Source organism: Phyllopteryx taeniolatus, chromosome 1, assembly GCF_024500385.1.
Source record: "Phyllopteryx taeniolatus isolate TA_2022b chromosome 1, UOR_Ptae_1.2, whole genome shotgun sequence".
Lineage (NCBI taxonomy): Eukaryota > Metazoa > Chordata > Actinopteri > Syngnathiformes > Syngnathidae > Phyllopteryx > Phyllopteryx taeniolatus.
Window position 1 is genome coordinate 48639201 of NC_084502.1, and position 121896 is coordinate 48761096.

At 43.7% G+C, this 121896-nt stretch overlaps 4 protein-coding genes and 1 non-coding gene across 11 annotated transcripts; 3 read left to right on the forward strand and 2 right to left on the reverse strand.

Moving 5' to 3' along the window:
* Positions 1-24125: 24125 nt before the first annotated feature.
* LOC133490245 (semaphorin-5B-like) lies at positions 24126-44015 on the forward strand. 2 transcript variants are annotated; one of them, XM_061800076.1, is made up of 22 exons: positions 24126-24245; positions 29979-30167; positions 31140-31239; positions 31316-31361; positions 31459-31521; positions 31588-31686; positions 31792-32005; positions 32083-32368; positions 32694-32829; positions 32923-33130; positions 33199-33406; positions 33485-33602; positions 33711-33895; positions 36794-36937; positions 37085-37232; positions 37311-37536; positions 37627-37848; positions 39928-40098; positions 41320-41463; positions 42841-42873; positions 42945-43156; positions 43243-44015. In XM_061800076.1, exons 2-22 carry the CDS (start codon positions 30023-30025, stop codon positions 43402-43404), a joined length of 3270 nt encoding a protein of 1089 aa, XP_061656060.1. In that variant the 5' UTR covers positions 24126-24245; positions 29979-30022; the 3' UTR covers positions 43405-44015. The 2 variants fall into 2 exon arrangements, with proteins under 2 accessions (XP_061656060.1, XP_061656050.1); XM_061800066.1 differs by having other exon boundaries at positions 31459-31686.
* A 7831-nt stretch (positions 44016-51846) lies between these two features.
* Positions 51847-86836, forward strand: LOC133490252 (voltage-dependent L-type calcium channel subunit beta-4-like). Of its 4 annotated transcripts, none has more exons than XM_061800090.1 (14): positions 51847-51980; positions 56376-56459; positions 74792-74962; positions 75056-75178; positions 75274-75401; positions 77166-77242; positions 77686-77705; positions 78582-78662; positions 79645-79703; positions 79782-79891; positions 80000-80151; positions 80597-80692; positions 80779-80964; positions 81046-86836. In XM_061800090.1, the coding sequence occupies exons 1-14, from the start codon at positions 51918-51920 to the stop codon at positions 81307-81309; spliced, it is 1614 nt and encodes a 537-aa protein (XP_061656074.1). In that variant the 5' UTR covers positions 51847-51917; the 3' UTR covers positions 81310-86836. The 4 variants fall into 4 exon arrangements, with proteins under 4 accessions (XP_061656074.1, XP_061656084.1, XP_061656094.1 ...); XM_061800100.1 differs by having other exon boundaries at positions 81049-86836; XM_061800110.1 differs by lacking the exons at positions 51847-51980; positions 56376-56459 and adding an exon at positions 73228-73652.
* Positions 86837-90060: 3224 nt separating this feature from the next.
* LOC133490265 (ETS translocation variant 5-like) lies at positions 90061-95858 on the reverse strand. Of its 2 annotated transcripts, XM_061800134.1 has the most exons (13): positions 95705-95858; positions 95111-95176; positions 94939-95023; positions 94775-94822; positions 94635-94685; positions 93583-93679; positions 93272-93508; positions 91783-92051; positions 91588-91653; positions 91444-91512; positions 91226-91377; positions 91064-91165; positions 90061-90977 (listed from the first exon to the last, which is right to left on the reverse strand). In XM_061800134.1, the coding sequence occupies exons 2-13, from the start codon at positions 95156-95158 to the stop codon at positions 90744-90746; spliced, it is 1458 nt and encodes a 485-aa protein (XP_061656118.1). In that variant the 5' UTR covers positions 95159-95176; positions 95705-95858; the 3' UTR covers positions 90061-90743. The 2 variants fall into 2 exon arrangements, with proteins under 2 accessions (XP_061656118.1, XP_061656114.1); XM_061800130.1 differs by having other exon boundaries at positions 91444-91653.
* An 11372-nt stretch (positions 95859-107230) lies between these two features.
* Positions 107231-107620, reverse strand: LOC133465645 (small Cajal body-specific RNA 2). The gene has a single exon (XR_009784704.1). It is a non-coding gene; the product is annotated as a small Cajal body-specific RNA 2 (non-coding RNA).
* Positions 107621-107860: 240 nt separating this feature from the next.
* Positions 107861-121684, forward strand: zgc:195245 (uncharacterized protein LOC565483 homolog). 2 transcript variants are annotated; one of them, XM_061800158.1, is made up of 6 exons: positions 107861-108054; positions 109362-109569; positions 119065-119092; positions 119792-119936; positions 120014-120158; positions 121180-121684. In XM_061800158.1, exons 2-6 carry the CDS (start codon positions 109519-109521, stop codon positions 121279-121281), a joined length of 471 nt encoding a protein of 156 aa, XP_061656142.1. In that variant the 5' UTR covers positions 107861-108054; positions 109362-109518; the 3' UTR covers positions 121282-121684. The 2 variants fall into 2 exon arrangements, with proteins under 2 accessions (XP_061656142.1, XP_061656132.1); XM_061800148.1 differs by lacking the exons at positions 107861-108054; positions 109362-109569 and adding an exon at positions 113431-113656.
* The last annotated feature ends 212 nt before the right edge of the window (positions 121685-121896 follow it).

Consider the following 121896-nt stretch of genomic DNA (forward strand, 5'->3'; position numbering starts at 1 on the left):
AATACACATTTATACTAGGGCTGCAAGAGTATGGCCAAATTGGTACTCACAATTATTTAAATTAATATTGAAGTCACGATTATTCATCACAATCATTAATTTTATGGGGAAAGTTTATGATAAAGGAAAACGTGATTTTTTAATGTTAACAGTGTTAAGTGCAAAATGAAACCTTAAAATATAGAGATTATCATTTTCTAACAAATGATACATTTAAAAAAAATACCTAAAAAATATAAAATCTACAAAGGACTAACTGAATAAATATTCTTTTATCTTGTTTGACCATGATGTCTTCGCCATGATGATCCTCATCTCCAGTTTTTCTTCTAACGACACGACTCGCTCTCATCAGTCAACCGAGTGACTTTAGGCCCCTGCTGCAGGGTGCACTCGCTTGTTATTTATAGGCAGCTTAATCAAGCCTTAACCACGTGTTTGCCCGCTGGTGAATGGCTGAGTATTTGTTGAGAAAGTGATTAGACACAGTATGCAGCAGAGGACGAATTTGAAAATGTAAATATCCCCAACGATCAGGTTGATTTAATCGTGGCAGCCAAAATCGTGGTCACGATTAAAATTAGGTAAAATTAGCTCTCGGCTACAACTCAGGCCCAGTCACTCCACATGCAGACTCACATAACACATTTACTACAAAGATTGCAGCTCAAAGTGCTTCACAGTGAAATAAAGAATATCAAAAGGAACATAAGATCATTTAAAACATTACAACAAAAGACATAAGATAACAGTAAAAGAAAATACTTTTAAGCTGCTTTATCTGAGATTTCTGTTAGATACTATAGATATTTTGTAGCCAAATAAACATAATGAAGTGGTCATAAAATGCATAAATAATATGAAATATTTCAACAAAATGCAGCAGCATACTGTCAGTAGTGCAATAAATACTACAATGCATTATTTAAAAATTATTAAAACATGATACAACAACATAAAAATCAACAGTGCAAGATAGACCAATAGTGTGGGAGGTGTAAGACATTGGTAGACTTTATTAAAAGGTAGAATAAACATGCATGTTTTAGCCTACTTCTTTAAATATCTATTGAGTTGGCTTTCCTGATATCTAAAGGTAACGTGTTCCAGAGCTCAGGGGCATATATAACAAAGGCTGCATCCCCAATTTTCCTTCGACTGCTGTCGGGAACCTCCAACAAACAAGCAGCAGATGATGCAAGCGTTCTTTGAGTCTCATATTTAATTAGGGAGTCCATGAAGTGCTTTACCTACAAGGAGCAAGTCCTTGAAGTCAATGTTCTACAACGGTTCCCACTAGAACGACGTCCATCCTCTCAAACAATTTAAATGGCATTTTGACATACAGTATAGTAGAGACTGAAGTAAAACAGACAACAGTGGGGGGAAACAGGTGTTTATTAGCAATGAAATGTAGGTTCGTTTACATCTTTTAAATCTTCTAAATCAAAGTGTAGGAAAGCAGAACGTAAATTGACAAGCTCACAACCCCCCGAATCAGATAGCTCCAGAACACCTTGCAGCAGATAAATGCAATGAATTTGCTTGTTATTTTAGTGAAAAAATTCAATCCATCAGGTTAAATATTAGCACAAATCAGCAAAATGATAAAATGATATTACATCTGAAGTCACCGAGGAAAAACTCTATTACCATGTCAGAATTTGATACAATTGACCCAAAAATTGTAGAAAAAACGGTTCAGCAGCTGAAACAATCAACGAGCTGTCTTGACTCAATATCATCTGACTTTTTTTAAGCTATTGCGAAGTCTGTGCTACCTAATTTGCAGAAAATAATCAATTGCTCACTACAGTTAGGCGAGTTTCCTAAAGGTCTTAAAGTAGCTACCATTAAGCCTCTGCTAAAAAAAAAAAAATAGAGCACTGGATGCTTCCATGTTAGCAAGCTATAGACCCATCTCAAATCTCCCGTTCATGATTGTTGAGAAAGTTATTTTTAATCAACTCAGCAATTTCTTGAACTTAAATGGACTTTTTGACAAATTTCAATCAGGGTTCCGAACTCGTCACAGTACAGAATCTGCTCTTATCAAAGTGCTAAATGATATAAGGTTGAATACGGACTTGGGAAAGGTGTCAAGTCTGGTCTTGTTGGACCTCAGTGCGGCTTTTGATACGGTAGATCATAATATACTGCTGAACAGGTTGGAAACTTGGGTAGGACTAAATGGAACAGTCCTTAAATGGTTCAGGTCCTACTTGGAGGAAAGGAGTTATTTTGTAACCATTGGAAGTGTTCAGTCTCATCGAATGGCAATGACCTATAGGGTCCCTCAAGGGTCAGTTCTTGCACCCCACCTGTCCAGCCTGTATATGCTACCCTTGGGTCAAATTCTTTAACTGACTGTCATAGCTATGCAGATGACTACAGTTCAATTGAGGTGTTGTGTCACTGTCTAAAACAGATAAATAGCTGGATGAGCCAAAATATTCTTCAATTAAACCACAACAAAACTGAGATAATTGTTTTTGGCAATAAAGAATGAAATGAATGTGTATGAAATGCGCTATATAAATACATTTGTTTTGCTTTGCTTTTCTTAAGAGAGGCATTCATTTAAATTTAATACTCTATATTTTCCAAACCACAATAGTCTAGTAACATACATACAACAAGGTGCGTGGTGTGCTGGTGGCAATCACAAATTATTGTATGTTTTCTAGCATAGTGCTCAAAGCATAACAGTATTCAGTAGTATGCTGTAATTGTAAAAAACATGTTTTAACACAGAAGTAATAATCCCAACGAGGAATAAAAAAATAATAATAATAAAGCTCCGTACACCCGCAATCTTATGGGAGGTTTACGACTTTCTCCAGTAGATGGCAATCTAACTGTAAAGATTGCGCTTGAAGCTTTACTCAAGGAAACAATGGATGTTGGGCCTTGATTATGAGGGATAGCATAGGTGGCAAAAGTGCTCACACTGCGTGCTCAGTTAGAAGTACAGTTACTTGTGTAAAAAGCAAAGCAGAAGTACAGATTCAACTCCTGTACTTCAGCAAAATAAAATTTAAAAAACAAAGGAAACCCCCTTAAATGTACTGAAGTGCTAATGTAAAAAGTACAAATGAATTTTTATTGACAAATTCTAGAAAATTTTGATAACTTGGCACAAGAAAAATCTCTCTCCACATAAAATTGTTTCCGTCTTTTGTTTGTATTTATTTACATTGGGCTTGGATAGTGAGAAGAAGGAAAAATGATTACATTACATGTTGCCCATTGGTCTTTTTAAACCGGAACCTAGCTATTTGATTAAACTTTTATGCTTTTAAAACAACATGTTCCCATAGTTATGCTAATGTTGAGAACTGAGTACTGTTCCCCTAAACAAAAAAATAAACCCACAAAAAACAAAGCTAAATGAACAAATGATAAAAACAGGGGAAAAACTTTACTTGTATTTGTTTTGGTTTTTTTGAGAATCAAAATCAGAATCAGAATAATCTTTGTATGCCAAGTATGTCAAACATTTGTCTCCGTTAGTTGGAGCCGTTCTATTACAACAGACAGTCAATTGACCGAGAATACTTTTGAGAAATAAAAAAAACACAGTCACTGAGTAATAAAAGGTTACCAGTAATGTGGTAATGTCGGTACAATTTATTTATTATTTTTTGACAACTTGGCGGCATGGTGAACGACTGGTTAGAGCGTCTGCCTCACAGTTCTGAGGACCTGGGTTTAATCCCCAGCGCCGCCTGTGTGGAGTTTGCATGTTCTCCCCGTGCCTGCGTGGGTTTTCTCCGGGCACTCCGGTTTCCTCCCACATCCCAAAAACATGCATGGTAGGTTAATTGACGACTCTAAATTGCCCGTAGGAGTGAATGTGAGTGTGAATGGTTGTTAGTTTGTGCCCTGCGATTGGCTGGCAACCAGTTCAGGGTGTACCCCGCCTCCTGCCCGATGATTGCTGGGATAGGCTCCAGGATGCCCGCGACACTAGTGAGGAGAAGCGGCTCAGAAAATGGATGGATGGATTTTTTGACAACTATGCAAAAAGATGCTGAGCCCTCCAGAGCAGTTTAAAATGACTAATAGAGCAATAGTCCGGTGCATAGAGCAATAGTCCGGTGCAGTGACCATTGTGCAAAAGGCGCAGAGACTTCAAGAAATGTATGCAGTTTAAATTGACTAGTAGTGCGATAATCTGGGACAATGTCGATTGTGCAAATGTTGCAGATGCTACTCAGGTACATGAGTGGCCAGTATTGGTCAACAACAAATATGCAAATAGTGCAGCGTGACGAGACTACTACAGTGAGTGCACGAGCAATGTATAAATGGCTGACAACAAACTCATGTAGCGTATATTAGTCAAATAAAAATGTAATTAATTTAGGAGAAAAGAATAAGACGGAAGCGACGCTTGCGTTACTTCTGGTTTACTGTAATTTTACGTTTGTTAAAATCAAACTAATTGTACCTATTAAAGGGACACCACGTCACTTTTTATGTGGATAAAATTTAGGGAAAGTGACAAGAAACCTTTTTATCAGTCTCGTAATCTGAAGGTTGCTACACTTTATGTAATTTTGAGTTCTAGATGATAGAGGCGTACTTAAACTCAGAACACACACAAAATAGAATCGAGTGGAATTTTATAATGTATTTAATGACATCTACAAGGGATCTAGAGGGAGACACACAAAGGGGGGTCTAACTAAATAAAGAAAATAACACTAATAATGATAAAAAGAAGGAAAATAGGCATACGAAAAGGGAACTAGAACATTGTGTGTTGGACTAAAGTTGGAAACGTGAGCGTTTACTGCGTACAGTGCGGACGGAGAGAGAGAGAGGACAAAGTTGAGATTTTTTCTGAAGCTAGTAATTTCCCCGAAATTATTAGGCACCAATGTTGCAGTCTGGCAAAAGATTTGCCGCGTCTACTCACGAACGTAGGCTCAAGCTGGTGGGTGGTAGTCTCTCTCTCTGGAAGTAGCTCAGGAAGCAAGGTGACAGATTTGGTTGTAGAAGAAAACGAAAAATAAAGCAAAACAAAAGAGGCGTAAGAAGAAAAATTGTTCTTCACACATCCTTGGGAGAGTATGACTGTCTCTTTTCCTGCCTTTTTTGTGGCTTGCTGGCAATTTCAGCACGATCACACTTGGCTGGGAGCGTACCTGGTACCGTCGTAGTAGCTGCTCTGATCTCCTAGAGGTGGCCCACGGAGAGGCTGGGAAGCTGGGTTTCTCAATACCCAAGGCCCACGGTTACCAAGCCCTGTCTGAACAAAGAAAGGGCAGGGGGGACGGGCGGCCAAAGGCCAGCCCGGCTGGCGAGCTTCCAGCAAGACACGAGGCGAGAAAAAACACAAGAGAGCAAAAACACACAAGTGGCAGGGTTAAGTACCCCAGAGGCGTGTCAAAGAGGGACGGAGAAGACCACACCCATCAGCTTGAATCTTGTCTACAAATTTTATAAAATGGGTTTAAAATCATATATTATTATAAAATAACCTCAACCTGGTCCTCTCTTTACCCAAAAGTCAAGCACATGGAATTGTATACTTTAGTTTTGGCACATCAACTGCTTATGATTCAAATCACATCTCAAAAGTGTTCTCTGTCAATTGACTGTCTTTTGTCATACTAGAGCAGCTCCAATTACCGGAGACAAATTCCTTGTGTGTTTTTGGGACATACTTGGCAAATAAAGATGATTCTGATTCTGATGCTGCTGGGAGTCAAATCAAGACAAATAATTCTCAAAATCTCACCGCTGTGTTTGTAAAGTTGACACAATGACACAGACATCCAGGCATACATTTGGAATAATTCTGCAGAGTTCGTGAATATAAAAACAGACATTTCTCCTTGGTTAAACATCAAATGAGAGTTCTCCTGGTCGACTTTGCAGTTCCTCTCAACGCCCGCGGGTGGCGCCTTGTGCACACATGTGGATATTAAGCAAATAGTTTGTTGCTGTATTTGCATCCCATTGTCAATCAAAGGTTGCAGTTTATCAAAGCCACTGTGTCACCTCCGTTTGCGGGGAGCATGTCCGCTCCACTCAAGACAAAAATTGGCAGCATGTTGCAATGGAATTGTAAGTTAACTGTTTAAGAAGTTAATGACAAGAGGGAAGAAGCTGTTGGAATGTCTGCTAGTTTTAGTTTGCATTGTTCGGTAGCGCCTTCCTGAGGGAAGGAGCTGGAAGAGGTGCTGACCAGGATGTGGCGGGTCCAAGAGGATTTTGCATGCCCTTGTCATAGTTCCGGTAGCGTGCAAGTCCTCAAGGGTGGGTAGGGGGGTACCGACAATCTTTTCACCTTTTTTGTCGCAGCACCAAACCAGACTGTGATGGAAGAACACAGGACTGATTCGATGACTGCTGTGTAGAACTGCCTCAACAGGTCCTGTGGCAGAACCGCAGGAAGTACATCTTCTGCTGGGCCTTTTTGAGGAAGGAGTTGATGTTGATCTCCCACTTCAGAGATTGTAATTCCCAGGAACTTGAAGCCCTTGATGGTTGACACGGGGCAGTTGGACAGCCTGAGGTGCAGCTGTAGTGAAGGACATTTCCTGAAGTCCACGGTCATCTCTACAGTCTTGTGCGTGTTCAGCTCCAGGTTGTGTCGGCCGCACCACAGCTCCAGCTGCTTCACTTCCTGTCGATACGCAGACTCGTCACCGTCTTTGATGAGGCCGTTGACTGTGGTGTTGTCTGCAAACTTCAGTAGTTTGACAGCCAGGTGCGTTGAGGTGCAGTCATTCCTGAAGAGAGAGAAGAGCAGCGGAGAGAGGACACAATCTTGGGGCGCCCTGGTGCTGGTGGTGCATGTAGATGAGGTGGTGTCCCCCAGCTTCACCTGCTGTGTCTTGCCTATCAGGAAGGGCCCTCCCCACTTCGATATGCGTCCTCTTTAGCCTGGTGAAGTTTAAGTTTGGTTTTAAGTTAAGTTTGGTTTTAAGTTAAGTTTGGCAGTGTACCACGGCTTGTTGCTATTGTACGTGCGAAATGACTTTGTTGGTACACACACCTCGTCACAGAAACTGATATTGGATGTGACAGTGTCCGTATATTCATCCAGGCTGCCATCTGAATTTTCAAAGACACTCCAGTCTGTGCAGTCTAAACAGCTTTGAAGTTCTAGCTTTGCTTCGTTGGTCCACTTTTTCACTGTTTTTACCGTAGGCTTCGCTCATTTAAGTTCCTTGCCTGTATGTTGGTATTAAGTGAATTAAGCAGTGATCAGACGAGCCCGGAGCTGCACGAGGTATTGCACGGTATGCGTTATTTAGCGTAGTATAGCAATGGTCTAAAATGTTATTTTCCCTGGTAGGACAGTCGTCAGAGTTTGTGGTTGAGTTTAGTTTTGTTAAAGTCCCCAAGAATAATGAGGGGTGAGTCTGGGTGTTTTTTTCCCCCATTTCGTTTACTTCTTCAGCGAGCGTTAGCAGTGCGGCCTTCGTGTTAGCTTGAGGCGGAATGTATACATAGGCGAGAATGAAAGATGCAAGTAGTATGTATGGCTTACAGTGAAAATACAGGGACTCTAAATCCGAGCTGCAGTGTGTGCTGAGCTCCGTGACTTCAGTACACCATTTTTCGTTGATATATCCCACCACCTTTTGTTTTCCCTGATAACTCCGTGACACAGTCTGCCCGTTGTAGTTGGAAGCCCGGAAGCATTACGGCGCCATCAGGGACACGTTCACAAAGCTATGTCTCCGTAAAGCACAGGGGGGCGGAACGTCCGAAGTCTTTACTAGTCTTTGTCAGAAGATGAAGCTCGTCCATTTTTGGGGGGTTTCCGGATAAGACTAAGAATTTTAGAACAGCAGAAGCTGGTGGTTATAGGCTGACATAACGCATTCACCAGCAATTATTGTTGTAGTCGACAACATCAAACAATTCTCTTAAAACAGACAATGGATGGGGAATATCTTGCTGCTTAGAATCGGTTGCTGTTTTTATTAATGCTCCATGGTTCATGGTCCTCAGTGTTGCAGCTGTTCCTGTTTTTTTTTCTGCCTCGAAAGACCCCAACTCTCAATCATTCCAGATCTCAATGTCTCGGTTGACTTTACCTCTCTCTATTTACTTCTTTTTTCAGGTGGGGTCATCATATGCAGTGGTTGAAAAAGTAACAGCCCTATTTTGACAAAATAAGAAGTTAAAAGTTCAGATATGTTTTCAAATAAAAAAAAAAAAAGTAAAAGTACAAAGTAATCTGAAAAATAATTAATTATGTAAAAAAAAAATATATGGGCTAAATAAAAACGTAATTAATTTACGAGAAAAGAATAAACCGGAAGCGACGCCTGCGTTACTTCCAGTTTAGCGTAATTTTACAGCGTTATAAATCAAGCTGTCTGATCTCGTCAACGGGCAACACGTCACTTTTTCGATGTTACAACTTCAGGACAAAGTGACGACAAACCTTTTTTCCTCAGTCTCGTAATTTGAAGATTACTACATAAATTAGATAAGAGTTCATGATAGCCATAGGTCTTTTCTCGAACCCAAACACACACAACTGGTGCAGGTAGTGAATTTTTATTGAAATTTTAATGGGATCTAACATGGGAATCTACAAGGGAAACAATGCAGAAAAAAATCAAAAACAAAGGACAGACGAACATTGGCAAAGGAGACTGACTTGTGATGTGTGGATAGAATGAGTGTGTACTGACAATCCTTATAGTTGGAGATTCTTGTTCTCGTTAATTTAAACCCAAATATGCACTAATCTGTAATTCTAGTAGACCTCAAACTGGATTTATTTGTGTTGAACACAATTGAGGCAGGCTGATCGAGCTTCCCAATGTTTGGCCGGTCTGGTCCGCACGGGGGAACAGGTGGATTTAGCAGGAAGGAGGAAGGGGAAATAAAGGAGCACAAAAAGTTCCCAGGCAGTTTGGAGCGGACGTGCGCTGCCCGCTTCCGTCCCCACGGAGTTTGCCCAAGCACCCAAAAAGGTAGCTCGGCGCGCTGGCAGGATGCCCTGTGGTGGGGAAGGGTCCGATGTGTCCTCGGAGACAGAAGTCCAATAACAGAACACCGCTCGGGTTCTGATCGGGGAGGCCATTCCTCCCAATCACGCCCTTCCAGGTCTCACTGTCATTGCCCACGTGAGGATTGAAGTCCCCCAGCAGAACGATGGAGTCCCCAGTGGGAGTGCTCTCCAGCACTTCCTCTAAGGACTCTAAAAAGGAACGGGGGAAAAGGTGGATTTGGCAGAAAGGAGGAAGGGGAAAAAAGGAGCACAAAAAGTTCCCAGGCAGGATGGGCGGAGCCCGGGTGTCGCTGCTTGCCAGACGTTCATCCATCCCCACGGAGTTTGCCCAAGGACCCAATTTACCGAAGGGTCCGGTGTGTCCTCGCCACCTCGTGGTGCGAGGTGGGGCGTCCTGGCAGGGCCAGTCTTCAGTAAGTTGGTCTAACCAGAGGGAGCACAGCAGAGCAGAGTGCAGAACAAAGGGGTCTCTGGCCTTCATGGCCAGCCGCCAAGCGAGTGGTTCCCCCCCTTTACCCCCACCACCTCCAGGACCAAAAGGTAAACTGGACCGCCTCTGAATGTTACTTTTCTATTTTAGGATTGTTTTGGGGTTTAAACCCAGTGGACAAAAATATTAATTATTGGATCTAAGATAACGAGACAATTTTTCAGCCTTGCATTGTCGTGTGCCCATCCTCTTTAATCCCTGTGACGAATGTTTCAATTGTATGTGGTTGTTGAGAACACTGTAATATTTGCAATGTGGCATTTGTGTTGTGTGGGGTGAAACATTTCATCCGGTTCAGTTGACAAACAGATTTGACATCAGACATTCAAATTTGTTGACATACAATCACTAGTGGCGCTATTCCAATGGTAACACTGGTGGCGTTCATGTCAAGTTTTTACAAGATTAAATAACATTGAAATCCAGTGAAGATTGTGATTAGTTAATCCGGGGTTGCAGTGGATTTCCACTGCCTGTGGGTGTCGCTAGTGGTCCATCCATTGTCTCTGCCCGGAGGAGCAAGTGTCACTGAATACAGCAGGAAAGAGAAATCTTTTGTTGGTGAGCCTCTTCAGGCTGGCTTGGTGGGGACGTTAATTAAGTTAGTGTCCGGGTGCGAAACCAGTTGTCTGTATCTCAGTTTTGCTACTGGTGTGTAATTAATTTAGTGTCTGTGTGCGAAGTGAAATCTGGCATCCCCGTGATCGTCTGCCTCGGCGGGGGAGCGGAGACAGCGGTGCAGCTCGGTCTGGAGTTTGGGCTCACGGTGCCATCGCGCAAGAGCATGTCCATTACTATATACATATATATATACACATACATACATATATATATATATATATATATATATATATATATATATTTATATATATATATATATATATTAATGGCCACAAAACAAACAGAGCTTGCTTTTTTCTTACTGAAGACTATTTTTAAAAGAAAACTTCGATGCATAGACTATACACTCTTTACCTTCCTTAACATGGGAATTGCGATTAAATAATGAAAGTGGAAGTCTGAATGTGCTGCCCACAAACCATCAAATCAGTCTAAAGTAGACTATAAAAAAAAACAAAAACAAAAAAAACTGTAAGAGTAGAAAGATTGAGTTTAGTCCTGAATGGTCGACGACAGGCGGCAAGGTGTTCAAGTATTCATCCCTCTTGCTTAGTGCCAATTTATTCAGGAATGTCAGAATATTTTTTTCCATTTTTACTTGGAAAACTTCCAGTGTCAATAACAGAATGTTTCACCTTGCAAGTACAGTAGATACAGGGGAGAGTATCGGTACACTGTCAGTATTGTAAATCAGTGTGAGAACTAAAAAAAAAAAAAACATTTCTATCGTAATATACTACAATGCAGTGCTTTACTTTGCTACCAGTATAGGTCAGTGAAGATGTGGCTGCTGCAGTGGCATTAAGGTGCTGAAGTCATTAAGTTGAGTGTTTTATTGTTTTGATATTTTAAGCATTAAAAAGCAGGTATGCCACAGCTAGCAATGGGTAATTTAAATATATAGCTAAGATCTAAAATAATTGAGGCGGCCTGTGGGAATTTTTCTATATGGGATGGTGTCCTTCCACTCACTTGTGCATTTTCAGTTCATGTCCCTCAAATGCCAGTTGAACCAATTGGACCTTTTTTTTTTTTTTTTATGGAGTATTGAAAACGCGTTTCTCAGAGTGAAGAATTATTACATATTGCTGTGGAGGCACTAAATGTTTGGCAAAGCTTGAAAGCATTCAGTTCACATAACACTGGGCATGCCATCGGGTGTTTGTATACGGTACTTCAACATGAAGTGATGTGACTATATGCAAATAGAACACCGTTTTTCATCCCCCCCATGACGCCAACATTGGATGCTGTGCTGCTCGCCCAGCCAAGATAAATTTCACAGTTTTGTACATTTTAATGCAATTTCATTCCCACATTTATGAAAGAAAATAATGTAATTTCAGCATTGCAAGAAAAGCAAAAATACTTTTCAGCAAGTCTGTGACTAAACCATTAAATCTTTTTTTTCAAACCTGTCCTGTTCAGCTGCATGGCCATGGAGAATGGTGGATTGGTGTGCCTTTTGTCCTGAAACAGTTTTGCTGTGCAACAGGGGAGTTTGAAATACTTCTGCTTGTTTTAATTTTTTATTATTCTGATGTTTTTTTTAAATTATTATTTTAATTATTATTATGTTTATTGAAAATGTATCTGGACAAAAAAGGGTTTTAGGGGACAGACACAGGGACAGAACGGACAAGGGGAATAGGGGTGCCAACCACAGCAGAACAATAATTAGACATTTCTAGATATTTGACTACAAGTAACCTTACAAAGGACAAATTGCGTTCTTTTTTGTGGACGGGGGGATACCCAGTGAGGACATGATGTAAATAACCTGAGTATTTTTCATTTCACTGATGAGTGCACTTCCCTTCTGTCATCCTGCCTTCGCTTTTCTCTCAAGGACAAAATAACTGTGTGAATAGGTCTTTCTTTCTTCTTTCCTCATCTCGCTCCCCTTTTTTTCTTTGGTTTAATGAGGCATTGTTTTTCCATATGTGTCTCAGAGACGGCCAGAGACGCGAAGCAACTTGTAACCTCTCTTGACTGTCTCTCTCTTTGCAAAGATATTATTAAAACTACAAAAGACAAGATCGTTTCCTGATTTAATTTACAAAACAAACTTGGTGTCAGAAATGTGATCCTAGGATTAGTTGCCGATCCAGGGGACCTCGGAGTGATTTTTCATCCAGGACTGACGCATGAGTCCTGCCTCCACCCAAAGAATTATGGATGGAGGGGTGGGGGCTGCCGGGGCTCTGCATGTCGGCTATCATCTCAGGATCCAAATGGACCTGTTGTCATCCAAATGACGAATTACGGTAAAGAACATTTAAATTCCTTAAAAATTGAAAAAATTGAAAAATCCATCGGAGCCAACTCACCACCAGGTGGTGATCAGTTGACAGCTCTACCACTTTCTTCACACGAGTGTCCAAGACATGCGACCGCAAGTCCGATGACACGACCACAAAGTCAATCATCGAACTGCGACCTAGGGTGTCCTGGTGCCAAGTGCACGTGTAGACACCCTGATGCTTGAACATGGTGTTCGTTATGGACAATCCGTGATGAGCACAGAAGACCAATTACAGAACACCGCTCGGGTTCTGATCGGGCGGCCATTCCTCCCAATCACACCCTTCCAGGTCTCACTGTCATTGCCCACGTGAGCAGTGAAGTCCCCCAGCAGAATGATGGAGTCCCCAGCGGGAGCGCTCTCCAGCACCCCCTCCAAGGACTCCAAAAAGGGTGGGTACTCTGAACTGCTGTTTGGTGCATAGGCACAAACAACAGTCAGGACCTGTCCCCCCACCCGAAGGCGGATTGAGTTGGGTAAACCCCAACATACAGGCGCCAAGCCGGGGGGCAATAAGTATACCCACACTTGCTCATCGCCTCTCACCGTGGGCAATTCCAGAGTGGAAGAGAGTCCAACCCGTCTCAACAGGACTGGTACCAGAGCCCAAGCTGTGTGTGGAGGCGAGCCCGACTATATCTTGTCGGAACTTCTCGACCTCGCACACCAGGTCCCATGGGTGCAGGCCCGGCCACCCGGCGCTCCCCTTCGAGCCCCACCTCCAGGCCTGGCTCCAGAGGGGGGTCCCAGTGACCCGCGTCCGGGCAAGGGAAAACGTTTTCCTGAATTTTTCATCTTCATAGACGTTTTTTGGAGCTGTGCTTTGTCTAGTCCCTCACCTGGGACCTGTTTGCCATGGGTGACCCTGCCAGGGGCATAAAGCCCCAGACAACTTAACGCCTAGGATCATTGGGAACCACAAACCCCTCCACCACGATAAGGTGACAGCTCAAGGAGGGGGCTTAGGCTAGTTATTTATTTTACAATCACTACCAGACATTCATATACACACTTATGGAGTTAATGTATGCAATTATGGAGTATAATTGATAGATCCCTTTGACTTAGAAGGATGTCCTCCCATCACAAGAACCATGACAAATGCGGATAAGAATATTGAACTACCTGAAATGTAGAATCATTACTTGTAATCATCTGAGGATCTATTCCCCGCGTAGATGTGTGGTTTGGGACCTAAGGTGTAGCAGTTTGGAACTTCTTGAACAAATCTTCAGTGGGGCGGGGATGGTGTAACTTCGCCTAAGGGAAGGTGATCGAAGGAATCACCTGAAATGTACAACGGTTATTTGTAATTTTTAAAAGTTTCGAGAAACTATTCACTTGTGGACATTTGAATTTGAAAAATAATTATAATGCATTAATTGATTATTGAAATTTTTAAATCAAGTTTTTTGGGGGGTATCAGATAAATCAAAATCCTGCTTAAATTCATGGTTAATTCCATTAATATAAATAAATGATGAACACAAAGGTGAAAAGCAAAATATTAACTACTTACTGTGATGGGTGAGAACATCAGTTTTGTGAAAATATGCAATTTGCAACGCTGAGTTCAAAACCACCCTTTGTTTGCACTCAAAGAGTTAACAGCTTTCTTTGAAACAATGTTTCTTTCAACCGCTGTCAAATGATTAAAGCTAATTTATAGAGCACCTTTACACTAAAAACGTAACACCAAGTGCTTTACAGACATTAAAATGACGAGAAAAGCTTTAAAGGTATTTGAAACTGAGGACATATCTAACTATCTGACTGACAAGACGTGTTCAATTTATGGACGAAAACGGAGACAGGCTTAAGCAATGACACGTGGAAGGTCGGATGAATTTTTAGAGACTGCGGGAGTTGGAGTTGAACGGATGTGGGATTGATTATTTTAGTGCTGGGAAACGGACCGATAAAGCGTGGAGTGAGTTTGGGGGATTGGAGGATAGCCAAACGGACTGACTCACCTTGTACTCAGGTGCAGGGGAACTGCGAAGGTACGCGAGCCGTTTATTTCTCTCCGCAGATCAGACCAAGGCCGCCCTGATGTCCTTCCACATGGACTTGATCCTTCACAGGTGATCCCTCACCATGGGAGCTCCTGTTCCTTAAATAATGGAGTTTGGAAACCGCAGCAGGCCATGAACGGAGACATACTGGTGGCAGAGCTGGTGAGGGAGTTGTGGGCGTATTCGATCCATGAAAGGAATGAGCTCCAGGAGGTGGGGTTGCGTGCGGCAACGCAGCGAAGGGCTGACTCCAGGGATTGATTCGCCTGCTCCGTCTGGCCGTTGGTCTGTGGATGGTACCCTGAAGACAAACTGGCTGCTGCGCCCACTGCTTTACAAAATTCTTTCCAGACCAGGGAGGAGAACTGGGGGCCCCGGTCCAAGACGATGTCGATGGGGATACTGTGGAGTTTGAAAAGATGATGAACAAGGAGGTTAGTAGTTTCAAAAGCAGAGGGAAGGGTAATGGACATATTTAGAAAATCAATCAATAACAAAGCAAAGCAAATTTATTTATATAGCGCATTTCAAACACAAGGTAACTCAATGTGCTTTATAAAGATTTAAAACAAAGAGAAAAAAATAAATTTAATAAAAGTACAATTAAAACAGCATACAGTGCAAGAAATATCATTTAAAAGTGGAAATGCTCTAAAAGCATGGGAAAAAAGAAGAGTTTTTAACCTGGACTTAAATACATGCACACTTGGGGCTGACGTCACTTCTGTTGGCAACTTATTCCATTTGTGGGCAGCATAATAGCTAAATGCTGCTTCACCATGTTTGCTTTGGACTCTGTGCTCCACTATTTGACCTGAGTCTCTCAATCTCAGAGCCCTACTGGGTTTATATTCCATTTGCATTTCATTCATGTATTCAGGACTTAAACCTTTTAGTGATTTATAGACCAATAGCAGAACTTTAAAATCTTTTCTATAGCTGACTGGAAACCTGTGTAAAGACTTTAGAATTGGAATAATATGCTCTGACCTCTTTGATCTGGTCAGAACCCAAGCTGCAGCACTTTGAATGAGCTGCAGCTGTTTAATGCTCTTTTTAGGGAGTCCAGTCAGAAGACCATTACAATAGTCAAGTCTACTTGAGATGAAAGCATGGATGAGCTTCTCCTGGTCTGCTTGACACATGCAAGTCTTCACTTTGGATATGTTCTTCAGATGGTAGAAGGCAGTTTTAGTAATTGATTTGATATGACTGTTGAAAGTCAGAACACCAAGGTTTCAGACTTGGTCTTTGGGTTTTAAAGAGAGTGACTCCAGGTATTTACTAACAGCAATTCTCTTTTCTTTATTGCCAAAAACAGTTATCTCAGTTTTGTTGTGGTTTAATTGAAGAATATTTTGGCTCATCCAGATATTGATCTGTTTTAGACAGTGACACAACACCTCAATTGAATTGTAGTCATCTGGAGACACTGCTAGATATAACTGTGTGTCATCTGCATAGCTATGATAGTCAAGTTCTGAAGAATTTGACCCAAGCGTAGCATATACAGGCTGAACAGGAGGGGTCCAAGAACTAACCCTTGAGGGACCTCATAGGTCTTTGCCATTCGATGAGACTGAGCACTTCCAATGGTTACAAAATAACTCCTTTCCTTTAGATAGCACCTGAACCATTTAAGGACTGTTCCATTTAGTCCTACCTACCTTTCCAACCTATTCAGCAGTATATTATGATCTACTGTATCAAAAGCCGTTAATTAAAAATAACTTTTTCAACAATCTTGGCTATGAAAGGGAGGATTGAGATGGGTCTATAGCTTGCTAACATGGAAGCGTCCAGCGCTCTATTTTTTTTTTTTAGCAGAGGCTTAATTGCAGCTACTTTAAGACCTTTAGGAAACTCGCCTGACTGAAGTGAGCAATTGATTATTTGCTGCAAATCAGTTAGCACAGACTTCACAATAGCTTTGAAAAAGTCAGATGGTATTGAGTCAAGACAGCTCGTTGATGGTTTCAGCTGCTGAACCATTCTCTCTACAGTTTTTTGGTCAATTGTATCAAATTCTGACATGGTAACAGAGTTTTACCTGGGCGGCTTCAGATGTAGTATCATTTTATCATTTTGCTGATTTGTGCTAATATTTAACCTGATGGATTGTATTTTGTCACTAAAATAACAAGCAAATTCATTGCATTTATCTGCTGTTAGGAGTTCTGGAGCTATATGATTCGGGGGGTGAGCTTGTCAACCACAGCAGAGGTCATAGTCAATTTGGAGTTTAGTTTTTCTCCACTTACGTTCTGCTTTCCTACACTTTGATTTAGAGGTCTTTACCATCATTGTGCTCCTCCACGGTGTTCCAGGTCGCCTCAAGATTGTCTTAGTTTTAATAGGAGCGACAGCATTCATGACATTTGAGATTTCCCAGGTGAAATTTTCCTGTCTATAACTGTCTCAGCATTCACAGTTTGTGGCACAGCAACGGTCTCCATAAACTTAGTGGCGGTGCTTTCATTTATGTACCTTTTCTTAATATACATAGAGGTTGTCTGAACTTTTGGAAGAATCTGTAATTAAAAGAATACACAAAAATGGTCAGAAATAGCCATATCCTTAATGTCAATTGATAGAATTTCAACATCCTTAGAGATGACCAGGTCTAAAATGTGACCTTGAGTGTGGGTTGAACTCTTAATATGTTGAGCGAGGTCAAATGTGTCTAATATAGTAGAGAGTTCTTTTGATTTTTTTCCCCCCATGTTATTGTCAACATGAATGTTAAAGTCTCCCGTTATGACAAAATAGTTGTAGTCAGTACAAATAACTCACAGCAGTTCTGAGAAGTCCTCCATAAATTTTCTGTTCTATCTTGGAGGCCTATAAATTATTAAAACAATAACCTTTGGGTCACCTTTAACTAATAAACAGAGATATTCAAAAGAGCTAAAATCACCCAGTATAATTTCTTTACACTGAAATAATGACTTAAAAATAAATAACAGCAATACCACCGCCTTGTTTTCCCCTCTTCGACACTTGTTCATACAATTAAAATTTGCTGGTGTTGCTTCATTTAAAATGGTATTACAGCTACTTTCTGTTAACCATGTTTCATTTAGTAACAAAAAGTCCAGATCATAACAATGAAAATGATGGTGTTACCTTCAGAAGGGGGCAGGCCGGTGGTGAAGTCTAAAGGGATGTGGGACCAGGGGCGGCTCGCGATGGGTAAGGGGCGCAGCAGACCAGCTGGGGGCAGGTGTGAAGACTTCCTTCGGGCGCAGACAAAGCAGGCTTGGATGAACTCCCGGGTGTCTTTAACTATACTGGGCCACCAGAGGTGCTGCTGGATGAATTGGATCGTGCGAGTGATGACGGGATGACATGAGCTTGGAGTTGTGGGCCCACTGAAGGACGTCAGAGCATGCGGAATTGGGTACGGTTCGGAGGTCTGGTCTTGGGGTCAGGGTGAGTCTTTTGAGCGTTTTTCATAATACGTTCGATCTTCCATGTAGCTGTACCAACAAAGCAGGAGGAAGGGAGGATTGTTTCGTGTTTTGTCGGGCTGGAGGGAGGGTGAGTATATGCCAGATAGGGCGTCAGGTATGCTGTTGCGGGATCCAGGTCGGAAGGAGAGGCTGAAATTGAATCGGCTTAGGAAGAGGGCCCAGCAAGCTTGTCGGGGGTTAAGGCGTTTGGTAAGAAGGTTCCTGTGATCAGTCCAGATGATAAACGGTACTTCAGTCCCTTCCAGCCAGTGCCTCCTCTCTTCCAATGCCCATATTATGGCTAGCAGCTCTCGGTTGCCAACGTTGTAATTCCTCTCGGCATTGCAGAGGGGTTCCAATGATCGGTTGATTAGGGGTAGTAGTGATTTGTTATTTGTGGTGATGTCATTGAGGCCACAGTAGTCTATGCATGGGCGGAGAGTGGTGTCTTTTTGACAAAGAAGAATCTGGCCGCAACCGGAGACGAGGAAGGGCGAATGAGTCCAGAAGCCAGGGAATCACGGATGTAGTCCTCCATCGCCTTTTGAGAGATTGAAGAGACGGCTGGAGGGAAGAGGGGCTCCCTGCAGGAGATTTATTGCGCAGTCGTAAGGGCATTGGGGGGGTAGATAAATGGTCAGGTCTTTACTGAACAGGAGAGAGATCATGATATTCTTTGGGGACTCGGGAGAGGTCAACTGGTGTGGCAGATGGTGGTGGGTTTCCAGAGGGCGGTATAGCAGAGAGCAGGCAGTGTAAATGGCAGTGAGGGCTCCATCCAGTGATGGATAAGTGCAGCTAGTCAATGGCGAGATAATGTTGTTTGAGCCAGGGAATTCCGAGGACTAATGGGGTGTCAGGGGAAGGGATAACAAAAAGAGAAATGTTCTCGCGGTGATTTCTGGAAATGAGCAAGGTGAACGGCACTGTTTGGTGGCTGACAGGGGATATGACTCGGCCATCCAGGGCTGTGACTTTTTTAGGAGACGGAAGTGGTTGGAGAAGGAGTTGGAGCTGATGTAATATACCTTCGGGAATAAAATTATCGTCTGCACCGGAATCTATAAGAACTATGGGTGTTTGGTAAAATAATTGAATGACTGGAGTACCGGGGACGAGTTGGGCTATAACGCGGTGGACCATTTCGCTGCTTTGCCGCAGAGGAGGTTAGTGACAAATGCAACCTTGGATTGTTCGGTGGGATAACTGCATGGTTGAAGGTTGAAAACTAGGGAGCAATTGAGGAGAAACTGGCTACATGCACCTCGGTCCCCAGAGTAGGGCTCGGGCGGAGGGACATGAGGTTTTTTTGTACAGGAGGCAGGGTGGCTCGGAGGTCTGCGGGCTCGGAACTAGTACTTTCTGGGGGGTGATCGTATTGCATCTTCGAAGAAAGGAGGGATACTTGTTGTGTAAGGGAGTGTAAAGATTTCATGATTTCTTGAAGAGTTTTGTCTTGTCGCCCTATGTGGGCGCCTTGGAGGGTGAGTGCATGTTTTAGCACCTCCGGGGTTGCTGGGTCCATGGCTGAGGAGAGTATTCTGTCACGAACGGATGGAGACAGGACCCAAGAGCAGGCGGAGGCTGAGAGGTTGTGATGAACAGTTTATTGAAAATTGAAATGTAGATGATGGTCTTTGAGATGCGCTGGCGGGTTGTTGAGGCAGAGAATGCGTGACAGGCGGTGAAGAGGACTGGAGGCTCGCTTGACGGCGTGGCGACAGTAATGCACTTGTCGAGGGATACGGAGGAAACACTGAGGACAAGGAAAAACACGGAGGTCAGAACGATGACAAGTTTGCGTAGCTTACTTGGAAACCCGGGGAGCCGTTGTACCACTATACCTTTTAAATTAAATCGCCCGATAGAGAAAGATTCGGAGAAATTAGAATCCTACAGTTCAACTGAGGAGAGTTTCTGCATAACTATGACCAGAAGCGCTGTACGGGTGTACAATGCCAAAGAGCATGAAAGTGTCTGGAGCATTTTCAGTACAATGAGTTCATATGTTTGATTTTGAATTGCCCATTTTATACATACTATATTGCATAAGGTGTGATCTATGGAGTACTTTGAACTGGATTAGCTGTAAATTACTGTTTTTTTTGTCATTGAGAATGTATTTCTGCTGATTTGACCAGTCATCTTAGTATCTGCTAAATCAAAACAAACATCTTGAGACAATGCTTTACCTTGGTGGCTAGTGCTGCTCTTGCTGCATCACTTCATCTCATTCCCTGGTCTGCTCTTTCCCATCTCCCAGAGTCTCCCAGAGCAAAATAGTACAGCATGGAGTTAATTATCCATCCATCCATTTTCTGAGCCGCTTCTATTCACTAGGGTCGCAAGCGTGCTGGAGCCTATCCCAGATATCATCGGGCAGGAAGCGGGGTACACCCTGAACTGGTTGCCAGCCAATCGCATGTAGTTAATTAATAGATAGTAATGGAGATGTCCAGTCTAGAATGAAGTCCACTGATACAGTATATGTTACGTGTCGTTTGCTTTTGGAAAGCATTTAATGTGGGGTTAAATAATACAAATCTAACAAATTGCGATTTCGTTTTTTCCAAACTTTTTAATCTATTTTTTTGTGTTGTATGTACATTTGTATTTTGTGTCGTAAAAACAGTAGTGATAGCAGAGTTTTCATTGTTGGGACTGCTGGTCGGAAAACTATTAAGTGATTATGAATTTGACCCAATTAACAAGTAGACGTGGAATTAAGGTCTCACCTTCATTTCCTTCTTCTTTTGAAGATGTTAGTTTGGCCATTGCGGGAGTTGTTGGCCACAATATGGTGAAATCTGCTGCCAGCATGAATGGCGGTGTAATTATTTTCCTGGGCTCATCTGAGAAAATCAATGAAGATGTTGAGCCTTACTGTATAATGTCAATAGGTGTGAATGTGAGTTTGAATGCCTGTTTGTCTTTATGTGCCCTGTGATTGGCTGGCGACCAGTTCTTAGTGTCACTCGCTTCTCACCTAAAGGCATGTGGGATAGGCTCCATCTCACCTGCGAGCCTAATGGGGACAAACACTATGTGCTCACATCCATCTTCAATACACGTATTCTGTTCATTGTCACAGTGAAAGGGGGCAACCTTTTCTGTCATCTAGACCAGTGTTTCCTAACTTATTGAGCCAAGGCATGCATTTTGAAAAAATCCTTAAAACTTTCATGGCACACCACCAAAGAAAAATACAAACATATAAAGTATGAATACTGAAATAATGATGATCTTATCTCAATTTACTCACAAATGTACTTACTTCGTGTCAGATCTGGGCTTGTTTAACTGAACACAAAGCTGCTATACTGGCAGGAAGCCTTGACTTATTCTGTTGTATGAATGGCAACAGGTTTGTTGCACCTTCTGCCATCTAAAGGAAGAGCATTTAATTGTTCTCGCCTGTCACTATACGTTACTGGTAAAGGTAGATATACAACGATATTGTAATTAATAAATAATAATTTACAGACAAATTAAGCGAAATTGGCACACCTGATGATCTCTCACGGCACACTAGGGTTCCATGGCACACTAATTGGGAATCGCTGGTCTAGTCCACCGTGCTGCCCAAATGTGCCTCTCCTCTCACATTTCTATTCCTACACACGAGTAAATAAACAAGTGATGGCTTCCTCCTCCACCCCCGCTGTCAGATACTTTTCATATCAACCGATTTCCCAGAATTTCACTCTCCAGTCAACATTGATACATAATTTGTCTAAACATCTATTTGTGTGTATGACCTGTTCATGGACAGGTAAACTTCATAGACTGCAGGGGTTTCAAACCCCAACACTGCCAAGCTTGTTAAGGCATCTTGCTTTACGAAGCAAGCTGTGTGTTTGAACCATTTAAAGTCAATATTTCCTGGTGACACGCAGGCTTGTTTCACAGTGGCGTGCTATGTGCTGCACAAGGCCACCATTGATGGCCATGACGTGAGGGGTGAGGTTTATGGAACGGAGTAACCACTGTTGGCCTCCTTTGGTGCTGGTTATGGACTCTCTGGAGAGTAATTCACCAAAATTATGCTTATTAATAAAAGTCTCAAATGTTTAAAGGTGTCTGCCACGATGTCTGACAAATTATAGTTTGATTACACTCTTCACATTCACCAGATGTCATTACCACTAGGTTCCAATCAAACAAAGCAAGTGATTTGGATCACTGGCAGTTAATCTGATCGACATGTTCCACACTCAGTAGCCACAATGTTAGGTACACTGGCACACTCTAATCACATGCAATACAAGAGCTGTGTGACTAGTTTTTCCTTAAAGATACTCAAATTTTGTATAGTAGGAGAAATATTCATTTAGCACTGTTTTGTAAACGTCAAACTACAACAGTCATTGCTAAATTGATAAATCTGATTGTGTCAACATAAACTGACCATCATTATCTTTGTAGACTATAGGAAAAATGTGCCACTCACATCATCATGTTTCCTCAACTCGTAAATACTTTATCCGTTTAGAATGGCATGTAACGGAAGTACTATAAGGCCAAAAATGAATGTCCATGCTAAGAGAAACACAATACACGTACATGCAAATATACCCCACGTTCTTCATTCTCGACCAGTCATGTACTGCAAATTCTCTCCTGAATTAGATGGGGATAGGCTCCAGCTCTCACCCATGACCCAAATCTGGACAAGCGTTATAGAAAATGGATGGAACATAGACTTTGCAGTCTTCTGTTTTGGAAGAAAAAAAGGGACGCACCTTACTTCCCATTCCTTCCATCTTTGTCGCTTTCCAGCATTTTCCTCGGTTGCATGGTTTGATGATGATGAATTCAACACATCATAACCTTACCTTAATGGACTGAGAAACTAATTCCAACAAATCTCTGGAGAGGTTCTTTATAAACGGGAAAAGATCCAATCACGAGAAATCAGGAAACTTTAAGAAAATGTAATGTGGATTTTTTGTCACAGTTTAGACCTTAGTAAGTATAAGTGACCCTAAATCTTTCCGTGTGCAGGTAAAAAATGACCGGTATCATAATCAATTTTATGCCATTCTGGCTTTAAAAAAAAACATTTGTGTTATTTTATGTTACATTTTCACTTCGACCAGCATAACTGGTGTGGAAAAAATTGCTGTGGGCATGGTTATTATATACGTTGTAAATTACTCTCACTGTTAGGTAACAGTGGGCAGAAGTACATAACACCTTGTTCACATACACATTTTCAGAAATAGTAAAAGTGAAAAAAAAGTTAAGTCATTCCAAAATCTCGTATAATGTATATCTTTTATGTTACATGTCAATTTGTTGCCATATCCATCCATCCATTTTCTGAGCCGCTTCTCCTCACTAGGGTCGCGGGCTGCTGGAGCCTATCCCAGCTATCATCAGGCAGGAGGCGGGGTACACCCTGAACTGGTTGCCAGCCAATCGCAGGGCACACATAAACAAACAACAATTTGCACTCACATTCACACCTAGGGGAAATTTAGAGATCTCAATTAACCTACTGGATTGAACCCCAGTCCTCAGAACTGGGAGGCAGACACTCTAACCAGCAACCCCAACGTGCCACCTAATTAAATCATGCTCAGATATTTGGGAGTTGGTTAGATTGCATCTGTGTTTATCTGCGATGGGCCCACCTCTCCTGAGTCATTTGTACACAAATGTTGTCTGACCTAAGCCGTGGCTCATTTTGTATATGAATGATTCGCTCATCTGTGTCTGTTTGTTAACTTGAAAAAAATGTAACCAACTCACATTTTTACAGAATCACTCCAATTCTGATGTCACAAGGCATTTAAAAGCAATATTTAGCACCGTATATTCTGTATTTTGCTAAATGGTGGGGGGAATGGTATTTAATAGTTCCATTAGCTTCTTGTGCTGGATTTTGCAGCAGAACTGTTTGCTTATTTGGTTCCTCTGATCTTTATGTGTTTGCGTGAACAGTGCATTTTGACAACATTTAAAGGCCTACGTCTGGTTAAAGACTATTCTTTCAAATAATTTTTAGCTGGAGGCATGCCCAGAGTTTGGATTAGTTGATCTCAAAATGGAATGAGTATTTGCAGTAGTAGTATAAAAAATGTGAACCTGTAAAGCCATAAGTAGGCTCAAAACCAAATTCTGGATGAAACAAATAACCTCAGCACCCCACCCTTTGCAGTAGTAGTTTAGTGTGCATAAAAAGGACAGCTTCACCACCCGCAGCCCCCCCTATCACACTCCTCTTTACTCCTCCCTCCTCCCTGCACACAGGCCGGTCAGCGTGCCAGTGCGTAACAACTTGTCTCTCTTGTTTCTCATCTCTCCTCACCATGTGAAGCGGGACCCTTCCAGCCATTTGCCTGGTTACTCTGGTGATGGTGAACAAGTAGGTTTATAGCTATATTCTTTGCATATCTGTGAATAGCGTGTGTTCCACGGTGCATGTGTCACATGGGCCAGTCAGAGCATGGCGTTTGCTGTTTGCGCCACTTTGTACTACTCTGTGCAGGCTCATTTTCCACCTCACTTATTGTATATTTGACTTCAATGACAATATGTCACTGAGGCATTTTTAGATGTTCTGATATGTTGTGTATGTGTCCTTTTGCAATGTCCTTTGCAAGTTCTCTTACATACCAATCAGAAATTTTAGTTGGCTCACAGGCACCCTTCTAAGTTGATGGTAGCTATTGGATTTATTGTATTGTATTGATCAAAATAGAAACAACAGGATGAAATGACAATTCCTACTTCTGTACAGCTGACGACGGCAGTAGACGTAGACGGCGCTACAGAAGTGGGGCTGGTGTGATTAGTGAGAGACGTGAAGATGGGAGAAGTGGCATCAGTGCAGCTGTGCCTCTTTAGGATTCCTGCTCCCTACCTCCTCTCACCATTGCCAAACCGCTATCATTAGGTTTGGCAATTTACTGAACACCCATTGTGGTGTGGCCATGGCCCGTTAATGTTTCCTTTTAAGTGCAGCTAAACTAAGTCCATTCACTTGTAAAAGAGTGCGCCCACTGGCAGATAGTTGGCGGGTTGCACAGAGAGGCCATTCACCCCTGTAGGAAGGAACTGAGAACTGCCTTGGAAATGCTCACCCCCCGCTTGAATATTTTAATGGGAAGACTGGATGCCTTCTGAGGTCCCTACATGCTCCTGTCTGCATGACCTGACTCCACTGCTCTCCAACTATGTCATATAGAGGAGACATTATTATTTTTTTTTTTTATTATATGGAAGCTGCCAATGTTGCAATTTGGATTTTTTGGTTTTCTTTTTATTTAAAGACAGAGCACAGATTTCGGAATGCCAGGAGGCAGGTGGGTGGCTGGGTGCAGTGAGGGGGATTCGCTGTGCCTCTTGATTATGTATGGATGGAGTCCAAGTACTCTGAATTAGACAAGACTCCTATATACAAAGTCAGACCCTAGGGATTTCTTTTATTTGGGATGCCATGCGGAACAAAATAAACCCCTTTTGAATGAGGACATAACGACTTGTGATCAATATCCCTGTTATAAATAAGGCCAGTAAAAAGGCCTTGACTGGATTTTAATGAAGCTCTCCTCATGTGTGCATTCAGTGTCTCAGCATGTCCGTTGGTAGGAGACTAGCGCAAGCAGTCGTTTCACATCGAATCACTCATGCTGTTTTTGTGAACTTTTACACACTCTGGCAGAAAAAGAAATAGATGTGTCACGTTGTGAAGATAGAGGCCCTGTTGGACTATTTAAGATGGGTGACCTGTAAACTTTCCTCCATATCCTTCCCTTATCAAATCAATTCATTCAAACATAAGGGGTAAACTGGAGAGTGCAAGGGCCAGTGCAAAGATTCGACTGCTTCAATATGTTTGGAGACTAACCCAGAGCACCACTGCAATATCAAAACACTCAAGTGTTGTTTCTGCTGGAGAAGGTTCTCACACATTTTTAGTGTTGGGCTCTTTGTACTGTGTAGCCCTGACAGCACTACAAACTCAGCAGCCTCAGTGTTCTCTCCAAGCATGGTGAAGGCATCTCTGTGATATTTGCAGTGTAGTACACAGCGACAAGGTATGAGCACACCCAGGGAGGAAAAAAAAGGAAAAATAAAGCTGCAGAAGTTGAGAAGTTACTTAAGCTGTTGCAATGAGCTCCCGGGCTAAAATCTTGGTCAATTCTCTACTTTTAGTCTCCGTTTATGTCTGTCTAGTAGTCACATGCTCAGTCAGTGTTCTGGCTATTTCCTCCCATCCAAACACATACAAGTCACATGAATTGGACACAGTGCTGCTAATCGCTTCACAGGTTGTCAAGGCTTCAAACGCAGGCCAACACACAAATCGGCAAATGATCTGAAACACTCAATTATTGAAAGATGTTTAAGCAGTTTGATTTGTTTATCCAGTGGAGACTCTAATGTTAAACACAATCTGTTCTGGGTAGTTGGTAGATCTCTGATTTGTTTGGATTTCAAAATTATTTTCCCCTAGCAAAGTAATGGAAATAGAAATATTCTGTTCAAAAAGAATGCTTAACACATGGCCTTTACACAAGACCAGTTTAGTACAAATGTGAGATTTGTTTCTTGGCAAAAAAAAATAAATACATAAAATAAAATGGCTGATCACACATCATTTTTACATAACTGTGCTTGTACACACTATCCACCTGTGCCCCTCTCCTCACCAAAAATATATTTGTTATATTCTACTTTGAGTAAAGGGCGTAAGGTGTCTCAGCTGGCTGGTCACACTAAAGGCACTCTTCACTGATGAAGCTAATTATCTTAAGCAATACACATGCAACACCATTCTACCAGTGTTCCGATGTTATCGAAAAATCTGAATTTGAGTGTTCGACATCCAAAGAGAAGAATAATACTTACATTAACAGCATAAGGTAGGTTTTCCTATCATGAATTGTGACCACTGATTTGAGATATTCTTGCGTCCAGACGAAGGTGAGGAGATTTCAGAAAGGCAAGAAATTACAAATATTAACAAATGGGCTACTTCCAGAGCAAAGAATACAGTGGTCACAATTTCACAATTTTGTCGCTGTTAACGTACTGTAAATATTATTCTCCTTTGCTCTCAAACACATACCATGGACGACATCACCTCCTGCGGTCACAAATTCTGACTGGTTGCAAATTTTTCGATAACACCACCATTCATGAATCAATGTGACATGCTATCCTTCAGTGAGACCTGCTTTTAAAAGTTCGAATATATGTTAATATAATAATTGTTAGCACATTGACTCAAAACAACACATTATTTATACATTTTAATTTCATAGCAGTTCAGCATTAAATCTCACTTAATTTTTAGACACTGGCTGAACTTAGGTATTGTGAGGTACACTGAGGCAAAGTATCTCCCAATAACATGCCTGATAGGGGTTCAAACTGAGGTTTTGTGCAACTTTAGAGGTTTTAGTATACCTCATTGGCTTTGGACTTTTTCTTTATTATACAAATTTGACATCATTTCATAGACCAATACCAATTTCCAATTCTCAATCGAATGATCTAAAATTTTAACTAGTTGTCAAAACTAAGTTTAAAGGGAACATATGCATTTTTCACAATTTAAAATAGTTCCCAAGTGTCTTAATGGCATGTTTTTGTCGAAATTCCATAAAGATTAAGAATTGTATTATATTTTACATACCACTTTACTTTTGCTGCTTGGAGTTAGCCTGTTTTGAGAGGGCAGCCCCTTCTCCTGAAAGTAAGCAGCTGTAAGCAGAGAATCATTCAGAGGCTATAGGATGTTACCCAAGATATACTATTGCATGCCTGGCAAGAGTCGTGGCACAGGTCCATATTGAACATCGGCGAAGCTTTGTGAAATCAGTTGTAAAATATATATCCGTTTGATTATGTTTTTGTTATTTTGATAAATAGATAAATTAAACTAAATAGCTGACTAAAACATACTGTACAGAATGAATGGGTTGGTCAATGGTGCAGTGCGCTGTGCTAAGTTGAGTGTGAAAAGGCCTTAATAGTTCAGGGGCCACAAATTGCCGAATGTGGCTCGGGGACCGTCTAATGAGGGCCACTGGTCTAGGACATGCAGTTACTTAGATGATTCATTTATAGTTCTAATATTTTGGGAAAGTCTGTATGATACAAATTAGGAACCTGTGTACCGGCTACCTGCCTATGAAAGAGGCAAACCTCTGTTCCTGCCATTACATTAAACAATTATGTTACCCAGCAGGCCCTTTGATGCTACTCAGACGCAGACAAATATCAGTCAAATTGAAGAATCCTGTGTGCTTATATATTTTTCTTTCTTCATTATCTTAATTTTCATCATCACATCCTTGTGTATGAGTCTTATTTGACACACAAGGAAATCTGACATGAAGAGCCTTCATGTGGTGTATGGTTCAAAGATGACCCCCCCCCCCCCCCCCCCCACCCTAACTGGCACTGAGCCCAGGCTTGTCTCTGAATGGGCCAGTTAAGTCACAAAGGCCACTGTCAGTGGCACCCTACGTTTTATACCCAAGAGCTATAAATCAAGGGTTGGGCTTTTGAGTTGAAGTAGCCTTGACCAAGTCCTGCTGACAATGAAAGAGGGGCTGGACACAAGGAAACTAATATAGTCTGATGTACTGGCAGGTGGTGAAAACTCTAGTTCAATAGATATCAGAGGTGTCAAAAGTATTCACGTTCATTACTCCAGTAGAAGTATAGGTATTAGGGTTTAGGAAGACTTCTGTAGAATTTGAAGTATCAACTTAAGCTCTAGTAAAAGTGCAGAAGTAACGGTTTCATCCATCCATCCATTTTCTACGCCACTTATCCTCATTAGGGCACGGGTGTGCTGGAGCCTATCCCTGCTGACTCTGGGCAAGAGCCAGGGTACACCCTAAACTGGTCACCAGCCAATCACAGGACACATAGAGACAAACGAACATTCACACTCACATTCACACCTATGGGCAATTTAGAGTCTTCAATTAACCTACCATTTTTGGGATATGGGAGGAAACCAGAGTACCCGGAGAAAAGCCACACAGAGAGAATGAAAACTCCACACAGGCGAGGCCGGATTTGAACCCGGGGCCTCAGAATCTGGAGGCGGATGTACTAACCAGACGGCCACTGTGCCGCCGTAATGGTTTCAAAACTACTTCAATTAATGCAAGGCTGAAAAAATACATTAAGGACAAAAGCTTACACCACCCCAGCACCCCCCAAAAACATTTTTCTGAAGGCCATAATGATTATAATGTTACATTGAAGGCTACCTGCTTCAGCTGCATATATGCACATTGAAAATAACATCAAACACATTAAAGAATCATGTGTACTCAATATGGAGCGGAAGATATGATAGTTACCTAAAGTACTGTGATAGTGCAAAAAGTCACACTTCAGTCACATGGTATCAATAACCTTTATTTATAAAAATAAGTTAGTTGATGTACATGATCGGCTTTTGCAGGCCACATAAAATTATGTGGCCTTGAGTTTGACACTTGTGAATAACACAATGTCTATCACCTTTGAATCACAGGTGCTGTCAAAATTAATGATTAATCCAAGTAATTAAGGATAATAAAATTGGGGGGAAAACTCGAGCCTTATATATACCTTTCGGTACTTTGGTTTGAGGTCTTTAGGGCTATGCTATACCTCTGCTCTCGACGTCCTAGTGTGACGATTTGTCTTTGATTTGTTACTTGATTTGTGTCATGTTATGTGCAGGTGCGATGCATCGCGTACAAACCAATAGGGTGTTGGAGTGGTATGTTTATACTTCTCAACCAACCACAATCAAAATCACTCTATCGTGGCGTGATTTATCCAGATAGGTTTTTTTGTATGTGTTTTTGAACAATGTCTAGCCGGAATGAACACAATTCAAAATGAAATAGAAGTAGTAATAGTAGATAGTATAGATATTTGCTTGATAATGTAAGGAGTAGAAGTAAAAAGTAGGCTAAAAAAGAAACTCCAGTAAAGTATAGATATACCAAATTTCCACTTAAGTAAGGTAATGAAATATTTATACTTCATTACTTGACACCTCGGATAGATATTGACGTTCACTATGACTGAATAATGCTGTTGTTAAGATTGATAGGTATCTTTTTGGCTTCTGCAGGTGGTTCCAGAGCACCTCATAGATGATTGGATGAAGTTGTAACTATGGTCACAATCGGGTGGGGGGCATGGGCCCGCTCTCCCTGTCGTTTCGTGCTGGTCATCTGTGTACTTGTGTGTCTGTCCCAGCCACCCCCTATCAAAACTGCAGACTGTGATCGAAAGGAGCATCCGGTCATGTCCAACCAAGGTGAGGACACCGTGAGTAAAATGAGTAAAAGTGGGTTTTTTTAGTTCAGATTTTTATGACAGTTAGCCATAAAGCCTGCTATTGTAAAATTGTTGCGTAAATGTGTCTTTCAACGAAACTCTTTCAGTGACCCAATGGTAATTTCCCTACACCTGAATTTCGAGGGGCGGCATGGTGGATGACTGGTTAGCACATCTGCCTGACAGTTCTGAGGACCCAGGTTCAAATCCGGCCTCGCCTGTCTGGCGTTTGCATGTTCTCCCCGTGCCTGTTTGGGTGTTCTCTGGGCACTCCGGTTTCCTCCCACATCCCAAAAAAACATGCATGGTAGGTTAATTGAAGACTCTAAATTGCGCGTAGGTGTGAATGTGAGCGCAAATGGTTGTTTGTTTGTATGTGGCCTGCGATTGGCTGGCGACCAGTTCAGGGTGTACCCCGCCTTTAGCCTGAAGATAGCTGGGATAGGCTCCATCATGCCTGCGACCCTAGTGAGGATAACCGGTCTGGGAAATGGATGAATTTTGAGGACCACTTGTGCAGGAAGTAAAAAATGATTTACACAACAAAGGTTTACACCAAACACTATATGGACACACCTTGTCATCAATTGATTAATCAATCAAGGTTCAGTTCCAAGCACTCAAAATTGTGGAAACAGTTTTGCTGAGGCACGATCTTTTTTCCACCAATATAGAGAACTACAGAATTTGAGAGCTCTTGCCTAAATGCTATCTAACCTTCAGGATGAACTAGAACAGTTATAGTCAGCCACACTCTCTTGTTCAGTTACCGCTGACCATCTGGCTGAATGGACATACATACTACAGAAAAAATGGTGCTGCAAAGGGGAACAAAGCACATTTTCTTCAATTATCAGTTCCTGTGTGTACAAAGGCCAAGTGTCCTGCTACTTTTAACCATACTGCACAGTATATGTAGATACAGCAATATGGCCTTTCCATGTTATTGCAGGTCTGAAGACATGGATGTCAGAGTTCTCACACCCAGGAGTAAAGGACTTTTCTCAACTGGTCTTGGACCTGAGCAGAAAGCAGCTTATTGTGGGAGCGAGGTGCAAGTAATTACACACAAAGCAGAAAAAAAAGGAGTGAAAAAAAAATGACCGCGTTCAAAACTTCATTTTACAGAAACTTCCTATTCAGCCTTAGTTTGAGCAATGCCTCCCTCATACAGGTAACACTCACAGTTTTTTACTTTCCCAGTGCTACGGTTTGTGTTGGCAAGTTTTAAGTTCCCTAAACCAGTTTTATTTTTAATTGTTTTGCCTCAGGCAACAGAATGGACACCTGATGACTACACATTGCACTCTTGCAAGAGCAAGGGCAAGTCAGAGGTACTTCTTAAAAGGTCTCTTCAAAATGTAGTCAATGACACTGGCTCACGTCATGCTTGTATGCAGGAGGAGTGTCAAAACTACATACGGGTTTTATTGCTGAGCGGGAGGACACTTGTCACATGTGGGACCAATGCTTTCACTCCTGTCTGTATGACCAGGCAGGTTGGTGCTAGCTTGATGTTTCACCAACCAATGCAAGTCATCATGTTTCAGACTTCAAAAGTAACCTTTATACACACAGTGTCCTGCTTTCCTATTTGCTGTCAGATTGATAACATCAGTCAAGTGTTGGAGACAGTGAACGGTGTTGCGCGATGTCCCTATGACCCCCGCCACAACTCCACGGCCATGATATCGGAGAAGGGTGAGCTGTATGCTGCCACGGTAATCGACTTCTCTGGACGCGACCCTGTCATCTACAGGAGCCTGGGCAACATGCATCCACTGCGCACGGCCCAGTACAACTCTAAATGGCTCAATGGTAAACAAAGACACACATAGTCTATCAGCCTTTTCTTCATGTCATCCTTTCTGTTTTTATCACCTCACCCCCTTTAGAGCCTCAATTTGTGTCTGCTTATGACATCGGCCGATTCGCCTACTTCTTCTTGAGGGAAACCGCTGTTGAAAACGACTGTGGAAAGATGGTGTTCTCACGCGTGGCCCGGGTGTGTAAAAACGACATGGGCGGTCGTTTCCTTTTGGAGGACACCTGGACCACCTTTATGAAGGCACGATTAAACTGCTCACGCTCAGGAGAAATACCCTTTCATTACAATGAACTACAGAGCACCTTCTACTTACCAGAGCAGGACTTGATCTATGGCATTTTCACCACTAATGTGTGAGTGATCCTTAATAGTGCTGTGATTATACCCTCCTCTTCATAAAGTATTAACTCTTAGTATGAGGACCCTGTCCACTCAACCTGTAGGTTAGACTTGGCTCCTTTGCACAATGTTGGAAGTCTATTTCACTGTGTAATTACAGCGCTGACATTTAGAAATAACGTGTTCAGTCAAAACAATATCCTGATTACTCGAGTCATCATGCTGTTTTTTTGACAGAGCAATGGGTAATGCTAAGTGAACCCGTTGCTTTGCAAATACATTTGCAGAAATGTTTTTCCATAACCCCCCCATAGTCTAATTGTGAATAACCACTCACAGGAACAGCATGTCTGCCACTGCTGTTTGTGCCTTCAACATGACTGCCATCACGCAAGCTTTCAATGGACCTTTCCGCTACCAGGAGAACCCCCGCACTGCCTGGCTCTCTGCTCCAAATCCCATACCGAATTTTCAGGTTACCCCTGTGTAGATATGGGTTCCTGTATTTAAGCAGACAGGCTTTTCTGATGGGCATCATTAAGGACTATTTTTTTCCCTGTATTGTCAGTGTGGAACGCTGGATGAAGGCGGCACTGGTGGGAACCTGACCGAACGCAACCTTCAGGATGCTCAGCGACTCTTTCTGATGCACGATGTGGTGCAGCCAGTGACAGTCAATCCTCTGCTCACCCAGGATAACGTACGCTTCTCGAAGCTGGTGGTGGACGTCGTGCAGGGCCGCGATGCCCTTTACCACGTCATGTACATCGGCACCGGTAAGAGAGTAAGTGACTAAAATCAGAATCCATATGAATGCCTTGACCGTTTACTCTTGGCCAATCAGAATATGGCACCATCTTGAAGACTCTCGCCACGACAAGTACAATTCTTCATGGCTGTTACTTGGAGGAGCTCAGGATCCTTCCTGATGGGCAAACCGGATCAATCAAGAGCCTGCAGATCCTCCACAGGGACAGATCTTTGTTTGTGGGGCTTGATGACAGACTGGTGAAGATCCCATTAGAACGATGCTCCAGCCATCCAACTGAGCAGTATGGGAGTGTTTATTAAATAATCCTGCATGTGTTAAATAGACTTCTGAACATTGATCAACCACCTTTTCTAACTAGACGCTGTCTGGAAGCTCGGGACCCATATTGTGGCTGGGATCACAAACAGGAGCGTTGCACAACTATTGAGGACAGCGCTGACATGAACCAGTGGACCCAGAACATCACCCAGTGCCCAGTAAACCTCCACCTTCTCTGTCTCTGTCTGTCTGTCTGTCTGTCTGTCTCTCTCTCTCTTTCTCTGTCTCACGCTCACATACTTACAGCACATTTGTTCTTCCTGAAGGTGAGGAATCTGAAGCAGGATGGCGGGTTTGGCCCTTGGGCACCATGGCAACCCTGTGACCACAATGACGGCGAGGGTTCCATCAGCAGCTGCATTTGCCGATCCCGCTTGTGTGATGGGCCTGTGGCCCGATGTGGTGGGGTCGACTGTAAAGGCCCAACCATTCAGGTGGCCAACTGCTCCAGGTAAGCTCAAAGTGCTCTGACAATACTAGCATTAGCCAGTGGGAAAAAATGATTCTCAATAATTTATCACTAGTATTATTACGGCATTGGACAGCATACACTTAGGAGCCACATTTGCACCAAGTGACAGCATTCAGTTTGGTTCACCATGGTACAGTTCAGCTAGATAAACCCTGATCAGTCTTGTGTTGCACAGCAAGGTGTGTCAACCACATAAATAATGAGACATATCGCAACAGCATGAAAATCACCAATGAATAAGACACTAGCACACTACAGCAGTATTTGTGAGTCTGAACCACCTCCACATTGACCTCATCAATGGAGACCTGTTGCATGTTTAGACTTTAAGGTCCCCTCCAGGCTTCTATACTCCGCCCCCTTTAATTCCTTATACACCCCACAATTGCTGTGGAATTCCGAAATTCTGAATGTGTAGTTAAAGTCTGAGGTGTACAGGGTGTATATTACTGGAGCAAGGACAGCCCTATGGTGCTCTAGTGTTACTTTCAGCCATCAACGAGGTGCTATGCATGACAAGCTGAGGTCTCTAGATGAGGTATTCTGCAATTCAAGTGATGAGGTATCATTCCACTCCAATTACTGTCAGCTTGATCCTCAGCAGGATGAGCTCTATGGTGTTAAAAGAGATTGAGAGCTCAAAGTACATGTATCTCGTGGCTCTACTCTCTTCATCTGCTTAGGAGTGGGAGCTGTGCAGCATGTACATGATGGCAGTATCCGCTCCCACCATTTTCTAGCAGGAAAACCGCAGGGGGTCGAGGGCATGGTGGACCTAGATTCCGAGGGGCTCCACAAAAATGTAAATAAGCTCAGTCAATTTTCTTTATATATGGCCCCAACAGAACTTTATCTCAAGCCACTTTCAAGCAAAGATAAGCAAAGCAAATTTATTTATATAGCGCATTTCATTCACAGGGTAATGCAATGTGTTTACATGATTAAAAGCATTTAAAAAAAGAGAGAAAAATGAAAGACAGCTTAAAAGCATTTAAAAACAAAAAGAAAAAAACTGAGTGCAAGACAGAGCATTTAAAAGTGGAAATGCTAAAAAAAAATGATGAGAAAAATGAGAAAAAGGTTTTAAACCTGAAATAAAAAACATTGACATTTGGGGCTGACTTAACTTCTCTTGGCAATTTATTCCATTTGTGTACAGCATAACAGCTAACAGCTGTTCCACCATGTTTGCTTTGGACTCTGTGCTCCACTATCTGATGTGAGTCAATAGATCTCAGAGCCATCCATCCATTTTCCATACCGCTTATCCTCACTAGGGTCACGGACGTGCTGGACCCCTACTGGGTTTATATTCCATTAGCATGTCTTTAATGTATTCAGGACCTAAAGCATTTAGTGATTTATAGACCAGAAGCAGAACTTTAAAGTCAATTCTAAAGCTGACTGGGAGCCAGTGTATAGAGACTTTAAAAATGTTCTGATATCTTTGTTCATGTCAGAACCAGAGGTGCAACATTTTGAATGAGCTGCAGGTGTTTAATGCTGTTTAGGGGGAGTCCAGTCAGAACACCATTACAATAGTTAAGTCTACTTGATATAAAAGCATGGATGAGGTTCTCCTCGGGCCTCATGTACAAAAACTTGCGTGGATTTCCTACTGAAACATGGTGTACGCTCAAATGAATCTGTGCGTACGCTTAAATCCAAGCACATTTTCCCTGGTAGGACAGTCGATGTGCTGCTTGTATTTAGGCCCTAAATCAAATCCCATCATATTTTAGGGAGTTCGTGGTTGTTAATGTCCTTCTATTGTCCCCTGTGTGTTATCATCATTTGTTATGAGGAAAGAGGTGTGACAAGTCCGCCTTTGATATATATATATATATATATATATATATATGTCCATCCATCCATTTTCTGAGCCGCTTCTCCTCACAAGGGTAGCGGGCGTGCTGGAGCCTATCCCAGCTATCATCGGGCAGGAGGCGGGGTACACCCTGAACTGGTTGCCAGCCAATCGCAGGGCACATACAAACAAACAACCATTCGCACTCACAGTCACACCTACGGGCAATTTAGAGTCTCCAATTAATGCATGTTTTTGGGATGTGGGAGGAAACCAGAGTGCCCGGAGAAAACCCACGCAGGCACGGGGAGAACATGCAAACTCCACACAGGCGGGCCGGGGATTGAACCCTGGTCCTCAGAACTGTGAGGTAGATGCTCTAACCAGTCGTCCACCGTGCCATATATATATCCATCCATCCATTTTCTAAGCCGCTTCTCCTCACTAGGGTCGCGGGCGTGCTGGAGCCTATCCCAGCTATCATCTATTCAGCTATTCACTAAGACGGCTTTATTTGAAAGTAATCTGATGTTTAAAGTTGCACATTTAATTTTTAAACACTGCTGCACTGGTGATATTACAGTTTTGTTTTTGTTTTTTTACCGTCATTAAATTTGTACAAAAGTGATTTAGGAAATGTAATTAATTTGGGTGGGTCGGGGGATAGGTACAGTGTCTGGAGTTTGGAATGGGTAACAGCTCATGGACGGCTGTGTAGTCTGCAGAATTTTCATGACAATTTTGTGTACCCGACTCTTTGATGTCAGATGCAAGGTGCATTTGTCTTTATTCTTTTAATTAGGTTCAAATGCGTTCAATTAACTCAATTCAAACGTGCATATAAAGAAACACAATAAGGCTGCATTCAAAGCGATAAATGTTTTACAAACAATAATCAAACCCAAATCTTCAAAGAAAATGGTAAAACACACCAACAATTAAACAGAATACAGCAACTAAATCCTTAAACTGAAGACATCAACACCAATATAATAACATTTTAATAATATATTGCTGGATCACAACTAAGACTCATGTAAAAGTATGATGATTTTCCATCTCCCGCTCAGGAATGGTGGCTGGACTCCCTGGTCTTCATGGGGTCATTGCAGCAGCAGTTGTGGTGTCGGTTTTGAAGTGAGGCAGCGGTCCTGCAATAACCCCTCGCCTCGTCACGGGGGTCGAATCTGTGTTGGTCAAGGTCAGGAGGAGAGGTGAGAAGGAATGAGATGAAAGCGAATCATGACTACAGAGAAATATATTTGGTTAAGTTCAAAAGGAAAAAAAAACATTAATTTGCAAGTTGCACATGGTGAGCATTATACATAAACAAATATTTAGGAAGAGTTGTGTATTTTCAGGCTGTGCAATGAAAAAAAAACATGCCCATTACCGGTGTTGTGGACTGCATGGGGGCCATGGACTCAATGCAATGCTGAATGTGGAGGAGGGGTACAAGCCAGGACCAGAACCTGTGAGAATGGAAACACCTGCCCTGGATGTGCCATGGTACTGTGCTGCTTGTGCATTGAATCACTTGATTATCAGTTTGAATGGCCCGTAACAGTAAAGCTATCTGCTGTTTAGGAGTATAACGCCTGTAAACTGGAGGCCTGCCCTGAGGTGCGCCGCAACACCCCGTGGACTCCCTGGATGCCAGTCAACATCAGTCAAGATGGATCACGCCAAGAGCAGAGATACAGATACATGTGCCGGGCATTATTAAAGGACGTCCAGCAACTTCAATTAGGAAAGAAGAAAATAGAGACCAGGTTTTGTCCAAATGACGGTTCTGGAACATGCCAGACTGACTGTGAGGACATGAAACCACAAGACATTTATTAAGTGGATTGAGGGGTACTAGGCCTGATTTTAGAAACTGTTTTCTGTATCTTACTTCCAGCTCTGGTCAATGACTTGGTAAAGTCAAGTGGTCGGATTGTGTCACAGCCTAAAGATATACACTGGGGATCTTGGGAAACATGGTCCACCTGTTCCCAGCAATGTTCCAGAGGCTTTCGAACCCGGAGACGTGGTTGCGCAACAGCAGAGGGCAGGACCAATCCAAGTGCATGTGTTGGATCTCCGGTGGATTATCAAGATTGCAACATGCAACCATGCCCAGGTAGAATGCTTGTCATACATTGTGCCAGATTTTGTGGTCAAGAGATATCCTAAAATTGAATTTGTGGGGGGAACTAGAATACCTGCAGACAACCAACACAAGCACAAGGGGACACGCAAACTCCACACAGAAAGACATTTTTTGCATTCAGATTGGTTCAAACTGGAAGCAAACTGGGCGCTTTCTAGTTGTATGGCATACCTAACGCTACGTCCTAGGCGAGATTTTATATGGCGCAGCCGCAATTGGTAATTTACATACAGTATGCTTACAAAAGAAATCAAATAGCGTTTTTGTTTTTGTTTTTACTAGTGTCATCAGTTTAGAACATGTCACCAAATTAAAAATATATTAAAAAATAGTTCCTAATTTCTTTCCTGTATCTGTACTGTTCTTTACTGCCAAACAAATCATGTGAGTGACTCGCTGGAGCAACCCTCTGACTGGACAAACAAAAAAAGGTGCAACAATGTTACCTCTCTTTCGCCTGTTTTCCTCCTTTTCTTTTCTTTTTTCCCTGTGTTCTGGAAATTTTAGTTCATTTTGAACAACTTTACAAAGTTCTCTGGGTTCACATCAATATATTCACGCCTCCCCCCAACAGAGATCGAGAAAATATTGATTACAATCACCCGAATGAGGATGGGGCGGGTGAGACAGAACTTGTTTGGCAATTTGATTTGTAATGATATTAATTGGGAATTACTTTATGTGCAAACCTATGTTAGCGTTTCCATTTTTGTTGTCAAGTTATTGTAAATGTGGAATTTCCTCCTGGGAAAAAAATGGATTCATCCACCAAAATTTTCATCTGGATTTCTGTCACTCAATAACAAATCAACTTTTTTCTTTTTCTTCTCCTTTTAATTTAGTATTCATTAGTTTAGTTTGACAGTTCATCAAACAGTTGCATTCCTTCATCAATTCGTCACTGGCCAAAGCGCATTAAATTGAATTTAGGATTAAAATTTTGGGGGAAATATGCTATTGTAAATAACTGTAGAAAGTAACAGAAACATAACACATGTTTGTAATAGGTAGAGCATCAAGCACCAGGCTTAGATTTGCTTAAATTTCACATTTCTTCACAATAAATAGAAATGAAACCGTCGCTGTTGTTTTAACATTAAATTATTCCTGTATATCCATGTTCTTTTTCCTCTTTAATATGCAATATTTTCCAGAAAATGTTATTAATTCAGATTAATTCTTCAATCATGGAATTATTTTAGTCTTATCCTTATCTTATACTATTTTAAGTGCAACTGACATCATACATTTAGAAATCCACTGCAAGCAATCTGGACATTTGGGAGTTAATTCCATGCACATGACACTGTTGCGTGTTCAACTCAGCCAGCACAGCAAACACATCTTAACGAGTCTCATGATCTAAAAACAGAGCCTTTACCTTTACCAGGCTCGTGTGGATGATTCAGGGCTGGACAATGTGTTCTGTCGCAAAAGTACCTTTACGAAGCCTCTTTGTCCCATTCTGTACTTATAAGCGGTATTTGTGTACATCTGGGTTGCTATCATCAGTAGCCCTTTAATGCTCCAGGCAGGAACGCTGATTTCAGATGGCCACCCCACACTGACCCTTCGGTCTGTTTGAGGTTTCTTGCCAAGAGGGAGTTTTCCTTGCCTCTGTTACCCAGTGCTTGCTCATGTCAGGTTCAGTTGGTCTTTTAATGAGTGAGGAGTGTGTTCTTTTACATGCTCCATGTGTAGAGTGAATCTGAGGCAACTTCTGTTGTGATTTGCTGCTGTATAAATGAAATTGAATTGAATTGAATTTAAAACTTTTCAATCCTCTTGGCTCATTTCATTAATAGTTTATATTAATTTCAATGTACACATTTTCCTTTCCTTATATTTGAAAAATTTTGACTTGAAATTAAGAGTTAACAGTAACTAATTTATTTGAATATAATTACAGTATATTGAATGTGAATTTTTACCCAATTTCTTTTGGGCACACCCCTAGAGGCCACGGTGCCCATCACATTTGGTAATCTCGCCCAATGGCCAAATACTGTAACTCTGCCTCCATGCATGTTGACTGTGCTTTTGTTCCAGTGGCCCGAGCCTGGACATGTTGGTCTTCATGGTCCCAGTGTTCTGTGAGGTGTGGGGGTGGCCACTTTCAGCGTACAAGGTCATGTGACAATCCACTTCCGGCCAATGGGGGTGGGATCTGTACTGGTCTACACACTGAAGAGGCACTTTGCAATACACACACTTGTGAAGGTACTGCACATCATTCATCAAACTGATTCCACTGTATGTGATTGTATAGATAATTCATCCATCCATTTTCTGTACCGCTTATCCTCACTAGGGTCGTAGGCGTGCTGGAGCCTATCCCAGCTATCTTTAGGCGAGAGGCAGGGTACACCCTGAACTGGTCTCCAGCCAATCGCAGGGCACATATAAACAAACAACCATTCACACTCACATTCACACCTACGGGCAATATAGAGTGTTCAATCAACCTACCACGCATGTTTTTGGGATGCTGGAGGAAACCAGAGTACCCGGAGAAAACCCAGGAAGGCACGGGGAGAACATGCAAACTTCACACAGGCGAGGCCGGATTTGAACCCGGGTCCTCAGAACTGTGAGCCAGATGTGCTAACCAGTCGCTCACCGTGCCCCCCCTGTATAGATAATTTATAATGCACGTAATGCAAAGTCATCTCAATCCTTTAGTATAAGGTGGTAATCTCAGCTGTTTTAGATCAGTCTTTTCCTAGTTGCCTTACGACAATATCAAACGTGTTTCATATGCTCAGTTTTTCAGTCTTGTAGTGACGTGACACAACCAACAACCAATAGATGAGCTCTAACAAACCTGGAAACAGGAAACTTTGCAAACAAATGGGATGGTCTTAAATCTCAGTCTGAGACAAGGCTGTGACTAAAATCTCTACAACTTGTCTTTAGATGTGAGCAGGTGTGAGATGATAGTTTTCCAAGAGTTTTTCCAAATCTTTTCAGTCTTCTGATGTAAAGGTAGCATTAGACTTCAGCTCCTCCCAACCCTGAACAGATTATAAGTGGTATAGAAGATGGATGGATGCATGGATGGATGGATTGTACATGAATTCAACCAGTTTCCCTCATTAAATACTGACTTATATATACACTGCAGGGAAATTGCCTTCATGTAGAAAGTGGTCAATTTATATTTGCTTAGAGAAGGCAAACAATATCATTGTGAGATCTAATCGAAGCTTTTGGTTGCTGAGGCATTCTAAAAAAAAGTTTTTAAAAAATGGTTCTTGTGTATACCCACAGGGTTGCTTGACTTTCTTATTTGCGGCATGCTGCAATAATTCAGCCCGCATGTAGTCCAAGATGTCAGTTGGGATAGGCTCAAGGCTATATGATAACACTCAACAGGCTGTATGATATAGAAAATGGACAAATGGATGAATTTTTAATTATGTCTTTTTCACTGGTCATCAGGTTGGGGGGTGTGGTCAGACTGGGGGAACTGCGATGAGGAGGGCCTGCAGTATCGCTCCCGCTCCTGCGGCGAAAACCAGGAAGCTACTTTGTGCCAGGGTAACATAAGCCAGACTAGACCATGCCAGACACATGAGGTGGCAGGTAAACACACACAATGATTTGACTGTTACATGGTCTAGATACCTTCAATGGTGAAACATTACTTACCCCTTAATATTATTTTTATTACATTTATTTTATGGAGCGCTTTTAAAAGGTACTCAAAGACACTTTACAAATAATAAGAGATGCACCCACATGTACCGCACTCTTTTTAGCCAGCAGTGGTTTTCCCCATGGAACTCTGGCATGGATGCCATTTTTGCCCAGTCTCTTCGTTATTGTTGAGTCATGACATCATTAACTGAGGCATGGGAGGCCTGCAGTTCTTAAGATGTTGTCTTGGGTTCCTTTGTGACGTAGTGGGTGAGTCATCGCTGTGCTCTTGGCGTCATTTTTGCAGGCCAGCCACTCCTTGGAAGGTTCACGACTGTTTTTTCTTTTTTTCTTTACTTGTGGATAATGGCTCTCAACATGATTCGCTGGAGCCCTAAATTTGTAGAAACTGCTTTGTAACTCTTTCCAGACTGATACATATCAATTAGTTTATTTCTCATCTGTTCATGAATTTGAACGTGGCATTTTGTTGCAGCTTTTTGAGACCTTTTCATCAACTTCATTTTGTCAAACAGATTCAATTTAAAGGGATTTCTTGATTGAACAGGTCTGGAGGTAAACAGGCTTGGGTGTGGTCAGTGAAAATGAACTCAGCGCTCCTAAAAACGTGATTAGCCACAGTTAATTTGTGACCTCACAATATTACTATTAATATTTAACATTATTACTTTTTCACACGTGGCACGGTGGACGACTGGTTAGCACATCTGCCTCACAGTTCTGGGGACCGGAGTTCAAATCCCGACCCCGCCCTTGTGGAGTTTGCATGTTCTCGCCGTGCCTGTCTGGGTTTTCTCCGGGTACTCCAGTTTCCTCCCACATCCTAAAAACATGCATGGTAGGTTAATTGAAGACTCTAAATTGCCCGTAGGTGTGAATGTGAGTGTGAATGGTTGTTTGTTTGTGCCCTGCGATTGACTGGAAACCAGTCCAGGGTGTACCCCGCCTCCTGCCCCGAAGTTAGCTCCAGCACTCCCGCGACCTGCTTGAGGATAAGCGATTCAGAAAATGGATGGGATGGATGGACTTTTTCACACAGGGCCAGGTGGCTTTGAATAGTTTTGTTTCCCTTAATAAATAAAACCACCATTTAAAGCTGCATTTTATGTTTATTTGGGTTGTGTTTGTCTGATATTTGCTTGATTATCTTGAACATTAAAGTGGGGAAACTATGCAAATACTTTTTCACGGCACTGTATTTTAACATTTGGATCTGTCATAAAGGTTTAAAATAAGTTGACCACTACCAATATTAATTATGATTTGTCTAACCCAATTTAATTTCCATTTGTACCATTTCAGTCATTTTGCCTGAACAGGACCACAACTGTGGAAGTAAGTGAAAGAAAGCATTGTCTTTCAATTTCTACAGATTATTAGCTCACTGCCCATTTTCTCTTTGACAGCCTTCACGTTGTTCCAGCTGGTCGCTGTGGGCATGGCCAGTTTTTTTGTAGCTGCCCTCTTGTCGGCACTGGCTGTCACCTATTGTCACCATTTGAGCCGACCCTCCACAGAGTCGGCGGTCATCCACCCCAGCACGCATAATCACCTCACCTACAACAAACATGACAATGCAATGCCAAAGAATGAGAAGTACATTCCCATGGAGGTCGTGGTGGGTAATAGTCAAATCTTTAAATTTTTCAATCTTCCACTCATGGGTTAATCTTTTGCTAACTCGGTCTTAACCCATCCCTGCAGATGCTACACAAGAACAATCTTCACGTAAATGACGACACTAGCCGCCATTTCCCTTCCTCTGTCCCTTCCAGCAACATGTTCACCATCACCTACTACCCTCCCAACCTGAGCAAGTATGACTTTCCACCAGAAGCGCCCTGCAGGGCGTACGTGCACAGCTAACAGCACATCAGCTCAAACTGAAACACCAAAATCCCCGTGGTGCTCATAGATGCTAAAATACCCAAATTTCCTTTTGATGTTATTTTTAGCAAACATTGTCAACATCTTAACAACCAAGCATTGCCATTTTGGGGGTAAAAGACATAAGCAGCATGATACATCACCATATAAATAACTGAGGAATACATTTTAAAAATGAAAACAACAAAATCCCGAAGGATATGCTAAGCAAGCACATATTACTATTATTACCGTTTTATTTCCTAAAACAAAAGACATACTGTAGGTGTGTTACATCACTCACATTATTGTATGATATGATATTCAATATATTTTTGTATAATGCACTGTTCAAAATAAATAAACTTGTCTGGTAGGACGGTTGATGAGTGGTGAGCACATTTGCCTCACTGCCAGTAGCTCCCTAAGTCCAAGAACACATAAATTAGGTTCACTCTGTTGTTGTGTCCAAATGTCAGTGCTGTGATTGACAGGTCATCAGTCCAGGGTGCGCCCCGCCTTTCTCGTAAATCAGCTGGGATGGGCTCCAGTTTCCCTGTGAAACATTTTGTATTCAATGGATGAATGGATTAAATAACTTGGTACCCACATTGGGGAAATGCTCTACTCATTCAGTTCTATTGTACAACCACAAATATAAGTAGACCACAGTACAGTATTCCATATTATGTCCCATAGACATCATATACCATACACAGACCCCACCTTGAGTGGGTTGGCTAATTGCTGCAATGTTAGTATGTCTGCCATATTAGATGTATCTGATCTGCCCTGTGAACTAATGCAGATAAATGGACTAACCCTAAAAGACCTATTGCGTCCAGATGGTCTATATTTCACTAACAAGTTCTGTATTCTTTCTATTTTTTGCTCAAGAAAATTAAACAGGCAGTCATTTCCAATAATATTAATCTATTATGCTGACGGAAATTTGGAACCCTTCAGTACGCTTAGTGACCGCAAATTTTAAATTACATTTCCTTACTTGTTGACCCGATTTCTCAGCAGAGGGGGGTCCCACTACAATACATCCATCCATTTTCTACCGCTTATCCGGGTCAGGTCGCGGGGGCAGTAGCTTCAGCAGGGACGCCCAGACTTCCCTCTCCCCAGCCACTTCATCCAGCTCTTCCGGGGGGATCCTGAGGCGTTCCCAGGCCAGCCGAAGGATGTAGTCTCTCCATCGTGTCCTGCCGCCGCAAGTCCGATGACACGACCACAAAGTCGATCATCGAACTGCGACCTAGGGTGTCCTGGTGCCAAGTGCACGTGTGGACACCCTTATGCTTGAACATGGTGTTCGTTATGGACAATCCGTGACGAGCACAGAAGTCCAATAACAGAAGACCGCTCGGGTTCTGATCGGGGGGGCCGTTCCTCCCAATCACGCCCTTCCAGGTCTCACTGTCATTGCCCACGTGAGCATTGAAGTCCCCCAACAGAACAATGGAGTCCCCAGCGGGAGCACTCTCCAGCACCCCCTCCAAGGACTCCAAAAAGGGTGGGTACTCTGAACTGCTGTTTGGTGCATAGGCACAAACAACAGTCAGGACCTGTCCCCTCACCCGAAGGCGGAGGGAGGCTACCCTCTCGTCCACCGGGGTGAACCCCAACGTACAGGCGCCGAGCCGGGGGGCAATAAGTATACCCACACCTGCTCGGCGCCTCTCACCATGGGCAACTCCAGAGTGGAAGAGAGTCCAACCCCTCTCGAGAGGACTGGTACCAGAGCCCAAGGTGTGTGTGGAGGCGAGTCCGACTATATCGAGTCGGAACTTCTCGACCTCACACACCAGCTCGGGCTCCTTCCCTGCCAGAGAGGTGACATTCCACGTCCCTAGAGCCAGCTTCTGTAGCCGGGGATCGGATCGCCAAGGTCCCCGCCTTCGGCCACCGCCCAGCTCACACTGCACCCGACCCCTATGGCCCCTCCCACAGGTGGTGAGCCCATGGGAAGGGGGACCCACGTTACCCTTTCGGGCTGTGCCCGGCCGGGCCCCATGGGTGCAAGCCTGGCCACCAGGCGCTCGCCTTCGAGCCCCACCACCAGGCCTGGCTCCAGTGGGGGGCCCCGGTGGCCCGCGTCCGGGCAAGGGAAAACGAAGTCCATTGTTTGTCATCATCATTAGGGGTCTTTGAGCCGTGCTTTGTCTGGTCCCTCACCTAGGACCTGTTTGTCATGGGTGACCCTGCCAGGGGCATAAAGCCCCAGACAACTTAGATCCTAGGATCACTGGGACACACAAACCCCTCCACCACGACAAGGTGATGGCTCAAGGAGGGGGTGCCACTACAAAGACAAGATATTTAATGTTCAAACTGATAAACTTTGTTTTTTGCAAATATTCACTGTTTTCGATTTTGATGCCTGCAACATTCCAAAAAAGCGGGAAAAAGCATGTTTACCACTGTGTCACCTTTCCTTTTAACAACTCTCAATAAGAGTCACTGATGGTGTAGTGGTGCATTCACCTGACTCTGGTGTGTGCAACGTGGGTTCAATTCCCACTCAGTGATGGTATGAGTAGTTGTCCGTGTCTATATGTGCCCTGCAACTGGCTGACGACCAGATCTGGGTGTAGTCTGCCTTTTGCCTGAAGTCAGCTGCGATAGACGATAAGGCTATAAGTGGGATTGAGAATGGATGGATGGAACACTCAAAAAGTATTTAGGAACTGAGAACACTTATTGTTGAAACTTTGTAGGTGGAATTCTTTCCCATTGTTGCGTGATGCACAACTTGAGTTGCACAACAGTCCGGGGTCTCCGTTGGGCTTCTTGATGCAGCACACATTTTCAATGGGAGACAGGTCTAGACTGCTGGAAGGCCAGTCAAGTATTAGTACTCTTGTACTACGAAACCACAGTGTTGTAACACATGCAGAATGTGGCTTGGCATTGTCGTGCTGAAATAAGCAGTAACATTGCTTGGATGGCAGCATATGTTGTATTAGCTATGTCTATAAAAAAGACATACATATCCACAGTAAGTGTAAAATATAAACTCAAATTAACACGCTTATTTAATAGTCACCCAGTAGCTTGCCATAAAAAGCTGAAAACACAAACAATGAATCTATATGAGGTTAGCATTACTCAGCACAAACAATTAGCAAACCCTCTTCAACTATTATCAAATGGATCAAATTAGCTTGTAGCCTTCATCTTACGAAAGAAGTGATTTTCAACTTTTTCCTGTTAGGGTGTCGTAGCATGGTTTGTTTGTTTGGTGTTTACCTACTTACAATATACACAAAACATTAATGAGGAAATATTCATAATCATAAGATTAAAAATTGAATATGTTGTTTTTTGTGCCAATCTCTTCCCTAAATCCATTAGTGTGTGACTATGGTGGGACTATGCCAAATACAGTAACGTGAAAAAGTATTGGCCCCCTTCTCAAATTGTTATATTTTTGCATAGCTTCCCCACTTTAAAGTTTACGATCATCAAACAAATGTAAATATCAGACAAACATAACCCAAGTGAATTTAAAATGCTGTTTTTAAATGGTGATTTAATTTTTTAAATTGAAGATAAATCATGAATTTACAGAGCCCCCCTGGTGCCAAATGGCAAGGTGTGAGAATTCAGTAAACTGTACCCTCAGTTTACTCATTTGTACCCTCAGTTTAGTAAACTGTACCCGCAGTTTAGTAAACTGTACCCTCAGTTAGGTAAAGTGTACCCTCTGTTTACTCATCTGTTCCCTCAATTTAGTAAAGTGTACTCTCAGTTTAGTAAATTTTACCCTAAATTTAGTAATCTGTTCCCTCAGTTTAGCAAATCTCTGGGGGTCTATACTGTAGCTCTGTATACAGTGGGGCAAAAAAGTATTTAGCCAGTTTGTCAGTTTCCATATTTTCAAAATGTTTTCAAGGAACATTACCTTGCGACAGTCATAATCATAATCGTTAACAAAATTATGGCTTCAATATTTGTAATTTTAATACATTTTAAAATTACATCAACCTTGTAATGGCGGACGCAGTGGCAGCCTGAATCAAAGTACAAGAGAGTTCAGCAGCCTGAATCAAAGTACAAGAGATTTCGACCTTCCATCATCAAAATATCTAATATAGATGAATTTACCTTTGCCAATTCTGTTTTCAACCCTTATAAAAAAAAAACAAGTCTATTAAAGCAGATTAATCGGATCCCAAATGTCAAAATTAAAACTCAGCACTCTATTTTGCAAACAAACAAATACCCTTGCTGATAGATTGGTTGATAATTGACATAGCAGTATTAGCAGCGACCGGCTACAATTAGCTAGCGTGTTTCCTTTGTTAGTTGAGCACCCCTTTGGTGCCCGATAAATGCCACAAAAGACCACACTAAAGTCAAAACAAGTCGGGGATAAAAGGCTGTCATGATAGGGTTATTATGCAATAATTACTAAACTGAGGGTATAGTTTACTAAACTGAGGGAACAGATTACTAAACTGAGGGTACAGTTTCCTAAAATGAGGGAACAGTTTACTTAACTGTGGGTACAGTTGAGGAAACAAAGGCTCGTCTTACGTTTGCAAAAAACATCTGAATGATTCTCAGGACCTTTGGGAGCATATTTTATGGACTAACGAAAGTTGATCTTTTTGGAAGGTGTGTGTCTCGTTACATCTGGCCTAAATCTAGCACAGCATTTCAGAAAAAGAACATCATACCAACAGTCAAACATGGTGGTGGTAGTGTGATGGTCTTGGGCTGCTTTTCTCATTCAGGACCTGGACAATTTGCTGTGTGATTGATAGAACAATGAATTCCGCTCTATAGCAGAAAATCCTGAAGAGAATATTCGGCCATTAGTTTGAAGCGTTCTTGGGTTTTGCAGCAGGATAACGATCCAAAACACACCAGCAAGTAAATATCTGAATGGCTTAAGAAAACAAAATGAAGGTTTCGGATTGGCCAAGTCAAAGTCCAGACTTCAATCCAATTGAAATGCAGTGGCATGACCTTAATTTTTTTTGCTGCATTCAAACAATTCTGCAAGGAAGAGTGGGCCAAAATATATCCACAGAGATGTGAAAGACTCATTGCGAGGGATAGAAAACGCTTGATTTCAGTTGTTGCTGCTAAGGATGGCCCAACCAGTTAATAAATTTAGGGGGCCATTACCTTTTCACACAGGGCCAGGTAACTGAAACTTTTTCTTCCCTTAATAAATGAAATCACCATTTAAAAACAGCATTTTAAGTTCACCTGGGTTATATTTGTCTGATATTTACTTTTGTTTGATGATCTCAAACATTAAAGTGGGGGAACTATGCAAAAATGCATTAATTTGAGAACGGGGGCAATACTTTTTCACGACACTGTACATAATTCCTGCAACATTTTAAACGCTCTCTCTTTGGAAAGATGTCTGCTGTCAAAACAATTTGAATTATATCGCACCAACTCACAACAATCTCTATCTCAAAGCACTTAATATATGGAGCAAGTTTAGAAGCACGGTCATCCCACATTAAGAAATGAACTGAATGTTGTATGAGCAAACACTGTGGCAACAGACACAAGGTAAACCTCCCCCAAAGGAAGAAACCTCCGACAGGCCTGCGATTCAGTATGGGGCGGCCATTTGCCTTGACCAGTTTGGTATGGGGATATGAGAGAGAGAGAGAGAGAGAGAGAGAGAGAGAGAGATGAAACAAACCAACAGCCACAGCATGATCAGCTAGGCTAACTGAAGTTCCAAAGCAAAAGAAGCAGTTGGACGCTGCAGCCGTAGCACTATCATGTAATGCCAAAAGGTAAGACTGTTGTTGTTTTTTGCTTTCTTCCCTGTACCCTCTCAAACCTTGTTCTGTGCAACTGCATTTCCAATAAATATCCATCACAATACAAATAACCACAGAGGGAGTACATCAAATTCCCTGTTCCACAGCAAAGCTGTTCCTGTATAGAAAGAAAAAAAAAGCCCATAGATCCACTGTACTGCATGATCAAGCAAGAGAATAGGACAAGTTAAAAAAAAAAGGAATAAATTGTGAAGAAAATGCATTATTCTTTAACTTTGAATCAACACAGGCAAAGCAATGAGAAAACATTAAAACAAAACACTAAACGACTCCGTCAAGCGTACAGTAACGAGTCAAAAGAAAGTCGGTTCTCTAATGTTACACTTTAACAGTAGTCTAACGGGAAGCTGTGTTACAGTGGAGGGTAACTTAGCAAGAATGTACAGTCAATGAATCCGCGAAAGAATAAATGGTTACAGCAAGCACGTATAAACAAACATCCATGACAGGAGTACATGAACAGGAGATAAGTGGAGACAAGCTTCAAACTCCGTGTGTTATTGTAGTCCATCATCATAGAAGTAAAACTAGAGAACAAGGCCATGTCGAAATGGACCTACTGTATATCATAATCACAGAAATAAGGCAAAAGAGGGAGAAAATGGCATGACAGTCGATCATCAGATAAGTAAGTAGCTTGAGTGAATCTTCGTCTGTTTTAGTGCTGAATGTTGTTGAATTGCACCTCTTGAAAGCAAAAATGCAGTGCCGACATATATGCTCTGTTGACTCCTTGGAGCGAGGGGGGCACCGATGGTATTTCTGAGGCATGATCTGAGCCCAGCACATTATTTGTCAACTTTTTGGAACTCCTTTGCCTGCGGGCAGGAGAGGATGCATGGACAATCAGTACGGAGCCTTTGCTTTAGTCCCTCTTTGGATTATTTCACATAAAGTGCATCACGCCCACCTTGGTGAGACGGTTTTAGCTCCAGCGAGTACACATTTCTGAGTGTTGGGCTGGATAACAAACATACGAGAATACACACTTATATGTACAGAAATGTTGAAACAGCACCCGCTCCTGCTCGTGCAATTTTATTATTTACTATTTGCAATATTCATTATTCTATTACTGTAATTGCATAGATTTTTCTTTGATGATGTTGTAACAGCTGCCTCGATACAGGCCACTATTCAGATGTCTGGTTGTTATGCCAACACATTATTTTGCTTCCATAAACATGTGAGTTAGGGCAGATGTGGCTTTAATATGCCTCACATAACCTTAATATACTGTAGTACGTGTAACTTTATTATGAACACGTATCTCAGGGGTGTCAAAATCATTTTTGTCTTGGGCCACATCTTAGTTATGGTTTCCCTCAGAGGGTCATTATGACAGTGAAACCATATACAAATCTATACATAAAGACCCGATAATATGACAAATACAAACCAAATGGATGGATAACTGGTTTTGAAATCAGAAACTAATGAAAATTGTTTGTTCAACAACTATTACATTTATTTTAAAAGGGGGATCGGTAGCAAAAAAATGGTTGCAATATCTCTTCTCAACATTAATGATGCACATGATTTGCTTTCAAGAGCCACATAAAATGATGTGGCGGGCCGGATCTGGCCCGCGGGCCTTGAGAAAGACAGCTGTGACATGACTAATTTATGTGATACGTACACACAATGCCTCGACATAGCAGACATAGACAACAGGGGTGTAAAACTGTATAATTTGTCACCTGTGCACTATAAATGGGTCTCACACTGGTGAGGCGTTGCTGTGTGGTACAAGTGTTTTTCTTGTTCATCTTTTTGCTTTGCTCCTAAAATAAAGACAACGAAAGACCATTCCTTCTCTCAAGAAATTATTTCTCCACTTACACTTTTAACAAGATGTGTAAAAAGTTACAACCACTACCTTTATTGTACTTAAGTAATATACGTTTAATGTTTTACTTCTTTTTTTCAGGGTGAAGAATAACATTCACTAGCTATAGAAAGGTACAATATGCATGTGTGGTGGTAGAATATATTCGAACACAGTCAAACAAGAATGTGCAGGGTGCATTTTGAGGACATTCTAAAAAAAAACAAAAAACACAGCAACTGGAAAAGCAGGGCAAGCAAGGCAAAATGGAATACAGTATATGTGTCATGTGAACCTTTGTGAAGCTTTGTGAAAATTGTTTATACATTTTTTATAGCATTTTGTTATATGATTCCCCCCCCCCCCCCCCACCCCCTCTTTTAACATTAAGCCTATTTAATTCTGTATACCCTGGATATGTATTTACTCAGATTTGTTTCAAAACGATGTCAAATCTTTTGGATCACCTTGTACATTATTCCAAATGGACCCGTTTCTCGGGTGGGCCTGGAATAACTCTTGTAATGTCTAAAATAGCCCACAATTATCCCTTGCCGCAGGCTAAATAAAGACCCCCCCTCCCTCATCCATCACTCAGGCCCATCTGCTTATGAGTGGGCGTGCATCACAATCCTCACCATCATCATTATTGTCATCATTCTCATCCTCATCACAAGCCTCCAGGCCCACAACAGCAGCAGCAGGAGCACCTGTGTCCACGCAGCAGAGCAGATTAGACAGCGAGCGCCCATGTCCCGCTGCGTGGTGTGAAGCTGGAGCACACAGCCTGCAAGCCGTCACCCCTCCGCTGGGCCGCACCGGAGCAGCCAGCAGTCTGGACCGATGTCCTGGCTGAAATGTCCCGACACATCTACATACGGAACAAGATTGGTGAGGGCATCCAAGCGCCCATATTCCAGGTATCTCCTTTAAATTGCTTAACATGCACTGAAATTCCATTTCTTCTCATTTTGTTTGTTATGACAGTTTATACATGATATTGTCTGATGAAAACTTGTTGCAGCAAAGAATAACAGCTTTTCCATGGGAACCTTTTTACTATATTGTATAAATGTTTTACTCATTTTTCAGATTATTGCCTTTCAGTTTGCCCGTCACCCTTTTTTCAAACTATAGCAATTGTACAGTTCTTATAAGTGAAAACAATGTCGGATTGCTGCACAAAAGCTCTTAAATAGAACTCCCATCTTATTATAATAGGAGGTTATTTAGAGACCTCTCTCTTTTTGGCTTTTCTTGGCATGCATTTGGCGACAGAGCGAGATGGTGACCCAGATGAATGGCCTTGTTTTAGACATTGAGAGAAGTGGGCCTTGACTTCTCTGACATTGTCGTTCACTCTGGAGACATGGACAGAAATGGGACAAATCACTGGCAGATAATTAATTATGCTCTCTAGAGTGGAAGTCCGTTGTTATCTATGGGATTTATTCGGGTGTGACAAAGAGAGGAAGCAGTGAGGGAGCTGTAAGGAGTAAAACACAAAATTATAAAGCAAAAAAATGTATTGAATTTATCAAATAAAACCTAAGGTCTCATCTTGGCATAGTATTTTGATCCAACTTACAGGTGCATGTGGGTGCTCTCCCTCCATGGCTGCATCTAACAACACTATTGTATAGCACCTTCGGGCAGTGGCGTACGCAGTGTTCTTGAAACATGGTATTTGGATCCTTCGAATTGTCCATGGCTGGACTCAGCCTGATTTTTGCTTCACAAATGCAACAATAAAATTAACAGGCAATCAGCCATATTTTGGGGAAATTGTGATTTCTGTGCAATTTTGTCTCATTCAAAGGTTTGTATAGTTAGGCATCAAGAAGAGGGGGTTCATCTTAAACAAAAACCACAATCTAAAATCTATCCTTGCTGACTTTGGGTAAAAAGCGAGGTTTACAGTCGCCGACGGGGGCAAATGCGCTGCAAACGGCCATAGGCTGCATAGACACAAGACGAAAAATACACAAGCACATGAAACAAAAGCAAAAGAAAAATGCTGCAAGATTTTAAAAAATCTGCAATCACAAAAATGCTCAAATCACAGAAAACAACTGCAGAGGAAAAATGCTCTAAACACAAAAAAAAACACAAAAATCCCAAAACAACTACAAGAGAGAAATGCTGCACATTCACACATTCATTTTTATCTTGCAGCATTCTTCTTTTGTGTTGTTTGATGTGCTTGTGTGTTTTTTGTTTTTTGCCATTCCTGCATTTACAGCATATGGCCATTTGCAGCACATTTGCCTTTCTGTGGCACACCCTAGTCTGGTCGCCAGCCAATCGCATGGCCCATACAGAAAAAGAAGCATTCACACTTAGGAACAATTTAGAGTCTGCAATAAGGTTAACATGCATGTTTTTGGAATGTGGACAGAAGCTGCACTACCTGGAGATATCCTACGCAAGGGAAGAGAGACAACTATGATACTCCACACAAGAAGGCCTGTGCTGAGATTCGAACCTAAAAACTCTCGACTGTATGGCAAATATGCTAGCAGTGGCCTATATACGTACTGAACTTCTCTGACTTTTTGTTCCTTTTCACTCTTAAAGGACCTCTCTAATGCCGTGAACATTGGCACTTCTTTCATAATTCTGGACTTAAAATCCATGTCTGCAGAAAGAAATCCCCCCAAAATAGACTCAGTTGTGATTTTAGGCTTGTTTTCTGATGACATACAGTATTTGATTTTCAGCCATATTTTCCCACACCCACATTTTGGTCGTAAACAACACATCAGCCTGTGTGTGATGTCAGTGGCAGAAGAGGAGGACATTTCCTCATTAAACTAGTACGTGTTCTACAGTGTAATTGGCGCCTGTATTGTACGTTTGGATGTTTTATGTGTGTTTTTTTTTTTTTTTTACAATAATGAGTGAAAATAGTGAGCGTAGATACATTTGAGTGGGCTTTTGTTACTGTAATGCATCGTTGCAGAAGGAAGGCAACACATGAGGTAAGTGCATGCATATTCATTTCCGCCTAAAGTACATACACAGGTTTTGAAGCCAAATGTTGTATTGGTTGCATCGCTCACCATTAAAGTGGCACTAAACGAAATATGTCATATAAATTCGACACACCACAGAGAAGAGTAATGTTAACATGCCTGCCAATTTTGAGTGAATTAAAACAATTGCTAAGTATATAAAATCAGGCTTCAAAACTTAATAATAATAAGGGACCTCTGTCAGCTCTCAGACGCTGTGGGCGTGTCGAATGAATGCGCCAAATGGAGTCAAACATACTGAGGGGGTGATAGCTTATACGATGTAAAATCACGTTGAGGTTCAACTTCAAAACTGAATGGTTATTGCGGACTATAAATAACTTACCCTCAGTGTTGGTGACATAACGTCACAGCACCTGACGACAGCGGGACAGAAGGAGGAAGCCCAGGTAGTTAGACAGTCGGCACTGCCCCATTCACGAGTGTCAAGTTACCCATGTTGTCTCTGGCGACAGTTTACAAAACTGTGTTTTCGCCCCACCCACAAAATCAGGAAAATTCAAACGGTGAAAAAAATGCTTAAGCTATATCTCAACAATTCAGCACTATATTGTTATAAGTTTTTGCATATGTTTTCAGCACTTATCTTCAAACATATTTAATGTATTTAAAAACAAAACACAGATATTTGCTGAGTGCCGCTTTAAAAAAACATTGAGAAGACGATGTGACACAGGTGTTTTCTTTCAAAGGCTTATTGTATAGTGGTGGAGTCATGTGACCGTGGCAGACTTTGATGGGCACAGCTTTCAACATTGTAAACACCAGCCAGCACAGCGCTGTTTGTTTGAATTAATAACTGGGGAGTAAATTTGCAATTTTGTAACATAATAAATTAGTGTGCGGAACGGTGATGGACTGGTTAGAGCGTCAGCCTCACAGTTCTGAGGTCCCGGGTTCAATCCCCGGCCCCGCCTGTGTGGAGTTTGCACGTTCTCCACCCGTGCCTGCGTGGGTTTTCTCAGGTCACTCCGGTTTCCTCCCACATCCCAAAAACATGCATTAATTGGAGACTCTAAATTGCCCGTAGGTGTGACTGTGAGTGCGACTGGTTGTTTGTTTGTATGTGTCCTGCGATTGGCTGGCAACCAGTTCAGGGTGTACCCCGCCTCCTGCCCGATGACAGCTGGGATAGGCTCCAGCACGCCCGCGACCCTAGTGAGGAGAAGCGGCTCAGAAAATGGATGGATGGATGGATGGAATAAATTAGCGATTGAACATAATTTTGGAGTGCTGTTGCGTTGATGTGAGTGTTCAACAGTTTTTGATAGCGATATAAGGTATAATATCAATTTGAACAAAGAGTTTTTGGGAAACTCAAGCAAGATGTCTTTTTGTTTTTTCCTGAAAAGTTGTCATTTTGGAGGTGGGCGGACTCCATCCAACAGGGACAATATATAAAATATGAGTAAATTCTGCCACTTAATATTATACTGCATTCCTTTGTTCACAACGGCGACGCAGCGAATTTGGCCTGCAGCTCCGTCGCTGACATCACACCAAGACGTATCGATTTTGGCGATGAAAAAGGGGCGGTCCCAGGGCAATTATTTATTTACCAATAACTGCTACATTGATTGATATTATTGGAAATGACTGCCAGTTTCATTTTTGTGAGCAAAAAAAAATATATTAAGAGAACTTCTTAGTGAAATATAGTGGACAATATAGCTCCTTTAATCAGGGGGCATGGTGGGGTCAGCCCCTAATTTGCAATTCAAACAGACTAGTTTGCCATTTTTTTCCCCTGAGTTTTGGGTCAACAGCGATTATGCCAAGCAAAAAATGGCCGGGCCTCAGAACTGTGTGGTATATGTGTTAACCTCTAGGCCACCATTTTGTGAAGTACCTCTCTCTCTCTCTCTTTTTTTTTTTATTTATTTTTTTATTAATTGTGTTCCTGCTCAATATGAACTGTCTTTTTATAACTTTTCTTTGGTTGATTTAAGACTCTACGGTAAGTAAATGTGAATTGTTGTTTGTTGATATGTCAGTCCTGTGACTGACTGAGGATCAGTTTAGGGTCTACCCCTCTTCTCACCTTGCTTGGATAGAACTCCCCTGCCCTGAACACATTAATGTATAATGGTATAAAAAATATTATATGTTAATATTAATATTATTGTGAGGATAAGCAGTTCAGCAAATTGATGGATTATATTTATATAGTAATATTAGTATATTAATGGTATAAAAATAGATAAGATGGACAATTTGAGTCATGCGTTTATAATAATGTGGCTTTCTGGTTTTCTTTTTTGCTGCCTATGCTTGGTCCAGGTGAACCGGGGGACTTACTCAAGGAGAAGCCGCCTGAAGAGGTCTGACGGCAGCACCACCTCGACTAGCTTCATCCTCAGACAGGTGCTGAGCACTGAGATGCAAACACACTCATGACATTGTGCTTAGTAACATTTTGTCCCGTGCACGGCGATGAGTAACTCTTGGGTTCTTGTGCACGGCACCTGCATGTTGGTGACTGCAGTACACTAGTGGTTCTCAAACTTTTTACACCAAGTACCACTTTAAAAAAACACTTAGCTCTCCATGGACCAACATAATGACCAACATTAATCTACAGTAGCCTAGTCGGCCTAATTGTTCATCAAAAATGGAAATGGATGAAAAAAAAATTTCCTAAAAAGTATATTTAATATAACTGGAAACTACTGTAACATTGTGCAGTTTAACCATTAGCGTTGCGTTTAAATATCCATGCAGCCATCCATCCATTTTCTGCTTATCCTCACTTTGGTGCTGAGCTATGCCACACTTTGAGAATCACTGCATTACACCAGTTAAGAAGATGATTGCCAGCAGCTTGATTTGTCTTGATTTGAGCACGTTCGTCTGTTTATGTCTTTTAAAACTCACCTAATCCCTAAGACGTAGTTTTATGTCATTTTTTTTTGGCGCCAAAGGCAACAGAGGGGGCTGACGTCACTCCTCACCAAAGGATTAGGCCTGAGAGCAATTTTAATGCCCATCAAAATGGACACTAGATGACAGTAGCGCATTATACAATTTAGATTTTTGGTATAATTTACCTATGTTTTACCGCTAAAGAACGGAAAAAGGTAGAAACAAACATTTTTTGTTGTTATTTGAAAGTTGGAAGTCTATTCTTTCTTTTGGGGGATGCCATGTTTATATAGCCATAAAACACAATATTCTGTGTGCCTTGAAAGATCGTTCAAATTGTCTAAAATGGCTGGGAAAAAGGATTAATGGCTGGGATTAATTAAATAATCCGGCCAAGAAATTATAATAGTCTATTCTGCGAGATGATGCGGTACGTTCCACCGCTGTGGAAATGATTGACAGACTATTCTGTCACATCTCCTGTTACGACACTCTTTGATTGGCTATCCTTGTCCCGGTGTGCCCAGTTGTAAAATAATAATTAGAATTAAATTAGAGGCATTAGATGCCTCCAGAAAGGGGTGATTTTTCAAAAGAGCATTTTAATAATCTTCTACTGTCAGTTCATGCAGACACCTTAAACATAAATGACTAAAAGTATTTTTTTTTATTGCAAATCGTCCTTTTAATAGATAGTGTGAGAGAAATTAATAATAATTAAATATAATGGTTGCTGTGAACTAATGTGAAATTTGTAACATTAGTTCATAACAAATTTAACTACAATACTACTGTCATACATTAAAAACAACTATAACTTTATAGTGTCAAATGTTGCATGAGAGCAAACTGGAAAATTTTATTTTTTTCTACAAACCCCAATTTCAATGAAGTTGGGACGTTGTGTAAAATGTAAATAAAAAGAGAATACTATGATTTGCAAATACTTTTCAAACTATATTCATTGGAATACACTATAAAGACGAGATAGTTAATGTTCAAAATGATCAACTTTATTGTTTTTTGGGCAAAAATTCTCTCATTTTGAATTTCATGCCTGAAACACATATTAAAAAAGCTGGGGGGAAAAAAAGAAAAAAAATCCATTTGGGACATTTCACAGGTTAACAGGGTTATTGGAAACAGGTGAGTGTCATGATAAGGTATATAAGGAGCATACCCGAAAGGCTTAGTAGTTCACAAGGGAGATGGGGTGAGGTTCACCATTTTGTGAATAACTGCATGACCAAATAGTCCAACATTTTAAGAACAACGTTTCTCATCATACATTTGCAAGGAATTTAGGTAGTGATGGCAAGATGAAGCTTCATGAGGAATTGTAACACTTCAGCCAACTGGTTCGTGTAATGGCTCATTTCTTGATGCTTCATGTGCACACGAAGCCACCTGCTGGCCGTATTGCATAATCACAGGCAGCTGTCTCTTAACCACGCGTGATGCATTGCATTTTTGCATCTGTTTTGGCTCTTGTCTTGACAATGTATTAAAAAACAATTTTGACCAAATACTTTCTTGACATGACGTGTATAATAAATTACTTTTAGTGTATTCTGTGTTCATAAAATGTTTCCAAAATGGTAGTATCATATGATATGTCAGGTCATATAACGTTTTTCTATCACTTCCCAAGCAGACAGAAGACTGTGAAAGTGCATGTGGAACCAGAAAGAAGGCATTGCATTTGCTTGTGTAATGTGAAAAAAGGCGTATAGAATGGGAGAATTTCAAAATGTTTTTTAAATCAGAAATAATGGTTTCTCAACAGTTTTTTTGTTTTAAGTAATTCATTTCAGAGCAGGATTATATACAGTAAATTGGGGTCCAGTCATTTTCCCTCTCCCACGATGGTAATGTACCCTACTTCCTTGGAACACAATAAACACCTCATCTTTGAATAAAATAAGAAATGGTAGAAAATACAGTTCTTAATAAAAAAGAATACATAAATAAATAAATAAATACATACATACATAAATAAATAAATACATCTGAAGTAATGATAGTTGCAGTGCCATGAAACAGTATTGGCCCCCTTCTCAAATATTGCCGCCATGTTTAAGATCATCAAAGAAATATAAATATCAGCCAAATATAACCCAAGTGAACTTAGAATGTTGTTTTTAAATGGTATATATATATACATATATACACACACACACACACACATACATATATATACATATACACACACACACATATATATATATATATATATATATATATATATATATATATATATATATATATATATATATCCATGTATCCATTTTCTGAGCCGCTTCTCCTCACTAGGGTCGCGGGCGTGCTGGACCCTATCCCAGCTATCATCGGGCAGGGGGCGGGGTACACCCTGAACTGGTTGCCAGCCAATCGCAGGGCACATACAAACAAACAACCATCCGCACTGTTGTTTCTGGTTTTATGTTATATTTCTTTTGAATGCACAGTCAATTAAAATATAAGAGAAGTGATCAACGACTGGTTAGCACATTTGCCTCATAGTTCTGAGGACCGGGGTTAAACCATCATCGAATGCCTGTGACCTTCGATCCCTCAGCCCTGCATTAAAACCCAGCATGATTGTGGAAAGGATAATGTCACTTGGGCTCAGGAATCTTCAGAAAACCATTGTCACTTAATACAATTCGTCACTATATCTAAAATTGTAGGTTAAAACACTACCATGCAAAGCAAAAGCACAACAAGCAACAACACACCAGCTTCTCTGGGCCGGAGCTCATCTGAGATGGACTGACACAAAGTAGAAAAGTGTGCTGTGGTCTGATGAGTCCACATTTCAAATTGTTTTTGGAAATTATGACCATCATCTCCTCCGGACCGAAGAGGAAAAAGGACCATCCGGATTGTTATCAGCGCAAAGTTCAAAAGCCAGTAACTGTGATGGTATGGGGGTGTGGTAGTGCTTTGCATAGGTACTTTGCACATCTGTGAAGGCATCATCGATGTGGTACATACAGGTTTTGGAACAACATATGTTGCCATCCAAGTAATGTCTTTTTTTTTAGAGACGCCCCTGCTTAGTATTTCACCAAGATGGTGCTGGGCCACATTCTGCAAGTGTTACAACAGATTGGCCTCATTGTAAAACAGTGTGAGTACTAGAGTGGCCTGCCAGCAGTGCAGGGGCCTCACCTATCAAAAGGTGCATCGGATTCTTACTAAAAGTGTACTCACAAAAGCTGAAAATGGCGTATGACCGAAATCCTATCAAATCAGGCTTACGTACACAGGCACATCTGTAAGGAATTTGCCTTGATAAGTTGAAAAAAAAAATGAAAAAAGTCCTATTAGATTTGAATGAATATATTATTATTTTTGAGGAGGTTAAATTAAGTCATTTTACCACATTTTAATCATGTACCACTGATAATAAAATTAAGGACTTTTTTTTCAGTGCCGTGTCATAATTTGCAAAATCGAGACAGCGACATGGCTGAGAGACAAAACCCGAAAAGCACTGTTCAATTTTTTATTGCAAATAAAATACAACACGTGAACAAATAACATCAAAGTTTAATGTGGTTTAATGTGTCCTTTCCAGTTGGGAATAGCGATCAGTGAGCGCTGGTAGGATGCAGCCATCCCCCCCTCGGCTCCCCTGCGCACGCCACAGGCCAAATGCCAAGTTGGAATCAATACGCATATTACGCACACCTGTTGGGAATTATTTCATTACACCTGTCGGGAATATTCCTTGTCACAGTTCCACTTAGGAAAGAGTGCGGACTTTGATACTGCAATAAAATCATACAAACTAAATCAGATGATTATAAATGAGACTGGATAATGTATTGTGAAGGGTGAAATTATGCCAACGGCAGAAACAATTCGGAAAAAATAAATTTCAACATGCTTATCGGTGCGGTGGAGGCGAGGAGGGTGGCTTTGGCGCCACAACAACAAAAGGAAACACAGCGAGTGGCAGGAGGTCACTGCTGCAGTGAACGCAGTGAGTGCAACAGGAAGGACTGTAGAGGAAATTTTAAAAAGGTCAGATTTAAAAGTAGATGCCATTAAAAATAAGTGTGCCCGCCACATCACCGGACGCCAATTTAACTTTTCATCAGATTTATCCCCGAGGGCAATTTAAAGAGGCACTTAAACAGGCCCCAAAAATGCCATGCAAATTTGACACACCACAGAGAAAAGTAATGTTAACAAACCTAACGAATTTGAATGAATAAAAAAAAAAAATCACTAAGTATGCTGTGTAAAATCCGGCTTCAAAACTTGAATAATAAGGGCCTCCTCTCAGCTCTCAGACGCTGTGGGCGTGTCCAATGAATGTGCCAAAAGGAATCAAACATACTGAGGGGCTGATAGCTTATACGATGTAAAATCACGTTAGGAGGCTCAACTTTAAAACTGAATGGTTATTGTGGACTATAATCATAAAAATAAGCACACAAGTCGACTTACCCTCATTGTTGGTGACATAATGTCACAGCCGAACACGGCACCTGACGGCAGCGGGACAGTAGGAGGAAGCCCAGGTCGGCACAGCGCCATTCACGAGTGTCAAGTTACCCACGAAGCCATGTGGTGAATGTTTACAAAATTATCTGTTGTAAAATGCGCACGACAGAGTTGGGTGGTGGTGTTGATGTTCAGCTCACCATCTGCGTGTGTGTGTGTTTAAAAAGTCAATCTATCGCTTTTTTTTTTTTTATCTCCTCATTTTTTGGGAGCTTAAAAGCATCACAAGCTGTTCTGTAAATTGAGGCATCCAGCGAAGAGGCATTTTCGAAGTGTACCCCTCTTTAGCTTGCTGACTGCACGCTGAAGTGGTAAATGGGCCTGGTTATGGAAGCTAAGCACAGCTACAGTAATTCAAACGAAATGACATCACTTTGTACTTTTATAGTGGGGGAGGGTACTCCCGCTAGAAAGTATACAACCAGCCTTGTGATGTTTTAGTCCCACTCACAAAATCAGGAAAATTAAAACGGTGAAAAAGATGATTAAGCTATATCTCAACAATTCAGCACTGTATTATGTCTTTGCATATGTTTTCAACACTTATCTTCAAACATATTTTATGTATTTAGAAACAAAACACAGAGAGCTGCTTAGAGACTCTCTGAAGGCATAAGTATCATTATTAAAAAGGGCCAGACAACAACTTCATACACAAAGGGCAAAGTCTAATCAATATTAACGTTTGATATTGAAACTGGACGTGTGAGAGGCACAGCTTCTATTCGTCACCTCGTGTCTCCAAAATGTGCTTCCCCCTACGGATGGGTTAGAATTTCCGGACATGTACGCACTTTTTCCCATCGTTTATTTTTATTTTTTTGATAGGTCACATAACTTTGCGTACATATATTTCAGGCCCCATTTTGTGCATACGCAGCGTTGATAAGTGAGGCCCCAGACCTGTCTCCCATTGAAACTCTGTGTCATTCCTCCCCAATCCCACAATCCCGATTTTGAGATTAACAAACTACCCCTTTTCTGCAGCACATGGGAACAAAGTGGAATTGACCGCCTTCATCACTTATTCAAAAATAATGCATTCATGTCGTGTGAAAGCTTATTCCAAGAATTTCAAATTAGAGGTGGTAACTTCCTTCAATACTTTGAAGTAAGAACAGCATTCCTAAAAAGATTTGTGAATACTTTAGAACCACCCGCTTTTGTTCAGAAAATAGTGGAACTACTCCCACAAAACATAAAACTCCTTTCAAAAGTATACAAATAATCTCAAGGACCATTTCTATACATTTATTCATCATTCATTGAATTCCCATACCACTTATCCCCACTAGGATCACGGGCGTGTCGGAGCCTATGCCAGCTATCTTTGGGCGAGAGGCGAGGTACACCCTGAACTGGTCGCCAGCCAATCGCAGGGCACATATAAGCAAACAGCCATTTGCACTCACATTCACACCTACGGGCAATTTAGAGTCCTCAATTAACTTACCAGGCATGTTTTTTGGGGGTGTGGGAGGAAACCGGAGTACCTTGATAAAACCCACGCAGGCACAGGGAGAACATGCAAATTCCACACAGGCGAGGCCGGATTTGAACCCGGGTCCTCGGTACTGTGAGGCAGATGTGCTAACCAGTTGCTCACCACACCATCTCAATACATTTACCAATCGCAAAATGGGGAAAAGACCTCTCGGTGTCTATTGACAATGAATGCAGGGCGCAAATCTGCAGAAAAACATTCTCAATGAAAAAAAAAAATAATTTACAGTTAATCCAGTTTAAAGTACTCCATAGATCACACATTAAGCCAGGGGTGTCAAACTCAAATTCACGGTTGGCCAAAATAAAAAATTGGGACATCGTGCATGTTTCCCTTCTCTTCAGAAATGTAGCGTTAAAGTTTATCATAAGACAACAAACTTAAATTTGTCTTAAACACTGAATCTGGAATAGACAAACTTTAATAATATAAACACGAGAAATCAAATTTGCGAGAAAAGACATCAGTGGTATTTGGTTGTTTTGTATTTAAATAGATAACATGAATTCTCTCCATCTTCTATTCATCTATCGCCAACTACCTTTCTTTTTTATGTAAATCTTTTTTTCAAAGGCCAACAACAAAGCATTACACAATACAATATGCATTAAATGGGCTATTCAAAATCAAACATATGCACTCACTGTACTGAAAACACTCCAGACACTTTCATGCTCTTTGGCATTGTACACCCATACAGCGCTTCTGGTCACTCGATATACAGAAACTTTCCTCAGTTTTGAACTGTAAGATTCCAATTTCTCCCAATCTTTGGCTATTGGGTGATTTAAAAGGTATTGACCTTCCAAATAAACATGCTCAACCAATACTTTTAATTTTAGCAATCGCTAAAAAAACAATATTGTTTAAACTGGAACGATTAACAAGCTATCAACATTAACCAATGGCAAAATCTTGTCATAGAGTATAAAAGGTTAGAAAATCTTCTTTTCCTTTCGGCTTGTCCCGTTAGGGGTCGCCACAGCGCGTCATCCTTTTCCATGAGAGCCTATCTCCTGCATCCTCCTCTCGAACACCAACTGCCATTATGTCTTCCCTCACGACATCCATCAACCTTCTCTTTGGTCTTCCTCTAACTCTCTTGCCTGGCTGCTCCATCCTCATCATCCTTCTAACCAATATACTCACTATCTCTCCTCTGGATGTGTCCAAACCATCGAAGTCTGCTCTCTCTAACTTTGTCTCCAAAACATCGAACCTCGGCTGTCCCTCTGATGAGCTCATTTCTAATTTTATCCAACCTGGTCACTCCGAGAGCGAACCTCAACATCTTTATTTCCGCCACCTCCAACTCTGCTTCCTGTTGTCTCTTCAGTGCCACTGTCTCTAATCCATACATCATGGCTGGCCTCACCACTGTTTTATAAACTTTGCCCTTCATCCTAGCAGAGACTCTTCTGTCACATAACACACCTGACACCTTCCTCCACCCGTTCCAACCTGCTTGGACCCGTTTCTTCACTTCCTGACCACACTCACCATTGCTCTGGACGGTTGACCCCAAGTATTTAGAGTCCTCCACCCTTGCTATCTCTTCTCTCTGTAGCCTCATTCTTTCCCCACCACCCCTCTCATTCATGCACATATATTCTGTTTTACTTCGGCTAATCTTCATTCCTCTTCTTTCCAGTGCATGCCTCCATCTTTCTAACTGTTCCTCCAGCTGCTCCCTGCTTTCACTGCAGATCACAATGTCATCTGCAAACATCATGGTCCACGGGGATTCCAGTCTAACCTCATCTGTCAGCCTATCCATCACCACTGCAAAAAGGAAGGGGCTCAGGGCTGATCCCTGATGCAGTCCCACGTCCACCTTAAATTCGTCTGTCACCTACAGCACACCTCACCGCTGTTCTGCTGCCCTCGTACATGTCCTGTATTATTCTAACATACTTCTCTGCCACTCCAGACTTCCGCATGCAGTACCACTGTGTACTCTGTCATAGGCTTTCTCTAGATCTACAAAGACACAATGTAGCTCCTTCTGACCTTCTCTGTACTTTTTCAACAACATCCTCAAGGCAAATAATGCATCTGTGGTACTCTTTCTAGCCATGAAACCATACTGTTGCTCGCAAATACTCACTTCTGTCCTGAGTCTAGCCTCCACTACTCTTTCCCATAACTTCATTGTGTGGCTCATCAACTTTATTCCTCTATAGTTGCCACAGCTCTGCACATCACCTTTGTTCTTAAAAATGGGCACCAGTACACTTTTCCTCCATTCCTCAGGCATCTTCTCACGCACTAGAATTCTATTGAACAAGCTGGTCAAAAACTCCACAGCCACCTCTCCTAGATGCTTCCATACCTCCACAGGAATGTCATCAGGACCAACTGCCTTTCCATTTTTCATCCTCTTTAATGCGTTTCTAACCTCCCCCTTACTAATCATTGCCACTTCCTGGTCAACCACACTTGCCTCTTCTACTCTCCCGTCTCTCTCATTTTCCTCATTCATCAACTCCTCGAAGTATTCTTTCCATCGAGCTAGCACACTGCTGGTACCAGTCAACATATTTCCATCTCTATCCTTAATCACCCTAACCTGCTGCACATCCTTCCCATCTCTATCCCTCTGTCTGGCCAGCCTGTATAGATCGTTTTCTCCTTCTTTAGTGTCCAACCTGGCATACATGTCATCATATGCCTCTTGTTTGGCCTTTTCCACCTCTACTTTTGCCCTATGTCGCATCTCAATGTATTCCTTTCGCCTCTCCTCGGTCCTCTCAGTGTCCCACTTCTTAGCTAACCTTTTTCCTTGTATGATTTCCTGTACTGTGAGGTTCCACCACCAAGTCTCCTTCTCTCCTTTCCTGCCAGAAGGTACACCAATTACTCTCCTGCCTGCCTCTCTGATCACCTTGGCTGCAGTGGTCCAGTCTTCTGGAAGCTCCTCCTGTCCACCGAGAGCCTGTCTCACCTCTTCCCGAAAAGCTGCACAACACTCGTCCTGTCTCAGCTTCCACCACATGGTTCTCTTCTCAGCCTTTGTCTTCCTAATATTCCTCTCCACCACCAGAGTCATCTTACACACCACCATCCTATGCTGTCTATCCACAATCTCCCCTACCACTACCTTACAGTTGGTAACCTCCTTCAGATTACATCGTCTTCACAAGATGTCATCCACCTGCGTGCTTCTACCGCCGCTCTTGTAGGTCACCCTATGTTCATGCCTCTTCTGGAAAAAAGTGTTCACTACAGCCATTTGCATCCTTATTGCAAAGTCTACCACCATCTGTCCCTCCAAGTTCCTTTCCTGGATGCTGTACTTACCCATCACTTCTTCATCACCCCTATTTCCTTCACCAACATGTCCATTACAATCTGCACCAATTACGACTCTCTCTCTGTCTGGGATGCTCAGAACTACTTCGTCTAGCTCCTTCAAGAATTTCTCTTTCACCTCTAGGTCGCATCCTACCTGTGGGGCATAGCCACTAATCACATTACACATAACAACCTCAATTTCAAGTTTCAGCCTCATCACTCGATCTGATACTCTTTTCACCTCCAAGACATTCTTAGCCAACTCTTCTTTTAAAATAACCCCAACTCCATTTCTCTTCCCATCTACACCATGGGAAAATAATTTAAACCCTGCCCCTAAACTTCTAGCCTTACTGCCTTTCCACCTGCTCTCCTGGACACACAATATATCAACCTTTCTCCTAATCATCATGTCAACCAACTCCCGAGATTTTCCTGTCATAGTCCCAACGTTCAAAGTCCCCACATTCAGTTCTAGGCTCTGTGCTTTCCTCTTCTCTTTCTGCCGAAGAACCCGCTTTCCACCTCTTCTTCTTCTTCTTTGACTTCGACCCACAGTAGCTGAATTTCCAACGGCGCCCTGCAAGTTGTAAACCCGGGCCACGACCGATCCGGTATGGAATTCTTTGGATGAACGCTCATATTTGTTTGGCAAAGTTTTAAGCCGGATGCCCTTCCTGACGCAACCCTCTGCATTTATCCGGACTTGGGACCGGCCTACAGTTTGCACTGACTCGGGCTGCATTATCCTTTTCCATGTATATAAGGTTAGAAAATATCTCTGCTAAATGTAATAACCAAATTTTTAAGAAAAACTGTCACCTTTCATTAAAATGGCAAACCTAGAACCTTGATTCTTGTCTGTCTTGGAAAGAATGTCATGCAGAAATGTTATGTAATGTGTAATGTAAATGTAACATATTGTGACCAAATCATATCTTCTCATCTTAGACTCCTGTGCACACCATAGGGTCACTTGCATGTACTTGAACCCCTATCCTTCTGGCTCCGGATCTGTGGTGTGCGCCTCTGGGGATGCTGGGCCTATTTTCCTCTTTTCCTCTTGAGTCGGGGTTTGTCTGTGTTGCCCTCCTCCAGTTTTAATGCATCATACAACCGTCAATGGGGGGAGGGCAGTGTCGGGCTGGGGAGGACACTCGGCCAGGTGTTCCTACAATCCAGCCTGTTCACTGGCCAGCCTTGCCTTTACCCCACTGATTTTTAATGCACCACATACATTTACACATCCTTGGGGAGCTGGTTTGTCTGGATGGGGGTGACGGGATGTGGGTCATAACTGCCCCGTGTCCGTCTTGCCTCATCCCTACCAGTCTACATCTGCCTCACGGTTCTGAGGACTGGGGTTCAAATCCAGGACCCGCCTATGTGGAGTTTGCATGTTCTCCCCGTGCCTGCGTGGGTTTTCTTTGGGTACTCCAGTTTCCTCCCGCATCCCAAAAACATGCATGGTAGGTTGACTGAAGACTCTAAATTGCCCGTAGGTGTGAATGTGAGTGTGAATGGTTGTTTATATGTGCCCTGCGATTGGCTGGCAACCAGTTCAGGGTGGACACCGCCTCTCGCACAAAGATAGCTGGGATAGGCTCCAGCACGCCCGCGATCCTAGTGAGGATACACGGTACAGAAAATGGATGAATGGATGGACACCCCACCACACATGACCACTGTTCAGGGACAATGGTTGCCAGTTGGGGAGCTGGTATCCATAGTAATAGGGTGGGAGGTGGGTATTCACATTCCCTCCCACTCCCACCCTTGGGTATCCGCCTTTTTCTCCCCTCTCCTGGCGCCCTCGCCCATCATTGCTCGCGGCAGGTGCTTAACATGGGCTGGCTTTTGGTGGGCTGTGACCTTTTCGGGTTGTAGCTGGCTCCTGTTTTGGGCCCTGTAGGCGGTTCGGGCCCCCATGCTCTCCCTGGGTGGCAGCGGTGGGGCGTGCTTGGTGGGTGGGTGGTTTGCAGATGGTCCAGTACCCTTGCCCCTCCCTTGGGGACTCGGGGTGCTTCAGTTGAGCTGGGGAACCACCATGGTTCCTGGGGAGTTGGTGGCGTCCCCCTGGCTGGGTCCCCCTTCCTCGATGTGGCGGCACAGAAATGCACAACACCAGTTAACTAACATGCATGTGCTGGGACAATTAACAATAACACAGGTTGTATTAAGATATCAACTCATAGGTTCCTACAGGTGTTTAGACACTATAAAAGCATCCCACCGCACCACTCATCAGTAGCACTGCCTTACTCATTTTCCACATCCTGTCCTGCTCTGGCCTTTTCTGTCCTTTCTCATCTTGTCCTATTAGTTAGCTGTTGCACGTCCTCACCGGGTGTCCCCCTAGTCCACAAATAAGAACACAATTTGACTTTGTAACATTACTTATAGTCAAATATCTAGACTGTCTAACTATTGTTCTGCTGTGGTTCACACCCCTATTTCCCTTGTCTGGACTGTCCCTTGGTCTGTCCCCTAAAACCCTTTTCTGTCTAGCTGCATTTTCAATAAACATCAGAATGATTAAATAAAAAAATTGAAAAGTAAGCAGGAGAAGTATTTCAAACTACCCTGTTAGTGTCCTCAGTTCCCAAACGCTTATTGATGTCATGAACATGGTTAGGGCGACGGCGAGGAACGCAAGGCAAGAACATGGTGGACCCAATTGCAGGGAAGCAGGGAGGCAAGGCCGGAGTGCGGGAATCTCAAAATAATAATATTTAATCACAATGATAAAACAACAGGCGACTATGACAAAAACAACTGGCGACTATGACAAAAACAACTGGCGACTATGACATGGCAAGACGTGACAATGAACCGACGAGAACTGAAAGAAACCAGGGAACTAAATACAAACAAATTGACGAGACAACGAGGAACACCTGGACAAGACGAGTGGCTAGAGAGAGCTGATTGGTCAACACAAAGTAGACGAGAACAGGTGGACACAACAACCTAATGAGCACACGACAAACATGGAACACAGGAAAACATGGAACAAAACTAAACAACCCAAACCAAAACACAGACCATGACAGTACCCCCCCTCTAAAGGAACGGATCCCAGACGTTCCCCAAACAACAACCAAAAAGTCACCAACCCAGGGTGGGCGGAAGGGGGCCTGGAGGAGGGTACAGAGTCCACCCCTCAGGTCAGTCTGGTGGCTATCCAGGCCACCCGAGGTGAGGTGCTTGGCTGAGCGGGTCAGGAGGTCGTCCAGGACGCCAAGCACCAGGGTCTTTACAGGGCCATTCAGGCGGACGGCCACGGTGCCGAACCCAATGGTAATGCAGGGGCCAGGCAATAGGGTTGGGTGGCGGCCGCTGGACGAGTGCCGCCGGAGCGTGGTCGGGTGGCGGCCGCTGGACGAGCGCCGCCAGAGCGTGGTCGGGTGGCGGCCGCTGGACGAGCGCCGTTGGAGCAGGGTCAGGTGGCGGCCGCTGGACGAGCGCCGCCGGAGTAGGGTCAGGTGGCGGCCGCTGGACGAGCGCCGCCGGAGCAAGGACGGGTGGTGGCCGCTGGACGAGCGCCGCCGGAGTAGGGTCAGGTGGCGGCCGCTGGACGAGCGCTGCTGGAGCAGGGTCAGGTGGCGGCCGCTGGACGAGCGCCGCCGGAGCAAGGACGGGTGGCGGCCGCTGGACGAGCGCCGCCAGAGCAGGGTCAGGTGGCGGCCGCTGGACGAGCGGCGCCGGAACATGGTCGGACGGCGGCCGCTGGACGAACGCCGCCGGAGCAAGGACGGGTGGCGGCCGCTGGACGAGCGCCGCCGGAGCAAGGACGGGTGGCGGCCGCTGGACGAGCGCCGCCGGAGCAAGGACGGGTGGCGGCCGCTGGACGAGCGCCGCCGGAGCAAGGACGGGTGGCGGCCGCTGGACGAGCGCCGCCGGAGCAGGGTCAGGTGGCGGCCGCTGGACGAGCGCCGCCGGAGCAGGGTCAGGTGGCGGCCGCTGGACGAGCGCCGTTGGAGCAGGGTCAGGTGGCGGCCGCTGGACGAGCGCCGTTGGAGCAGGGTCAGGTGGCGGCCGCTGGACGAGCGCCGCCGGAGTAGGGTCAGGTGGCGGCCGCTGGACGAGCGCCACCGGAGCAAGGACGGGTGGTGGCCGCTGGACGAGCGCCGCCGGAGTAGGGTCAGGTGGCGGCCGCTGGACGAGCGCCGCTGGAGCAGGGTCAGGTGGCGGCCGCTGGACGAGCGCCGCCGGAGCAAGGACGGGTGGCGGCCGCTGGACGAGCGCCACCATAGCAGGGTCAGGTGGCGGCCGCTGGACGAGCGGCGCCGGAACATGGTCGGATGGCGGCCGCTGGACGAGCGCCGCCGGAGCAAGGACGGGTGGCGGCCGCTGGACGAGCGCCGCCGGAGCAAGGACGGGTGGCGGCCGCTGGACGAGCGCCGTTGGAGCAGGGTCAGGTGGCAGCCGCTGGACGAGCGCCGCCGGAGTAGGGTCAGGTGGCGGCCACTGGACGAGCGCCGCCGGAGTAGGGTCAGGTGGCGGCCGCTGGACGAGCGCCGCCGGAGCAAGGACGGGTGGCGGCCGCTGGACGAGCGCCGCCGGAGCAAGGATGAGTGGCGGCCGCTGGACGAGCGCCGTTGGAGCAGGGTCAGGTGGCGGCCGCTGGACGAGCGCCGCCGGAGTAGGGTCAGGTGGCGGCCGCTGGACGAGCGCCGCCGGAGCAAGGACGGGTGGCGGCCGCTGGACGAGCGCCGCCGGAGTAGGGTCAGGTGGCGGCCGCTGGACGAGCGCCGCTGGAGCAGGGTCAGGTGGCGGCCGCTGGACGAGCGCCGCCGGAGCAAGGACGGGTGGCGGCCGCTGGACGAGCGCCGCCGGAGCAAGGATGGGTGGCGGCCGCTGGACGAGCGCCGCCGGTGCGGGAGCCTGGCGCAGCTGCCGAGGAGCCGGAACGGGAGCCTGGCGCAGCTGCCGATTAGCCGGAACGGGAGCTGCAGTCGCTTCCTCAGCCTGCCGCCATTGAGGTATGGGAGTAGAGGGTACGGGAGTGGAAGAGTGCACAAGGTCTCGGGAAGGTGAACTAGGAAAAATGGCTGGTACTGAACATGGCTTGGGGGCAGGTTTGACTAGACGTGACTTAATTGGGGCCGTGGAACAACGTGTGGGAACAGGTGAAAAATCAAGTGATTTGTGAACAGGCGGGGAAAAACGAGGGGGCAAAATTTGACCTTTACTTGGGCGCCTCCGTTGGCCACCACGCGGCGGTCCCGGGTAGATGGCCAAACGGGTGCCCAAGAAAAGGTCAGAGGGAAAGGATTTGGACTCACTGGGGTTGGAAACGTGGAAACGTGACAAAAACTGACGAGGACGGGATAAACTAGGGAAGGAACCAGAAAAATCTAAATCTGTGTCAGAGTCAGAATCCGACAGGAGGTTAACTAAATCAGGGCCATCTTCACAATCAGAAAAATCTGAATCTAAAGAAACATGTGGATGTACAATAGTAGGGCATGGTGAATAGCTAGGACAAGTGGGGGGACCCGAGGAAAAGGACAGAAAAGACTGAATGATAGGGCTTACTGGAGGAGGGTAGGTATGGATGGCAGGCTGAGGACGGTGGGAGCCAGTTTGGTGGCGTCCAGGGTGACGCCATGTTCTTCCCGCTGGGTCCTGTTCTGGTCGGTTCATTCTGTCATGAACATGGTTAGGGCGACGGCGAGGAACGCAAGTCAAGAACATGGTGGACCCAATTGCAGGGAAGCAGGGAGGCAAGGCAGGAGTGCGGGAATCTCAAAATAATAATATTTAATCACAATGATAAAACAACAGGCAACTATGACAAAAACAACTGGCGACTATGACAAAAACAACTGGCGACTATGACATGGCAAGACATGTGACAACGACAATGAACCGACGAGAACTGAAAGAAACCAGGGAACTAAATACAAACAAATTGACGAGACAACGAGGAACACCTGGACAAGACGAGTGGCTAGAGAGAGCTGATTGGTCAACACAAAGTAGACGAGAACAGGTGGACACAACAACCTAATGAGCACACGACAAACATGGAACACAGGAAAACATGGAACAAAACTAAACAACCCAAACCAAAACACAGACCATGACAATTGACTGTTGTTAAAAGGAAAGGTGATGTAACATTGTGGTATGTCCCTCGTCCATCTTTTTTGGAATGTGTTGCAGGCATCAAATTCAAAATGAGTGAATATTAGCAAAAAAAGAAACAAAACAACAACAACAAAAAAACCAAAGGTCATCAGTTTTAAACATTAAATATCCTGGGTTTATTTGTTTTCAATTAAATATAGGTTGGAAAAGATCAAATCATTGTATTCTGTTTATATTTACGTTTTACACAACATCCCAACTTCATTCGAATTGGGGTTTGTATTATAATCCATCCATTTTCTTTACCGCTTATCCTCACTAGGGCGTGCTGGAGCCTATCCCAGCTATCTTCGGGCGAGACGCGGGGTACACCCTGAACCGGTCCCCAGCCAATCGCAGGGCACACGAAACAAACAACCATTCGCACTCACAAACACACCTACGGGCAATTTAGAGTCTTCATTAAACCTACCACGCATGTTTTTGGGATGTGGGAGGAAACCGGAGTCCCCGGAGAAAACCCACCCAGGCACGGGGAGAACATGCAAACTGCACACAGGCGGGGCCTGGATTTGAACCCCGGACACCAGAACTGTGAGGCGGATGTGCTAACCAGTCAATCACCGTGCCGGCTTGTATTATAATAATTATTATTATTATTAGTGGTAGTAGTAGTAGTTTATTATTAGTTATTATTATTAGTTTGTTTCACTGTAAGAAAATTTCAGCTCTCCTCTGAGAAATGGCTCAAAAAGAGAAATGGAGGAAGCTGCTTCACCCTCCTCCCCCGCTGATCCTTGCTTCCTCTGAGCTGACTGGCCAGCAAGCCAGCCAATCACATTGATGCACATTTGCTCAGTCATCAGGCTTGGCTATTGAGGCTGGATCTGCTGCTGCTGCTGCTGCTGCTCACTGTTTGCCTGTGATGAAATGAAATGCCACAATTGGGCTACCTCCAGGGAGAGCCTCTCCATTCTATAATGTGAGCCAGCCAGCAGCTCTGTGGGACCAGGGAGACGTTGCATCCGTCAAAGCTCCAGAGGACCAGACGCCGTCCAACGGGAGGAGACTGATCTCTTTTTTTAAAATAGCTTTCTGTGGTGTAAAGAGAAGGGATTGTCGTCATCCCATCCATCCTTCTCCCCCTTCTCTGGCGCCCCCTCCTTCCTCCTCTGCCTCTACACTTGCTCTTCCCCCTCATTCTGTGTCAGAGGTGTGCGTTGGAATAACAAACCTCCATGTATGACAATTTGTATCTGCATGGATTTGAAGACTCGGAGGCGGTGAGTGTTTGGATGTGTGCTGCTGTCTTTGTGCTCACACGCAGTATGCTCGGAAGGCCTTTGAGCCAACAACATAGTTTGATGGTGGGCTCTGCTTTGGCTGGAAGGGGGTTGGGTGGATGTTGGGGTGTGTGTGTGCATGTGCGTGTGTATGTGAGCGAGACAGGGTGGGGGTGCACATTTGGCAGATGGCTTCTGATGCGTGTCATCCCTCAATTTTATCTATTTCCCCACCATATGTGTGCGTGATGTGCGGCTGCTGCTGCAGTCTGAAACCATTCAGCGTTCAACGCACTGACGCTCCCAGAAATGCAGCTCATCCTGGCGCCAGGAAGAAAGATGATCATTGTCACATGGATCTGCTCGCAATAGATGAGACCGAGAATTTTCCACTCCACCTGAAGCAGCCCGTTGTGTAGGTTCTGCCCGGGCAGGGACAATCACGCATCGTGATGTCATTAAGTGGATTGTGATGTTGATGAGTCACATGCCGAAGCTACTCCATTGGACAAGGGCTTGGATGCTGCAAAGCATCCACACAGATGAAAAGATGCTTTGCTTTGTGATTCGACATGGAGGGTAAAAATTGTGTGAGGACACACACATTTATTGGCTTACTTGTGATTGAAAGACAGAAAATATGAGCAGACTTGGCCCTCACACTCATTTCCTCCAACTCAACACCAATCAGCTTCAAACGCCACGCTATAGTCTATCTTTCATAAATTTGTAAACGAGCTGAAGTAACCGCTTTGTCTCCTCGAGCCGGATAAGAAAAAGCCATTAAGCAGATGACTTCCTCAGCTAAGCAGAGCATGCCGTGCCCAACTGATCTTGGTGCACTGAATCAGCAGAACGTGCCTTTTATCTGATAATTCCAAAACAGAGCAACTCAAGCAGAGGATACTATTTTGTCAGTGGCATTTGTGTTCTATTTGCTTGTGGATCGCATTCCATCCTCTCAACATCCATGTTGTCCAAACGATGCCCGTTTGTGGCTGACCTCACAGGAGACCAGTTTGTATAGATCGATTACGAGTAAAGAGTGCTTAGCTATCAACCTTGAGACACCGTAATCAGTTGATCCTTAGTTGCTGCTAGCTGAAGGAAGCCTCTGCTTTTGTACGACGTGTTTGCAGGGCTCAGCTGATTCATATACTAGTAGACCATCAGACTCAGATGTCTCTCTGGAGGAGGAGCGTGACGTGCAGGCCCAGGTCCAGAGCCAGAGCCCAAGCCAGAGCCAAGGACCGGGACAGAGCCGACAGGAGCGGGAGCAGCAAGCCACCATCCAGCTAGAGAGAGCCAAGGTAGCCAAATGCATTATACATGTGATTGGTATAAAGAATTCAGGTACTTTTCTAGTCCCAAAACATAGCATGCACATGTGACTGTGCCTCCAGACCAAACCTGTAGCGTTTGCTGTGAGGACCAACGTCAGCTACTGTGGCGCTCTGGATGAGGATGTTCCAGTTCCCGCCACAGCCATCTCCTTCGACGCCAAGGACTTCCTCCACATAAAAGAGGTTCTTTTGGACTTTTTTGACGATGACTCTATTCATCATGAGTGAAAAACAGTGGTGTCAATTTGGTGGTGTTGTGTCCTGCGTTCTGTCGCTAGAAGTTCAACAACGATTGGTGGATTGGACGCTTGGTGAAAGAGGGCTGCGAGATCGGTTTCATCCCCAGCCCCCTGAAGCTGGAGAACATCAGGCTCCAGCAGGAGCAGAAAAGAGGACGAGTCCAAGGGTAAGTAGCAAAAGACCATACTGTACATTGTTGTTTTCCATTTGTGGGAATTTGGCTTCCTGTAGTCAATAGCCTATAGACAAATCTTTGAATTGCTAATCAAGATAATATTACAACTATGTGAAAGTGCCATGTGCAAAAATGTAGAATGGCACTTAAAAAACACCACACTCTGCATACATGTGATATGTGAATAAAGTCTTTTTCTAAAGTACTGTGATTTCACTGGATGGAGTAGCAGTGTCGTAAAAGTATGCTTTGGTAGAGAACACATTGCAGTCCGCCTTAGTTAATTTCATACCCATACTTATACACATGCATACTGTCGTCTATTTTTAACACAAAGCGTTAACAGTATGTTACATGGAAATGATAACGGTTGTTTTTCCAAAACGTACATTTAAGACCATGTTTCACTTGCATTTCCAATGTTTTTATGGATTTTTGGTCTTTATTTAACACCCTGTAAAGTGAAAATAAAAATGTCTTGACACACACTCATCTTTGACCCACCACAGAATAGGGTGTTGTTAACAAACCTGCCAAATTTGAATGATTGAAAAAAATCTCCAAGTATATGAAATGCAGCTCCAAAATCGTAAAAAATAGAAACCTCTTCCCAGCTGTCGACAGTGCGTGTCCACCGAATGTGTTGAAAACACATTCCACTCGACCTTCACCTGTCTCTCAAATACGTTCAGTATGTGCTCATATGTCTGTAGTGTGATATACAAGCTGAATAATGTGTGCTGCTCTGTTTAATAAACAGTTAACGTTCCCTGAAGTGTCTCTGTTTTGTGGGCCCACACACAACACACGGAGCGAGGCAACAACAAATGGACTAGCGAGGAGACCAGTGCCAGGGTTGTCCAACTTGTCACTGCCTCGCACCATGCGCCGTGCGTGGGTCCACACAACAGAGACACTGTAGCTCAAATAACACAAAACACATAACACTTTGGAAAAGAAGCATTTTTCATGCTGTAGGCATAGCTTGGTAGCTAACTGCATGCTGTAGTGGTAGAAATGGGCCAAGTTATTAGTTAATATAAGTAACTCGCAATTGCATAGGATAGCCACTGATGGAATGAAGGGGCTAAGTACTTATATAGTGGTGGAGGGCTGACTCATTCCAGAATGTCCAAGTGTGTACTTAGGCTTGGTTTTGGCCACGCCCCAAAAAAGTCCAGGCAACTGAAATGGTGAAAAAGACTTTAACGCTATACGTCAAAAAGGAAGTCTTAGTCTTTAATCGTTTTCAGTACTTTCGAACATCCATCCATCCATCCATCCATTTTCAACGCCGCTTATCCTGGTTAGGGTCGCGGGGCGCTGGAGCCTATCCCAGCTGACTTCGGGCGAAAGGCGGACTACACCCTGAACTGACTCATGCCTGTATAGACCATCTCCTCTACTCACGCAATCGTTTTCAACGGCCCTAATAAGAGGTCCCATTAACTTTCTGTGTGCTTTCTCGTGTGCGTAATGTGTCTTGAAGGTTATGTCACCCAGCTTTTGTACAGTAACTCATGCACTTTTTCAAGCCTCAAAGTCGGCCTTAACACTAATCTCTGTGGACCTGACCGATCCAGCGCTCCACTTGAGAGCTCGGTGACTGCCATCAAAGCATCTCAGACAACCGGACACATTCAAATTCACTGTAGTCAGAATTCCTGGACTGATCCCTTGACGTTTCCTCACGTTTTCTGCATTAATGCCACGCTGTGTTTCTGTCTCTCTTTATCCCCCTCTTGTGTTTTCCAGTAAGTCTGGAGGGAACTCCTCTTCCAGTGTAGAGGATGAGGTGTCTGCCTCTATCCGACCCCTCATATCCTCGGCAGGTGAGCGCATCAGACAGGGGGAGAGGGCCCTAAGTAGCCAGCCACCTACTTAGAGACGAGCCTCCTGAAGCACATCAGCCTAGAATAAGAGCATAAAACCTTACCGTGTCTCTGCTTAGAGCCTAAGTTCACTGCCTACGGTTGTTGGTACATTTTCCCATGATCCTCCTCTTCCTCCAGTTGAGGACTGCAGGCGTTCTGAGAGTGGGGCTTACCACAGTGTGAATCCAACGACAAGACTATGAACCCCCCTGAACAGCACTCATGTGATTTTGTGAATATAATAGGAGCATAGAAACACATTTTCTCATATATATTTTTTTTTTATTCTAGTTGATAGTTGCTAGGTTTTCTTTGCTCATGGCACGCAAGGTTTCTGGCTGTGACTCCTCCCCAAATCAGCCACTGACGATACTGTCACTGTCTTCTCTCCCCACCCACAGGAAAGCAGAAACAGAAAGTGGTAAGTTGGTGAGACCCACTCATGAAGCATCCACTGAGTTCTTGTGGCCTCCATTGCCGAATGACAGGAGCTTGTGGCGCTACAGCAAGTGGCCACATATCACACGGAGCGCAATACTTCAGACTCACTGAAGTATCAAAGTTGTCTTTTTTCCCATCTTTAAAAATACAAACTGTAATCAACTAGTTAAATGTCTGTTTCCAGACAACATTGGCATGTTGCTCCTCATCCTTTCATTCTCTTGTTACATTCAAGCCTTGTTTTCATCAATCATTACAGTTTGATTGAGGTAATTTACATTGTTGTAAAAGTGACCATAATACAACGTTCTGTGTACCAAAAAGGGAGGCAAAAGAGACAACACGCTCCACACATTGATTACAACACAAAATCATTACTTCCAAAAACAAATGAGAATGGAATGGGAAGAGCACAAAATACCTTTTCTCAAACACATTTGTTTTATTCCTATAAGAAATAACAACATGCTAAAGAAATACCACACATGTTGCTGGATGTTCTCTGTCTCTTTCACATACCTTATATGGGTGCATCCATTGGAAGATCTGGCTAGGATAGGACACTATTTTATATCTAGATTACACAGCTAACACCATACCACCAACATACTTTGCAATGGAAACACAAAGCACTTTATGACACGGTGCACTGTGCTGAATTAAACTGAACTGTACTACTTGATGGAAACATGGCTTCAGTGAGTTTGCATCATGCAACAGCGACCTGTCATTTTAACAACTGATTGCAATCCACATTCATCCGCTGCCCATTGGAGCTGTCTGATTGTGTTATTTTGGCTCCATGATCTCCCTCTTATTAAGCCGCCTGCTGCTGACTAAATGTTTCAATTGACAGACGGAGCACATCCCCCCATATGACGTTGTTCCCTCCATGAGACCAGTGGTGCTGGTGGGACCCTCGCTCAAGGGTTATGAGGTGAGCTTGAGAAGACTTTGTGTGTGCTGTGCTTGCATGGGTTTTCTCAGCGTACTCCAGTTTCCCTCTTTCCTGAGCCTTCACCCTATTGTAGCGTCCCAATGATCCAAGGAGCTAAGTTGTCAGGGGCTTTATTCCCAGGGCAAACAGGCCCTAGATGTGGGACCAGGCAAACTTCGGAAATTCCCTATGATGAATCCAATTATTGGAAGATGTTTACCCTCTCCCGGATGCTCAATGTGCTTAAGTGGTAACATAGGTCAAAGCCCGAAGTGATAACATGGGTCCCCCTTCCCATGGGCTTACTACCTGTGGGAGAGGCTAAGTGAGTCCGATGCATAGTTGACTGGATGACGACGAGGATGGGGACCTGGGATGGCAGCTGCCAGCTGGTTCTAGGGGACGTTGAATGTGACCTCTCTGGCAGGGAAGGAGCTTGAGCTGGTGTGCAAGGTCAAGAACTTCTGACTAGACTCTCAGAATCACCTCAACACACAGCTTGGACTCGGGTAACTATTCTCTTCAGAGGGGTTGAACTCTCTTCCATTCTGGAGAAAACCAGATGAGAGGTGCTGAGCAGCTGTGGGCATACTTATTGTCCCGACTCAGTGCCTGTACTCTGAGGTTCACCGCAGTGGATGAGAGGGTAGCTTTCCTGTCTTCAGGTGAGGGGCCTGATCCTGACTGTTTTTTGTTACCCTTGCACCAAACACCAGCTCAGAGTACCAACCCTTTTTTGAGTCCTTGGAGAGGGTGCTGGAGAGTACTCCCGCTGGGGACTCATTCATTTTGCTGGGAGGACTTCAATGCTCATGTGGGCAATGATAGTTAGACCTGGATGGGCATAAACTCCAGCTAATCCTAATGAGGACAAGTGTATAGAAAAATGGATGGATGGATGGATGCATGGATTTAAAAAATGACAGCAGGAATATGAGCTTTTCAGCAAATTACATTACAAATGTAAAACTCATCTGTGCAGGTGACTGATATGATGCAGAAAGCACTCTTTGACTTTCTCAAGCACAGATTTGATGGAAGGTGAGACAAATGCAATGCTTCCTTTGTTTCTTTTTCTTTTTTTCATCAATCTACGGAATATTTGCCTCACCCTTGCAGGATATCAATCACTAGAGTCACTGCAGATATATCTTTAGCCAAGAGGTCCGTCCTCAACAACCCCAGCAAGCGGGCCATTATAGAGCGGTCCAACACCCGTTCCAGCTTAGGTAAGAAATTACACTTTAAATGCTACCTAACGGAAAGCTCGATGTTGCATTGATAAAGTTCTGTTCTAGTGTCTTCAACCGCTCCTCACTCATGTCTTGTGTCATCAGCTGAAGTGCAAAGCGAGATTGAGCGGATTTTTGAGTTGGCCCGCTCACTGCAGCTGGTAGTGCTGGATGCCGACACCATCAACCACCCTGCCCAGCTCCTAAAGACCTCCTTGGCTCCCATCATTGTCCACGTCAAAGTGTCCTCGCCAAAGGTAAGTTCGAACAAGTCCAAATGGAGGCTAGATGATAGATCACAGAAAATTCATTCAGTGGGGACAAACAAAACCAAAATCTTGATATTTTATGCAAAAATTCCAGAATATTTAGGTAACAGTCTCAAGTTAGGTAGATCATTTCCTTGCTTTCTTCAATCTAAATGAAGTGATTTGTACCACGGCACCTTTACATGGAGATGGGTTATACAGATTTACAACAACAACTACCAAGATTAATATAAATATCCATAAAGAAATCTTAGTCTGGATAGAATTAGTGCACATTTTAAGGGCAGTGATGGACTGGTCATGTGGAGCTCACAAACACTCACACTGACCATAAGCAGTACATACTCAGGACTGGCCAGACCTCTGCCAAGTACCACCAAAAAGCCACACTAATGTGATCATAGTGACACATTTGTCTGTCCTTGTCTTCCAGGTTCTGCAGAGGCTAGTCAAGTCCAGAGGGAAGTCCCAGAGCAAACACCTGAATGTCCAGCTTGTGGCTGCAGACAAACTTGCTCAATGTCCTCCAGTAGGTGACCATCTTCATAGCATACTGGCCTGTTTTCATTAAAATGATAAAAAAATAATAGCTATGGAGCATTTTGCTGCCAACAGGAAATGTTTGACATCATTCTGGATGAAAACCAGCTAGAGGATGCCTGCGAGCATCTTGCAGAATACCTTGAAGCCTATTGGAAAGCAACACATACCTCCATGGCAACGCCCCTAAACCCCTTGATGGGACGCAACCTAGGCTCCAGCACCCTCACGGCATACCCTACCAGCATCTCTGGACTGCAGGTACACCACGGCCACTTCAGTGTCTTATTGGTTTGACAAATAGGACCCATTGTCTCATGTCTTACTTGTCCCTCATAATAGCAGAGCCAAAGAATGCAACAGAACAACCACACGGGCGACCATTCTACAGCAAACGAGCGTCGTAACCTGATGACGTCTGATGAAAACTACCATAATGAACGGGCACACAAGGGACGCAATCGAATGTCGTCAGGCTCGCAGCACAGCCGAGAGACACAGGACCCCTACCAGGACTACCAGGACCCCTATCAGGATGCATACAAGCCACACCGCAACCGCAGTTCCCCAGGCAGCTACAGCCATGACTCCCGGCATCGGCTCTGAACCCAGTTGAATCATCACAGGTGCCCAGATATCCCAAATTCCACCCATAAATGATCGCTACCACAGAGCCAAGATTGTCCCAAGTTTTCCTTATTTTCAGGAAGGTTATTTGTGTATGAAACCTCCAAAACATTCACAAAAATGTATTTGAGTTTCATGATGCCCACCCAACTACTGAACCATCTGGATCACGCTCGGAAGACATGTTGCATTGATTGTGCTTACTGCCATCAGCAGTGGTCACACGGTGCTGATGTGATGTCACACCAGTGGGAAGGTGGTCCAATGGATACCGACCACTTCCCTAACCATGTAAAAAAAAAACTCACCTTTTAGCTTATTGCATGCTAATAGATGATGAACGTCTGCTTCCTTCCTTCATAGATCTTTTGTATCTATCCTGTAGGTCAGATTTTCTTAAAAACTAGATTGTAGACACGTGGTCTGGGGTGGGCTTGAAAGCGGGTGTATTGGCATTTGTCTACCGTGCTGCGAGTTGAAAAATTGGTGCTTCACATTCTTGAACTATTTTGGTCATTGAACGTTACTTCTTGAATCGCATAGCTTTGGTGGTTCATTTAGAGGGAAAGACTGCTGCAAACAGGTCAGAATGAAATGGAGAAAGCAGTGCTCTACTTCTTCTGTAATCAGTTTTGAAGCTAGAATAATACTATTTGGAGAACTTTTAAAGAGCTTCTGCTTGAAAAGTTTAAATTTGATAGCATTGAAATGACGTTTTTTTGTGTGGGTGTGGGGGGGGGCTTTCAGTGTTCTTTTAGTGAATTAATTCCTGTGATTGGTTTCACCTGGGGTTCCTGAGGTCTGTCCCAGACCCGTCCACTTCCATCAGCCAATCAGCTTCCTGCTTGCTCATCTGTGTCTTACTTTATTGTCAGTCCTCTTGCATTTAGTTGCTGGTTTTCTGGGTGCATATTTTTAATATTTTCGGGTAGATTTGTTTTTTCTCCCTTTGTACATTTGTTGACAAGTTGTATTTAGTTTCACCTCCACCCTTACATTCTATAAATCAACCAAAAGATCTGCATTGAGACATTTATAGCAAATGAAACTACAGTACAGTATGTCTGCGTAGCCAGCTATACATTATCCCCCTAAACTTGCCATGCAACCCCGCACAGCGACAACTCTTTTAGAAAGTGTTTGCACCGTGGTTATATAAGAGAACATACACTGAAACAAGAAAGCGGAGATGTAGCTACTAATGGTTTTATGGCAACGTATTTTGTGGTTTTACTGTAATATTTTTGGGAAATAGGATCTCATGAAATTAGTTCCAAATGACAAACACTACAGTCACTGATGGTGTAGGGGTACACTCGCCTGACTTTGGTGCGGGCAGCGTGGGTTCCGTTTCCCACTCAGTGACAGCGTGAATGTGAGTGTGAATGGTTGTCCGTGTCTATATGTGCCCTGCGACTGACTGGCGACCAGTTCAGGGTGTAGTCCGCCTTTCGCCCGTAGTCAGCTGGGATAGGCTCCAGCGCCCCGTGACCCTAACCAGGATAAGCGGTGTTGAAAATGGATGGATGGATGGATGGACAAACACTACCAGTCAATGTTGTTGAGGCAAGCAATTGGCAGTAAATTAGTAAATGGATTGATTGAATCAGTGACTTCTGTAGTTTAGTATCTTGCATTGGGGATGATAAAGCAAGCATGTTGCCTTGTTTATTTCTGACTAACCTTTCAAAATTGGTACTGCAGACCACCCCTGACATGAAAATGATTAAGTTTTTGCTTCATAACTACTGGTAAATACATCCAACTGAGAGTAAACAAAATGAATTTCTTCATGTATGTCAATGTTAACTTCATTAATTCACCCAAGGGAAATATTTATGTTTGATGGGACACAAAATGTTGTGATGTTCAGTGTTTGGCAGTTTGTTTTTCTTGGGATCCATCCATCCATCCATTTTCTACCGCTTATCCGAGGTCGGGTCGCGGGGGCAGTAGCTTTACCAGGGACGCCCAGACTTCCCTCTCCCCAGCCACTTCATCCAGCTCTTCCGGGGGGATCCCGAGGTGTTCCTAGGCCAGCCGAAAGACGTAGTCTCTCCAGCGTGTCCTGGGTCATCTCCGGGGTCTCCTCCCGGTGGGACGTGCCCGGAATACCTCACCAGGGAGGCGTCCGGCAGGCATCCAAATCAGATGCCCCAGCCACCTCATCTGGCTCCTCTCGATGTGGAGGAGTAGTAGCTCTACTCTGAGATCCTTCCGGATGACCGAGCTTCTCACCCTGTCTCTTAGGGAGAGCCCGGACACCCTGCAGAGTAAACTCATTTTGGCCGCTTGTATCCAGGATCTCGTTCTTTCGGTCACGACCCACAGCTCGTGACCATAGGTGAGGGTAGGAACGTAGATCGACCGGTAAATCTAGAGCTTCGACTTTCGGCTGAGCTCCTTCTTTACCACAACAGACCGATACAAAGTCCGCATCACGACAGATGGTGCACCGATCCGCCTGTCGATCTCCCGTTCCATTCTTCCCTCACTCGTGTACAAGACCCCAAGATACTTTAACTCCTCCACTTGGGGCAGGATCTCATCCCCCACCTGGAGAGGGCACGCCACCCTATTCCGACTAAGGACCATGGTCTCAGATTTGGAGGTGTTGATTCTCATTCCAGCCGGTTCATACTCGGCTGCGAACTGCTCCAGTGAGAGTTGGAGATCACGGTTTGATGAAGCCAACAGAACCACATCATCTGCAAAAAGCAGAGATGCAATACTGAGGCCACCAAACCGGACCCCCTCTACGCCTCGGCTGCGCCTAGAAATTCTGTCCATAAAAGTTATAAACAGAATCGGTGACAAAGGGCAGTCTTGGCGGAGTTCAACCCTCTCCGGAAACGAGTCCGACTTACTGCCAGATATGCGGACCAAACTCTGACTCCGGTCGTACAGGGACCGAACAGCGCGTATCAGGGGGTTCGGTACCCCATACTCCCGAAGCACCCCCCACAGGACCACCTGAGGGACATGGTCGAACGCCTTCTCCAAGTCCAGAAAACACATGTAGACTGGTTGGGCGAACTCCCATGCACCCTCGAGGGCCCTGCCGAGGGTGTAGAGCTGGCCCACTGTTCCACGGCCAGGACAAAAACCACACTGCTCCTCCTGGATCTGAGATTCGACTTATCGATGGACCTTCCTCTCCAGCACCCCTGAATAGACCTTACCAGGGAGGCTGAGGAGTGTGAGCCCCCTGTAGTTGGAACACACCCTTCTTAAAAAGGGGGACCACCACCCCAGTCTGCCAATCCAGAGGCACTGTCCCCGATGTCCATGCGATGTTGCAGAGGCGTGTCAACCAGGACAGCCCCACAACATCCAAAGCCTTTAGGAACTCTGGGCGAATCTCATCCACCTCCGGGGCCTTGCCACCGAGAAGCTCTCTAACCACCTCGGTGACCTCAACCCCAGAGATAGGAGAGCCCGCCTCAGAGAACCCAGACTCTGCTTCCTCATGGGAAGGCGTGTCGGTGGTTGTTGAGGAGGTCTTCAAAGTATTCGCCCCACCGGCTCACAACATCCCGAGTCGAGGTCAGCAGCGCCCCATCCCTACTATACACAGTGTTGATGGTGCACTGCTTCCCCCTCCTGAGATGCCGGATGGTGGACAAGAATTTCCTTGAAGCCGTCCAGAAGTCTTTCTCCATGGCCTCACCGAACTCCTCCCATACCCGAGTTTTTGCTTCAGCGACCACCAAAGCTGAATTCCGCTTGGCCAGCCAGTACCCATCAGCTGTCTCAAGAGTCCCATAGGCCAAAAATGCCCAATAGGACTCCTTCTTCAGCTTGACGGCATCCCTCACCATTGGTGTCTACCAACAGGTTCGGGAATACCCACACCTGCTCGGTGCCTCTCACCATCCATCAATCTGTCCATCCATCTGTCCATCCATCCATCCGTCCATCCATCCATCCATCCATCCATCCATCCATCCATTCATTCATCCATTGTCTATACACTAGCTGGAGTTTATGCCCATCCAGGTCTAACTATCATTGCCCACATGAGCATTGAAGTCCCCCCAGCAAAATGAGTGAGTCCCAAGCGGGAGTACTCTCCAGCCCCCTCTCCAAGGACTCAAAAAAGGGTTGGTACTCTGAGCTGGTGTTTGGTGCATAGGGAACAAAAAACAGTCAGGATCAGTCCCCTCACCTGAAGACAGGAAAGCTACCCTCTTACCCACTGGTGTGAACCTCAAAGTACAGGCACTGAGTCGGGACAATAAGTATGCCCACACCTGCTCAGCACCTCTCACCTGGTTTTCTCCAGAGTGGAAGAGAGTCCAACCCCTCTCGCGAGGACTGGTACCAGAGCCCAAGCTGTGTGTGTCATAAACACCATCTTGGGCTCCTTCCCTGCCATGGAGGTGACATTCCACGTCCCTAGAGCCAGGCTCTGTAGCCGGGGATCGGATCGCCAAGATCCCTGCCTTCGGCCACCGCCCGGCTCGCGCTGCACCCGACCCCTATGGCCCCTCCCACAGGTGGTGAGTCCATGGGAAGTTTTTTTTTTCTTGGCATGTAGAGACAAATGTGCACCAGTGTAACTGCTGCAGTGGCAGTTTGTTAGGAGTGCTACGTCAGTCAGTAGGATTGGATTAAAATCCTAGAAGATATTGGAATGCTCACCATTTTACCACCAGGTACCTGTTTTATAATATGACGGTGATAACTAAATTAAGTTTGCAATGAAGAACAATCTTTACCTTTAAAATAAGCTCCTAGATTACTGTTGGTCTTTTAAAATAAGAGATACAATTGGTTAAAATTTTTAAAGCACATAAAAATAAAAAGTATGTGGAGCAACTTTTTTGCCCATTCTGCCCCATAGTATAACCAACCATCTGATTTTTAGTGAGGAACCATTTAAAATGGTTTTTAAAAAAAAGAAAAAAAAGTATGTCGCTTGAGAGGATAAGGAAGGCATTTTAGACCATTCATGTTTCTATTATGATAGGATATACCGGTACATATATATTTCCCTTTTATTACATTCGCTGAAATGTTGAACAGAACTGAGGGAAAGACGAAGAAAAAAAAACATTCATTCCAGTCAAAAAGCAAAAAAATTGCATTTTTGGTGATTATTTTTTGTAGTAAATGTACATACAGTCTTTTGAGAGATGCTCCACACAGAGATATGATTGCAAAAGGTTTCATTCATGTGCAACTCAAAGCAGCATGCTTTGCATTAAATGAGGATCTTCATGTACTATGCAATTGCAAACTTCATGGTGTGGCCTCTCCGCACCTCCCCTTTTCCACACAGCTTTATCTGGACCATTGAAAGAATCTTGTGTTTATTGTAGATTTGTCTGTGGAAGGTGAAAATCCTCAGCGGCTAATGCGGTATTGCATGCATAATATACCATTCTAATTTATAAGGAGGATTAAAGAAAACTATATGTGACTTTGGAGGCAGCTGTGTTTAAGACAGAGCTCCAGGTGACTACAACATTTCTTTTGCAAAATAAAAGCCCTTATGATATTGTCTGCTGTATTTTTTAAGATCTCACAGTCAAAACAACAGTTGGTTGTAAATACAGTTGATAAACAATAACAAATTAACTTAATATCTAAATAAAAACGTTTTTTTATATAAGAAAATGAGATAAAGATAATTTATTTCAAAGCTTTTTTCACCAATAATGTGACCTATAACCTGCACAACTCAATTGAAAAAATATATATATTTTTCGAGAGGGGAAGTAAAAATTAACAACTGAGATAATGTGGTTGGGCGGCACGGTGGCCGACTGGTTAGAGCGTCAGCCTCACAGTTCTGAGGAGCGGGTTTCAATCCCCGGTCCCGCCTGTGTGGAGTTTGCATGTTCTCCCCGTGCCTGCGTGGGTTTTCTCCGGCCACTCCGGTTTCCTCCCACGTCCCAAAAACATGCATTATTTGGGGACTCTAAATTGCCCGTAGGTGTGAATGTGAGTGCGAATGTTGTTTGTTTGTATGTGCCCTGCGATTGGCTGGCAACAAGTTCAGGGTGTGCCCCGCCTCCTGCCCGATGATAGCTGGGATGGGCTCCAGTGCGCCCGCGACCCTAGTGAGGAGAAGCAGCTCAGAAAATGGATGGATGGATGGATGGATGGATAATGTGGTTGCACAGGTGTGCACACCCTCATAGCTGGTGAGGTGGCTGTGTTCAGAAACTCAACTCAACTCAAACTCTTGTTAAATGGGAATCAGCATACACCTACCACCATTTAAAGTGTCTGTGATTAATCCTAAATAATTTTCAGATGCTCTCGTAGGCTTTTGCAGACATTTTTTTTTCTAGCAGAAGCCTGAAGGTTTTGAGCCAAAACTGACGAGTACTTTACGAAGGCCCCAGTTCCAGCTGAAGGAAGAAAAGAAAAGAACAAAAGATACTGCCACCCCTATGCTTCACTGTAGGTATAGTCTTATTAGGGTGATGAGCAGTGTTGTGTTTGAGCCAAACATGCCTTTTGGAATTGTGGCCAAAAAGTTCAACTTTGGTTTCATCAGACAATTAACACATTTTCCCACATGTGTATAGAAGATCTGAAGTGTCACATATCATGTGACATGCAAATCATATTTTCAACCACAGAAAAGGGCTGCAAATCTTTCGCATTTAAACGGTCCCACATCACAGGTTATTTTCTTTCGTTTATCACACAGTGTTCAAAAGCATTCTTAATGGGCAGTTGTTGTTTTGCTGGTGTTACCTTTACAAGTCACTCGACTGTCATGTGTCCAGCAAGCATTATATGAGGATACAAACACAGGAGAAGAGTCATCAATGGTATACTGGTACATTTGCCTAACTCGGGTGCAGACAGTGTGGGTTCAGCTCCCACGCAGTGACGGTATGAAAAATGAGTGTAATTTGTTGTTCGTGTCTACATGTGCCTTGCAACTGATTGGCGACCAGTTCAGTTTGGATACTGTCTTTCCGCTCAAGTCAGCTGGGATAGGCTCCACCACACCGCGACCCTGAACAGGATAAGCGGTGGACGTGGATGTCACACAGGAGAAGCTTGGTCATATTGCTTATGTTTATTTAAAGTACTGGACACGTCTCCCGCAGGGCCAGTCAACAATTTTCACTCCCTCGTCATCGTATACAAAGCTGAAACCGAAATTAATCCGCATCCGAGATTTTAATAGGCAGGTGGTTCTTAACATTTTTGTCTCTCAAATCCTCCATTTGGGTGAGTGGTTTTACATTTTACCACATCCATGAACTGTACTTTGAAGCCAAACACAGTTACACCCCAAAAACCACAGTCCCTGCAGAGTGTACCAAACGGTATTCACTATTATCCCATCCCTATACTGTCCTGTTATTGCTCTCAGAGTGGCGGTTCCGCACTTTTCATTAAAGGTAATGCACTTTCCATTTACGAGAATGGTAAAGTAATATATATATATATAAGTAATATGTATATGGGCCTGCCCGTTCGTAGGTAAAATATGTCATCTCCGCTACGTCATTTTAGAGCGCCACCAAGTGATCCAGGGCGGGAATGTATAAGATAGTCACGCAATATGAAAAAATAAATACTGAAAAAAATATAGCAAGTTGTGTCAGAAGCTGTCATCTACTCTTGTAGTGGCTTGGGCCAAAAACCAGCAGGTAAGGTCAACTTATTAGAAAGTATGGAAGACCTCATTGACCAACACAAGTATGTGGAGGTGGACGAAGCTATGAAGACGACATCCGGGTGTGAGAAAGGCCCGTTCATTTTCCTACTTACAGAGGCCTCACTCTTTCAGCTTGATTTACAATAGCTCTCCCACTACAGGTCAGTATTTCACAAAAGCTAGGAACTGTAAGGTAGCCCTGATAAATATATTGTTCTGCAGGGGTTGGTCCTGGGCCAAATTTTTTCCTGACAATTCAACCGTGGCCCAAAATTACTTTTGCATTAGGCAAACCCTTCCTTTTCCGACAAACAAAACTACTTTTTTCATCTCATTTCTACTACTTTATCATGTACAAAAACAATTTAATCAACTTATTAATTCAAAATAAGTGAATTTGGTACAGACTGCTTTTACTGTGTTACTGCTGCAACACGTGAAACAGGCAATAATGAGGCGACTGCCGTTAATCACTTATACACACACCGTCTTTTAAGACTTAAAGGTTAAATAATTGCCGTTCTAAAAACATACAATACACTTCTCTGAGCCTAATTAATGTATTAGTCATTCAAATGACATTTAGGCCTACCGTAATGATTTGGCTTTCCAAGCTGAAAATTGCTAGCTAGAAAGCCAGCAAAATGTCATTGTCAAGGCAATGAAAAGAAACGTTGCGTAGGAAATGTAGGAAGTACAAAGAAGAGTTGGGGGGGGAGCCTGCGTTCATCCTACCTGGGGTTTATAAATGCCAAGCCAACTTGTCTCATGCAATGAGGTTGCAGCCAGGACGTGGGCTGCGTGGAGGTGTCCACCGCGGCTGCCGGGGGTTTGCCGAGCTTTGGTGTGCTTGGGAGACGCAGGCCGGCGTGAGGGGTACCTCTCGACGGATCGATGGCAAAGGGGCGCTGAGACAGGCGAGGTGCATTCGGAGTGACAATTCACATTAGTTGTCACCAGTTTTATTGGGTGATTGTTCGTTGCCGACCTCTGCTGTACTGTACACAAAACCTTTGGGGGGGGGGGGGCACTAAAATTCATTTTGCTAATTAAAACCAATTACAAAGAAAATATTTGGTTGAAATGGAGAAGGAATATTTGAGTAAAATTGTTTTATTGTATCAGTGAAGATTAACAGAAGGCACATGTACAGCATGTGAAGGCCAATACTCTCCTGCAGTGATCTGCAAAGGGCATTGCTCGACCCTGACACATTAAGTGAAACTGTGCAAGTCATCAGTCTTTTTCAAAAATATATTCATATACAGAATAATTATACTACGTTTCTACACACTGAAGCGACTCTCACTCTACTATACAAAATGCAGCAAACTATGTGGACACATTGAAGCTGATTTGAAAAAAATCCTCATGCTTGGTAGCATCAAAGTGGCAGTGAATCAAAAATAGAGGCTATACTTTTTGTCATAAACAAACTGAGTTCATGTAATGATGAAAAAGATTAGCTTTCAAACACAAAAACAATACACAAATTTATAAGAGTACAGGGACGCCTAAAAAAATACAAGCATGTCCCTTTCAGTCAGGTTGAGGAGCTGCACGGCTTGGAAAGATCGTTTTTGGTGGAATCAGAGCACGTCCTCTTGACAACATTTGCTTTAAAAATGTGCATCCTCCGAGGTAAAACGGTGATTTGACCCTGCACAGTGTGTGTCTTATTTGATTGTTGGCTGCAAAAATTGTAGGGGTTCTGAGGAGGAATGTCGTTTTTAGATTTTAAACGTCACAAATCCCACATCGCTATCATCGAGACTGTGGTCTAGTAAAGGCAGCTTTCAGGGAAGGCCAGCCCCTGAATGCAATGCTCGCCTCCGTCTGCCAAGTAAGGACCCTCCTCCTCATAGAGGGGCAGAGTTAGGCCATCCTCCTCGCCGGCGGGTGGGAGGGCGTCTGGGTCGGATTTCAGACTTGGCCTCTGTTTGTCTGGGAATGCCAAGGAGAAGAGGGCCTCGGGGTTGCACACGAACTTGTAGACGTATCGCTCTCCAGCTACCTGCCAGAGGAACCAATCAGAAGAGAGAAGCTGAGCACCCATCGCTGACGTGTGCGTCAGTGAGAGTTTACATTTGACCTTTATACCTTCTGCATGATGCCCTTCTCATAGTAGTACCTCAGTGAGCGGCTCAGCTTGTCGTAGTTCATGGCAGGTCGGTTCTTCTGGATCCCCCAGAGCCGAGCCACCTGGATTGCGAGAAGAAAATGTAAGATTTGGAACATTCAGTGCCACGTGTGACAGCTAACCTCTTCAGAGTCAATGAGTTTGAATTCCATATTACGCCCTGTCCACATGATCAGATGTGCGTTGGCCGGGTTGTCCAGCAGTGTGAGCAAGAACTGCCACAGCTGCAGGGAGCCACGACGCTGGTACAGCAAACCATCCTGCTTTACTTTACCTGCACGTACAGAACAAAGACATTTTAGTCAGAATCATTGGCCAGGCGACCAGTCGTTGCTCTTACCCTCCAGTCTGTCTGGCACAACACAAGTGTCGTCATAGTAGAAGGGTGCTTCTGTGTCACGAGCAAATCCTACCAGTGGAGAATGAGATGAACAACAAGTCCACACTGAAGCATGACTGAGAAGGAAAACAGACCCGCCCTCACCTGCACCACCGTTCGGGTACAAGACTGACGTTTTGCCAAAGGATGACGACTGGCAAGTTTGAACCTCTACAAGATACAAAGGTGAAATGCGACATTTTAATGGATTGAGTAGCCTTGTCCAGGTGCTACCCTTCACCGAACTGAACTGAACTGATTGGTGAAAATGGGGCTTTAGCTATCCAGTTCATTACACACCTGTGTCAAGGGCAAAGTCCCTTGGCTCTTGTTTGATGGCGACCTGGTTGAAGGTCGCCATGCTAGAACCACGGGCCACTTTCTGTGGATAACGCGGATCCACCATCTCCTGTTTGCAAATGCCTCCACCACCAACTGGAACCAGAGGCTCTGACAGGTGTCGCTGATACAACGGACAGGTCGCGTCGCTCGAGTGAGGGTGGAGCACGTTCGCCGTTTTCTTTCCCGGTAGAAAGGACAAACATGGTTCTGATGTCGACTGCTGAAACCTGAAAGGACATTTGCAGATTTACATACTGGTAAATACAGTGAAACCCCTACTGTAAAGATGAACTCCCCTGAGGTCGTAACATTTTTGAAAAATCCCTCGAAAGTCTGAAGTCAACTAGTGTCCCAGAAGTGATTTTGTTCAACCTGGGTCTCTGGAGTGCCTGCCCTTCCATCAAGTGTGAACTTAAACAATCAAGTAAATCTTTTGTTTGTGGCCTATTTTTGAAAACACGGCTGTGAGAGAGCCATTCTGAATTTTGCCCAATTGTGACATCACAAATTGCAACAATAACCATGCCACACCATGTTGCTCAGTCCTCCTCCCACCTTTCAAGCACCAGCCCGACTACATTACATGGTCTGAAACACGTTATCACGTTAAAGTTGGACGCACAGAATAGCGTTAGCATATAAGCAGCACATACTCGCTTGCTCGGACAAAGGTGTCGACGCAGTGGGGGTGGGAGAAATGCGTGTTTGGCGATGTGTCTGCACATACACTGACTAATGCGTAGTTTGACAAGGGTGGGGGACTCAGTCACATGACTTGCCTCGAGTCAGATTTAAGTTGTCACTTTTAGGACTTGGACTTGCTTGGCTAAAACTTACAAAACACTCGACTTTGACTGTAATCCTGAGACTTGACTTAGACTTGAAACACGTGACTTGACAATTCTTGTTTGTTTCAAGTTGAAACCTGCATTTTCAACATAGTGTGGCATTTGTTTTGTTTTTTTAAGAAAAGTATTTTTTGTGTAGTATGCGCAAAACCGGCAACCCACCAGAATGCTATGACGTGGAGTACAGAGGCCACCTCTGGAAGCAAGTATTATGGTGAGAGCTCCAAAGATGATTACATTTGGATTCAAGAATTATGTTTTTGATGAAATCGGGGAAAAAGACAACGGCAACATGCAAGGTTTGCAGCAACTACGACATCTAACTTCTTCCATCACTACAAAACCCACAAAGACAGGTAAGCTATGTTAACTTGACATTTTAGCTAGCTGATAGCTGGTCAAACATTAACTATGCTTCATAGTCGGTTATGTGTTTATGTAATCGATCGATACAAATAAAAACTATGGGTCAATATCACTACAAAGTGCATTTTGTGTCCTTATCAGAATAATTCAGCCATCATGTATGTTTCCTTCAAAGGTTAATGTATATGCCTTTTGGCAAATGTTAAATGGACTAAAAAAAGATTTGCACTCACCTCTGCTCTGAACTAAAGGCTGCAGCGAGGCAGCCAATGGGAGAGTGGGGCAATTCAAACTGATGGCTTTGATTGCCCTGTGGCATGCGGTGGTGATGGGTGGGGCAGCCGGACATTAATGTTAGTTGCCTCGTGGGACTGTCAGAGAGTCCCCGCTGCTGGGGCGCGGCTCCAGTCAGACGGACGGCGGCGGGCGCAGTGGCACGCTTGAATTCAGCTGCTTTTCTGTCACGGGTACTGTGGAGAAGATGAGGAACTTTGACAAATTCTACCCCCTATAAATGACGTGCTCTTCCAGACAGGTGTCCTACCTGTTGCTGTAAAGGCACACGTCTGCGTGACGCGTCCTGGAGGGGGACAGATCTTTGGTTGGGCTGGACTCTCGCTTCACTTTGCTGATTGGCGGCCCTTGAAACATCACGGCAAACACGAAATAGGAATAAAACACCACAATAAAATGCCACTTTTGCTTCCATCCCGTTTTTCTTTGTGTCACAAAACATTGTGAATCATCTCTCCCTCACCATCTCTCTCAACCCAACCAATCGAGGTAGACGACTGTCACACACTAAGTCTGGGGTTTGCTCAAGGTTTCTTCCTTAGGGGGAGTTTTTCCTTGCCTCCATTCACCAGGCGCGTGTCCATGTGGAGTTTAGTTTTATTTAACTTTAAGGCAATTGAGAACAGATTCTCATTTGCAATGCCGACCCGGCAGCAGACAGCAGAGTAAAACAAAGCAAAATAAAAGCAAATATAAATTCATAGACAACAAACTGTACAGTGTGATTATAGAAAGTGGCTCTTTTAATAAATGAGGCGTGTGATTCTAGAGTTGTGCCCTGAAAAAAACTGAACTGAATTTAATTAAATAGAAGAAAGTTTACCTGGCAAGAAAGTGGACATATTACGGAAAAAAAAAATACACACTAATTTTCCTGTGTACAAATAGATCCTGCCCACCCATCAAGTGTGAAAATAAACAAGCAAGTAATTATTTTGTTTATAACCTATTTCTGAAAATAAGTCAGCTATTCTGCACTTCCGCCGAAATCGTATGTAACAGTAGGACTAATTGACATAATAACCGCCCCAACATGTAGTTTCTCCACAAAGATGTAGACATGTGAAGGTGGCGGAGGTATTTGTGTTTGGCGATGCGGCCATGCACCATATGCACACACCAGTACACTGTACTTTACACACAAAGGACTGCCTCCGCAAGTAAAAGTGTTTTTTCCTTGGGCTATTTTTACAAAAACATCACACAGACATGTTTTTTTTTTGTTTTCTTAAAAAACATGTCTCCTTTCAATAATTACTGTGTTCCTCACAAAGCTCGTTTCAGGCTCTGTGATCAACTCACAGTTATTGGACTGGAAATCTGGGACAAACTGCTCATCATCAGGAGCCTGAGCTGTGGAGGCAGGGAGCACAAAAGGGAACAAAGAGGTCAGATGGTACATACCAATGCATACTAATGTCCCACAATGCATTGTGCTGTACCTTCTGCTATCCAGATTTCCTGAAGCTGGCTCAGATCTTGGAAAAGTTCTGCAAACCAGAAATGCAATTACAGCTATAGGACACGCATAAACACAACAAAGTATTTTATCCAGAATTCTCACACATTCTGCAGATTTTTGGGAGGTAAGAAATTGTGCGCATACCCTCTGTGTCTTGAGCCAAGCCAGCATCCATGAACTTTCTTTTCCTGTCGCTGAGGCACCGCTCTTTTCCCTCTGAGTGACATTTCTGTGCACAAACGGATCGGTTCCAACATCAACTGAAATTCTTTAATTCCTTCAAAAAAACAAACAGCAACTTGCGGTCCAAACTCACACTCTCTGGTACCACAAAGGGGACCTGTTGGTCATAAAAGCAGTCCATGCTGCAGAAGTCTTCACCCTGGAAAATATACATACACATTGGAAGGGTTGTCACCTTTTCAAAATTATGTATTGCTATTTGATTGTCTGTTAGTTTACGGGATTATACAATAACGACTTAATTTGTAATGTAACGTAGATATTGAGTAAAACTGGAGCCATAATATTCCAATAGTAAAAAAACAAAAATAAAAGGGCGAATGAAGTTGAAGTGCGAGGGGCGGAGGGATGTTGTTTTTCACAATGAAGTGAAACTTGATCCCGGCAGGAGAGAACGTTAGTGGCGGGGGGGTTGGGGGGGGGGAGCAGCTCGCCATTAAGTAATTTAACACAAAGGCACGAGGGAAAATTCCCAAAAAAAACACACTCGCAAACGCGGTTGGGTTTGAAACGAAGTGGTTAAAAAATAAAAATTAAAACAATGGACGCGCTGTTGCCTCTCCGTCAGAAAATGGCGAACGACTTTACACGCATCTGCTTTAACGAAGAAGCCATGGCACGACTGCAAAATAAAAGCATATGAATTCAAAAATAACGCAGGTCTCACCTGTTCCTCAACTGTGTGAAAGTGAAACTCGACTTGGGCTTCTAGCCCGACATTCCCCGCAGAGCTTCAACTAAAAACGCGACTGCGGAATGTTCCCAACGGAGACGCCTCCGCACTCGATGTGAGCCGAGCCTAGTGCTGCCTGCCCATTGGCTCACATATGTGTCAGTCAAAGACAACCAATCGCCTTAGCGAGCGCTATTCGGGTCCCCCCCTCTCTAATTTTTTTGTGAATGGCCGCGCTTCATTCATCGGTCCAAAGTTCTCTTAAAGGGCCAGCCGTGCCATACGTAATGACGTAGCTCTACATGTTAAGGTACTACAATTAAAAATAAAAAAAAGGTGAAAAAAGGTGGGAAAAAACACGTTGAAAGAAGGACTTATATAATTTCTCGTGTGCTCCAACGCCCAAGGTGGGCTCGTTGCTGGTGTTGTTGGGTGCAATAAAAACTTTCACCACTAGATGGCACACGTTGTATTCTAACAATATCCATCCATCCATTTTCTGAGCTGCTTCTCCTCACTAGGGTCGCGGGCGTGCTGGAGCCTATCCCAGCTATCATCGGGCAGGAGGCGGGGTACACCCCGAACTGGTTGCCAGCCAAACGCAGGGCACAAACAAACAAACAACCATTCGCACTCACAGTCACACCTACGGGTAATTTAGAGTCTCCAATTAATGCATGTTTTTGGGATGCGGGAGGAAACCGGAGTGCCCGAAGAAAACCCACGCAGGCACGGGGAGAACATGCAAACTCCACACAGGTGGGGCCGGGGATTGAACCCGCGTCCTCAGAACTGGGAGGCTGACGCTCTAACCCATCGTCCACCGTGCCGCCTATTCTAACAATACATTCTGCTAAACTCAGCTCACTTCTTGTACGGTACACATTTTAATTTCATGTTATATACAGTACATAGCTGAAATGTATATTTACATACATCGACACATATATACATTTGCGTGCACCGTATTTGCGTATATACTACTCAGAAAAAGTTAAGGATATTCAACTTCATAAAATGCCTTTTACAGGTGAACTTCATTTGACCTTTCAGTACTAGCTAGCATGGGCCTATGAATTGTAACAAGATTTGCAAACAAAACAAAAATGCACAGTTGGTATTTGACAAAAAAAATAAATCAATCAAACCACCTCTATAATAAAATAGAGGATATTATTGGATAGAGATTTGAAACAAGAATAAAATGAGCCCTAGTTTGTAAGAATGAGTTAAGGATTATGTATTTTATGCTACTTTTTATGTCATGAATCAGCCCAAATTGACTTGTCCAGAAGTCAATAGGAAATTTGTGACCAAAACCTTGACTCTTTGGTAGAAAAATGCCCATATATTTCTTATTAGTTGAGATAGCTTGATGAAATTCGAAATGTCAGAAAGCTCTATCAATTCTCTATTGAATAAAGACATCCATCCATCCATTCCCTTACCCAATTATCCTCACAAGGGACACGGGTGTCTCAGCTGACTTCGGGGCGGGGTGCACCCTGAACGTAACTTTAAGACAAGAATGGCTGGAAATTCAAAATGTATTGATTTGAATTATAATAGAGTGAAACCCTTATCTTTCCATTTACCGATCATTTTGCCTGACAAACATCAGTTTGGGTTCACTTTAATAACATAAATGAGCTTATCTGAAATAAAGCGTGCAGTTATTATTAGGGCCATAACTTACCACTTTGTGCTGTCCCTGGGTTCAATCATTTTAATCCTAGTATGTTTTTGTTTAAATCCATAATTCAGAAATTTGTCTAGGGCATATTGAATGATGACAACTGTAAATTATTTGTCTCTTTTCCAGAAGCATTATATCATGTTTGTTTCTGGGCAGACATGAATCTAAAAGGTCTCTTTCCCCCCAAACAGTTTTAATTGCACAAGCTGACACTTTAGGGGGTTTCAGGTGCCAAACATAAAAAGTAAATTACTTGTATTGACTGAAAAATGCATGAAAATAAATGGGTTGTATAGAATAAAGTGACAGATGTCACAAATAGATTAAACAATGACTTTTTTAAATAATGGACTGACAAAAATAAGCACATCGTGTCATTGATCCTATATAATAAAGAAAATGAAATCAATTAAAACATAAGTCATCTGCAATCAGGTCTGCGGCCATTGCAATGACTGACATATCATAATCCTCTGCATTGTCATTGTACGTTTCACCAATATTTCCATTCCAGTAAGCAACTTCATCCTTTTCCCCTTTAACTTCAACTTCTCCATTCTTCCATTGTAGATAACTGCCTGACCATACTCGCACTTAACGTAACAAACGTTCCGGCCGACACAAGCGGCTTGTCCAAGCGGTACCACGGCCCACCTGCCTTACGTAGGATACTCGATTCCTCGTCTCCTTTTATGACCCCAGTGTCTCTCCTCATCCTCAGTGTTTCCGCCAAGCCAGCCGCCTGTCCTCGCCACTGCCTGCCGCACGTCCCTTCCTCCAATGCCCGCCAACACATCTCAAGGACCACTTCCGTTACCTACTCTAATAAACTGTTCATCATAACCTATCCGCGCCCACCTGCTCTTGGGTCCAGCTCCTCTCCATTTGTGACCCAGCAACCCCGGAGGCGCTTAAGAACGCACTCACCCTCCAAGGCGCCCACATAGGACGTCAGGACAAGACTTTGCAATAAATAACAGAAACTCTACACTCCCTTTTGCAACAGGTCTCCTCCTTTCGTAAAAATTGCAATGCTTTCAACTCCAAGTAAGTACCCATTCTGAGCCCGCAGCCTCCGAGCCACCCCGCTTCCCTTACAAAGAACCTCACGTGCCTCCACCTGAACCCTACTCTGGGGACTTAGGCGCTTGTAGCCAATTTCTTCTTAACTGGACGCTGGTTTTCAACCCTCAACCTTACAGTTATCCCACCAAACAACCCAAGGTAGCATATGTCACTAACCTCCTCCGCGGCAAACCAGCTAAATGGTCCACTTCCTTATGGCACAACTCCTCCCCGGTACTCCAGTCATTTGACTCCTTTTCCTCTGCAAGTATTCGATCACCCCATTCAGGGCAAAGAAGCCACCCGGCTCCTCCTGACACTCACTCAGGGCGCTAAATCCGTAGCAGAGTACTCGATTGAGTTCCACATACTTGCGGGTGGGATGATACTGCGCTTAGGGTTTTTTTTTTCGAACGGCTTTTCTGAACAACTCAAGGACGAGCTCACGGTCCGGGACAAGCCCTCCTTTCTCGAGGATCTCATCACCCTTTCCATCCGTCTGGATAACAGACTGCGAAAGAGAGCACGAGAGAGGGGGGTCTGCTCGCGTAAAGTCCCTTTACGCACCCGATGAGCCCATGTAAATTGGAAAAACACATTTAGATCCCCAGGAGCGTCAGCGTCATGTCATCCCGCAGCTGTGCATCTATTGCGGTCAATCAGGTCATTTCATTTCCTCTTGCCCCCTGCGACCAAAAGACCAGGCTCACAGTGATCCGAGAGCTTCGTGGTGAGCCAAAGCTCCATTTCCTCTAGCTCTTCCTCCCACATGACCGTTCCCGCTTGCGTTCTAGTTTCTGCTCATAACACCCACATTACAGCCCTTATCGATTCCGGTGCCGATGAAAATTTTATTCATGAAGGTATAGTTTACAAGCTCCAAATCCCTCTCCAACCACTTCCGTCCCCAAAGAAAGTCACAGCCCTGGACGGCTGAGTCATTTCCCCTGTCACCCACCAAAGTGAGCCTATCACGCTACTTAATCCCGGCAATCACCGCGAGAACATTTCACTCTTTGTTATTCCTTCCCCTGAGACCCCCTTAGTTCTTGGAATTCCCTGGCTCAAACATCACAACCCCGCCATAGACTGGACTGAACGGAACAGAGGATAGGTACACAGGCAGGCAATTCACAAAAGGCAACAGTATCCAAAAACATGAGGCAAAAAGGCGAGGTCGATAATCGGAACAAGGAAACAAGGAATGCTGGAACGTGACGACAAGGTACAACGAACTGGCGACGAGAAAGAATGAGACACGAGGTTAAATGCAAGGGGTAATTAGGGTGAACGAGACACAGGTGGTGAAGATGCTCTCAGGAGCAGGTGTGTATGAAACAGGGGGAAGACAAAAACCGGAACACACACCCATGACAATACACCCCCCGCCCCTTAACGGCCGGCCCCAGATGGCCCCGGAGCCCCTGGATGCGCAACGTGGAAGTCCCGAATGAGCAAGTCATCCACGATAAACGCAGACGGCACCCATGAACGTTCCTCAGGCCCGTAGCCCTTCCAGTCCACAAGATATTGAAAACCCCTCCCCCTCCGACGAGATGACAACAGCCGCTTCACAGAGAAGACAGGGCCCCCATCCACAAACCAGGAAGGAGGAGGGGGCCTGGAAGGCGGGACCAGAGGGGACTACCGGGCTGGCTTGAGTAGGCTGACGTGAAAAGCAGGGTGGACCCGCATCGACCTTGGGAGCCTAAGCTTCACGGTGACAGGGTTGATTATTTTTGTGATGGGGAAGGGCCCAACAGACCTGGGAGCGAGCTTCTTGGACTCCACCCGGAGTGGAATATGTTTGGTAGAGAGCCAAACTCGCTGACCCACTTTGTAGTTCGGGGCCGGTGTCCTCCGACGGTCAGCAGCGGTCTTGTAGGACCGTCCCTGGGGCAGCAGCATCTGGCGGGCTCGCTCCCAGGTCCTCCTGCAGCGTCTCACCAAGGTCAATGCCGCTGGAACTGTAGATTCTGGGGCTATGGCAGGAAATAAAGATGGTTGGTAACCATGCACAACGTGAAAAGGCGATAGACCAGTGGATGCAGAGGGGAGGGAATTGTGAGAGAATTCGACCCAAACCAGTTTCTGAGACCCGGATCGCGGCTCCTGTGAAGTGAGACATCGGAGCCCAGTCTCCAGGTCCTGATTCAGCCTCTCGTCTCAATGTCCCAAACAAAAGCAGAAACGAAACATGACTTGGGCAAAATGGTTTTAGGGTCGGACAAAGAATTCTCTGCGCAGAAAATGCGCGATAAAGCATCTGGCTTACCATTTTTAGAACCAGGTCGGTAGGATAACGTGAAATTGAATCTAGTCAAAAACAGAGCCTGCCTCGCATTTAGCAGACTTAAAATATTCCAGGTTCTTGTGATCTGTCCATACTAAAAACGGAGTATGTGCCCCCTCTAGCCAGTACCTCCACTCCACCAAAGCCACCTTGACTGCCAGCAGTTCACGGTCACCAATGTCATAATTTCTCTCAGCTGGGGTCAGTTTTTTGGAGCGATAAACACAAGGATGTAACTTACCTTCCTTGAGAGATTTCTGGGAGAGCACTGCTCCTATACCGGCATCAGACGCATCAACTTCTACCACACACTGCTGTTTGAGATCTGGCAAAGTAAGGATGGGAGCGGAGGTAAAGCTCGATTTAAGTTTCTGAAAAGCTGCCTGACAAAGCGGGTTCCATACAAAAGGTCTGTGTGGTGAGGTAAGAACATGCAAAGGCGAGGCTATAGAACTGAAATTTCTAATGAACTTTCTGTAGAAATTAGCGAACCCTAAGAACCTTTGTATGTCTTTGCGTGACGTGGGAGTGGGCCAATTAGTCACAGCATCAACTTTGCAAGGGTCCATCTTGATTTCACCTGGAGCCAGCACGAACCCCAGAAAAGAAAGAAACGGACGCCTTGTGGAACTCACAATTCTCAGCCTTGACATATAGTTCTGCAGTAACTGCTGCAACGCAGAGCGGACATGAATGATGTGAGTTTCCTCATCTGGGGAGAATATCAAAATATCGTCTAAATATACAAAAACATTCACATTCAACATGTCACACAGGACATCATTGACAAAGTTCTGGAACACAGCTGGAGCGTTAGTTAGACCAAAAGGCATCACCAAATACTCATAATGTCCCGTTGGTGTGTTGAATGCTGTTTTCCATTAATCCCCCTCCTTTATCCTAACTAAATTATATGCATTTCTTAAGTCTAGTTTGGTGAAAATCTTGGCTCCCTCCAGGAACTCAAAGGCGGTGGAGATGAGAGGAAGAGGGTACCTGTTTTTCACAGTTATGTCGTTGAGACCCCAGTAATCGATACAGGGTCAAAGAGTCTTGTCCTTCTTGTCCACAAAGAAAAATCCGGCTCCCGCAGGGGATAAATATAGGCGAATAATCCCGGCTGCCAGGGATTCATCCACATACTCCTTCATAGCCTTGCGTTTACATTACATTACATTACATTACACAGTGGCAGTCTGAACCAAAGTACAAGTGTACGAGAGTTCGACCTTCCATCATCGAAATATCTAATATAGATTAATTTACCTTTGCCAATTCTGTTTTCAACCATAAAAAAAAAAAAGCAAGTCTATTAAAGCAGATTAATCAGATCCCAAATGTCAAAATTAAAACTCAGCACTCTATTTTGCAAACAAACAAATACATGAATACCATTACCGAAAGATTGAAGTGGATAGTTTATGTATGGACAATACGTCCTCTTGCATGCTATTTATATTATATATTTATATTTCCTATATCCACAATTGGCCGGCACGGTGGGCCTGTACGTTGGGGTTCACCCCGGTGGACGAGAGGGGAGCCTCCCTCTGCCTTCGGGTGGGGAGACGGGTCCTGACTGTTGTTTGTGCCTATGCACCAAACAGCAGTTCAGAGTACCCACCCTTTTTGGAGTCCTTGGAGGGGGTACTGGAGAGGGCTCCCGCTGGGGACTCCATCATTTTGCTGGGGGACTTCAATGCTCACGTGGGCAATGACAGTGAGACCTGGAAGGGCGTGATTGGGAGGAACGGCCCCCCCGATCAGAACCCAAGCAGTGTTCTTTTATTGGACTTCTGTGGTCATCACGAATTGTCCATAACGAACACCATGTTCAAGCATAAGGGTGTCCACACGTGTACTTGGGACCAGGACACCCTTGGTCGCAGTTCAATGATCGACATTGTGGTCGTGTCATTGGACTTGCGGCCGCATGTCTTGGACACTCGGGTGAAGAGAGGGGCGGAGCTGTCAACTGATCACCACCTGGTGGTGAGTTGGCTCCGATGGTGGGGGAAGATGCCGGTCCGACGTGGCAGGCCCAAACTTATTGTGAGGGTCTGCTGGGAACGTCTGGCGGAATCCCCTGTCAGAAGGAGTTTCAACTCCCACCTCCGACAGAACTTTGCTCATCTTCCGGGGGAGGCGGGGGACATCGAGTCCGTGTGGACCATGTTCCGCGCCTCTATTACTGAGGCGGCCGACCGCAGCTGTGGCCGTAAGGTGGTTGGTGCCTGTCGTGGCGGCAATCCCCGAACCTGTTGGTGGACACCAACGGTGAGGGATGCCGTCAAGCTGAAGAAGGAGTCCTATCGGGCCTTTTTGGCCTGTAGGACTCCTGAGGCAGGTGATGGGTACTGGCTAGCCAAGCGGAATGCAGCTTTGGTGGTCGCGAAAGCAAAAACTCGGGCATGGGAGGAGTTCGGTGAGGCCATGGAGAAAGACTTCCGGACGGCTTCGAGGAAATTATGGTCCTCCAAATCCAAATCTCCAAATCTGAGACCATGGTCCTCAGTCGGAAAAGGGTGGCGTGCCCTCTCCAGGTCAGGGATGAGATCCTGCCCCAAGTGGAGGAGTTCAAGTATCTTGGGGTCTTGTTCACGAGTGAGGGAAGAATGGAACGGGAGATCGATAGGCGGATCGGTGCAGCGTCTGCAGTGATGCGGACTTTGTATCAGTCCGTTGTGGTAAAGAAGGAGCTAAGCCAAAAGGTGAAGCTCTCGATTTACCGGTCGATCTACGTTCCTACCCTCACCTATGGTCACGAGCTGTGGGTCGTGACCGAAAGAACAAGATCCCGGATACAAGCGGCCGAAATGAGTTTCCTCCGCAGGGTGTCCGGGCTCTCCCTTAGAGATAGGGTGAGAAGCTCGGTCATCCGGGGGGATCTCAGAGTAGAGCCGCTGCTCCTTCACATCGAGAGGAGCCAGATGAGGTGGCTGGGGAATCTGATTTGGATGCCTCTCGGACGCCTCCCTTGTGTGGTGTTCCGCGCACGTCCCACCCGGAGGAGACCCCGGGGACGACCCAGGACACGCTGGAGAGACTACATCCTTCGGCTGTCCTGGGAACGCATTGGGATCCCCCCGGAAGAGATAGATGAAGTGGGAGAGGGAAGTCTGGGCGTCCCTGCTAAAGCTACTGCCCCCGCGACCCGACCTCGGATAAGCGGTAGAAAATGGATGGATGGATGGATATATATACACACACGGAGGGGGGGGGGTTGGGACAGGGGACATGTCCCCTGCACTTATTCAGAGGGCTGTTTTTGTTCCATGCAGTTTTTTACCTACTTTATCCTTCCATCCATCCAGCCATCCATTTTCTGAGCAACTTCTCCCCATTAGGGTCGCGGGCGTGCTGGAGCCTATCCCAGCTATCATCGGGCAGGAGGCGGGGCACACCCTGAACTGGTTGCCAGCCAATCGCAGGGCACATACAAACAAACAACCATTCGCACTCACAGTGAATGTAGAGTTGTCAATTAACCTACCATGCATGTTTTTGGGATGTGAGAGGAAACCGGAGTGCCTGGAGAAAACCCACGCAGGCACGGGGAGAACATGCAAACTCCACACAGGCGGGGACCAGGGATTGAACCCGGGTCCTCAGAACTGCTCTAACCAGTCGCCCACCGTGCCGCCGAAATCGGAATCCAACAGTTCAAAACTTTTTTTTTGTTTAACCTGTCTTGTTCAGCTTCATGGCCCTGCAGAATGGGGGACCTGTATGTCTTTGTGCTGGAACAGGGGAGTTTGAAATACTCCCTCTGCTTAATTGTTTAAATTATCGGTAATCTGATGTTTATTAAAAATGCAGCCGGACAGAAAAGGGTTTTAAGGGGACAGACAAGGGGGACAGAGTGGACAAGTGAATTATGGGTGAAAACCACATCAGAGCAATAGGGAGACAGTCTGGATATTTAAACACAAGTAACATTACAAGTTATTTGTAGATTGTGGGGTGGGGGGAGGGTTTAGAGGGGGGGGGGGGGGGCACGCGGTGAGGACATGCAATAACTCACCAAGACAACCAGATAAGAGAGGACAGAAAAGGGCAGGACAGGATCTGGGAAAATGAGCAAGGCAGTGCTACTGTCGAGTGGTGCGGTGGGATTCTGTTTGTCGAAACAGCTGTAAGAACCTGTGAGATGATATGTTCGTATAACCTGTGTTGTTATAAGTCATCCCAGCACTAGTAACTAAAGTCTATAGTGTTTCTATTGAACTTATTAGTGAATGAACACCATGTCATATGCATGTTAGTCAACTGGTGTACGCAGTTGCTGAGCCGGCACATTTTTTTAACAAGGGATGGAGGCGGTCAATTCCACTTTGTTCCCATGTGCTGCAGTAAAGGGGTATTTTGTTCATCTCAAAATCGGGATCGTGCCAGATTGGGGAGGAATGATATGGTGCTAACTGAGATTGTGTGGGTCCAAGATTTTTCCACCAAGCTGATAAAGTGGCAGCAATAATCGGATTCTTAAAACAATTGTGGCGTTTGAGACTTGTGCTGATAAATGGGAGGTCTGAAACTTTGGTGCTATTGCCATCTATCTGTTCTCATTCCAGCTAAAATTGTTGTTCAGCATTTGGATGTAACCATTTAAGGAGGTATTGTATTTGGCTAACTAAGTAATTGCGTTTGAAGTTGGGTGCGTCAAGTCCCCCTTCCGTTTTACCTTTCTGAAGGGTGGCTACACTAATTTTATTTTTCTTATTTTTAGAGTCAAAATGCAAAATGGCAGTCTAACATTTGGAACCATTTTAATGTGGGTTTGAAAGGGATAATTGAAAATAAATAGTTAATTTGCGGTAACGTTTTCATTTTTACTGCAGCTATACATCAGTATAGTGTGTATGTTTGACTTCTGTCATTCTAATAATTCCTGTTTTCATAGAGGGAGCCACATCTGTCTGTTTAAAATACTAGGCTATTTGAAAGACACTGTACCCATACTTGTGGAAAGTGGCTCTAAAATATTGTCTACCATCGTTGTCAATTACATGTCAATGCATATTTTCCAGAGCCAGAGATATGGTGAGCATGAAGAGGAGCTACCTGAAAACTTCAATTGTGGAGAAATTATTTTTGAATAAAAACTTATAAAGATCTCGGTGCCCTTTTGCTTCTGTCCACAAGTCATCCCTTTATAATAAAGATGTATGCGTGACCAACATACTTGCTTTGTGGAATCCAGCTTTTTAATGCCAACTTGGTCAATTAACACAGACAAATAGTAAATAAATAAATAATACATCGACCAACATCGTATTTTATATTTTATTGCTGAAAGATAACGAGTCTCGTTTCACACAGTTAGTGACCTAGGTTGCTGTGAGTTATTTCGTCCACCAGATGTCACTGTTCTCACCGAAGCACCGAATCTGTTCGGCACAAATACAAAGAACTTCAACCACACGTCAAAGCAATTTAGTGTAAAAAGTCGTCTATTTGTTTATACAATATTATAAAGTACTATTCGTGAAAATAAAGTAGCATTTAAGCAGGAAAATGTTTTGTTGAATAGGCTATTTTCACATTTTTCAATAGCGGCGTCGGCTCGAGCCATCTCATTCCTGACCACTCCAAGAGCAAAATAATCTTCATATTTCCATCAAACTACAAAAAAAAATACAATTTAAAAATAAAATACACCAATAATAATAACAGTTCATCACGTCGACCTTACTTTCAGTCATGTCGAAATCCTATGAACCTGTGATTTTGGACACCGAAATGGAAGAACATTTTGACAATGTCAGAACCACACGCACACACACGAAGAAAAAAATCAACTGAATTGAACAGTTCAAAAACCAGAACGTCAGCGGCCACTAGAACAGCGATTTCCTTGCGCGAAACAATAACAAACGTTATGTCAGCCTCCACTAAATCCAAGTTCGGGGAATCCATACAGCGAAATGGAAAGAAAATAGCGGCCTGTGATCAGGATTGTGTAACACAAATATGTATAGGTAGATACAACACACCCGTTATGGAGCTGCGTGCCGACGGCGACGCTAAGCTAGGGAAGTCAAAGTCGTTAGCGTATTCCACGTGTGTGGACGGCAAGAAATCAAAAGCCCAAGGAAGGATGCCGGAACTTTGTGCTGCATAAGGTTGCGTAAAACGCTGTGCAATTACGACAAGGGAACTATGAGTCGCTTTCACTTGTAAAAGTGTGTATTTTTTTTGCTTGTGTCAAGTGTTGTGTATTGATAACATACGCTTTGCCGTTGACAAAACAATAACGCTCATGAAAATCGGTCGAGAAATGAGCAAGTTACTACTTAATTTCTGAGTCCCTGCATTGCCCACAATTGGAACGACGACCTCCCCAACATGGCCGCCACTACTTTGTTTAGCTGGACTGCTACAGCACGCTAGCGTATCTCGTGTTCATGCCTATGCGTAACAAGCTACAGCGGGAGCCCATGTTACCTCGTTTCTTTTGTTGTGGTTAGATCAGAATCGCCTCTTTACTCAATGTCCTTCGTGGAGTTTGGAAAGAAACCAAACTCACTCCGAACTAGTATATCTGATCAATTCATCACTTCTGACCACAACTTTAAAAGAGTGGAGGCCCTGAACGTCGAACTCGTGCCTGTTTCCCATCGCCGCGGAGGCTAAGCAGGCGCTTTTCTTATCACTTCCGGACACAGTCGGGCCACAACTACGACCAGATCAAATAAGATCAGTGTGTAGCTTTTGGACAAAAATCACACGCATTCCGCATTCACGCACATTCACTCACTCACACGCAATAGCAGTCACAAACACGTACACAGCAGCCATTACCGCTCAGAAGCCATTCAAACTGCGCCGTTACCCAGCGCTTCCGGGTAGGATTAGCCGAGTAGGATCATGGGAAAAATCCCGCCCCTCGGTTATTTTTTTTAGCAACACGTACTGTCAACGACATAAACAAACGCAATCTCATATACAACAGGGGGATTAAAAAGATGTAAATAAACACATTGCATTGCTTAAAAAAAACAAAAGGCTTTAAGAGGTAGAGTAAGAAATGTATCGTTTGTCAAATTGTGACGTTGGCGTCGCATCACGTCCACTCTACGTCACGACCGGACCGGTAACCATGGAGATGCTTCAACAACAATATGGTCAAATTGGGTCGAAAACGCAAAGAAGCTGCTAAAACCATCATAAACACGACCAGGAGATGACGCCATAGTTTGAACAAATAAGTTTACGTATAGGCGGTAAAGATCCATACGAGGGGCCTGCCTCGTCGTGACGACCTTCCGGTTCATATCCTGATTTAAGGTCGGTCAGCAAATTATGATGTTTACTGGCTAAATTATCTTATCCAGTGGTTCGTTTTAAAAACCTGATCGGTATGATACCACCTTTAAAAAAAAATCCTTAGCTCTCCAAGTGACACCAGAACGACCGACATTAAAATACAGTAGCATAGTAAGCCCAAGTGTTCATGAACAACGTAGGCAGAGATTTTATTTATAAAAAGTGTGTTTCATATTTAGCCACTGTAACATTATGGATAGTGTGAACATTAACACTGTACTTCAATATAGGAAAACAAAAACTGTGCTCAAATAATGATTCCATTAAAATGTAATGCACAAAAGGTAAATACGGATTGTACATAAATGTTTAAAAAAACATTTGTAAATGATTACATGTAAATGTAGGATACGTAAACGTTAAATTCAACAGCGCTGTACTTGACAAATATGTATGCATGAAAAAAAAAGTTGAGGCCACTGTAACATGCACAAAAGATTTAATTCACATAGCAGTACAGGGAGTCATCATACCACCAGTGGTACTCGTACCCAAGGGTGTCCAAGTGTGGGGGGAAAGGTAAAGTTTTTATTTTAATTTTTTTAATGCCCTGTTTTGAAGAGCTGTATATGTCACACAGAGAAAAATGCAGTACTCTTAAATTTAACCCACACAAAAAAATGAGTCGTTATTATTGAAAAAAAATTCCTTCAAATAATTAATTAATGACCATTAACAATTTCATCTGAAAATACATTATATATTGACACAATTCTCATCTTTTTTTTTTTTTTTTTTTGCTCAAAGCACTGCCACAGGATATTTGAAATGAAATGAACAATATGTACTTTAACTGCAGACTTTCTGCTTTAATCTGAGGGTATTTAGATCTAAATCAGGTGAACGGTGATTCCAACAGTTCGTATACAGTCTATGCCTCACACTTTTTAAGCGACCATAGGTAATGGTGTAAATTAACAATCATAAATCAAACGTTTCACTTTTTATTACTTGGTTGCAAATCCTTTGCAGTCAGTTACTACCTGAAGTCTGGAAAGCATAGACATCATCAGAAACTGGGTTTCTCATCCCTTGTGATGCTCGACCAATCCACTGCAGCCATCTTAATTTCCTGCTTGTTCATGGGGCATTTTCCCTTCAATTTTGTCTTGTGAAATGCATGCTCAATTGGCTAAAACGTTTGTTCCACAATGCACCTGGAATCAGGCAATCAGGCTAAACGTAGCTCACCATATTGAGGCTGTTCTAGGAGGGAATTATTTATGTGTACGTGTACAGTAGAAGTTCTTTAGATGTCTTGTATGCAGGTATTCGGGTCTGAACACATTGGAAATAAACCTGCGGAACACTGGATAATAGCGGACAAGGCTGGAAGGATTGGTGGCTCTCACTACATGTGCAGCTGGCCCGCGCCAGACATGCACACACGCTGCTGCATTGCTCCTTTTCATTGAGGCAACCCTAATGTTGAGGGACTCCAAGTCATATTGGCGGACACCTGCTGCAATGTCAAAGGTGGGTGTCATCTGTCTCTGGCTTCAGTGCAACAAGAACATAATACAGTGGTACCTCGAAGCTGCACCACAATTCCTTGATGCTGGTGTAACTTGAATTAGGTCAACTTTCACAACCAAATTTCCCATGAATTATATTTGTAATATCACAACAGAGTCCAAACAGTCACTATCACAAAACCTCCATCCATCCATCCATTTTCAACACCGCTTATCCTGGTTAGGGTCGCGGGACGCTGGAGCCTATCCCAGCTGACTTCGGGCGAAAGGCAGACTACACCCAGAACTGGTCGCCAGTCAGTCGCAGGGCACATATAGACACGGACAACCATTCGCACTCCCATTCACACCGTCACTGAGTGGGAACTGAACCCACGCTGCCTGCACCAAAGTCAGGCGAGTGTACCACTACACCATCAGTGACACTATCACAAAACCTTGTTATACAAATACAAGCAGAAGTTAACCAGTCTCATATTCCATCCATCCATTCATTTTCTCTACCGCTGAGCCTCACTAGGGTCACGGGCGTGCTGGAGCCTATCCCAGGTGACTGCAGGCAAGAGGCAGGATACACCCTGTTAAGGTCACACAGGAAGGCCAGATTTGAACCCAGGACCTCAGAACTGTGTGGCACATGTGCTAACGAGCCTTACACCGTGCTGCCCCAGTCTAATATTAGTATGCTGGAAACAATAATATACACTGTAAACAGTCCACTTTAATAACTAATGACGAGGAGTAAGACATGTAAAATAAAATCAACCACCAATGTTAACAAGGTTAAAATAAAATACAAACAATAAACCACGATTCTCTTTGATTACAATTGACTTATGCAAGAAATTAACCACACCAGTTACAGAAGATCCAAATCTATGTCTTTTGCTGTGACAAAGCTCTTCCATATCTGTTTAGATTTTTTTTCAGCCGATGACAATGGAACAAAATAAGTAGAAACCTCTTAAATTAAGACCGATTACAGCGCCATGTCTTAACAGAAAAAAATATGTGTGGCTCGTCATCACATGACTATTGGCCATCCTCTCCAACAATCTTGACGCCGCAACACTCACTAAGGCTGGACAAAAGTACTTGGACACCACCAGAGGCTTTTCTGCTTAGAATATGAGTGTGCATACTTCACTTCTAGCCAGCCACTCCTTGTCTATTTTCCTTCTCTTGCAACCATCCTTTTAGAAAAGGTGTCACAAACTGTCACACACGGAACCATGAATATTACATTGATTAATATTTTAATTAATATGTGACTGATGGGGGCGTCAAGGTGGCTGACGGGTTAGCACATCCGCCTCACAGTTCTGAGAACGAATCCTGGGCTTGCCTGTGTGGAGTTTGCATGTTCTCCCCGTGCCTGTGTGGGTTTTCTCCGGGCACTCCGGTTTCCTCCCACATCCCAAAAACATGCATGGCAGGTTAATTGAAGACTCTAAATTGCCCCAAAGTGTGAACGTGAGAACGAATGGTTGTTTAGTTGACCTGCGATTGACTGGCGACCAGTTCAGGGTGTACCCCGCCTCTCTCGCAGAGTCAGCTGGGATAGGCGGCAGCATGCCTGGAACCTTAGTGAGGATAAGTGGTGCGGAATATGGATGGATGGATGTCATTGATGGTGTACTGGTACTGTACAGTCACCTGACTTCTGTGAAGGCAGTTCCCATTCAGAGACAAGGTGGATGTGTGTGAATGGTTGTCTGCCTTCCACAGTATATACAGTGGGTACGAAAAGGATTCAGACCCCTTAAAATTTTCACTCTTTGTTATATTGCAGCCATTTGCTAAAATACATTTTCTTTTTACCCCCCTCATTAATGTACACACAGCACCCCATATTGACAGAAATAAATGAATTGATGAAATTTTTGCAGATTTATTAAAAAGAAAAATTGAAATATCACACAGCCATAAGTATTCAGACCGTTTGCTCACTATTTAGTAGAAGCATCCTTTGTGCTAATCCAGCCATGAGTCTTTTTGGGAATGATGCAACAGGTTTTTAACACCTGGATTTGGGGATCCTCTGCCATTCCTCCTTGGGGATCCTCTCCAGTTCTGTCAGGTTGGATGGTGAACGTTGGTGGACAGCCATTTTCAGGTCTATCCAGAGATACTCAATTGGGTTTAAGTCAGGGCTCTGGTTGGGCCATTCAAGAACAGTCACGGAGTTGTTCTGAAGCCACTCCTTCGGTATTTTAGCTGTGTGCTTAGGGTCCTTGTCTTGTTGGAAGGTGAACCTTCGGCCCAGTCTGAGGTCCTGAGAACTCTGGAGAAAGTTTTTTTCCTGGATATCCCTGTACTCGGTCGCATTCATCTTTCCTTCGATTGCAACCAGTCGTTGTGTCCCTGCAGCTGAAAAACACCCCCACAGCATGATGCTGCCACCACCATGCTTCACCGTTGGCACTGTATTGGACAGGTGATGAGCAGTGCCTGGTTTTCTCCACACATACCGCTTAGAATTGAGGCCAAAAAGTTCTATCTTTGTCTCGTCAGAAAAGAGAATCTTATTTCTCACCATCTTGGAGTCCTTCAGGTGTATTTTTGTTTTGTTTTTTTAGCAAACTCCATGCAAAATTTCATGTGTCTCGCATTGAGGAGAGGCTTCCGTCGGGCCACTCTGCCTTAAAGCCCCGACTGGTGGAGGGCTGCAGTGATGGTTGACTTTCTAGAACTTTCTCCCATCTCCCGACTGCATCTCTGGAGCTCAGCCACAGTGATCTTTGGGTTCTTCTGTACCTCTCTCACCAAGGCTCTTCTCCCCCGATTGCTCAGTTTGGCCGGACGACCAGCTCTAGGAAGGTCTGGTCGTCCCAAACATCTTCCATTTAAGGATTATGGAGGCCACAGTGCTCTCATGAACCTTAAGTGCAGCAGAAATCTTTTTGTGATTGGCCAGATCTGTCCCTTGCCGCAATTCCTTCTCTGAGCTCTTCAGGCAGTTCCTTTGACCTCATGATTCTCATTTGCTCTGACATACACTGTGAGCTGTAAGGTCTTATATAGACAGGTGTGTGGTTTTCCTAATCAAGTCCAATCAGTCTAATCAATGGACTCCAATGAAGGTGGAGAACCATTTCAAGGATGAACCGAAGAAATGGACAGCACCCGAGTTAAATATATGAGTGTCACAGCAAAGGGTCTGAATACTTATGGCTTTGTGATATTTCAGTTTTTCTTTTTTAACAAATCTGCAAAAATTTCAACAATACGTTTTTTTTCTCTCAATATGGGGTGCTGTGTGTACATTAATGAGGAAAAAAATGAACTTAAATGATTTTATCAATCGGCTGCAATATAACAAAGAGTGAAAAATTTAAGGGGGTCTGAATACTTTCCGTACCCACTGTATGCCCTATGATTGAGTGGTGACCCAACCAGGGTGTTGTCTGCCTTTCACATGATGTCATCTTGGAAAAGCTCTACATCCCCACAAGCATGAACAAGATAAATGGTAACAAAAATGGATGGATTGACATTATAATAATTATTGGTAATAATAATTATTATTAATCCTTTGGTGCTGGCTGGTAATATGATGACGGTTATGTTATGGCCATGTAATAAAGTTAAACGTCATACTGTAGGATCGCACAGTTATTCTGTTGAAAGTAACACAAAAGTAGCGTGACAGATTCAGAGACACGATGCTGTAATATAACTCCACATTTTTCACAGTTTCTCCTGCAAGTTGTTTGAATCCCTTGCCAATCATTAATGGACTCCATGACAGAGCAATGGACTGGTAATAGTGCCGCGCTATATTGGATTTAAGCGGCATTTGCGTCCGTGCCAATTAACTAATCCGGCATGCTATGCCGCATGGGGGCCGATGAGATCATCTTGAATGATGTAATCAGATTGGAGCGTCTACAACCGCGGGAAGGTGACACTTGTCTCACGTCAACAACAATACACTTTCGTCAATGCCTTGTGAAGAATCAGACAGCAGAGATTATGTGAAGAGGTGGCATTGTTTTGTTTTTTTCCACAATGGACTAAAAAAAAAGACTGGACCGAAAGAGACAAGCTCCGCCCTCTGTACAATGGAAAAATCCAATGCAAACAAAGTGAGTGGTTGCGTTTTGTGGGTCACCTTTTAGGTTTGTGCGGTGCTCGACACACCACACAAACATTGGCCCGATCTGGTCACATTGCTATCTCTACGTTGTTTTAATGAAGATTTTAAAATTCTCCTCGCATCAGATTCAAAGTTTAACAATATCATACAGTAAGACAGTAATTGACATTAAGTGTTATTGTTTCACTGTCATTGTTCAGTGTATCTGGGAGATGATGGCCAGTAGTCATGAAGAGAACTCCGGTAGCTCTGGTATCTTATATTGAGCACTGTTACCACGATTAATTTGGTAGGATTCTACTTCCTGTTTTTTTTCTATTGCCATTGACTTGACGGGTCTCTCAGCCTGCATTAGCTTTTTGTGGACAAAAGACTTTGACCTGTATCTTGTATATGTTAAGGTGAAGAATAATACGTTCGCGCCTCACGCCAGTCGTTTTCTAGCTGCAATATGCTTCTCACTTGTAACGTTATACTGTATGTGTGTGTTGTGTTTCACTTTATATTACATTACTGGTTGATTTTATTTGTCCACCCATCCATCTTATCTGGGTTCAGGTCGCAGGGGCAGCAGCCTAAGCAGGGGAGCCCAGACTTCCCTCTCCTTAGCTACTTCTTTGAGGCATTCCCAGGCTGGCCAAGAGACAAACTTTTCAACGTGTCCCTTTCCCAGGGGCCTCCTCCTGGTGGGACATGCCTGGAACACCTCACAAGGGAGGCATCCAAGAGGCATCCTAATAAGATGCCCGAGCCCGCTCATGTAGCCCCTCTCAATGTGGAGAGCAACTCTGAGTCCCTCCTAGATGACCAAGTTCTTCACGCTATCTTTAAGGGCGAGCCTACAGAGAAATCTCTTTTTGGCCACTTGTATCCATGACCTTGTTCTTTCAGTTGAAAATTGTGAGGGTTGGAACGTAGATTGACAGGTAAAACAAGAGCTGTGCCTTTTCGGCTTTGGGGGTGGGGGTGGGGGGGGGGGGGGGGGGGGGGGGTGGGCTTAAGTACGCCCAAACCTGCTCAGTACCTGTTACGGGAAGAAACTCCAGAGTGGAAAAGAGTCCAATCACCCTCAAAAGCCCAAGCTATGCATCCAGGCAAGCCCAACTATATCTAGTTGAAACCGCACAACCTTACACACCAGCTCATGCTCCTTCCCTGCCATTGATGTGCAATTACACATCCCGAGAGACATCCTTTGTTGTTGAGGATTTGAACACCATGGTCCCAGCCTTCAGCCACCGCCCAGATCACCCGATGCACCGGACCCCCTTGGACCCTCCCACAAGTGGTGAGGCCATGGGAAGGGGTACCCACATTGCCTCTTCGGACTATGCCCGGCCGGGCCCTACTGGTGCACGTCTGGCCACGAAGCACTAGCCGTTGAGCCTCAGTTCCAGAGGATGCGCATACAGGCGATGAAAAACATGTTACAAAAATGTTATTAATCAAAGGGGGTTTAGAGCAGTGCTTTGCCTGGTCCCTTACTTAAGGCCCTGGTTGACCCTACCAGGGACATAAAGCCCCTGAAAACTTTTCTCCTAGGATCATTGGGACACACAAACCCCCTCCACCATTGTAAGGTGATGGCTCAAGGAGGAGATCTTTACATTTGAGAATTTTCTACAACCCCAATTCCAATGAAGTTGGGACGTTGTGTTAAAGATAAATAAAAACAGAATACAATGATTTGCAAATCATGTTCAACCTATATTTAATTGAATACACGACAGACAAGACATTTAATGTTCAAACTGATTAACTCTTTTGTTTTTAGCAAATAATCATTAACTTGGAATTTTATGACTGCAACATGTTCCAAAAAAGCTGGGACAGGTGGCAAAAAAGGGTGGCACGGTGGATGACTGGTTAGAGCGTCAGCCTCACAGTTCTGAGGACCCGGGTTCAATCCCCGGCCCCGCCTGTGTGGAGTTTGCATGTTCTCCCCGTGCACTCCGGTTTCCTCCCACATCCCAAAAACATGCATTAATTGGAGACTCCAAATTGCCCGTAGGCATGACTGTGAGTGCGAATGGTTGTTTGTTCCTATGTGCCCTGCGATTGGGTGGCAACCAGTTCAGGGTGTACCCCGCCTCCTGCCTGATGACAGCTGGGATAGGCTCCAGCACGCCCGCGACCCTAGTGAGGAGAAGCGGCTCAGAAAATGGATGGATGGATGAAGGTGGCAAAAAAGACTGAGAAAGTTGAGGAATGCTCATCAAACACCTGTTTGGAACATCCCACAGGTGAACAGGCTAATTGGGAACAGGTGGATGCCATGATTAGGTATAAAAGGAGCTTCCCTGAATTGCTCAGTTATTCACAAGCAAAGATTGGGCGAGGTTCACTGAACCGAATGGTTTAAGGACAATGTTCCTCAATGTACAATTGCAAGGAATTTAGGGATTTCATCATCTATGGTCCATAATATCATCAAAAGATTCAGAGAATCTGGAGAAATCACTGCATGTAAGCGGCAAGGCCGAAAACCAACATTGAATGCCCGTGACCTTCGATCCCTCAGGCGGCACTACATCAAAAACCGACATCAATGTGTAAAGGATATCACCACATGGTTCTCAGGAACACTTCAGAAAACCAATGTCAGTAAATACAGTTGGGCCCTACATACGTAAGTGCCACTTGAAACTCTACTATGCAAAGCAAAAGCCATTTATAAACAAAACCCAGAAACGCCGCCGGCTTCTCTGGGCCCGAGCTCATCTAAGATGGACTGCTGAAAAGTGGAAAAGTGTTCTGTGGTCCGACGAGTCCACATTTCAAATTGTTTTTGGAAATTGTGGACGTCGTGTCCTCCGGGCCAAAGAGGAAAAGAACCATCCGGACTGTTATGGACGCAAAGTTCAAAAGCCAGCATCTGTGATGGTATGGGGCTGTGTTAGTGCCAATGGCATGGGTAACTTACACATCTGTGAAGACACCATTAATGCTGTAAGGTACATACAGGTTTTGGAGAAACATATGCTGCCATCCAAGCAATGTCTTTTTCATGGACGCCCCTGCTTATTTCAGCAAGACAATGCCAAACCACATTCTGCACGTGTTACAACAGCGTGGCTTCGTCGTGAAAATGTGTGCCGCATTATTAAGCGTAAAATACGATAACGGAGACCCCGGACTGTTGAACAGCTGAAGCTGTACATCAAGAAAGAATGGGAAAGCATTCCACCTACAAAGCTTCAACAATTAGTGTCCTCAGTTCCCAAACGTTTATTGAATGTTGTTAAAAGAAAAGGTGATGTAACACAGTGGTAAACATGACCCTGGCCCAGCTTTTTTGGAAGATGTTGCAGCCATAAAATTCTAAGTTAATAATTATTAGCTAAAAACAATAAAGTTTATCAGTTTGAACATTAAATATCTAGTCTTTGTAGTGTATTCAATTAAATATAGGTTAAACATGATTTGCAAATCATTGTATTCTGTTTTTATTTATGTTTAACACAACGTCCCAACTTAATTGGAATTGGGGTTGTACTTGTTTAACAGTTAATGTTAAAAAAATATGTAGATAGAAATTTAGTATCCGTCCCTATTCCTAACTTAAGAGTGTCTGTACAGTTAATACATGTTTTATAATCATTCAAATATACTGTTGAAACCAGAAGTTTACGTACATTATTTAAAAAGACACATGGGCTTTTTTTCCCCTCAGTCTGACATTTCTGTTTTCTCAATGCAAGAATAATGAGAGGATTTTTTTTTGACAATTTTAAATTACTCCCTTTTAAGTCAGAAGTTTACATACATTTAATTAGTATTCTGTACCATTGCCTTAAAACTATGACTTGGGTCAATCGTTTTGGACATCCTTCCACTGCCTTTTACAATAGTGGACAGTAATTCTGGCCCATTCCTCCTGACAGAACTGGTGTAACCGAACCAAGTTTGTCAGCCAGCTACCTTGCTCGCACATGCCTTTTCAGGTCTGCCCATAAATCTTCAGTAGGATTGAGATCAGGGCTTTGTGATCGTCACTCCAAAACACTGACTTTGTTATCCTTAAGCCACTTTGTAACCAATTTGGCAGTATGCTTCGGGCCATTGTCCATTTGGAAGACCCATTTGTGCCTAAGCTTTAACTTCCTGGCTGATGTATTGAGATGTTGCTTCAGTATTTTTACATAATGTTCTTTCCTCACGATGCCATCTATTTTATGAAATGTACGAGTCCCTCCTTAAGCAAAACAACCCCACAACGTAATGCTGCCACCCCCATATTTCAAAGTCGGGGTGGTGTTCTCAGGCTTGCAAACGTTCCCCTTTTTCCTCCAAACGCCACAATGCTTATATTGGCCAAACAGTTCAATTTTAGTTTGGTCAGACCACAGGACATGTATAAAAAAATGTGATCTTTGTCCTTGTGTGCATTTGCAAACTGTAATCTGGCTTTTTGATGTTTCTTTTGGAGTAATGCCTTCTTCCAGGCAGAGTGGCCTTTCAGTCCATGTTGGTAAAGTACAGTACTTATTTCCCTGTGGATAATGATACACTCTTACCATCTTCAGCCAGCATCTTCAAATGGTCTTTTGCTTTTGTTCTTGGGTTGATACGCATATTTCGGACAAAAGCACGTTCATCTCTGGGACACAGAACCCGTCTTCTTCCTGAGCGGTATGACGGCTGTACATTCTCATGGTGTTTATACTTGCGTATAATTATTTGAAGAGATGAACATGGCACTCTCAAGGATCTGTAAATTGCACCAAAGGATGAACCAGACTTGTTCAAGTCCACAGTTCTCTGCCTAATATGTTGGCTGATTTCTTTTGACTTTCCCATGATGTTTCACAAAGAAGCAGTGTGTTTCAGGTGTGCCTAGTTCTAATACATCCACAGGTGTGTCTTTAACTAACTCAAATGTTGTCAATCAACAGAAAAAAACGTTTCCAAAGACATCACCATTTGGGTTTTCCCAAATTGTTTAAAGGCAAAGTAATCTTACAGTACGTAAACTTCGGACTTTGAAGAAATTCATGAAAAATTGTCTTTAAAGTTAAGTCTGGTTTCATGTCAGACAGTGAGAAAAAAACATGACTACATAAACGTTTGGTTTCAACTGTAAATTGATTGAATTGTAACCGTAATCACTTGAAAGTGAGTGATGGCAGGTCTTTGTGCACTTCTTTTTCCAATTAGATGTGTTGTGAGAAGCTGACTGCACTTCCACCCAGTCATGACCACTCTCTGAGCCTTCTGGCTGTCCAGCCGAGATGTTACATCACTGTTGTTATTTGCATGCGAGTGTTAAAGCATCCCAGCCGACATGTTCACATGTCGTTTATATATGGCCCATCCAATCAGTTGTATTTGTTCTGGTCAGTAACAATTTTATCTAACATTTTTTCCCCTCCCGCACTCTTCCTGACGTATTCACAGAAAGGCGAATATGGACATCAACGAAAAGGTACAATGAGACACAAAAGCAAATACACACTGATCTAAACGCACTCTTCAAATACTCATGAAATATATTGAGCTCTTTTCCAAAACACATTTTTAAAATGATTCAACTGAGCCAATTAATTGTTTCATTCACCAGGATAAAAATTATGCTTGTAACATCTGCAGGTCTAGGTGAATTCATAAATAAATAATCAAAATGAATGGGGGAAAAATCTTTCACAACTTTTATCAAGAAATCATACATTTTGTTGTCTCTTTTTGATGCGTAATTAGAATTACGTTGCCTTTTAAGACATTTTATTAATATACTGGTTATACTGATGGATTTTGTTTTTCTCAAAAATTTGTTGCGATAGTTTATTAGTTACACTCCAGTAATGGAATGACTGGTGAGGTCAAAATATTAAAAACTCTTCTGAAAACTATTACTAATTACAGTCTCTAAATGTTATTTTATTATTGTTTGTATTGTCACAAGGTTTGGAACTTGCAACAGCTTGGTAAATTCACACTTAACAACTGCAGAGTACTTGGCCTTTATTTGAACAAGTGCATTTTTAGAATAACAGTATTTCTGTGTGGCTGCTCTGTGTATGTTGATATACAAACTGCTCGTTAAATGTCAATGTGTTTTGACTTTAAAGCTTAAGAGTGTAGAATGTGGTCCATGGAGTGATACAAGAATGTTGGACTTTCTCAGACAGGTCACTTGGCCACGCACAGACACTCAGTCTTTGCACAGTGGACAGCAGCAGTGATACTCAGCCACGGAAACTTAATGGCTCTTCTGTGGAGACGCCGAGTTACCAGAACTTGCACCGGGAGCTGCTGCTCAGCCACAAGCGGTACGTATGTGAGGCCAAGCACTGTTGTTGTCCTAATTCGTTTGTGCTGAACTGTGACTCTGTGGCGGCGCCTGCAGGGGTCTTGTGCTTGAGGAGAAGCCGGAACTGAAGCGAGTGCTAGAGCAGCGGCGACTTGAGCTGCACAGGGAGCAGGAGATGGCTCAGCAGAGGCCCTCGGACCTGGAAACGGAGCTCCGCAAAAGACAGCAGAAGCTACAAGAGGTCAGAAGTGCTTCAGAGAACAGATACAAACCCTTAAAGGGTCCATGCCACACACATTTTTTTTTTAAATCATCTTTGATGTCCTGTTATCGGGTTTGCAAGATCATCTTGATTGGAAATGCCCAGGATGCCCTTTTTCAAGCTATTATTTGATGTCCAAAATACCAGGCAGATGAGACAGGTGGATTTATCCTGAATAGTCAATATATAAATGAGCCAATGAGCTAAATGAGCTGATTGGATTGCTGTTTTCCTTCATTTGACTATGAACTACATCTTGGCTGTGATTGTGTAGTACACTACATCATGGGTCTATCATCGATTATATTTCTTCATAGAGAGAGTGTGTGTGTGTGTGTGTGTGTGTGTATGAGCAAGAGAGAGACCATGTGAGTGTTCATAATATGTGGCTAATACTATTGCTAGCTTTGCACGGTCCCGTTATTGGAAGCAGGAGTTATCAAAAAGTTCCGCATGCCCACTTAACCTTTTTTTTTTTTTTAACTCGAGGACGTCTTGTATATTCTCGACTCCGATTTGCTGTCGTGACTATGTTTATCGGCTATTACATAAAATCAACCAACAGGGTAATGTCACAGACTCATTTTGACTTTTGTTATGCATAAAACTGGGAGGGGGAAAAAAGATTTTTATGGCATGGGTCCTTTAAAAGTTGTAATAAAGAACAACTGAGTTTGGTTAAGCTCCACGACAAAGCTTTAAGTTTTGGATATAAGTTTGCTCTTTAAAAGAAGAAGAAGAAAAATCAAGAATGTCTTTATTGCTATTGTAACAAGTACCACAAAGTTGAGAGTGATTATTTAAATGACATGCATTATGTAGAGAGGTTGAAAGAAAATATAAGTCATAAATATATCGGTTTCCCAGGGATGCTCATCATTAATTTTTAATTGTGATTATTGCAACTTCTATGACGACTATTACTATATCGTCTCTCTAATGTCATAGTGGTGTTGGGGCGGGAGAGTGACTAAACTGCGTTGCCTTTTAATCTTTGCAGTACGAGCAGGAGGAGATCCGGCAGAGGGAGAACCAGCAGCAGATACCCGAGTTTGTTCGTGTGAAAGACAACCTGAGACGCACGCAGATGTTCGAGCACTGACGTCCCCGCCATGCAACCCCCATTATTGCATGTCATTCAGTGGGTTTTAAATTGTCTTGTGTCCAACTTTGAACAGTAACTTATGCCAGGAAACACACAAAGTTCAATACAGTGTTGGACATACAAATGTTGTTCAGTTGTTTGCGCTGAGTGAGTGTTTTTGATGTTTTTTTTTTTTGTTTGTTTTTTTTACTGTCATGATGTTATTTAACCCTAATCCGAATCAACTCCTAAGAAGCAGTGAAAGGGCCACACCTCTCCAGTGAGGCAGTTTCAGGATTTTTTGGGGACATTATCTGAACATTATTTCTGTCAGTCTTCGTAATTGACAGGTTTCTGTCACAATCTATCACATTTGCTGTTCCCAGAGTGCAGTGGAAATAAAACGTATGGCTCACAGAGACTCGCTCACGTATCATTGGACACCATTCAAATGGTTTGGCGAGCAATTTGCATGCAGCTCTTCTCCCCGAGGACCGCGCGCCTCTCTTTCACATGGGTATGACCCTTTGTTTAATGAGCTGATCTTTTCATTCCTTCACGGAGCGAGAGGAGAAAGCGGACCATCTGGAGGAGGCTTTTCAGAACACAGGCCGGGAATATCCAAGGGTCTGG

What these genes read in the sequence shown, in the direction of transcription:
- LOC133490265 (XM_061800130.1), bottom strand. Translation starts at nt 95,158, where the DNA reads ATGGACTGCTTTTATGACCAACAGGTCCCCTTTGTGGTACCAGAGAGT. An exon ending in CCTTTGTGGTACCAGAGAGT is followed by an intron (nt 95,024 to 95,110) that starts GTGAGTTTGGAC and finishes GTTTGTGCACAG; the next exon opens with AAATGTCACTCAGAGGGAAA. An exon ending in GCCTTTAGTTCAGAGCAGAG is followed by an intron (nt 92,052 to 93,271) that starts GTGAGTGCAAAT and finishes ATGTCCTTTCAG; the next exon opens with GTTTCAGCAGTCGACATCAG.
- zgc:195245 (XM_061800148.1), top strand. Translation starts at nt 113,513, where the DNA reads ATGCCTTGTGAAGAATCAGACAGCAGAGATTATGTGAAGAGGTGGCAT. An exon ending in AAAAATCCAATGCAAACAAA is followed by an intron (nt 113,657 to 119,064) that starts GTGAGTGGTTGC and finishes ACGTATTCACAG; the next exon opens with AAAGGCGAATATGGACATCA. An exon ending in ATATGGACATCAACGAAAAG is followed by an intron (nt 119,093 to 119,791) that starts GTACAATGAGAC and finishes GGACTTTCTCAG; the next exon opens with ACAGGTCACTTGGCCACGCA.
- LOC133490252 (XM_061800090.1), top strand. Translation starts at nt 51,918, where the DNA reads ATGTCCCGACACATCTACATACGGAACAAGATTGGTGAGGGCATCCAA. An exon ending in ACTTCCTCCACATAAAAGAG is followed by an intron (nt 75,179 to 75,273) that starts GTTCTTTTGGAC and finishes TTCTGTCGCTAG; the next exon opens with AAGTTCAACAACGATTGGTG. An exon ending in CCTCGCTCAAGGGTTATGAG is followed by an intron (nt 78,663 to 79,644) that starts GTGAGCTTGAGA and finishes TCATCTGTGCAG; the next exon opens with GTGACTGATATGATGCAGAA.
- LOC133490245 (XM_061800066.1), top strand. Translation starts at nt 30,023, where the DNA reads ATGGTCACAATCGGGTGGGGGGCATGGGCCCGCTCTCCCTGTCGTTTC. An exon ending in CAGGTGGCCAACTGCTCCAG is followed by an intron (nt 33,896 to 36,793) that starts GTAAGCTCAAAG and finishes TCTCCCGCTCAG; the next exon opens with GAATGGTGGCTGGACTCCCT. An exon ending in ACAGGACCACAACTGTGGAA is followed by an intron (nt 42,874 to 42,944) that starts GTAAGTGAAAGA and finishes TCTCTTTGACAG; the next exon opens with CCTTCACGTTGTTCCAGCTG.